The following is a 144,179-nucleotide window of genomic DNA, read 5'->3' on the forward strand; positions in this document are numbered from 1 at the left end:
AGTCTGGGTTCCTTCTCTTCCTAGATGGCAGCCTATAACTCTCTCAAGGCAGTAAAATGGGGGCACTTGTAAGGTCTCAGATCACTTGTGTCTTGAAAGCTCCTATATCATATATTGTGTGCTTTTGGGTGGGTATTTACACAGAGGAACAATCTAGTCCTTGTTTCTCTATCCTGGTTGGAATGAGAGGTTGCCGCATACTTTGTAATGGCTGAATGAGAAGTTCCCTGTATGTGGTCACATCACAAGTTCTCTAAGTATTGCTGGACATTTAGTTTTTGTTATTATGAAGTATGCTGTGAAGATGATATATCTTGCATTTCTATGAATATTACTGAAGAACATTAATAGAAATGGAATTGCTGGTTAAAATATTTTAGATTTTGATAGATATGGTAATATCTAAAATAGCGCTGGTCAGATAATTGTGATATACTTCCTTTCAAACTATGGAGCACAGAATTACGCCAGTAATAATTTTTTAAAAACAGCACCTCTGTATAGTCATTTTGTCATGCTTTCAACAAATAGTGATTCTGGTCATTTGAATCAGGATAGTTTATGCTGCAGGAAGGAACAGCTGCAAATCACAGTGATTTTGTACAACAAAGGTTTATTTCTCAGTCATACTACATTTCTCTCCAAATGCAGCTATAGCTCTGGTCCCTGTTGTCTTCATTCTGGGACCAAGGGTGATGGAGAAGCTACTAGCTAGTAAATTGTCAATTTGTCACAGAGGGAAAGCGAGTGGGATGAATACACTGCAACTTCTGCTTCTAACCACGTTAATTCCATTCTCCTTGGCCAAAAGCTAGTCAAAATGGCCACATCTACCTTTAAGAGGGTGAGAAAATGCAATCATACCACATACCTGAAAGGAGAAACCTGGACTGTTTGAGAACCCCCCATAATGACTGCCAAATAGTAAGTTTGCAACCAAAATTTCACCAAAAATATTCAAGCATAAAACAATATCTCATGGGGGCGGTGGTTATATAAAGTTGAAAGAGAGGAAGTTCCTCAGACTGCAGTCACTCCTGATACCAACAGCAGATACCAGGGATCTCCAAGACTCCCCTCAGATTGATAATTCACTGTAAGGACTCACAGGACTCATCAAAAGCTGGTATACTCCCGGTTATGATTTATTACAATGAAAGGATACAGATTAAGGTCAGTGAAGGAAAGGGATGCATGGGGCTGAGTTCAAGACAGTTTCAGATGTGAGCTACCAGTTGTCATCTCCCACTGGAGTCATGGACAATACTAAATTGTATTTAGAAGAGCATGCATGGAGTATTGCCACACAGGGAAGCTCACCTGAGCCTTTGTGTCCAGAGTTTTTACTGGGGCTTGTTCACAAGACATGGTTGACTGCCTGCCTACGTGGCTGACTTTCATTCTCTAGCCCCTCCAGAGGTTGAGATGATACCTCCTGGCCCAAACCCCTCACTATAAATCATACTGTTTGACTATTTGGTATGACCCAAAGCCCCAGATAAACAGATAATCTTATCAGGCAGAACATTCCAAGGACTTAGATTATAACACAGGAGATGAGGGTAAAGATCAGACCTCTCTTTGAGTAAGGATAATTTCTGACTACACAGAGTTAAATCATATTTGATTCAACATGATTTCAGAGCTCTATAATGAAATGGCCTGTGAGTCCTATTAGAAAGAAACATGCCTTCGAATTGTATCAGTAATATTTGCTACCTAATATAAAGTCTTTATTTTGACAGTGTGACAGGGGAAAAAAATGCCATATTTTCCTTAATATATAAACTGTCTACTTGGCAGAGAAAAATTCGGGTATGTTTCCCACTTTTTTTCCTCTTGCACATTGCCAAACTCAACACCTACATAAAAAGATACTCTAAGATTTGCTTTGTTACAGTTTGTCCCAGTTGACCTCTACAATACATTTAAATATGCTCTGAAGATCTATCCTGCCTTTCTTTTAAGAATTTATTTTCTTATCTACTTTCTTATCTATTTTCTAAATACTCTCAGTATTTTTCTGAAGATTCAGCTTTCACTTCATATTCTTTTAGAATAAGTTTCCCCAAAGGAAAGAAGGGGGCATTTAATTTTAGAGAAACCTTAAGGCAATTCATTTTAAATCACGAACACCAGCTATTGTGTCTATAAACGTGGATGAACTTGCTGCTGTTTGCACTGTATTCAAACACAGTAGGAAGCCCCTGTAAATAGGGGGAATTATGAAATAAGCATTTCTAAATGGGTCAAGGTTAGTCATCACTGACAACATTGATTCTAAGCCATCACCCTGTTTTGAAGAGTGAATAAAATCAAGAGGATTGCGTGGATCCCAACATTTCATTAACATCACATTCTACCTGGTGTGAAGTAGCTTTGTCTTATATGCTTTCATGGGTCTGACCTTTTCATTTATTAAAGCAAAGAAGAAAAATTATTTTTGACCTGTTACTTTTCACTAATGCTTTTCTAACCAGGCCCTTATAAGGCAGTCTTTAAAATGAAAGGTAACACTGAATTGTGTTTTCCAATTTAGTAGATTACTTAGTTTTAGAAGCTGTAACTAAGTAAAAAATTCTGCAAATACATTTTGCTTCAAAAAAAAAAAAAAAAGCAAATGGGGGCGCCTGGGTGGCACAGTCAGGTAAGCATCCTCAGCTCAGGTCATAAGTTCAAGCCCTGCACACTGGGCATGGACCCTACTTAAAAAAAAAAAAAATAGAAAAGAAAGAAAGAAAGAAAAGAAAGTGAATACATTTATTTTCTTGATTAACTAAACAACATATCATGTAAATACTTCATCAAAATCTAGAGATAATTTTTTTGCAATTGTTTTATTTATGAAAGGCAAAACCTGTTATTAATTTGATTGTCAGCACAAATCTGGGATCACTGAGAGAAACAGGATGGTCATTCTAGATCATTTAATAAAACAGGTTAGTAGGTCATGTTTTATAGCTGTTGTGGTGATCAGCCATTTCTGAGGGCATTTCAAAAAAGGAGTTGTTAACAAAAATGAAAATTTCTTAGTTTTTTGAAAAGAACATTTTAACACCGAGCTATTTTTCTTATATAAAACAGTAAACTCGAGATACAAATTTAAATTTCCTCGTTCATGGCAAGTTTTCCTGTGTTACTTCAAAATCTTTGAAAAATTAATGTCTCTTAAAATTGAAAATTAAGTACACAGATATTTAATTTGACTTATGGGTTTTAGAAAGAAACTGCTTCAGTGTTGTTTTTTTTTTTTTTTAAATTTTATTTTTTATAAACATATATTTTTATCCCCAGGGGTACAGGTCTGTGAATCGCCAGGTTTACACACTTCACAGCACTCCCCATAGCACATACCCTCCCCAATGTCCATAACCCTCCCCGCTTCTCCCAACCCCCCCCCCCCCAGCAACCCTCAGTTTGTTTTGTGAGATTAAGAGTCACTTATGGTTTGTCTCCCTCCCAATCCCATCTTGTTTCATTTACTCTTCTCCTACCCCCTTAAGCCCCCATGTTGCTTCAGTGTTTTTTAATGATTACTATTCATTAACATAAGGAATATACTCTCTTGCCAGTCAATTACAATGAGATCATAAATCAGAACTGTCAGAGGACACAGAAAACAATACTATGATATTTAATAGAGGTAATATTTAAAATGCCACAGGAGAGCAGTAAACTGCCTGCAACACACTAATCAATCCCCCAAACAGAAACAGGGCAGCTCTTTGTTACTGAATTATTAAGGAGACTGTGAACAACAAACAGGTTCACGAACAGAAACAAGGTTTGCCAATCAACAAATATGGTAACCAATCCAGGACAGAGAACAGTGCAAAAGAACTAACAGTGAGTCACACAGACATCTGTCCAACCTATCCAGGTGCGTACAACCATACAGGAAACTCACATGGCTGTAGAACACACACACACACACACACACACACACACACACACACGCATAACTGAGGCTGCTTGACAGTGGTGGTAATTGCATTTATTACAATAGTAGAAGTTAAAACAGAGCACGGCACGTCTGATTTTTCCATTTCCCTGTATAGGCTCCCTATACTGAGTGAAAGTATAAAGCTCAACCTTCACAGGGAGAATTACATCTTCAAATCTTTCACATGAATATTCTTATTTGAGCCTTCCAAAAACAGGATGAGGTATGCAAAACATGTACAAATAAAAATAAAGTAAAACCATTTTCTTGACCACATATCTTTCTAGTACTTAGGGTCGCATGGGATCTAAGAAGGGCTTTTGGGAAAAGCCCAGTCTTTTGAGAATGCACTAAGTTCTAGGTTTGGGGAAATGACTTTCGTCCCGAAGGAAGGAGCAGATCTCATGTGTGAGAGCTGGAGCTGTTTTCTTCCCACAACGATATGTCCTAGCATATAACATCCCTTTGGGTTGAATCATAGTAAGAGTAAATCTAGATCCCTAAATCCTTATTAAGCATCTTTGCCATTATGTTTCATAAAAGAGGTTTTCTCTTCAGAGAAAATTTTGTTACCCATCTTCCTTTATCTACATCAATCACACCATTTTACCTCTAGGTAACTTTTCAAATATTTGAGAGGATATCCCGACACCGTCCACTATTGAATGGAGGGTGTTTCATTAAGAGCAAATTGCTATTGAGTCATATCCTGAAAGTGAATCGTTACTTTTAGCAGGATAATTATACAGATGCTTCAGAAGAGAGCCCAGTCAAACTCTTACTAGATTGATGTATTTCCCTTGGAACAGAGTTTTCATTTTCAATCCAGGAAAATTCACAAATATTAAACTTGTAGAATGCCATGTATAGGTCGCTTTTTATAAGGGGGTGGTGATGATATGTATCTCCTTCATTGACTCCTACATTTAATTCAGTTATGTTTCCTTAAATTAACTACAGAAATACCTTGGAGATAGTACAGGTTCAGTTCTGGACCACAGTGATAAAACAGATCCCACAATAAATGGGAGTCAAATGAGTTTTTTGGTTTCCCAGTGCAGATTATTGAGGAAGACACTGAAAAAAATGGGGATCCCAAACCTGAACATAAAGGTTGGCCATCAGTGATGATTGTCCCCAATCCAGGACAGAGAAGAGTACAAAAGAACAAGCCGTGAGCCACATAAGCATCCATACAACACATTGAGGTGCTCACGACAATAATGTCCACTACTGCTCACATTGTTTAGAAGTCCTGTTTATACTACACTGTAGTCTATTAAGTGTGTAACAGCCTTATGTCCAAAAAATGTACATGCCTTAATTTAAAGATGCTTTATTGCTAGAAAATGCTACCCACCATCTGAGCTTTCTGCGAGTTGTCATCTTTTTGCTGGTGGAGGGTCTTGCCTCAGTGCTGGGTGGCTGCTGACTCATCAGGGCAGTGGTTGCTGAAGGTTGCGTGGGGCTGTGGCAATTTCTTAAAAGAAGACAACAGTGATGTTTGCCACAGTAATTGACTCTTCTTCTCACGAACAACTTCCTTTGTATCATCTCATGGATGTATTTCGATAGCATTTAACCTACTAGCAGAACTTCTCTCAAAACCAGAGTCAGTCCTCTCAAAGCTTCCACTGCCGCATCAGTGGGACTTCTGTAGTATTCTAAATCCTCTGAGTCATCTCAACAATCTTCACAGCGTCTTCACCAGGAATAGATTCTATCGGAAGAAGCCACTTTCTTTGAACATCCATGAGAAGCAACATTTCGCTCATTTAAGTTTTATCATCCTATTGCAACAGTTCAGTCACATCCTCAGGCCCCACTCCTAATTCTGTTCTCTTGCTATTTCTACCACATCTGCAGTGGCTTCCTCCATTGAAGTCTGGAAACTCTCCAAGTCATCCATAACGGCTGGAATCAACTTCTGCCAAACTCCTGTACATGTCAGTAGTTTAACCTATCCCATGAATCACCGATGTTCTTAATGGAATCTAGAATACTGCATACTTTCTGGAAGGTTTTCAATTTGCTTTGTCCAGATCCATCAGAGGAATCACTATCTGTGGCAGCTATAGTCTTACAAAATAATTTTTTTTCTAAGATTTTATTTATTCAACTGAGGGAGAGAGAGAGTGAGGGCAAGTGAGTGCACAATTGGGGGGGGGGGCAAAGAGAGAGAGAAAAGCAGATTCCCTGCTGAGCAGGGAGCCAAATGTGGCGCTTGATCCCAGGACCCCTGAGCTAATGGCAAGCGCTTAATTGACTAAGCCACCCAGGCACCCCATGAAATGTATTTCTTAAAGAATAAGACTTGGAAGTCAAAATGACTCCTTGACCCATGGGCTGCGGAATGGAGGTGTTAGCAGGCATGAAAACCATATTAATCTCGCACATCTCCTTCAGAGCTCTTGCATGGCCAGGTGCACTCTCAATGAATGGAGGTATTTTTAAAGGAATCTCTTTTCTAAGCAGTACATCTCAGCAGTGGAGCATGTGGGAAACAGTCATGCTGTCATCCAGGCTTTGTTGTTCCACTTAGAGATCACAGGCAGAGCACATTTAGCATCTTTCTTGAGGGTGCTAGGATTTTGAGCATTAGCTTCCACCTAAAGTCACCCGCTGCATTAGCCCCTAACAAGATAATCAGCCTGTCCTTTGAAGCCGGGCATTGACTTCTCCTCTCTAGCTATGAAAGTCCTAGATGGCATCTTTTTCCAGCTGAAGGCTATTTTGTCTACATTGAAAACCCGCTGTTTGGTGAATCATCTTAGCTGGATCTTCTGGATAACTTGCCGCAGCTTCTCCATCAGCCCTTGCTGCTTCACCTTGCACTTTTACGTTCTGGAGATGGCTTCTTTCCTTAAACGTCGTGAACCAACCTTTGCCAGCTTCAAACTTTTCTTCTGCAGCTTCCTCATCTCTTTCAGCCTTCATAGAATTGAAGAGAGTGAGGGCCTTGCTCTGGAGGAGGCTTTGACTTAAGGGAATGCTCTGGCTGGTTTGATTTTCTATCCAGGCCAATAAAGCTTTCTCCATATCAGCAGTAAGACTACTTTGCTTTCCTATCATTTGTTTACGCAGCGGAGTAGCACTTTTAATTTCCTTCAGGAATTTTTCCTTTGCATTCATAATTTGGCCAACTGATGCCAGAGGCATAATTTTGGGCCTCTCTGAGCTTTCAATAGGACTTCCTCACTAAGCTTAATCGTTTCCAGCATTTGATTTAAAGTGAGATGCATGACTCTTTTCACTTGAACACTTTCAGACCCTTATAAGGTTATCAATGGGCCCGATTTCATTATTGCTGTGCCTTAGGGAATAGGGAGGCTCGAGGAGAGGGAGACATACAGGGGAGCAGTTAGTTGACAGAGCAGTCAGAACACATACATTTATCAGTTAAGTTTTCCTTTTTTTTTTTTTAAAGATTTTATTTATTTATTTGGCAGAGAGCGATCACAAGTAGGCAGAGAGGCAGGCAGAGAGAGAGGAGGAAGCAGGCTCCCTGCCGAGCAGAGAGCCCGATGCGGGGCTCGATCCCAGGACCCTGAGATCATGACCTGAGCGGAAGGCAGAGGCTTAACCCACTGAGCCACCCAGGCGCCCCAAGTTTTCCATTTTATATGAGCACTGTTCATGGCCCCCCAAGACAATTACAATAGTAACATCAAAGATCAATGATCAGAGATCATGTAACAAATATAATAATAATGAGAAAGTTTGAAATATTTCAAGAATTACCAAAAAGGGAGAGACACAAAGTGAGTAAATGCTGTTGGGAAAATGGCACCCGTAGATTCGCTCAACACAGTGTTGCCACAAACCTTCAATTTGTAAAAACAAAAACAAAACAAAAAACCCCACAATATCTATAGAGCCCAATAACTTGAAGCACAATAAAATGAGGTAGAAAATTGTGGTAAAAACATCAATCAATAAATCTCAGAATTTCTTACCCAACATGAATAGCATCTCTAGCACTTTTCCTGATTGTTCTTAGTATAGAGCTAGAACATGATCCAACCATAAAATGGTATGAATTTGACCATGAGGTCAATGGATTTGACCAAACTTTCTTTTCACAAAACCCCAATTCCCCTATATTCTGGAAGTCATATAAAACCTATTTTCAAATAACCTAAATTTACTTTTTTTGTTGTTATTACACAGAGATATGTTGAGAATGGTAATGACTTCTTCTGAATTATGCAGAAAAATATACCCAAATAGTTTTTAAATAAAATGCTTCAACTTTTAAACTTCAGTGTGCTATAAAATAGGAAGAATAATGGGAAGGCATCCCTAGTTAGATTTCTCTGAACTGATGACATCATATTATTCTATTCCTATAGCTTTAGTGTATCGGAGTCCCAGCCCAAATCCAACATTTTTCTAGAAAGAGGACAATAATGTAAAATGAACTTTTGAGTGCACCGTTTAATTATGTCCTGTCCCATGGTGAAAGACTGTGGATGCAATATCTAGTCTTTCCCCAGTTGCTCTGGCCACTTCTTTCTTTCTTGTGTCTTTAAGCTCAATCTATATTTTACTGACTCCTAAATGTGTATCTCCAGTCCTGACCTCTCTCTTAAACTCCAGACTTTTATATCCAATGTTCTATTTGACTTCCCTTGGATTTCCAAAGGCCATCAGAAACTTACATCCAAAGCAACTTCCAGCTCTTCTCCTTCAAAACCTGCTTCTTTTGTGGTTTTCCTATCTCAGTAAATAGCAATGCCATGTTTTCTGTTGCTAAGGCACACTTCGCAATCATTCTTTACTCCCATATTTCCATTCATACTCTCTGTACAATCTGTCAGCAAATCTTCTCAGTTAGACCTTCAAAACATGCCCAGAATCTGAATACTTCTCACCACCCCTACTACCACCATCTTGGTCCAAGCCCTATCATCTCTCACCTGGAGGGCACAATGGCCTCCTAACTGCCCCCCTTGCCTCCTTTCTCACTCGTACAATAAAATCTTAATGCACTAGCCAGAGTCATCCTGTTCAGCTGTTAGCTCATGACATTTCTTTGTTCAAAAACATCCAGAGGGATCCTTGCCCTCAAAGTAAAAGGCAATCCTTACAGTACCTATAAAATCTCCCTTTAATCTGTTCTGCCCACCACATCTCTTTGACTTCATCTTCTCCCACCTCCTCCCTCCCTCCTTCCTTCAGCTGTAGTCACAAGGGCCTCCTCCTCCCTGTCCTCCAAGCCCTCAAGGCACTCTCTTGTCTTGGGGACTTCGTACTCACTTTTCCCTCTATGTGGAATGCTCTTTCTAAAAGTACTGACAAGACTCACTCCCTCATTCTCTTTCAGGGCTGTTTTATTTTCTCACTAACCACTATATGATATACTACGTGCTTTTTTATGTGTCACTCACATTGAAATGTAAGCTGCAGGCGGGCAGAGATCTTTGCCTGATTTGGTTTCTGGTATATGTGCACTACTACCTAGAGTGGTGCCTGGCATGCAGCAGGTACATACTGTGTAATCAAATGAGTAAATGTGTTGTTATTTTACATCATATCTTGTTCCAGTAGAGAGATGATGGATGGGTGTGGATGGATAGACAAGTAAAATGAACCTGCAGATAAGCTGGTAGGACCTGTCACTACCATGCCCCACCCTTTTCCAAGAAAGACAGCCCAAGCACCAGTACAAAATTACAGATAGAAATCTCCCATTTTAGCCTAAGGACAACATATAATCATTATGCATTTTATATTTCTCAGAAATTTAAGTATTAAATAACACCTTTCACTGGAGCACCTTAAAACGTGTTCCCCCCAAAAAGCAGCATAATTACTCGTACTTATACATCTCTATTATACATCAGGTAGCAGTAGAAGGCTTTGCGGATTCAAGATCCCTCAGCTTCTGACACCTTTGTATTGGAACAGAAAATGTAGATGAGCCCAAGAAGTAGTCTGACATTTACAATAAATCCTTTGTGCTTTAGAAAGTCTATTATTGCCTGCCTTATTAGCATATGAAAAAAGTGAAATGACTTGTAGACTGTCAACAGAGCGCCATGGTGACCCTGGGCCAGTCGTTTACCTCAGCTAACCTCACGTGGTTCTTCTAGTCTACGTGGGCATGGCACAGTGAAACACATTAGTCAAGAAAGGCTCTGAGAAGGAAGCAGGGCTCACTCTTGGCGGTTAACCAAGAGTGTTTTCCTGAGGTCAAAGTGTGAGTGCCACAAGTACTCGGTGTTGACCACAGGTACAATGAAAAGACAAGTGTTCCTGAGGAGACCGAGCCCCTGCAAACTTGCCCGCTGTTCAGAGGGTGGCCCTGGCCTCCTAATGGCCGTCCCTCACACCTTCAGTCCCCTCTTCAGAAGCCCAGGACCTACACTCTTCTTCCTTTCAAAACTGGCATACAAGTAAGCCACTGATCACAACTGAAACAAGCTGCCTCCTGCTAGGTTGTGGTATGTCCTTCTGGAGAGAGGGAAGCCAGAAGCAAAGTGCATGAAGGGCCAACAGTGAAGTATCAGGAATCACCAAGCCTCTGCTTGAGGGGACACGACTTTGTCAGTGCTCTGGAGATAAAGCCATGTAGGACAGACACGCACAGCCCCTCTACCCTGAGCCTGTACCTGCTTTACTTACTATAATGACTAACATTAAAATCAAAATTAATTAAAATTATTATCTCTGCCCATGGGTCTAAAGTCTGAAAGAAATTCAACAGACCTTCAAGCATGTACTCACAAACTTTGGGAGGACCTTTGAAGTCACTTTATCTAACTTTCTCATTTTACAGAAAAGGAAATAAAGTTTCCAAAGAGTTGACTGCTGTCTTGCAATCTCAGTACACATTCCATACCTTGATTTTGTGTGTGCTTGAAAATGACTGGACTGCATTTGTTGCAAAAGACCCTGTAATTCAGCATAGTCATTCTGCATACCCCCTGAGTCTGAAACACTAATATTTGACTGAGCCTGTTGACCAGGATGCTCTAAAAATGCCCATGTTCTAGGAATATAGATTGTATAATGAAAAGTTGTCAAGTGGGACCAAGAAGGAACAAACCTGTCATCTGACCCTAAACTACATTAGCCCCATGGCCACAGACATTATCTGATTGACCAAAGAAAAGCCTGGTGGTATGAAGAGGACACTGGATGGGAGAAGGCAGATGGGAGTTTCAGCCCAGTCATTTAGTTAGCCATTTCACTTTGGGCAAGCACTTCGTCTCTTTGGGACTTAGAAATCCTCCTAGTAAGTATTCAAACTTCCTGTCATCTTCTAGGACAGGGCAGATGGATGAGCAAAGCAAGTGGACAATAGTTTTGCTTTAAAGGTAAAATGCCTCTCTGGTTCAGTATCTCCTAATCTAGCAAAGGTTTGGAGAAACAGATTTTCTAGAAAGGCTAAGAACACACTTGTGCTATCCCAAGACTCTCTAGTTCCTTCCTTTGGCCAGAAGATGAAACAAGGGCAGGAACCAAGAAGATCCTTCCCCTAACCTGATTCCAGTGAGAGACACATGATCCATACTTGGCCAGTGATGGTACCCACTTCCCTAGCAATGCAAATAGGTCCAAAGGATAGATAGAGGACCAAAGCAGACCCAGGTTAAGTTCTTCCCTCAGACTGGTATACGAATCTTGGGAAATAAAATTTATTTTCTCTAGAGCTACTAAGCTAGGGTGATGCAAGCCTGAAGTTACAGTGGATCCTTCCCTTGAGCCTTTGGCAGAAGACCATCTATCAGAGGGGAAGTGAGGCCAACAAAGAGATAAACAGAGCTGAGAGAAAGACAGTATTCCTTTTATACTGTTCAATACCTGCATCCAGCCATGCCTGAAGATGCTTGAGTCCAAAAAATGCTCTTTTTTTTTTTTTTGCCTGAGCTGGTTTTGGCTGGGTTTCTGTCACTTTTGATGAAAAGAATCCTCTAATTTTTCAAGTGAGGAAGGTCAGGTTCATATGAAGGGAGTGACTGACTCAAGGTCACATAGCACACTGGGGACAAAATTTGGTCTTGAAATCAGGTCTGAGAGTTTCTATTCCAATGCATTTCCTATTACACTGTGCTTTATATATACTGTCTTGTGAATTATTCAGCATTTTCTGAGTGATAGTACAGGTCTTTTTTCATGCCATACTGCATCATGGCAAAATCTATTCATTCATTTAAACAAAAGCTGGAGAATCATTTATTAAGGACTGCATGACACAAGAAAAGAGCTTAGATTAATTGACTTGTGTCTAGGCTAAGTCCAAATAAAGGATTCAATGATGTCAGGATCAAAGGTAGAATTCATGTACTCAATTCTATCCCTACTGCCTCCCACCCTACCCCAGAACAATCTGCTTTGCTCTAGGCATGGCAATAGGGTCTTCCATCAATGTGTTCATGTGTAGTGACCTCACAGTGGGCTTCATGCATAGGTGAAATTCAGTAGGTACTGGAAGAAGAGAAGGAAGGAAGGGAGACAAGAAAGAAGAGAAAGAGGACAGGTGAAGAAAAGGAGAGTGCATTTCAAGTAAAAATTAACTGTTATTTTCTCTTGTTGAGCAGAGCTTGTATCATACCTTGTCTCACAATATGTCTGTGAAACCCAGTCTACCATGCAACCACTGCTTTTTCTAAATTGAACAGAAAAAAACTTAAGCTGGAGCCACAGATCATGAACCCGTCTTGGTAGCCTGGGATATGAGGAGATAACTAACAGTGGTGACCCTTGATACACACCCTGATTGTAGCAGTTCTGTGAACTGGTTACAATGGGGTTTAGTCATGCTCAGTAATCCTCATTTACAAGGGCTACACAGGAGAGTAAACTGTGTGAAAAGTGGCCAGTTCCTGGATTTAGTAACATGATGAATAAGGTTTTAGGAAATTTGAACACTTGATGATGAATAGATGTTAAGATTATTTTATTTGAATTATTGTTTAGTTGGTGTTATATCATTCTTTGTGATCAGAATTTTTCAACCACAAACAGGATATAGACAAATGGTAAAAAAAAAAAAAAAAAAAAAAAAAAAAGTTTCAGAGTCAGAGAATAAGATGATCATCAAAAGAATGTATATGTTTTCCATGGCCTTGTTAAGGGACTCCACCACCTTAAAACTTGATCTTTCCTCGTTTCGAATTGGGTAATGGAATCACAAAGCTAAGAGGCATCTTTTATATCGTGCTGTCCTCAGCTGAAATTTAAACACCATAAAAATGAAAGGGGAAGTTATTTCATTATCACCCTGACTGAATTAGCAAAACAGAACATGTTGTATGAATTATTTATTAAAATTAGGTTTTCTTTAGGTAAGAAATCTTTAACCTGACTTACATGGTAACCTAGAAGGTCTCATCTCACTTATAAGTGGGTTTTATTGATCTTTCCATCAATAGTTTTGTTTTCTAAGCAGTCTATATTATAGCAATTGTTTTTGAACTTTTGAAAGATCTATAAAAATTAAGTATGGGTTTTGTTACGATTCATTGATGACGGTGACATCAACTTCTGATGTCATTTATTATTGAGAAACTTACAATGTGAGGGGACGATTTGCTGTCCAGCAAACTGTTCACAGGCTTCTGGTGTCTACTGTTTACTGTTCCGTAGAGCCATTATTCTGTCTCTTGGAGAAATACTAAAATCTTACCTTTGCCGGTGAGCAGTTTGCAGTCCTTTTATGAGATGCCTACAATAGCACCACATGCAATCTTCACCATTGATTCTTTAATTCAAGGGTTTATTCAACAAATATGTGCCATTCACTGTTCAAGACTCTGAAAGCAGAGTCGTACCATACAGAAATGGTCCCTGCTTTGGGAACTTTGATTCTGGTGTGAGCATGGAGATACAAGCAACAAGTGAATGAACACCTGAAAAAGGAGATTTAGAGGTTCATAACTGCTATCAAGAAAGCAACACAGGTAATATGATCGAGGGTATGGGGAGGATGGCAATATGAATGGGGTCATGGGGGAAAATTCTTACTGGGGAGATGCCAGCTGAGCCCAAACCTGGAAGAAGGAAAGAAGGCAGCCTGCATTTCCCAGTCTGAGAACAGCAAGAGCCCAAAGGATGGACTGGCATTGCCCTGAGGGGAAAAAATTGTCTGTGTGAAAGTGTGACAAGGCTGGAGTTGGAAGCAGGGCTCCCACCATGCAGGACATCACAGGCATGGTGGGAAGCTGACACTTTGTCTAAGGGTTTGGGGAAGCTGTTGAGGGTCTTCAAGCTGGGAAGAGATACCCGATTTATGTTTTAAAAAGATCACTCTGGGTGCAGGTGGATAAATGATCATCAGGAGGAGCACAGGAATGAAAAAGGTTACTGGCTCATTTGTAGCCTGGATCTCATACCATGATGCCAGGCAGAGACGGTGAGTGGGGGGTTGGAATCTAGCTTTTGTGCCATGCACCAAGCCTTATGTCCAGCCTGGGGCTACGTTCACCTGTACAGAAGGGTATCTTTTTCTGTCATATACAAGGCACCAGATGGGCACGAAGGAGAACAGCAGGGAAGATATTGGAGTAATCATTGCAAGGATAAAAGGATAGTGGAGAAAGAGAGAAGTGGGCCTAGGACATATGTGGGGGTAGAGCGGGCAGGGCTTACTGATGGATTAGATGGGAGGATGAGGGGAACAGAGAAATCAACAGCAAACCTTAAACCCATGGGGCACAGTGCTATCACTGACTGGGGTAGGGAAAACTGGGAGTGGACCATGGTTCTTTTTAGGAGAGAGGGCAGGAATTCATTTTGAGCTAGATTCAGTCTAAGATACATGCTAGATGTTGAACAATCAGATGTAGGAGCTGAGGGATCTCTGATTCCAGAAATACAAAGAAATTATTGCCTCTTCTCAGGTCTTCCTCATGATGCCTAACCCACTGGGGACTGGAGCCAGGCAGAGGGAGGGAACTAGAGTTAGTACAGACGGGTATTCTTCATCCAACAGAAGATTTTAAATAGGTTCAAACTCTCCATCTCTGAACACTTCTCCCCCTCAAGGTGGTGGGAGACCCTGGTGGCCCCCCAGCTGTGCTTGGAAGGAGTCTTTGTATTTTCTGGCATCCCCTGCCTGCTGTGGGCTCTACAGCAATACATCTTATGCACATGGGCCCGGTCCCTGCTTGCCCTGCTGGCATTCACTGCTGATGCTGGCAGCCAGCATGGCTTGGTGAGAGCTTGGTGGGGGCTCAGAGACCCCCTGGCTGACTCAGCCTCATGCCACCTGGCCCTGTACACCTATCTGGGTGTCTGCCATATTCTCCACCCAATTCCTGGCCCAAACACCCACCTTGGCCCTGTTGGTGTTTACTAGCTCCCTATCCAGCTAGGATCCATGGACACATTGCCAACATGTGGGAAGTTCTGAGTTCTATCCTCACCATGTGGGGACTGGGGATAGCTTAGGGAGCTACCACCCAGCTCACCTCTACCTGACTGTGCCGTACCACTGACGTTACTCAGATATGTTCATCCACCATCTGCTCCCCAACACCAAGGTTGTCAGAAAGGCCAGCTAGGTGATGCTCTCCATTCAGAGCTTCCAAAGTAAGATGGGCAAGGACATTCAGCATTGTCCTCCCTCTGCCTAAGTGGGAGTTCAGGGAGGAAAGACCAGCACCCTTGTGTCTCCTTTTGTCTCTTCTGCCCTACCTTCTTTTCCCTATAATCCCTTAATACCAGAAGAAATAGGCTTCCAGTTTTCATTCCTCTTGGTCCCTTCCTCCCCTGCCCTGGGGCAGCAAGCTTCACAGCCCAGCCAGCAAAGTCAGGTGGCAATCTTCTATTTATATACCTAATCCTAATATATTGAAAGATACAAAAATTCCTTCTGGTCTCATTGCTAAACCCTGATGGCTAAGGGAGTGTGAGAAGTGGTGATATGATTCTTCATGGGAAACAAAATCTGGACATGTTTAAATATATTACACTTGTAATGCAAGTTTGTAGTTTGTAGCCCAGTGAAGCTGTCAGTGAAGGAGACATAATTGGAGACTCATCAGCATGTGGATGGGGGAAAGCCAGGAATGAAGGAGACATCTATGTCATGATAAAGGAGAGCTCAGAGCCCAGCACTGAGTCCTAGGGAAACCCAGTAAGGAGAGGCTGAAATGGAGAGAAAGAGCCATCAAAGGTTACAGAGAGAAAGTGTATGAGATAGGAAGAAAGTCAAGAACATGTGGTGTCACTGAGGCCATGAGAGGAGCAAGTTTCCAGAGAAAGGGAGCACTCAGTGGAATCAAATGTTCCCAGGAGATCCAGACTATGACGGATCCTAACTCGCACTCTGATCCTGACCCTGACCCTGCCACACCTTCAACTCTTCCTTAGAAGGATACTGAAGAGAAATTGTAATTAATAATAATAATAATAATTTTAAAAATACCTTATCTAAAAGGGCCAGTGGTAACAAAATTTTGTAAAACCGTGTCACTATTTTTAATTACAATGATGCTCTACTCAGAGAATGCTGTGCTCTTTGAGCCAAACTGAAACCCCATCGGGATGACTAAATTGATGAACACTGGTGATTGGAGATCCCCACTATTACTGAGAATTTTTCGAGGTACTCCACAGGATCTTTTAGTCTGCTTCTCATGAAGTATCATGAGAAGCAGAACAATGTTTCTTTCTTTGTTTTGCTTATCTTGTTCTGAAATCAACTTGGAAAACACACTTGTCTCTCCTCCTTTCAAACAGACACCAAAGCACATGGTTTTGTGGGCAGGGCCTCTGCTGGGTGCTGTGCTTGGTGTCCCAGGTGCTCTGGAGACAGCAGAAGTATAACAAGAGGTAAAGCCTCCATTTCCACCAAAAGGAGCTTTGAAATAAAGTGTTGGGGTGGGTATGACACTCATGTCCTTCTGCATCTACCCACCATTGTTCTGAATTTCTGGTGCCCACCATTCCTACCCTGACCTTCCCTTTCAGTTGTGACTGTGACCATAGTAGGAATTTTATTCATTTTCTCTGTTCCACTTTATCTATTTAATCAAACTGGATAATCTAGAGTATGGAAATAATAAACTGTGAATACAGTGTTCAAGTGCAGAGTTTGAATGAACTAGTTACTTAAATGGTCAGCCTCTGAGCAGAATGATAATGCAAAGAGAATGGGTTGAGTCCTTACTCTGTCTCTCACCAGCTGAATGACTGTGGAGGTCTACAAAACAGAGTAGGTTTGTGGATAGGCGGTGAGAAGCCTGGCCTCTAACTTGGGCTGGGTTTCTAGAACCTGTCACTAGTCATGGAGGGGGAACAGAGCTTGCCATGACTTTGGGGAGAAAGACTGAGTCAAGAACTGAAAAGAGAGTCATTTTGAATAATTCCATCGACGGGAGCAGGATACAGAAGTAGAAGTGGAGACAGAAGCCAATAGCTTGCATTTAGGGCCAACTCGATAGTTAACCAGTCTGAGGGGGTGCAAAGGAAGTGGATCCCAATATGATCCTACAGTGCTGCTGCACAGAGCCCTGTCTCCTCTGAGATGGAGAGCAGAGAGCGGCTCCATGCTGGCTGATGTCCAACCTCCAAGACAAGAAGGAGACCTGGCTCTTGAGATAAGGTGAAATTCCCCCCCAGTAGCTGTCCGCACTGCTGACTGTACTATCCCTGTTCTGAACCACCACTCAACCTCTCAGCTGCTAAAGAAAAAGCATACATCTAAATTTGTCTTCTATTTTTGTTAAGGACAGAAAGAAAATGCACTGGTTTACATGGGTTCTGTTGGGACCCATCTCAGTTCAGATTATCTTTCTGAACAACTGTTCCTATGTATCAGCAGAGCAAAAATTACTGGATATATAAAAACACCCAGCCTTTTAAACAGAACATTCAGAGTGAATAACCCTGAGGGAGGGGGAGGAGAGCTTCTTCTCTCTCCCATGTTTCCTCTGTATTTATTTTTTTTTTAATAATTCTTATTCTTCCATTGCATTGATAAAATGAGAGCAGACTATTACGGCAAAGAAGCATAACAGTTCTTGAAGATAAAAATTATAACTGCAAAACTGAAAAGAAAAATGGAATCCCAGCAGCAGTAAGCACAGCTAGCTTCCGTCTTGCTTTCTAATGTCATTCTCCAGTAAAAGGAATCGGCATTCTTTGGAGGAAACAGCTGCCTCCAGGACTGCCCCAGAAAATAGACAACATGAACCTGGAACACCTTGTAGTGCCAGAAAGTAATGTGCTCACAAAACAAAAACAGAAACGGGACAATCACGGGGTCAAAAGGGACACAGGAGACAAAAGAAACAGCTCCCAATGGTCAAAGCTGCAACAATATGAGCCACAAAATAAATAAAGCAGTAATGGATCACAACCTGAAATATAAAATATATACCCATGAGTCCACACTGATATAAATAATTGAATAAATAAATAAACAGGAAGACAGAGGTGCCATGCAGAATAATCCCAAATAATTTATGTTGATACTCAGCCCACAAGGAAGTGAAACCTAACTCCCCACTCTTTATGTGTGGGCTATCTATGGTGATTTTCTAAGTCTACTTTCAAAGACTACAGCATGGAAAGAAGGGGAAAGAGAAATCTACTGTGGAGAAATCTGACAAACACCATCTCTGCCAGACCATCAAGGCCAATATCAACAGGGATAAGTCATGTTAGTGTTTGTATTCTTAAATGATGTGATGAAAATAAATCTTCATTTCTGTGGTCTTCCTCCCTAACCTCAGTTTAATCACGAGAGAAACAGCAAGCAAATCCCAACCAAGGGACATTCTATAATACCTAACCTAACCAGCACTCTCAAAACTGTCAAGGTCATCAAAAATAAAGTCTTGAGAAACTGTCGACCCTTGGAGGAGCCTAAGGAGACAAAATGACCAAATGTAATGTGTTCTGGATGGGATGCTGGAACAGAAAAGGACATTAAGTAAAAACGAAAGAAATCTGAATAAGGTATGGGCTTTAGTTAGAAATAACATGTCAATATTGGTGTACTAATTGTAACAAATATGTGGTAATTATGTAACAAATGTAAGCTGTTAACAATAGAAGAAACTAGATGTGAGATATATGAGAACTTTCTGTACTACATTCATGATTGTCTTGGAAATGTGCTCTAATAGAAAAACTTTATTAAAGATCAAAAAAGAAGACAGGAAGACGCTGGTAAAGTGTGGGAGAGAGTAGGCTGCTTTTGGGTTCTGGAAGTGGGTGTCAGATTTTGGAGGAAGAGGAGCTGGATGGCTGAATCCAGGGTAGAAACACTTCAGTTGAAGTGAAAGTTTCAGTGGGATTTTTAATTAATCTTAGTGGAAAATGTAAGGCCATTTTTTAAAAAGATTTTATTTATTTATTTGACAGACAGAGATCACAAGTAGGCAGAGAGGCAGGCAGAGAGAGAGGAGGAAGCAGGCCCCCCGCCGCGCAGAGAGCTCAACGCGGGGCTCAATCCCAGGACCCTGGAATCATGACCTGAGCTGAAGGCAGAGGCTTTAACCCACTGAGCCACCCACGCACCCCTGTAAGGCCATTTTATGTGTCTTTGTGATTTGTATGTATCACCTTCCTCATTTTTATAAAAAATGGTACAAAGTGGGCTACATGAGCTTGTTACTTATTTTTTGGGATGCATATTAAAATTTAAAAATATTAAAATATTCATTAATGGGGGGGGGACCCACCCTCAATAGAGGCTTTTAAGCAACAGACTGGGTTCGCAGATAAATGAATTGGCAATTAAAAGACCCAATCCAGAAGTGCCCTTAAAAATCAGAAGTAAAGACAATGGTAAGAAACTTAAGGGAAAAAACAAAGGCATGAGAAATAAGCCTATGAGATTTCAATCTGTGTAATAGGAATTACAGAAGGAGAAAAAAGAGAACTGGAGATCAGTGAACTAAAAGAAAGACTTTTACTAGAGAAAGACTATGATCTTAAGATCAAATGAGCTAAATGCTGGTCAAGAATAAAAAGCATAGTAGCCACAACTGTTCAAATTCTGGTAAAATTTCTGAGTCTGCATGAGGATATAGATCATGCAGGCAGAAAGGGAAAGGTTTCCAAAAAGGTTTCCTACAGAGGAAAAAGAAATAGGAATTTCATCAAAGATGTAATTAAAAATTGAAATTACAGATTCTTAAGAAATTAATGCAAATGAGCCAATCCAACACCAAAAACCACAGGAAGCTGCCCAGGCTGTGCTTCCAAGAAGGTGGGTCATAATCTGCTAAGAGCTGTGTAATTCTGGGAAAGTTACTTAATTTTTCAAATCTTCAATGCCTCGTCTTTAAATAATATCAGTTACTTCCATGATGCTACTTATGTGCCAGACACTGTTCTGGGGCGTTTTAAGTACTAATTTATCCTCCACAAGAGCCCTATAATGTAGATGATATGATTGATCCATTGTATAGCTGTAGAAACAAGCACAGGGAAGTCACTTGCACAAGGTCACAGAGTTACAAGTGGCAGTAATCATCTAGCCCAAAACTGCACTCATCATCACTAAGTTATAAAGACTTCTTATGAAGCCTTATGCAGTGTTATGAGGATTCAGTGGGATAATGCAAATAAAATGTGTAGCACTCTGCTTGCCATACAGTGTACTCAGTAAGTGAAGTTACTGTTTGTTTAAAAAATGAAGCAAACATACGACTCAAGGAGCTAGAAGAGGAACAACAAAATAAATCCAAATCCAGTAAGGAGGAATGCAAGTATGTAAAATGCTAATTTGGAAAGCTAAGAAAAATCATGCACAGAATTGATAAAAGCATAACCTGAATATCTGAAAAGAATCAAATATATAAATTTCTTACAAGGTTTTTTTCCCAAGAGAAAACATGGGTAAAATGCACAATCTCACCACTTTGTTAGCATAAATCTGGGATCATTGTCTAGGAAAATGCACATAAAAAATTAAGAAGTAGAAAACCTAAAAGAGCACTAAAAAGAGAAAAACCAGAAAACTCCAAAAAATTAATGCCCAAAGGCCATCAGATCCAGGTTTTCCAGACAGGTTTATCAAAACTTAACTCATTTAGCAAAAAAAAAAAAAAAAAAATTTTAAGAAACATTATTTTCCATCAAGCTTATTTCCGTATTCTGCTTAAGAGTCTGGAAAAACAGGGATGCCTGGGTGGCTAAACTGGTTGTTTGTATGACTCTTGGTTTCTGTTCAAGGCATGTTCTCAGGGTGGTGAAACTGAGCCCTGCACAGGGTGCTGCCCTGAGCTTGGAGCCTGCTTAGGATTCTCTTTCCCTTTCCCTTTCCCCCTCCCCCCACACTCACGTGCACACCAGCATGTGCATGTGTGTGTGCTCTCTCTCGCGCGCTCGCTCACTTTCGTTATCTCTCAAATAAATACATAAATAAAATTAAAAAAAAAAAAGAGTCTGGAAAAACAGCTTAAGACCATTAGGTGATTGTTCCTACCCATTAGCTGCGGTCCAGTCCTCAGTAGCGGTGGAGGGCTGCAGTCTTCTGCTGGGATGCGCTGAATAAGCATGAGGGCGCCCACTCCCTCAGACAAGTCTGCCACATCGGGTGAGTACCAGTAAATTTGGTAGCTGGAACAGTCCAGGCACCCTGGGGTTCCTCCCAGATCGACCCCTTTCAGCAGCCGCAAGCTCTTCCCTCTCAACAAACTCCTAGAACTAGAGTTTAGGAATGGCCTCTCGCCACTGCTCATGGGAAATGGTGCTGCACATGCGCAGAACTTCCCGGGGCCGTCATCCTTCCCCTCAGACTCAGAGAGCTCCCCTGTTGCTGCAGGGAATGGCAGTATCCACAAAACACAGAGGACATTATGACATAGATGCCATCACTTCCTTTTGCAAATGTACTATTCCATTTGGAAGTCAAGGTTGGTGCCACCTAAGTGGGTTCCTCCTGCAAGGAATTTAAAGACATCTTCCTCCTTCATCTGTAGTACATCAAGAACTTTGAAGATTGTGAAAGTTTCCCTTTAAGTTACGATGGGTACCCAGAACAATGCCTTATAGACCCCTTTCTGGGTACCACAGAAAGGCCAGGAAATATTCCAGGTGCTGTTCTAATTGCTGTGCCCCAAGCTCTACTTTGTCACTGGGTTTGTGGAGATGAGCAAGAAAAATCCCTTGCTCTTCACAGAGGAGTAATGGCAAAAAAAATTTTCTCATACTATTTATGCTCTTCCAAAATGCAGAAAAAGATGGAAAACTCCTAATTCACATTAGGATAGAGTAACCCTGGCCAAGACCCTCAAAAAAGGGATAACTAAGGATGAACTCACTTACAAATGTAGATGATGTAGGTAATGTGTTAACCAGACACTTCTAAAAGAGAATTTGGCCTTACCATTAAATTTTTTTGGCTTTGTTCCCCTGAAAACCAAATGAAGGTAAAACGTCAACTAGGCCTGATTGGCAAAATGTATCTAGAATGGGAGGAGTCTAAATGAACTATAAATTCCTCAAGGGGACACCACAGCCTCGGGCTCCCAAGTTCAGGGACCTTAGAAGCTACAACTATGGAGCTCTCCCAAGAGATATTGACAACCATCAGGGCACAAGGCTTTTAAGCCAGGATCATGCCCATCCCCTCCAAATGGGAGTTTGCGTCACACCTGAGCCATCTCATCTGGAGACGTAAAGGAATAGCTCCTGGATGACTGTATGGACCACTCCCGCTGAGAGGAACACCTCATGCTGTCATCCTGGCAAACTGTGCTTCATCTACTCTTCCGAGGAGACACATATGGAGTGTAACCTAGGATGGTCTTATGAGTCTGAATGCTTAGTTGGCCCTATGTTTGGTTGAGTGACCGAGTCTAAAAAGACCTCCCAGTGAGCACTGAAGATAAAAATCCAAAAGAAAGGAATAGCAAATTCAACGCAGCCTTTTTTTTTTTTTAAATGGTGATAGAATATGGCCAAATAGAATTTTTTCCAGGAATGTAAGGATGGCTCAACATTTGATAATCTATTAAAATAATTCATCACATGAATTACAGAAAAGATAAAATTCATGATCCTGACAGGAACTGAAAAGATATTTGATAAAATTCAGCTATCATTTCTAATATGCAAAACTAGAAATGCAAAACTATTCCCTAATATGAAATCAATAGCAACTAGAAATGCAAAACTATTCCCTAATATGAAATCAATAGCAAACATGATACTTAAATGAAAAATATTGAAAGTATTCCCAGTAAAATGAAGAAAATGTCAGCAATGCTTGTTATTACAAAGAAAAAAAAGGGAAGGAAGGAAGGATAGATGGAAGAAAGGGAGGAGGGGAAAAAAAGGAAATAAGACAGCATTCTAAAGGAATTGATTACAGCATCAGGGATCAGCCAACTTGGGCTGGCTGCCTGTTTTGTTTTGGTTTGTTTTTTGCCTATTTTTCTTTTAAGTAAAGTTTTATTGGGACAAAACCGTACACACTGATTTACATTATGTCTATAGCTACTTTCCTGTTACAACCAGAGTTCAATAGCTGCAAACAGAGACCACATAGTCTACAAAGTTCAAAATATTTACTATCTGGATGTTTACAAAAAAAGTTTAAAGAGGATCATTATTTTCAATGAAAACATCCACCTAAGGAAAAAAAAAAACAAAGAGAATCAACTGAAAATCATTCCAACTAATAAGAGGGTTCAGTAGTTGGTGGGTATATAAGATAAAGATATAAACATTAAGAGATCCATTGTGTTAGATTACATCGTTTGGCCGTAATTCCTCAGTCCTCCCCATAGCCAAATTCTTTGCCATGTAATTGTTCAGTGTGTGCTCACCATGGGCAAGGTGACCTGCTTTGCTCACCGATCAGCTTCATGGCTTGCTTTGGCATTGAGATGTTGGCAGAAATGATGCAAACAGAGGCTGGAGATGAAACTGAGCATTGGTCTTACTCCTTTTATACTTCCTCCACTACTGTGAGCATAATGTTTCTGGATTATCTTACTGGTCTTGTGCATATGGGAGCTGAAATGCTCCAACCAATACAGCTGTATCTACAGTCTACCTTCAGGCCCAAAGCCATACTTTGATATATTGATTGCATTCAATGGACTTGAAATATAGTCTATATAGTTGGGTCAGCAGAAACAGAGGTTGATAAATGGCATAGCAGACGAGATCACAGGCTTTGGGATCAGAAAAACCCAGTTCAAGTCACTAGCCGTGTGTTTAAGGCATCCCTCTTAGCCTCTCTGAGCTTCAGCATCTATGAAGTGGGGCTAATAAAGACTGTGCAGAAGGCCAAGGGACATAATATATATATAAAGTGTTTCATATATTACCTTGCACATAGTAAGGGTTCAGCAAATTCTAGTGCCTTCCACAATGTGACCCAAAACAGGAGTTCTCATCCCTTTTTAATTAGATGTACACCAAGAAATTGTCTACTACAAGGGGAAGGTGGGTCCCACATTCTCTAAGAAACACGGGGGCAGGTTTCTGCTAATAATGGGCTGTGTCAATGGGAAAATATAAAGAGTGCATTTACAAGGATGGCCTATATTATTATTCACTGATGGTGAGAAGGAGCAGAAGCCAAAAAGAGAGGAATGGAGCCAAGATCTTGGAGCTCTGGAAATTGCTTGGAAGCTAAACTCAGAGCAGTGTGCCCCGAGTCCATGGGACCCAGAATGTGCTTTGGAGCAATGTGAGGGGAGAGGTCCAGAGCACCACCTAGAAATCACCCTCCCTGGGGGAGAATCCCCTTCAGGGATAACAGCATCCAGTGGGGTTTGCCCCTCACAGTTGGTTGGGAAATAATGACATAGAAGTAACTATTTGATTAAGAAATTAGTGCTTGAGGATTCTCATAACTAGCTATCTCTTGGCTATTTAAAAGACAAGGTAGAATGGGTTTTACTTAGAAATTCTGTGTCTTTTTGTGTGTGTCATTTCATGCTGGGGCTTCCTAGAAAAAATAACCATGTTGTTTTATTCCTAGAGCAATAATCCATGACACATGGGTGTTTAATCACAAAAATGTCAAACTTTATCTTTGAGACAAAATAAATGGTTGAGTATCATCTTTTCTCATTTATTGTAAAATACATTATCTACACTACATCTTGGTAAGCATCCGACTCTCCAATCTTCTTGATATTTAAAACAGGTGAGTAATTAATTTCTGAGCTTGGTGTATTTCCTCTGTAGGAGATCATTTGCTTACTAACATTCTGGTATCACAATAAATCCTAAAAGCTAAACCTCAAAAGCTGTAGACTTCACTAGATAAACATCTGCTGTTGTAATGGTGTTTTAAACTGCAGAGTTGCTATTTAAATATTCTTAATTCTTTTCATTTTTATAACTGAGTGGCTGGGAAGATAGAAAAGAGCTATAAGGAATAGTCACCTAACTTTCTTTCTCTCCCCCCCCCCACCCTGTTTCTTCCTCTATGCAGTCAGAGTTCCCACACCTGACATGCCTTCTTCATGTAGTGACTATGAGAACTGGAAGAGAGAAGAAATTGAAAAGCTCTCCAAAGTTCTGACGGGACTGCCCTGCAGGAGGCTGTATTTTGTTGATTGCTTACTCACTCTTCAAATGCTTCCCTTGCTCAAATTTCATGAATGTTACATCTGTTCTTTGTTAATGATCCACTGGGAACATGTCTTGGTCATTTTGTAAATAATATACATTAAATACAGTTTTACAAAATTAAAGTTATTCATTAGTCATTCACTTAACCAGCAATTCCTGAGCACTTAGTATAGACCACACCCTGGGAATACAGTAATGAACCAGAGTCCAGCATCATATCCTTCTTGTGGAACTTAATCCCACTTGGAGGAATAGATACAAGACAGGATTGTGCAGATTGCAATGACTGCTGTGGTCATGGAGGGCCACATGGAGGAAGTGGCATTTGAGCTGAAGCCTGAGGGATGAGAACAAGCCATACATGGAAGAGCTGAGGAAGAACATTCCAGGCAGAGCTTAGCAAGAACAAAGGCTTGGAGGCTGGAAATAGAAAGCAACCAATATGACTATCAGGTGGGAGCTAAGGGGAAGAGCAGAATATGAGCATAGTCTGGACCAGACCAGATCACATTTCCAAGTGGAAATGTGGTTCCCTCTTGAGGAAGCATCCCAAATTGATACCCCTATCCTTCTATGAGGTGGGGCTGAGTAATCTGCCCCAGATTCCGGTGTGGGTGAGTGTTGGTGGTACATGGATATGTGGAAAGGCTAGGTAACCAGCCCAAGGAGCACCGGTGTCCAATGATGACATTTCCCTTCAACAGTACTTGGGGGCAGATACAAGGGTATGTGACCCAAGGCCAGTTTGTCAGGCCAGTATTTGACCCAGAGAAAAAGGAATGTTAGTTCACCCACTTTTCTCCTGACTTCAATATGTAGGGCTCTTCATGTAAACCAGGACCTACTTGAGATAACTCTGACGGTAGATACCAGGCTACACCAAGAGAAGACCTTTGGCTCATGGGGCCAGGAAGCTCACTCTACAGCCCACTGCAGAAGATGACGGATATCCAGCACTTCAGAGAAGATGGCAGCCCATGATTCCAGAGCTTCCCCTGCCCTGCCTTCTGTACAGAGCCCTGAACTGAATAACAGGAAGGGGAATGGTAAGAGAGACCCTCAGGCCACCAACTCCTAGCTCAACATTTCCCAGGAGGGGAAGATCATAGATGATGTCTACTGATGAAACATTTCTTTCAATCTTTACAAGACTCTTCTGAGGTAGGCCTTACGTGAAAACTGCACTCCCATCCTGCACATCCACGTCCTTGTTTTACAGTCAGGAAATAGAAGGATGAGAGGCCAAGCAACTCACCCATATCCATATGGCCAGCAAGTGATAGAAATAACATTGGAAGCCAGGCAATCTGATTGCAAGGTCACGGGTGTTAACCACCACACTCTCCTATTACCCCACTGGTAACTGGACAAGCCCACTTTTCTTTCTGGATCTAGCCTCCATCTATCCAGTAATAGGGGCAGTATGGTGTTTTCCTCAGTGTGGGAGGCACATCTGAGGCAATGAGAAAGGATTTCCACGCCTTACATACATGGCATTAAATAGTACTGATCTACACAATGGGAAGGTGATTGCCTTTTCAAGTCTCTTTTACGTCTTCCAATGATGTTAGAAAAAGAAACGTTTGATCTGATGCTGGCATATCTTTGACATTTCTCTGGCACGTGCCGATTTCCATTTTTAGAAGAGATTTCCATTTTTACTAAGCTGCAAGAGGCAGGGTCTTCTGTAGGCAGTGATTTCTAGCTGAATTTACTAGCACTATTGTATTCTCATTGTTACCGTCTATTGTTGCTCTCATGATTTTATTTTTCTTGGTTTTTTAAATGATTACTTCTACTTCTATAAAGTGTTCATGTTGCTATTGTTACAATTCTCTTGTCCATTCCTGCATGGTTATAAGATGGCCTCGGAAGCACTTGTTATCATATCCACACTTGAATTGCAATAAGGGGGTAAGGGCAGGTCTCAGCTACTTTTGCCTCCTGTTAACCAGAAAAGCTAGTGAATTCTAGAGGCATTGCATTGATCAGAACATGTCATGTGGCCCCTTGCAGCAGCGCAGTAGAGGGACTAAAAAAGTGGGTGTTTGGCCGGGCCCATTGCCATCCCGAACTAGTGAGGATTCTATCAGCAAGAAAAGGAGATCACTACTCTGTAGAGACCATTACTCTGTAATCAAAGAGTTTGCCATAGGCTGGTAGGCCTCTGTAACTTCTCCTTAGTGCCTGCAGAGGACAAGTGTGGACCTGCAGGAGGATTTAGGGAAGTTAGCAAAAAGCCGATTTTTCCCTTGTTTGCTCCCAAGAGACTTCCCTTCCCCATAGTCCGTCACAACTCCTAAGGGATGGCATGAACAGGAACAACAATATTACCACACACTCTTACAGGGCTGGTGACAAAATCATATGGATTTGTCCCACTTGCTAGTATGGCTCAGAGCAAAAGAATCCCTGCTTTTGCAGTCTCTAGTCTGAGGAAGATACATTTTGTTAAGCTCACACACCCCCAAATGCCTGTCCCGAAACTAGCTTTGAAACTATAAAATCATAGTTTTTGTGTATGTTTCTTACTATTTCAAAAACTGCTTTTCTCATTAATGTTTTGATTCAACAAGCATTTAGTGATAGACCACACTTCCACAGGTGCCTGCCCGGGGGCTGAGGATATAAGGCTGAACTAGACACATATGGGGCATATATCCCAGTGGGAGAGGCAGACAAAAACACACAGAGAAGCAGGAGAGCAAGATTATGAGCTGAACCTGGGAGACAGCCTTCCGGACCTCAGTACAAAATTTGTTGCTTCCCAGCTGTGTGGCTTTGGGCAAATTACTTACATCTCTGCTCCTCAGCTTTTCCCATTGTATAAAACAATGGGAGTAATCATAGTACTTACCTCATAGGGCAACAGTGAGACAACTTTCTGGCTCATAGTGAAAAAAACAGCCTCTTCAAAGGGGCAGGAAGCTAAGATACAGGGTCTTAAAAAATAAAAAATGGGCTCAGGTCATGATCTCGGGGCAGTGAGATTGAGCCCCGTCTCAGGCTCTGCACTCAGCAGGGAGCCTGCTGGAGATTCTCTCTCCCTCTGCCCCTCCCCTTACTCTCGCTCTCTCTAAAATAAATAAATAAATATTTTTAAAAATAAAAGATAAAAAATGGGGATGACAAACTAGTATCTACCTAATTTGGTGGCTATATGTCGTACATGGCTTAATTCCCATCAAGTGCTTAAAATGGTGTCCGGTATGTATTAAGTGCTCAATAAATGCTAGCTATTATCCTATTTCAGGCACTGAGTGTTGACTGGATGCTGTGCAGAGTTACATAATTTCCCTAAAGACACTAATGAATCCTCAAGGCCAATTTTAACAGACACTGTTGCTACATTCTTGCTGGTACAGTTAAAGAGTTCCTCCTTCAGACACCCATTTAAAGGAATATTTGCCCAAAGATGCATTTGTATGAGGTAGAGAATCTGGCCCTAGGCATGAAAAACACTTATGATTTGAGGATAAAGTACAGTAAGGTTAAGGTTGCAGTGGGTTCACCAGCGTGAGCTTGCAAAACCCTGACAGAGCAGCTCACAGGCATGATTTCTCATTCTCCCGCCCCCTCCTGGACCTTCATTAGAACACCCAAGACTGGCTAGTGGATCAGCATTTCCAATAAAGTAAAAAGGGGAAAATACAGACCTGGGTGTTCATGGAAAATATTCTAACTCTCACAACTAGAGCATCTGTCTTAAAAAAAAAAAAATTATGGTTTTAAGATCTTTAACTTTTCCTTCAGCATCTTGGTACCCAACTTTTGAAAAGTATCTTTTCTGGGGAATGACATTTCCCAGCACAATGTCACATAGTCTTTGCCAAGTGACTCAGTTCGACGTATACATGTATATTTTCAATGTCAAGTGACCCAATCTTACATAGAAAAAGTGGGCACCTGGTATCAGTTTGATGTCAGGGTTTTCCCAGGTTTGCAGGGGAGCTTTAAATACGACTCCATCTCAAGGCATCTGCAAGCCAGCTTCCACCTCCTTGTCAAGATGCTCCTGCCCGTGGTGGTCCTTGCCTCTGCCCTGCTCCTCTGCTCCGTGACCAGCCAGAGTTGTCCGACCTTCATGGGGATCAGGGATGTCACACACCTCATTGACAAACTGCAGGTAAACAACAGAGCGGGGTGCTGACAGGAAAGGCAGCTGTTGAAAATTTAGGTGAAACGTAAGAATGAAAAACTCACCACCCATTATGGGTTCTTGCTTTCTACTTACTTTAGGAACATCCAGCTTCAAAATGCAACTGCAGCCATGCCAATGTGAGTCAATGCTCTTTTAAGAACTTTCCAGGGGCACCTGGGTGGCTCATGGGTTAAAGCCTCTGCTTTTGGCTCAGGTCATGATCCCGGGGTCTTGGGATCGAGCCCCACATCGAGCCCCACATCGGGCTCTCTGCTCAGCGGGGAGCCTGCTTCCCCCTCTCTCTCTGCCTGCCTCTCTGCCTACTTGTGATTTCTGACTGTCAAATAAATAAATAAAATCTTAAAAAAAAAAAAAAAGAACTTTCCAAACTTACTTCCGTGTTTGCATCGGGCATCCTCACTCTGGAATTTTTCTTTTGCAGGTGACTGATTGTTTGTGTCTGACCATTCCTTCTGTAAGTATATAGTAAAACAACATAACCTCGACCTTGTATTCTTCAGAAGTTTCAAGTAAAAATGAATTGCTCTATTTGATCTTTTAAGTAAGATGTTACTCGATTGTAATTGTTACGGCTCAGTGTTTCCTTTTAAAAGCAGCCTCCTGAAATTCTTTACCGTCTACATCACTTTGTATCTAGTCAGCTTTATGCCCTTTCAGAAGTTTGAACACTCTTCAATCCTTTAAAAAGAATCTTGTATGTCTTTTTAGATTAGTGGCCATGTGCACAGATAAATCACACCAGAGCTGAGAATATCAGAATATAGCTTATATCATATTGCTTACTGATTTATTCCCTAAAACTCTAGAGTTGCAAAATGAGTAAGTAAAAGTAACTCTTTTTCTTTCCTCTTGCATGAACTATCCAGGTGCTATATCTTCTCTCCCCTTCCCTCCCTTCCTATCTGTCTTTTCGGCTGATGTAGGGTGGCTGTTGCAGTTTGAATGCTGGGAGGTTAGGGTTTCTAAGGCAGAGGGAAAGTGAAAAAAGGGTTCTGGAGGGTCATTTATTCCCCACGTAGGCAAAGAGGAAGAGTGGCAGAAACTTTCTGGTTTAGGTGAGGAAGGAAGCAAACCCTGGGAGAATCTGAGCTTCTCACCTTAGCTGGGGTCAGATATCACAGCCCATCAGGGGGCATCCCTTCGATGAGATGAGTGTGAGGTGCCTTCTGAGGATGGACCATGCATCTATAGTCCAGGCCAGACCCTCAGTTTATGGTCCATGATTTTAGTTCACATGAAACACCGGCTCTATTCATTTGGCACATCCCATCAGACTGGTATGAGAAAGCTTTTCCTCTCTCTCTACTTTGGACCTTACTATTACAAGACATACAGCAGAGGAACATCAGGGGCCAAGAAGACTAGAACTAGTTTCCCAGCATCCATAGGCTTTGTGTTCCTTGGATGGAACCAACTGGAAATCTCCAAGGAGGGTCACTGAGGAAAAATGGTCTCACCTTGAAATGCTGATCATTTCCTAGACTGGGAAGGGACCTGTCTAAATACAATACCAGTTTAGGTTACATTGGTTAAGTTAAAATAGCGTCTGAAGGCATTCTTTTTGTGATTCTTCTCAAAGTGGTCCTCAGAAGGTTTCTTTGAATCAATTCTTTTTATTTACCAGGACAACTGCACCACAACGTGCTTCCAGGAAGGTCTGTCCCAGATGACCAACTCCACTGTGGGAACAAGATACACCCTGATTTTCAATCGAGTAAAAAGAACAGTCCAAGACCTAAAGAAAAACAAGTGCCAGGTGACTTTGTTTTTATCTGTGATATGCTCTGCTTAGTTGTGTTTATGTGAGGGTCAATGACAACTCTATCAAAATGAAAAAGGAAAAGGGATGATGAACTTGGAATTGGTAGCTCAAGGTCAATAAGAGAACTCTAAGAAATTTACCCAGACTGACAAAAGTAAAGTGAGATCTGCCCCGGATAGTCCATTATTCCCTTTAGTTTTAAAAAATACTCACGACCATGTTGCCATTCACTTCTCTTGAATGATGAATGCATCTGTCCTGATTATAGTAAGAAGCTGAAATCTGGAGGATCAGAGCTGTGTCTCAAAGGATGCTAGCTAAGTTATACTAGGGCACCTTCTCTTCTTCAGCATATGCCCTGGTCCCTGGAGGGAAAGGTGGGTGGGAACTCCTTGGGATTTACCATCTCCACCACTGTCCCCAGAAGGCTGAGAGCCCTTCCTTCAACTGCTTACTGAGCTACTTACCATCAACAGCACTGGAGTTCTAAATGCTTAATATTTACTGTTTCATTGCAATACCATTTCAATGACAATTGTTTCAATGATCATTTATCACCCTCACTTTATGAGAGGAGGAAACAGAGAAACAGATGTTCAGTGGGATTAACCAATTTGCCTAAGGCTAGGTACTTAATGTGAGGCAGAGTTGAAATTGGAAGTCTGGTCTATCTGACCCCAAAGTCCCACTCTTAGCCATGACCTTGGAAGGACAACCAAAAAGGATAATAAAAGGTTAAGACTCAAATAATCCTGAGTTTTCCTCTAATGAGGAGATTTAGGACCATTTGATGGGAGTGTGTGTGTGTGTGTGTGTGTGTGTGACACCCCAGGAACAGTAGCAGAATGTTAGCCACCTGCACTGTCTATGCAACATGCTAGCCCCCGACCTTCCCAAGCATTTGCCCTCTGTCTCAAGCCCCTGCTGCCTGCATACCCCACCCCACCACACCCCTACCCCACTTCAGTCCTCTAAGCAGGGTGATTCCTGGTCCACACTGTTCTAGTCACTCTGTCTTCGCTAACTTTTCTCCCCACAGTTTTTTTCCTGTGAACAACCATGTAACCAAACCACAACAGGCAACATGCTGACGTTTCTGCGGAGTCTCCAGGAAACTCTTCAGAAACAAAGGGCGATAGGCAGAGTCTGAAGATGAAATATTATTTATGCTATTTATTGAATGAAAAAGCCTCCTCTTTAATCTGGGACCATTAAAAAATCAAGTAAAGCCATGCTAAATTAGAATCAGTTGTAATTAACTTGTTTAAAATTGTATTTTATTTTGGAATAAATATATATGAAGAAAAAGAACACCATCTGGTCTCCAGGTGCTTATTTGCTCCTTGCTGCTCAGAAAAAAAGAAAGCTACAAACACCGTGAAGGGACTGAATGGATCAAGGACTCCTGTAATAACAAGATTCCTTATCCTGAGCAGACTGGGAGACCCACTGCCCATGCCTGGGGACACAGAGGTCACAGTTAGGAGTGGTGTGTGGGGTTGGTCTGAGGGCTGCTCTCAGGGAGGCTCAGGGCACCCTCCTTGTGGGTGCTGGGGGAGGGAGGCTCAGGGCACTGCCAAAGAGTTCAGGGTACTGAGAAACCATCTGTGTACCTGAAATGGGAGAACACAGTGTGGTAATCCCAGGAGGTAGGAGCCTACCCAGGAATGTGGGCACCTACACACAGAAGATAGCAGGGTTTGAAACTAAGCCGGGGGAGACCCACAGGACAGACTCTCTGAATTAGAGCTACCCAGGGATCAACAGTCACCTATTCACCCCCAAAGACCTTCCACTAGTGCCCACCACACGCCGGGCAGCGTGCCCAGCCAGGGTGCAGAGCCTAACGGGGACTCTCCCAGAGGGATCCTTGGACCAGGTTGTTGACTTGGCATATGGGGCTCTCTGACATTACATTTTTTTTTTAAAGAATTTTTTTATGTATTTGACAGAGAGATCACAAGTAGGCAGAGAGGCAGGCAGAGAAAGAGAGAGAGAGGGAAGCAGACTCCCTACCGAGCAGAGAGCCCGATTCGGGGCTCCATCCCAGGACCCTGGGATCATGACCTGAGCCGAAGGCAGAGGCTTAACCCATGAGCCACTCAGGTACCCCTCTGGCGGTATATTTTATATGTCAGCTTGACCAGGCCACAATGTGCCCAGATATTTAACTAAACATTGCTTCAGGGTGTGTCTGTGAAGGTGTTTCTGGGTGGGGTTAGCGTTTGAATGGGTATACGGGCAGCGCAGCTCAGTGTGGATGGGCCTCATGCAAATCCACAGGGGCCTGAAAAGGCCAAGGAAGCATTGGCCCTCTCTGTGCTGACTCCATGAGCTGGGACACTTGCTCCACGTGGACTGGGACTTACACCATCAGCTCCCTGGCTCTCAGGTCTCTGGACTCATATTATTCCCCCACCAGCTGCTTTCCTGGGCCTGGAGCTTGCAGAGAGCAGAGCATGGGACTTCTCAGCCTCCTTAATGGCATGAGCCAATTCCTTATTATCTATCTGTGTGTCTATTGTTCGATTTCTCTGGAGAACCCTAGCTAATACACTATCCACCTGACTTCAATATTCAACCTGCCCCTTCCCCCAGAAGCCCAGATCCTATCTTCTGTTCCATGGTACTGACTACCTTCTAAGATGCTCTGGCATTCCTGAGTTGACCATGTTTGTTGTTTGTTGTCTGTCTCTCCCTGCCCAGATGTCAGCTCTCTGAGGGGAGAGAACTTCCTCAGCTCACTGTTGCAGCCCAGATGCCTTTCCTGAGCCTGTACTCCTTGTATGCCAAAGCAGAAACTCCATAAATACAGACTGACTGAATCAAAGACTTTCGAGATGCAGAAGTAGAGTATGAACTGGTCTGGTGGTCAGGCATGTACTCACCTAGAGAAGACATGGTGACACACTTGATGTGCTCACAGAGGTGAGGTCCCTTCACAGAGCTCCACGCTGGCCCCAGGCTGGGGTTCACATAACCTGGCCACTTGGGAGGGGCCCTCTGCCAGCAACTTCCTGCCTGGCTCTGTGGGATTGACAGGGTGGAGGCAAGGTTAAGGCAAGTGTCTTGGGGTTAGGATGGTCTGACTATCACAGTCACCCTCTCCCCCACCACCTGAAGGGTTAGAGGCTTGGGAAGAGCTTACAGGAATCTACCATGGGAAGTATTTTTCCGGGTACTGTCAAAATCAGAATTGCTTCTCCTCTCTATTGAGCTAGAACACCCTTGGGTACTTTTGATGACAATAATACGGAAAGTTCAGAGCATCAAGATTTCCTCAAGGAGCTTCACTTGGCTTTTTGTTTTTTCTTTTAATCAGTTATGATGTTAAACAATATCAGAACTGACCTTATTTCATTTTTTAAAAAAGATTTGTTTATTTTAGAGACAGGCAGAGAGAGAGAGGTGGGGGAAGGATAGAGGGAGAAGGAGAGAGATTCTTTTTTTTTTTTAAAGATTTTGTTTATTTATTTGACAGACAGAGATCACACATAGGCAGAGAGGCAGGCAGAGAGAGGAAGAAGCAGGCCCCCTGCTGATCAGAGAGCCTGATGCAGGGCTTGATCCCAGGACCCTGAGATCATGACCTGAGCTGAAGGCAGAGGCTTTAACCCACTGAGCCACCCAGGCACCCCAGAAGGAGAGAAATTCTTAAGCAGACCCACAGCCCAACACAGAGCCCAGCACGGAGCTCGATCTCACAACTCTGAGATCACAACCAGAGCCACCAACACCGAGAGTCGAGTGCTTAACCACCTGCACCACCCAGATGCCCCAGAAGTGACCTGTCCTTTAAAAAGCCCTCATGGCGCCTGGGTGGCTCAGTTGGTTAAACCACTGCCTTCGGCTCAGGTCATGACCTGCATTGGGCTCCCAGCTCCATGGGGAGTCTGCTTCTCCCTCTGACCTTCTTCCCTCTCATGCTCAGTGTCTCTCTCTCTGTCTCAAATAAATAAATAAAATCTTTAAAAATAAATAAATAAATTAATTAATTAATTAATTTAAAAAAAGCCCTTGGCCAAAGTTACGATTCTCTGACACTCTAAGTAGCCCTGATCCCCAGAGTTGTGCAAACACTTTAGGGATGGGAGGCAGGGGGGATGGAGAAGGAATTTTTAGCAAGGACTGCCTCACTCAGGGGGGCTGGGCTATCTTCTGGAGTGCAGAAATTATGGGTCCCTGGGGACATCCAATCAATAATTGTCTTAATCTTAGTTTGCACAGAAAGAAACAAGTCTCTCAATGATTTATTTATAGTGACATGAAGATGAAAGGGCCAAAGCCGGATTTTCTCAGTCAAGAGGCTTTCAGAAGGGAACCCACGGTTTAGCCTTTGTTCTCTCTCAGTGCTGAAGGCCATAAGCAGTTTGTAGTGGACACAGACCTTAAGACAAGTAGACAGTCGTCACAACTTATTGATCCACCTGCTTCCCAAGAGAAGTGAGAAATATCATGTAGCAGTGGTGGGTGGGTGGACCGGGGACATTGGGCCTGCCAAGGAGAATTCCTGAGCACCTCCCATAAGAGTGGGTACCAGACTTCATGTTCCACTACGACTGTTTATAATAGTATATCCCAGCATCTCCCACATGATTTTTTCCCCGACACTGGAAGTTCTGAGTACTAAACATCCTCAGCACCCTCCCTCTTTCTACACAGGGCTCCTCAAGCTGGGTGCTGTTCCTGCCAGGCACCCAGAGCATGGAATCCAGGTGTGGCTACCAGACTCCCTGTCTGGTCTGGGATCCCAGTGCACAAGGCACTGAGGAAAAAGGTCTATCTGGCTAATACATACATTGTTACCTATTCATATTAAGCATGAAATTACTAAGCACTCACTCTGTATGCACTAAGCATGCATTATCTCATTTAAACCCCTAGTAAGCACAGGAGGTAGGGATTATTATTTCTGTTTCATAAGTAAGGAAATCGAGACTCTGAATGGTTGAAGACCTTCCCAAAACCCTATAACTAGTGAGACCTCGAGCACCCCTCTGCCCCAGTGTCTCATCCCAAACCTATTGCTCTCTCCATTCTGTTCCTTTCTTATTTTGTTTATATCAGCTGTGTTTCCTCTGATGACGGTCTAAGGGTAAATCAGATTCATAATAATGTGGGCCCACACTCCCTGATTCCAAAAGCTGAGGACCAGATAGTTTTCAGAATTGAAACTGTTTGGCCTTCTAGAAAGGGAACACATAGCTCACGTGCTATGAATTACATAATCCCCAGAGCAGGGCCCCCGGGCAGGATTCTATAATGAAATACATTAATATTCTGAAAAAAAAATCCACTTGAGCTGTCACACAAAGTAGTCAGGTTTTGCAGCCAAATGAGTCTCAGCAAATCCTGGGCTTTCAGAACTGTTTGGATTTCAGAATTGTGATAATTCCCTAGTCCTGGCCCCACTTACAGAAGCGGGGGGGAACTCCCTCCCAAGGGCTTATCTGGGGCCAGGCTGGGCATCTCCAGGAGGGACAGAGGCTTTATGGCCTCCCGGCTCTTGGCCACAGGGCCTTCTCTCGTGTCCTCCACTTGGCTTTTCTGAATGGCCCCAGACAGGCGTTTCCCAGTGTGGTTTATAGCCTGAGGCAACTGGGGCCTCCCCCTCAGCAGAACTCACCCTGTACGGGGATCAGAGTGAGGACAGATGCTAGTGGCTGGTGATGACTTCGGAATAGCCTGCCGGAGACGATGGGCCTGGAGATGAGCTGCAATCCACTGTCACAGATGAGTCACCAGTGTCGTCTGGTGGTTTCCCTCAGCTGTTCTGCAAAAGTCACATTAACCCACAGGATACACCCCTGCAGGCCAGCTCAGCCCACAGTTCTCAGGGCCTGTGATGAGGCGCATAGTAATTACTCTCCTGCCTCTGTCAGGAGAGTTGAGATTTATCTAAAAAGCCCCTTGGAGAAAGGAGAAGAAGGAACATGTATTGAGTGTTTACTGTGTACCAAGCATTCTGCTAAGCATATTTTATGGAATATCTAGTTGGATCTTTACAAGAACCTCATGAGGTAGATATACAATTTTTGTATATAGTTATTCCCAGAGCACAGATGAGGAAACTGAGGCCCAGAGAGGTTAGTATACCTTGCCCAGGGCACACGACTCACAAGAAGTGAAGCCAAGGTTCTGACTCATGTAACTGGCTCTAGAGCCCCATCTTCCATCTAACCAACAGGAGAATGGAAGCTCTCAACACAGCCATCCACCTTGTCCAGGTTGCCCAGCCCCAGGCAGAGTTGTTTCCAGAAGATTCTGGTCCAGGGCACAATAACACTGACCAAAGCCAAGCCCACAGTTTACTGACTGTGACCAGTCCCCATATGTCTGTCTGTCTATCAGTTTGCCCATCCATCCAATTTGAAGCATGAGGATATGGTGAAGGCTCAAGACTACCATTCCTTTCCTAGCCTGCTCCCCTCACCTAGTCTAGATGAAGAACTCTCTTCTGCAGCAAAGGGAGCTCTCAGAAGAAATGTAAAGACCACCCACCCACTTCAAGCGTAGAATTCAGTGGTTTTTAGTGTCATTATAGGGCCGTGTGGCCATCACCACGGTCTAAATTCCAGAAAACTTTCTTTACCCCCAAAAGAAACCCTGTACTCATGAGCAGCCATTCCTCCCTTCCCCTGGGCTTATCAACCAATGATCTACTTTCTTCTCTGTAAATTTGCCTCTTCTGGATTTTTCCTATAAACAGAATCATACAGTATGTGTTTTTCTGTAACTGGCTTCTTTCACTTAGAATGATGCTTTCATTCATATTATAGCATATATCAACACTTCATTTCTTTATTGCTAAATAATATTCTGTTGTGTGGATATATTGCATTTTATTTATCCATCTACCAGTTGATAGACATTTGGGTTGATTCCACTTTTTGGCCATTATGAATAATGCTGCTATCAACATTCATGTAAAGGGTTTTGTGAGAACATGTTTTCATTTCTTTTGGGTATGTACCTAGGAGAATTGCTGGGTCATATATATATATATACACATACATATACATATATATGTACACATATCATACACACACACACACACACACACAATTTTTTTTGAGAGGACAAGAGAGGGAAGGGAGAGGGACAGAGGGAGAGTGAGGGAGAGAATCTTAAGCAGGCTCCATGCCCAGTGCTGAGTCCAATGCAGGGTTCAATATCACAACCCTGAGATCATGATCTGAGCCGAAATCAAGAGATATTTAACTAACTGAACCATCCAGGTGCCCCTATGTCATATGGTAACTCTATTTAACTTTTTGAGGAACTGCCAAACTGTTTTCCAAAGTGGCTGCACCATCTCACATTTCCACCGGCAATACACGAGGGTTCCAATTTCTCTACCTTCTTGTAATTGATATTCTTTGTCTTTTTAATTATAACCCTCCCAGCAGGTATGTGGTGGTATCTCGTAGCTTTGAGTTTTATTTCCCTAATAACTAGTGATGAATCTTTTCACGTGCTCGTTGGGTACTTGTGTATCTTCTTTGGGGAAATGTCTATTCAAATACTTTGTCTATTTTTTTTTTATTGGGTCACTTGTCTTTTTATTGTTAAACTGTCAGTGTTCTTTATATATTCTAGATAGTAGTCCCTTATCTAAATTTGCCAGTATTTTCCTACATGTTGTAGGTTGTCACTTTATTTTGTCGATGGGTTCGTTTGTAACACAAAAGTTGTGAACTGTGGTCCAAATTGTATACATTTTGTCACTTGCACTATTGTTATTCTAAGAAACTGCTACCAAATGCAAGTTCATAAAGATTTATTCCCATATTTCCTTCTGTGAGCTTTATAGCTTTAACCTTTTCCCTCTAGGTATATGACCCATCTTGAGTTAATTTATCATATATTGTGTGCAATAAGGTCTCAACTTCATTCTTTTGGTATGTGGATGTACACTTGTCCCAATACCACTTGTTAGACGCTTCTTTCTCCATTTTATTGTCTTGGAACCCTTGGCAGAAACCATTGACCATAAATGTCAGGGTTTATTTCTGGACTCTCCCTTGTATCCCATTGATCTACGTCTCTCTCTCTCTTAATGCCAAGCACCACACTCTGATTACCGTAGACTTGTAGTGAGGAAGTGTGAGTCTTCCAATTTTATTCTTCTTTATCAAGATCATGTCAGCTATTCTAGATCTTTTGCATTTCCATATGAATTTTAGGATTAGTTTGTCAATTTCTGAACCTCTCTCTCCAAAGAAAAAGCCAAATGGTATTTTGAGAGGGGTTGGATTAAATCTATAGATCAATTTCGGGAGTACTGCCACCTTAACATTCGTCTTCTGACCTGTGGTATGGAATACTTTTTCATTTAGTTAGATCTTTAAAAGTTTCTCTCAACAAGGCTTTGTAGTTGTCAGTGTATAAGTCTTGTGCTTATTCTGTTAAAATTTGCCTAAATATTTGATTTTTCAATTGGTATTGTAAATGGAATTGTTTTCTTGATTTCATTTTTAGAATGTTCATTGCTAGGATATAGAAATATAATTGATTACTGTTATTGATCTTGTATCATGAAATCTTGCTAAATTTGTTTATTGGTTCTGATATTTTTTCAACGGGTTCCTTAGGATTTTCTATGTACAAGATCATATCATCTGCACAGGAGGTATTTTAGTTCTTCTTTCCAATCTGGATGACTTTTATTTCATTTCATTGCCTCATGGCCCTGGCTAGAACCTCCATATCATGTGGAGTGGAAGTAAGAGCAGCCCTCCTTGTCTTGTTCCTGATCTTCGTGGGAAAGCATCTAGCCTTTCACCATTGAGTGTGATGTTGGCTGTGGACTTTTCATAGATGCCTTGTATCAGGTTGAGGAAATTCCCTTCTATTCTGTTTGTTGAGTGCTTTTATCACCAACCAGTATTATATAGATGTTGGAGAGGAGAGGATGACAGCAGACACCTGTGAGGGCTCTGCCAGTAAGTGAAGCCAGGGGATAGTGGTGGCAGGACTCCAAAGAGGGGTGAGTACCTGAGAATGGAGGGCTTCTGGATTGCTTATCCTGGGAGACAGCAATCTGAAAAGAGAATGCCTCCTGCCATCTAGCACATGGTGCAGCATAGGCAGCCCCCAAGATGGGCTTGATACATCAAGTATCTTGATACATCAAGCCCCTGAGTAGTTCTGATGGAGAAGCCAAGGCTTTCCCAGAGGACAGAGAGGGGTCTAGGGCTTGAGAGAGAAGGCTGTGCATGGACCACAGATCAGATGGCCAAGATCAGAGAGGAATAAAGATGCTTCCCCAGAAGCCACCGTGGAGGGAAGGCCAGACCCCAGGACTAGACAGGAAGAACTCCAGCATAGGATGGAACACCTCCCAAGAACCAGGAGCCAGCCTCTCCCTACACCCCAACCCCCCAAAATCTAAAGTCATTCCCAGGAGATGGAGGAGAAGGAGAAAACCCTGAACTGCCTGCCTTTAACTTGTTTCTGAGTTTTACCATGAAATGGCAAAATTACTTCTTACCGCCATCAGATGGAATGGGGGGCTGAAAAAAACTAAAAGAAAAATTTTAAAAGTCTTCACATAGGGACTCCTGGGTGGCTCGGTCAGTTAAGTGTCTGCCTTCAGCTCAGGTCATGATCCCGGTGTCCCGGGATCGAGTCCCACATCGGGCTCCTCAGTGGGGAGCCTGCTCCACCTGCTTGTGCTCTCTTACAGATAAATAAAGTCTTAAAAAAAAAAAAAAAGTCTTCATTTATTTGTTGTACACCGGAGGGTATCGTGGAATCATTCAGCAGACACCGGTGAAGCATGCAGGGAATGCCAGGGTCTGGACTCAACACAGAGAGAGGATGCAGGGGTGTCTCCAGAATGTATGCGTGTGGACCCAAGGACCGGTCCAGGCAGCTGGGAGGCAGGAGGTACAGGAACTGAGGACTGGTGTTATGACTGGCGGCAGGGACTGATCTCAGAGCAAGCTGGCCCCACCCCACTCTTAGCCATGGGAAAGAGCTAGCGATTCTCTGGATGGTTTTTCTAACTCTCAGGTACTAACGGGCTGGATTCCTCTGCTGGATCAAATGTTTTCTGGAAAGCCCTTTGCTATCAGCCTGACAACAAGGGGCACTAGAAGTCAGCATCCTGAAGGGCTGGCATCCATAATTCATCAGACATCCTCAGCATCAGCAAAAACACATCAGTATCTTTATCCACCCTATCCCAAGCATGTGCATTGACTGCCCCTTTGGACATCCAAAGGCCTAGGGGCCAGGCACCAGTAGTTCTCAGGTTTACCTATAGAGACAAGGTCCAAGGAACACCACTGCAGCCACCCTGTGTGGCAAACCACCCGAACTCACAGAGAGGAAGGGCAGTCTAAACAAGAAACCAGAAAAATCAGATAAGCAATTGCCTTCCCTGCCTTCTCGAGTTCCTGTTTTTTACTTTGTAGTTTACAAAACCATGTTTGCAGTTGATTCTTACGAAAGCCCTAGTAGGTAAATAACGGAGCCCCACTGTTAAATCCCCCCATCTTACAGGTGAGAAAACTGAGGCCCAGACGGGGCAAAAGTGGGCCAAGCTCACCAAGGTAGTTGAGGATAGCCTGGACCTGGAATGCCAGGTGGAATTTCCTCTCACCTGAGGTTCATTCCACTACAGAGAAGTAAAAAGACAATAACAACATAGATGGTGAGATCCCAAAAACATGAAGAGAAGTGTCATGGGACTCAGATACTCTCACCGTGGAGGACCCTGGTCACAAGTTACCAGAAGCTGACATCTGTGGATGGTTCTGTTGACCTTTGCTGCCACCAAGTGGCGATTCTGCAGTTCCTCAGCTGAGAGACCCTTTGAGTGGCTGATTTTTTCTTTTCTGTAGTGCTGCAGGAGGGAACAGAGAAATCAAGGAAGACAATCCCAAAGGGGAAAGGAAAATAATCTAAGGATATTTTCCCCACTGGGATTTAAGCTAAGAATGGCAATTAATCTGTATGCCAGCTCTGCAGGCTGGTGGTGGCCACCCAGGGCCCTACACTGGGGATTCTCAAGTGGCATTTAGCGCATCAGGAAAAGGCTCTCTGACTGATTAGGGATGCCTGTTGTCGGCACAGAAGTGACAGTGATGTCATGGATCCATGCCACAGGACAGCCAAAGAGCAGTGGCCTTCCCATGTGATTCTAGCAAGAGGGAAATTCAGAATAATGAAACCATCCTGGAAACTAGACTGTGGACAAAACATTTTATTATGTTTTGTTCTCCATGTGACAAAAAGGCCCGGAGAATGTCCATCCCAGCACGCTCAGCACCACGGCCTCCAAAGTGCCTTACCAGCGCTTGTGACCCAGGTGGCAAGCCCAGGTGGGAAGGCTCTTACAGGGCTGCCTTTCCTTCCTCGGTGCCCTTCCTGCCCACCTGGGCCACGAGAAGCCCGACTACCATCCTCGCTTTCCCTTCTCACCTGCGTGGAGAGGGTCTGTGGGCCGGTGCCACCCACAGACATCTAAACAGAGAGAAGAATGAGGGTAGCCAGTGCCCTTGGAAGCCAGGCAGAAACACTGGATTCAGAAATGACCTGAAGAGGTTTTTAGTGTTTTTATCTGACAATGTGGAGACCAGGGAGCTCCTCCTAGAACTCCCAGAGAACACAGAGCAGGCACACGGGCAGGGTCGATGTTACCCTGCTTTGTACCCAGGGCCAGTGCGTATTGGAATTAGCTGGTGTCAGTCAGCAGTCCACTGCTCCCTTCCCAGGCAGCCGCTGAGGGGCCCCAGCCAGGAGGTAAGGAACAGAGTACTCAAATCAGGGAAAGAAGGGATTCTGAGGTCTTCTCAGCACCGATGGCTGAGCACCCACCCGGCCCACAGCATAAGTGCAGAGGAGGCCTTCTTTCTCTTCAGTAAATTCACTCCCATGGGTTTCTAGATGGCTGCCTTCCGTGGTAGCACAATGAGGCTGTGGTCAGGTGACACTGGCTCTGGGGGGAAAGGATGAAAAAAATAGCCTTAACCTAACCAGGTTATCAGTCAGCAAGATCTAAGGGTCAACAACCCACTGAGAAAATCATTTCTGTGAAGCAACCATCGGCAGAGGATCACCAGGAGAATAGATGTGAAGGGCGAGGAGGTGGTCTGGGTTATTCCTAAATGTTAAAAAAAAAAAAAAAAAAAGATATTACAAGAAGAATATATCTTCTTTCCTTGAAATTGAATTTCCTAGGAATTCAAAGTAGATCAGTGAGGTTTGGAGCAAGAAGGTCATAGCAGGAGGTAGACCAGCATTATTCCAGGAAGCTTCTGGGACAGCGAATCCTGGTCTGTGGGTAGTGGATGGCCCAGCTGGCATTGTGGGCTTCCAACAAGCCAAAGAGCTGACTGCTGACCCAGGCCGGGACCCTACTCCTACCAACAAGGGTCGTCTTTCTCATACTAGTCTGGTATCTCCCTGTGAACAGATAAAACGAACCACATCCCAGAGCACAACCTCAAGCGGCATTCACTGGGTTTCACACAGCCCTTGGGTCACTCATGTGTGATCCTGGGGGACAAATAACAGAGAGGATGAATGAAAAGGAAACATTCTTCCTCCGTGGGAGTTGGAAGGGGGTGAGGGACAACTCTGCCTCTGGTCGTTGGAAGGAGGCTGTAGGAGTTGCGGGTTGGACTCTGCTCCCTGCAGACACTGGAAACAGTCGCAGCCCATCCACCACCTACATCCAGGGACATGAGAAAGTCACCCTCCCACCCCCTTGCAGGGACCGTGTGGGCTCTGTGGCTCTCTAACATGGATCATCTCTCACCCCGACCCCAGTCTGGACTCCCGAGGGAACCACTGGTTCCCACGCCTTCAGAGACTGGACGCTGCTGTCACCTAGAGCTTGACTTGGGCATGAACTCAGAGCTACTTGGTAAATTCAAATCCAGGGCTTGATAAAGGGACTCGGAAGCTGTAACTCCTTGGATGAGATGATGAGGTCAGGATGAGGCTCCTGAAAGGTCAATGGGGATCCTTCTCTTCCACCAGAGAGCCACAGCCTCCTGTCCTACACCTGTAGGCCAAGACCAGCCCCTGTCTGTACCTCGTGTCCCATGAGAGGACTTTCAGAAAGAGGAGCTTCCAACTGGGGTGGTCGCTGCTCTGAAAGGCCAAATCCAGGACCATCAGAATTTGGCCTGCTAGAAACTTCTTCCTTCCTCCTGAAGTAGTTAATCAACAGGGTGGTGACAAGTGGCTGGGTGTGACAGCTCAGGCAAGCTTCCACCTCTCCAGGAGCTGCCAGATCTTGGCTCTCAAGCCACCTTGCTGCTGAATATTTAACCACATAGAAAGACGGTCCTGAGCTCTTAAATAGGAAGAGCGAGTAATAAAATATTGCATAAAATAGGCATTTTATTTTGTTCTGTTTATATTTTCTGTTGTTGTTTTTTTTTCTTTTCTACAGTAAAGAGGCACTGATTTTATTACAGGATTTTTTGGAAAGGCACTCTCTTCTGGTCACAGGGAGAGTGGCCAGTATCTGAGCACAGCTTTGAGAATCAGACTATTCCTCTGCCTTGTCCCAGACAAAACCCAAGGACAGTAGTGCTTCACTCAAGATGTTTAAGTATGCAAAATGTGTGACTCCTCTTTTCCTTTTGTAAGAGAGGGTGAAGAGCCAAGAGAGCCGTGAATGGGGGTGCTTTAGTGAAAAGCTAAAGCATTTGATATAAAGCCACCGTTCCAGGGCTTGTCCTGGGTTCAGTCTTGTCGGCCTCATCCATCATGCCCTTCCCCTGGGTCTAGGGTCTGGCCACATTCACACATGCCAGCAGGCCTTTGCTGCCCCAGGGGCAACAGCAGGGAGGTTTGCTGGACCTTTCTGACGAAGGCCATCCTTCTTGACAGAATTTGCGGTCACCAAGGCCAAAGCAAAATGGTTTCTTGTTGACTAGAAAATTCACTGACTCATTCCCCTTTGTCTTCTCTGGTCTGCAGTTACCACTGTGGAGCAAGAGAAGGAGAAACAGGGAGGAAGAGAAGAGAAGGAGCTGAGGGGATACTGGAAGTTGATTGTCCATCTTCTCAATGATGTTTCTGAGTGGCTGTCTCAGTGTCAGGTTCTATGCGAGGTACCAGCAATAGAGAAGTGAAGAAACAGTCACAGCTCTCCCAGGACTTTCACGCTGGCTGGGGAGTGAGGAAAGTCATCAGGCAGTTATGATGCAAGGGGATGTGGTAGGGGCTGAGCAGGGGCTGCAGGGGAGAGCCTACAGCAGGCACAACTCATCTTGGCTGAGGCATAAGGGCAGGCTTCCTGGAGGAAAAGACTTGTAGACTAAAGCCTGGATGACAAAGAAGAGTTGGTGAAGGACAAGGGGGATGGGGTGGGGCGTGACAAGATGGTGTGAGGTTGGGAGAATTTGTGCAAAGACCCAGAGGCAAGAGTAAGAATGTGACTTTCGGGATGCTGGTGGTGACGGGGTTGATGACTAAAACTTTACCTAAAGAGCAATGGGGAGCCACTGAGGGCATTTGATGAAGGGAGTCACTTGCTCAGATTTTGTTTCTTAGATCCCTTGGGCTGCAGTGATCTTTTGCAATGAGAGATGAAGAAAGAAAGGGAGTAGGAGGCAGGGACCAGGGCAAAGGCTGTCCTCCAGGGCTTTGGGAGCCACTGGTGGCTCTCAGTCTCATGCTCTGAGTCCAGAAGGGAGGTGGGCAGATGATGTCTGTAACAGAGGGTGGACAGTGTGGTTTAAGTCCTCACTTCTGGGCCTCACCCATTGAATTTGTATAGTAAAGTGAAGTACACTTCTCTCCAAGGGCTGCTGACACTGCTGGATGGGAAAACAGATCGGTGAGCCCACTATCAACAGGTAAATTCTGTGCCGATCTCAGTTACTGGGCACCCGCTCACTACCAGCCACAGGTGAGCATTTCAGAAGGGTCTTCTGATGACAAGAAGGGTGGCCATTGTAGCCCCAGAAATGACAGAGATTAGAAAAGAAATGAATGACAGGGAGGTTTCAGAAAGTCAAGTGTTCATGGCAAAGCAGAGAGTGTCAAGCCCCGGGGAGGTGCAGCTGGCTGGGAAGGAAGCACACTGACCTGGCGCTCAGGGGCTGGGCACGGTGTGGTCCCCACGGATCGCCTTCAGTGAAAGCTCATACCCAAGGAACATGGTGGCGCTCATGGGGAAGCCACGCACGGTGTTCACCGTGATGCCTCTGAAAAACACCTGTGGCAGGAGGCAGCGTTATCACAGAGAACTGATCCAGACCCCCTGTAGGGCCACCACTGAGGCGTGGAGGAAGGACTGGGGATGTTGGCCACTTGTCCCAGGCTGGGCTCCACAGAGCCCAAAGGACCCTGGTAAGCCAAAACCACCCCAGATGCCCCAGTCATGCCTCTGCCTTGACCCACATCACCTGTGACTGGGCTTTTCCAGCCCAGCCTTGTACACATACACTAAATACTGTGGGCAAACTGTTCATCACGGGCACCCACATACACTTGCTTAATTGCTGCTCTTTCTCATGTATATACCCACCTGCTCATGTACACACACACAGACACACACACACACACACACACACACACACACGCATGCATGCAAGCACCAAATTCTCTGGAACCTGGATATCGGAGCTCTGCACTGCCCTCACTTTGCAGTGGTAGACAGAGCACCCAGTCAGGACTGACCATTTTGACAGGGTGTCCTCCAAGGGGCAGAGTGGGGAAGAACTCAGGCCACACTTTTAAGACTGTAGATACAAACCGGAGACACAGCTTTGGCATTCAACAGCTGTGTTACTTGGGCAAATGGCGAAGTCTCTGGAACTCAACTTCCCAATAGCAAAATGGGGGTAACGATACTACTGAGCAAATATGGCTGCTGAAGGAATAAACGAGATGCTGCTTTCAAAGCTCTTGTACATGCCTGCCACCCAGCCAGCGCTCCTGGAAAGCTGACGGTCCCCTCACCCTCGTTCTCAGTAGCCGTCTTTACACAGAGGGGCCGTCAATCTTCAATTATCAGTATGAGTGCTGAGGGTATTGGCCTGTATCGATGAGCTGCTTAACTAGCCATTCATACAAGAACCCTGTATCTGTCTTCCATCCCTTCTGTTGCGAGGGCAGATGATAAGATGTCTCACTCCCTCTCTGAATCTTCCTGCCCAGTGCTGGGTAGAAGTTGATCAGTGTAATATGGTTCCAGCCCTTGGCTGGTTTAAAACCTACCAGGGAGAGATAAGCCCTATGTGGGAATTATTACAATACAGTCTAGAATGTGATGAGAATAGATCAGGGCTTTGGGGTGGGGGGAGGTGGGGAGAGCCTGTCCTTGAATGTCTTCCCTGGGAAGAGACAACACATCTAAGGGAAACACTACCCAAGCATAAATGACCCAGCAAATGTCAGGAATATGCTGTACACCTGTTAGCTGACTCCTGTATATTTACTAGGTGTAATAAATAGAGTTGGTATGGAAATTTTGAAGAAGTAGAAATCCAGCCCTTGTACATTTCCCTAGTTTTCTTGGTTGTGAGGCACTGTGGTGTGAGGGTAGGTACAGGCCACTGTCACCGGCCAGGACAGCAGGATGTCTTCCTTCAGGCGAGGCTTCTGCCCCCTAGTACTCTGTATCAGCCTGCAAGACATAGCCTGGTTGTGATGGGGAGAGAAGGGCCTTTGTGGGTTTGGGGGGAGTCTTGACCCTCACAGGGAAGGGAATTGATGGACAAGGATCCCCAAAAGGGAGCAAGTGGCTCAGCTAAACCCAGGACTGATTCAGTCAAGGGGCAAGAGGACACTTGTAGCATCTAATGTCTAACCTTTCTGGAATCCCCAGGCTCACCCAGAGTGACTATATAACAACAAGGAACTGGCCCAAGCTCCAAAAGGAAAATTCCATGCTGGGTGCTCATAAACACTCCCTTGTGGGCCTGCGCTTGGCTCTGCTCTGTGAGGCTGAGCCAGGCAGGGCCCAGATTGGAGTGTGGCCCTCCTCTCCCACAGCGCTGGGCCCTACGGGAACCACAGAACACTCCAGACATATAGACACGACCTCCTTCTAGCAGCCCTGGCCTTCTCTGCTCTGAGGCCCAGAGATGGCAAGGTGCAGACGTGCTGGCTTTTACCCTGAGCTTTTTTTTTTTTTTTTTAAAGATTTTACTTATTTATTTGACAGAGAGAGAGAGAGAAAGAGAGATCACAAGCAGGCAGAGAGGCAGGCAGAGAGAGGGGGAAGCAGGCTCACCGCTGAGCAGAGAGCCCGATGCGGGGCTTGATCCCAGGACCCCGAGATCATGACCCGAGCCGAAGGCAGAGGCTTAACCCACTAAGCCACCCAGGCACCCCTACCCTGAGCTTTTGGAACACAAAACCACCAGAGCTGGTCTCTCCTCATGGAGCCTCGATGGCTCCCCACTTCCCAGGGAAGTCTACATCCTTCCCTGGCCTGCCAAGACCCTTATGCTTGGGCCCTGCACTTTCTCTGGGAAAGCCTCTTACACCTGAAATTCTGGGCAAGTTAACAACCTGTCATTCCTCCAAGAAGCCAGCTCTCTTCCACCACTGGGTGTCTTCTGTTCTGTCTGCTGGAATGTTCCCCAGGCCTGGCTGTATCCTCTACCAGTCTTCCCAGGGCCACCCCAAGCTGGACTGTGGCCCGCTGTCTTCTGTGCACTCAGAATCTCTGCCATCACAGCACTTCTCACACTGTCCCTAACTACCCTTCATCTGTCTGAATCCCTGTTAATCTCAGTCAGGGCAGTGACAGCAGAGCTCTGTGTGGTTTACCTTGGAACCCCCAGCATCTACACATCTGAATCCCCAACATTTACACTTCAGAACCCCCAGCATCTAGTGCTTTTCTTGGCCCAGAGGGCCCTTTATAAATCTTATAAATGAATCAGTGGACGGATGAATGGATGGATGGAATGAACAAATTCCTTGTTGTGAAAAGGGAACAGTCTCTGAGCTCAAATAGTCTTGCTGAGATTAGTGGTAGTGGGGGATTCTGAGAATGGAGGGACAGCCCCGGTCCCCAGATGGCAGAACCAAATGGCAGCCAGCTCTGCTACCTCAGGAAATGGCTCTTTCTACAAATGTTCCTCTCCACCTCTCCTTATTCTCAAGTTCAGTCTCAAGCCACTGTCACAAACCCCCTCCCAACAGCCACCTCCGTGCAGCTGAAGGATACCAACTCCCTCTTCTGGCCTCCTGATCTCGATGGTAACTCTCCCAGGGTGTGCAATGGCCCAAGTAACCCATGACGAATGTCACGGCAGGCAGAGAACAGACTTCTTTTTTGATTTGGGAATGCCCCCAAAGTCCTAGACTTCTAATTCCCTTTATCAAAAAGGCTGCTTTCCTGGTAATCATGAAGTGAGTTACAAAGAACTGCCAAACTTGGCAGTGACTGGGTACAATCACCATTATTCTACTCCTTCCTCAACCTTTATCCCCACTGAGTTTTCCTTCCATAGGGAGGTGGGGACAGGTTGGCTTACCCTGCTTCAGTGTGCCATGGTACAAACAGTTTGGGAATGGATGCACCACAGAGCCAGCTGTGACAGGAACCATCTACTGGGCCCCCAGAAAAGCCATTCCTCCTGCTGCTGGGAAGGACTTGGAGACTAGCCAGCTGTACAGGGCTATGTGGGACGTTGTCGTCACGTTACTCTTTGTGTTTACATGCAAACACATATACAAACATATATAAATATAACTATCCACATATAAGCTTGCACAGTATGTGAATGTTTTTGGAATACATTAGAAGAAACTCACAACAGCGATTGCCTTTGAGAGAAGATTGAAGACCAAGGAGGGCCAATTGGCCTTATATCCTCTTTTACCTTTTGAAACTTCCTATGTTCATACATTATCTATTTTAAAACCAACTAATAAAAAAATTAAAAATGACTTGCAGTCAGTGAGTGGTTAATCCAAGCTGAATACTGCTACTTCTATCTAAAACCTGTCTCTGAATATAAACTATGGACCAATGCTACAGAGATTAAGAAATCAATCATCTGACCTCAGTTGCCTTCCAGGACCTTGTTCTTAACAGAGCACAGTAATTTTTGGATGAAATAATATAAGCAATATATTAAGACTCTGTAGACTTTATAGGATTAGGACACATTAATATTTTGACACATTAATTTGAGTAACTTGACACATTAATATTTTAATTAAGAGCAGACAAGAATATATAAAATAAAAGAGCATCCTGTTTGACTATCTCTCACATGTCCCTCTGTACCCTTCACGAACTGTGCCTCTACTAAAATAATACAAAAAACAAGTGAGGTGAGGATTCTAGGAAGGTGGCAGAATCGAAAATGCCAGCAGTCTCCTTCCTTACCTAGATAAGAGATGCACTGAAAGAATCCACCTGATGTAACTATTTTGGAATTCTGGGGTTTGTTAAAGGCTTACAACTTCCAGGAGAAGGTTTGGACAGTAAATCTGGTTAATTTCAGTCCATTTAAGCTCATAGCAAGGTAGGAGCTACCCATCCTCCACCCCCAGACCTGTGGCAGCAGGTGCACACATGCTCTAGGAGCAATCTGCACACACAGACTGTGGAAGCCAGAGTGGACAATAAGGACCCTGTCTTGCAAATATTGGAGATCTGTGTTTTGATCACTGATTGCTGTTTCTGATCACAGAAGTGCAAAGAGGAAAGTAGCCATGGTTGTTTCTTCTACCCCAACTGATGCAAGTCCTTCCTCCTCTGGCCAATGCCCCTTTCCCTTGTCATTTTTCTCTTTCCTTTTTCTCTTTTCTTTTTGGAAGCTAGATGTTAAAGACTAGGACATTCAAAAGCAACTTCATGTATGGGAAAATTGGAAAGTAACCATGCATTCCCAGAGAAAGGCTCAGAAAAGAACTGAGAGGACCTTAAGTTTACACTTTGGGCTAATCTTTGGCAAAAAGACAGCCTATGACAATCTGAAAAGTGAAACAATAAAGAAAAACAATAATAAAACACACCAGACACTGGGGAAAGAGGGGAGGAATCTGATTTCCAGAGTTAACACATAATTAAATTAAATTCATAATTAAATAAAAGTCTAATCTTCAATAAAAAAATAACAAGGCATAAAATGAAACAAGAAAGTATGGTCCATTCAAAGAAAAAATAAATCAAGAGAAACTGTCCCTGAAAAAGACCTGACAGCAGATCAAGCTGACAAAGACTTTGGAACTATCTTAAAGATGCTTGAAAACCTAAAGGAAGAGATGAAAAAACTCCAGAAAATGATACACAAACAAAATGAAAACATCAATATAAAATAAAAAAATCTAGAAAGAAAACAGACAAAAATTCTTTAGCTGAAAAGCACAGTAACTGGAATGAAAAATTCACTAAAAGGATTCAAAGGTATATTTGAGCAGGCAGAAAAAAGAATGAGCAAACTTAAAAATAAGACAATGGAAATTACTGCAGTTGAGAAAAAGAAACAAAATTGAAGAACAGTGAAAAGAGCCTAGGGGATCTGTGGAAAACTGTTAAGAAAATAAATATATGCATTATGGGAGTCCCAAAAGGAGAAGAGAGGACAGAGAATGTCTGGAGTAGTAATAGCCAAAAACTTCCCCAGTTTGGTGAAAGACAGGACTATAAACATCAAAGAAACTTAATGACTCCAAGTAAAATAAACTCAAAGAAACCCACATCAAGACACATTATAATCAAACTTTTGAAAGCAGCAAGATAGAAGGAGCACATTATAAATAATCCTCAATAGGTTTAATAGCAGATTACTTATCAGACACTTTAGAGACCAGAAGTCAACAGGCCAACATAGCCAAAGAGCTAAAAGAAAAAATGTCAGTCAAGAATCCTGTATCCAGGAAAACTATGCTTTGAGACTGAAGGTCTTATTCCCAGGTTTATTCCCAGATAAACAAAAGCCGAGGAAGTTCATCACCACTCGGTCTACCCTGCAAGAAATGCTCGAAGGGGCTGTGGAGGGTGAAACGAAACAGCACTAGAGAGTAACCTGAATCTGTATAAAGAAACAAAGAGCTCAGTAAAGGTGAATTAATGATGAGAGTGACATCAGCAACATGACAGTATAAAATGTCCTTATCTTGTCCCCAACCCAACAACATAAATTGGGCATCCATCCACTTACACAGGTCCCTCTGTGGGAGTTCTGGGATCCAGGAGCACATCCCGATGGATGCAAGAGTCCTGCCCGCCTGTGTATCAGGGACTAGGCAGAGAGACCTCAGTACTGGCAGTGGGAGCTTCAGCAGCCCATGGACTGGCTCTAGCCCATCTCAGCTGCAGTCTGGGAGCATCTGGAGAAAAAGGACTTGGCCAGCGTGTGTGTGTGTGTGTGTGTGTGTGTGTGTGTGTGTGTGTGTTAGAGAGAGAGAAAGAGAGAGAGAGAGAGAGAGGAGAGAGAGTCTGGATGTACTGGAGTGGATAGTGAGCCAAGACTGGAGGGCTGGGGATGAGGCAGCCATGTGAAGAAAGGTCCAGCGTCCAGTAGTAACATTAACACTAGTGAAACTACTAACACTAATAGTAAAGCCAAGAACAATGCCTAACTCTTTGTAAATATACTCTGTATGTAATGCACGAAGCTAAGTACTTTTTAGATGCCTAATTTAATCCTACTAGCAAATATCCCTGTTGTTCATGGTAGGGATGATTATCCTTGGAGAAATGGAGGCCCGGAGGTGAAACAACTTGCCTGGACCTCCCCCAGCTCATGAGTAGCCAGGCTGGCTTTAACTTGAGTCTGCTGACTTGAAGGGGGAAGCCAAGAAACCTGGGGAGGGCCCCCGGAGGTAGAACATGCATGACGGTTTCTCTGGAGGATACTAGGAGTTATCACAGGTGGCAATATAGACAGAGATGATTTTGTTTAGAGCCTTAGATGCCAAACTCGGAATTCCGGTTGTCTTCCTAGGACAGTTCAGACACCAGAAGGGGCTTGGATTTAGACAAGCCTTTGGGTGCAGGGAGGAGGAAGGAGAAAGGGAGCAAGGCCAAGTTGTAGGCTGCCCCATAGCTGAGACCAAAGGTGACAGGATGTGGACTCGAGTGGGGTAAGAGAGAAGAAGACAGACCAGGGGACTAGACATTGTGAGATGTGATGACCAACGTGGCTCTGGGACCCCTGACTTGGAGGATGAGGCACCAAGTATTGAGTGAGGAAGCACCTCCAAGCCTTTCCTGATGAGAAAGCAAGCTTTGGTGATAGGGAGATGTGGCTCCAGGTCCTGGTTCTTCCATGCACCAGCTGTGTGACCTCAGATAGGTTACCAGCCCTCTCTGAGCCTGTCTCTTCCACCAACCTGGGGCATGGACTAGATGAGACAAGGATCTAAGTAGGGCTTGATGTGGTAACTGCCAGAACTTCAGTTTCCTGATTCCCCTCTCTATAATCTCATATCCCCCAAAATGTCTGGCCCACCTTCCCGGGACTGACATGACCCCGTGTCACCACTGTGGGGCTTACTTTAAGACCTTCCTTCTGGTAACTCTGGGAGATACAATCCAGGACACCTTTGTATTTGTTTAAATAAACCCCGTCAGCTTGGAGTCGACTTTTCACGACATCCATAGGAGTTGCCGTCCCCCAAGAAATTGCTCCTGTAAAGAGAGAGACAAACAGGTGTGAGGGACTGACTGGTTGGGATCTGCTGGGGACGTGGCTCCCTGCCCCTTCCCATCATTTACAGGCTTAACAGGCTGCTGAGGGACGTGGAAAGAGCTCAGTCAGGACCTGTGAAGACCATCCCTGACCTTCCCTCACCAGTCACTGTGGAACTTTAGAGAAGTCTCCTCCTCTGGGCCTACAGTACCGACCTTCATGGGGTTCCTGTTAGGACGAATAAACAGATGCACACAAAGCATTGAGCACAGTGCCAGGCCCACAGCCAGCACTTTGTCCGGATGCCTTTATTGGCAGCTTTTACTGGAGAGACAAGAATAGGCCCCACCAATCCTTGGCAGTGCCTTTCCAGGGCACCAAGGGCCACAGCACAGAGCAAAGGCTGTGGCGGAAGGCTTGCAGCTCCCCAGAAACAGAAGGGACTCTGAAAACAGAGAAGCTAAACAAACACTTGCAGATAGGCTGCTTGCCAATGAAGGGCCAAGTAAGGACCGGGAAGAGCAGGAAGGTCTTTACAAATCCGGTCACTTTTCTGGATATCTGAAACTGAAGCCTCGGGACGATGTAACACTGAGTCATCCTCACTGGAGAAGCTTGGGTGCCCTAGTTTGAGCACTTCTGTGACTTTAAAGGACTCTAGGAAAACAATGCCAGGTTACTGTATAAACATGAAAATTGGCACATCCTTAGACAGGAAGAGAAAAAAAACTGATGCCAAAGTCCAGGGCAGCTGGTTTGCAAAGTTTAGTAATTGCTGTCCAGAGACTCGCAAATGCTGCCTTAGCCTGTCCTGGACCCACTGCCCATCCCAGCCTCCAGCCACCATGGCCTCCTGCCCATGATCCTCTGGGAATCCTCTGCACCTCCCTTCCCTCTTGCCTCCTGCCGGATAATGGGGCTGCTTCCCCTGGAGTCTGTCCATGTACTCCCTGGCATACTCTCCTGTTCCTCAGCCCATGGGCAAGGGCAATACAAAATGTAGTCTACCTACCAGGCCACTCAAACCTGCTCTCACCAGAATCAAGAATGGTTGGGGCCTTGTCCTCTCAGCCAGAGAGTGCTTAGTAAGCACTTACTAGGATCTGGCAGAGGCCGGACCTCACACACATGAGGGCAGAGGGTAGACACTGGTGTTTGGCAGGCAAGAAATGGGCTTTGTTATGTGTTTGCTGAGTTTTGAGCATAGCTAATGATGATGATATGGGGGCGGGGGAAGTGGAGGAGGAATATCAATTTTCTTCTTTCCAGAAGATCTTTCCCATCAATATCACACATGCTGTGTTATCAGTCTTTTTAAAAAGCATCCCTCTCTTGATTTCCCTACCTTTCTCTGGAGATAGCTGCATACCACTCTCCCATCACAGCACAGCTAAACCCCTCAGACATGTTGTATGTCCTCAGACTGTCCAATTTCTTTCATCCCATTGTCTCCTAGTCCCACTTCAGTTGGGTGTTTCCACCCCTCTCTTCACCAAAATGGGTCTTGTCACAGTCCCTGACAACCTACCTATTGCTAAATCCAGGCAGCAAGTATAGCAAGTGCAAAGGCCCTGAGGTGGGGAGAAGCCAGGCATGGTCAGGGTGAAGCAAGGAGACCAGTCTGGCTAGAGCAGAGCAAGCAAGGGGAGAGGAGCAGAAAAAGACTGCAGAAGGGTAACAGGCAGCTGGATCATAAAGGGACTGAAAACCACTGTAAGAACACTGATTTTTATGCAAAACGAAGTGGAGATACTGTGTGGTTTCTGAATAGGGAGGGTGAGTAACCAGCCCATGGTCACCAAATGAGTAAGAGAGGATTTGAACTGGGATCTTGCTGACTGCAGAGTCCCTGCTATGCTGTCTTAATTAGCTGTGTGCCCTTGGGTTGGTCACTTAATCTCTCTGAATCTCAATTTTCTCATCTGAAAAATGGGAAGACTGATTCTTCCCTTAAAGAGTTAATGAAATTCTCACTTTAGAAAGGGTTTGCTGTGTCAACATTCAAAAACGGTGAACCCCAACAACAGATTTCCTCTTCAAAGCTCAGTAATACCTAACATAGAAGAAAGGGTCAGAGTACATCTTCTGACTGGAAGTTCCACAATCCTGAATAGGAACTTGCCATTCCCACAGATTCAGAGGAAAGGAGAGGCAAAAAAGAGGGAAAGGCATTCCCAGGCTTTCCTCTGTCTGGCTTGGTCTGGCACATAGTAGGTGCTGAATAAAGAATTGTTGGATGAGTGGCTAGATGATTTCTGCCCTTTCCTGGGCTGAGAAGGGCATGATAGGCCTCCCAGTCATCCCAGGACAAGGGTCAGCCCAGGGACAGGGGTCAGTATGGCTGTCCTTACCTGCCATGCCACCGGCCAGCCACATGGCACAGGGGCTGGGGCCCGTGCAGGCCTCAGGTGTGATCCACTCATTCAGGAACACATAGGGGATGAAGTAGAGGCAGTAGCCTGGGACATCCCTCAGCAGCATGGCACCAACGCCCCGGTACATCCCTGCCAGGCCCTCAGTCCTCACGATGGTTGCGATGCAATGCACAGGTCCCTGGTAAATGGGCTGCACCCCAAGAGCCACTGCCCTGGGTTTCAAACCAAGGTTGGCTGCAAAGACAGGGAGGAGAAGATTAAAAGTGACCCAGGGGGCAAAAGACTGGCCCATCTCCAGCGCTGGAGCTAGCCTGGCCCAACGACAATTTTCACTCCCATGCCCTGTTGGATTTTACCAAAGCTTCTGACCCTAGCAGTTCATACCGAGATTCTCAAGCCCCAGCAGGAAGGCCAACATGTGCAGCCAGCTGTACAGCCAGACTGGAGACTATGCCTGCTGGGTGAGAAAGCACCAGGTGCCTGAAGGGCTTTTGGTCAACCACCGCTATGTCTTTGTAAGCAGCAGTGACTGCGGAATGTCCAAGATCAAAGATGAACAAGCTGTACCAAACTCTTCCCTGAAGCAGAGGTTGCAAAATCAATGTACTCTGTATGTGTATGTGCATGTGTGTACTTGTGCACGGTGTGGCTAAAAAAACATATGAATATCTTCTCCCGTTCTGTCAGTTGTGTAAGGGCTAGTATCCAAAATCCATAAAGAATGTATCAAACTCAACACCCAAAGGACAAATAATCCAATCAAAAAATGGACAGAAGACATGAATAGATACTTTTGCAAAGAAAACATCCAAATGACCAACAAACACATGAAAAAGTGTTCAACATCACTAGGCATCAGGGAAATACAAATCAAAACCACAATGAGATACCCCCTCACACCAGTCAGAATGGCTGAAATTAACCAGTCAGGAAACGACAGATGCTGGCGAGGATGCGGAGAAAAGGGAACCCTCCTACACTGTTGGTGGGAATGCAAGCTGGTGCATCCACTCTGGAAAACAACATGGAGGTTCCTCAAAAAGTTGAAAATAGAACTACCCTATGACCCAGCAATTGCACTACTGGGTATTTACACTAAAGATACAAATGTAGTGATCCGAAGGGACACGTGCACCGAATGTTTATAGCAGCAATGTTCACAATAGCCAAACTACAGAAAGAACCTAGATGTCCATCAACAGATGAAAGGATAAAGACGATGTGGTATATGTATATTCCATATACAATGGAATACTACACAGCCATCAAAAGAAATGAAACATTTGCGACAACATGGATGGAACTAGAGGGTATTATGCTGAATGAAATAAGTCAATCAGAGAAAGACAATTATCATATGATCTCTCTGATACGAGGAAATGAGAGGCAGGGCAGGGGGGTTTTGGGGGGTAGGGAGGGAAAAAATGAAACAAGGTAGGATCGTGAGGGAGACAAACCATAAGAGACTCTTAATCTCACGGAACAGACTGAGGGTTGCGGGGGTGGTGGTGGGGTAGGGATGGGGTGGTGGAGTGATGGACATTGGGGAGGGTATGTGCTATGGTGAGTGTTGTGGAATGTATAAGACTGATGATTCACAGACCTGTGCCCCTGGGGCAAATAATACATTACATGTTAACAAAAAAAAAAAAAAAAAAAAAAAGCATATGAGATTTGGACCCAGACTGTTCTGGTTCCAAATCCAAAACCCACTACTTAATAACTTCTCAACCTTGGTAGGCCACATTTTTCAGCCTTTGGTTCCTTAACTTTAAAAAGACAATAGGCCAGGAGCATCTGGGTGGCTCTGTGGGTTAAGCCTCTGCCTCCGTCTCAGGTCATGATCTCAGGGTCCTGAGATCAAGCCCCACATCGGGCTCTCTGCTCCACGGGGAGCCTGCTCTCCCCTCTCTCTCTGCCTGCCTCTCTGCCTACTTGTGATCTCTCTCTCTGTCAAATAGGTAAATAAAATCTTAAAAAGAAAAAAAAAGATAATGGGCCAACTACTTATTGCATACAAAGTTGCTAAGAAAGTAGATCTTAAAAGTTCTCTACACACACACACACACACACACAGGGTAACTATAGGATATGACTAATGTGTTAACTAACCTTACCTTGGTAACCACTTCACAATACACATGCATATTAAATAATCAAGTTGTATACCTTAAACTTACACAATGTTATATGTCAATCATTTCTTAATAAAGCAGCAAACATTTCTAAAGGAAAAAGAAGAGAACAGGTCAGTATGCATAAGGCAATATTATAAAGTGCTGAGCATGGTACTAGGAACACTGTAAGGGGAGAATAATTTACCCACAGATCATTACTGAGACTGAGATGATTGGCATGAATTGGGAGGATACATGGGCTGGAGGGCTGGACATGCTGTCCCTCCAGCATTGGCTAGCAAGCAGTGACTCTGTCTCTTCCTTTTAATCATTCCACCAGGCTCCCGTCTCCTTCTCTGATGCTCATCTCCCCAGCTGTGGACGCTTTATCTCAGCTTTGACTCCTGACCAGAGAGGCCCCCCAGTCCCAGGGCTGATGCAGTGCACTCTTATTTTCAACACTCCGTTCTTGAGGAACCAACATGGTACGGCCAGGAAAGAAACAGAACGAAGCTTCCCTGTGACACACACCTACGTTACGACCTGGGTTTAGTTCCCTGTATGTGGCATCTCACTTTGGTTTTGCACATGCTGACAAAGAGGCAATAACTTTCATTACTGAACAGCTGAATTTCCAAGTTTCCCAAACAGTCCCATCCTTATCCGATGAAAGGTTAGGAGCAAAGATTCAGGTTCATGATTCTATAGTCCAAACTGAAGATCTGAGAGTCAAGTACAACCTGTCTTTCTGCTCATCCCAGAAGGAGGTAAGGTAGAGGGGGAGATTCCTATTTGCCTGGGAAGTGTGCTTGGACAAATGAATCCTGTATTTCCTTTTTGTGCAAGGGGAAGAGACTAATTACAGACTTGTGCATTCAGCCAACTACAGCATGGGCAGGAGGCTGAGTCCTGTTCACTGCCACAGCAGATCCCCCAGGAAGGGAGCAAGTGTGGTGGCCACCCCTGGGGGCAAAGGGCCTCTGAGCTCAGAGCAAGATCAGACACTGTGGTCTTTGAAAGCCCACTGAGATATTTTTGCCCACCCCTTCCTTTCCCAAATCCACTATGATGCTGCCAGTGTCACCCTGGGAAATTCTGGGATGAAACAGAATAGATGTAATTGTCCCAACATCTCAACTTTACCTGGGTCATGCTCATGTCCAAGTAGCACTGACCTGACCCAAGAGTCAAGGTTTTCATGAATCAACTACCGGTAGGATGTGGCTCTCAGAAGTTACTGATTGAAGGAGAGTGTCCTGATAATATTCTGCTTATGTAGAGGTACAAATGTGGAAAAAATACTTGCCCAACCTCCAACATGCCTTATTAACAAAACACCTGTACTTTTTTCCCTTTTCTTCCTAGGATAAGCAATAAGGAACTTCTCTGATATTCTCCCATGTTTGTTATATAAGCAATCTAGTTTTTACTGCTTAATAATTCTCCATTTATGGCTATTAAAGCAATATAATTGTCATGGGGATTGCCATCCTCTGGAATACTAACATGAGTCTAACTGGCAGCCAGCGCCTTCTGAACACAAAGCCACTGGAACTCCTTCTAGCTCCCTCATCCCCAGCGTTAAAGTGCGCGCGCGCGCGCGCACACACACACACACACACACACACACACACACACACTTATTTGGAAATAATTTCCAGCTTGCAAAAAAGGGCAAAAAAGAAAACTTAATACAGAGAACACCCTTATACATCCTTTCCCTGGATTCGCCTAATGTTAACATTTTACCTCATTTGTTTTATGGTTTGAGTGCTCTCTCTCTCTCTCTCTCTCTCTCCCCTCTCCCTTCTCACTGAACAGATGTCCCTGTCCCAGTGCATAAACTTTGCCTGGGCTGTGTTCATCTCCAAGATCAGTGACCTGACCCGGAATCAAGGGTTTCATGAATGAGGTATGGGTATGACCTGGCTTTCAGGAGTTACTGATAAGAAAGATCCTCATAAAAATCTTCCTTGTGTGGAGGTGCCAATGTTGGAAAAACATCTGGTAAACTCTGAACTGGCTTTGTCAACAAGACCCAAACTTGCACTTTTTTTTTTTAAATCCTTTTCCCCAAAGTAAGCAATAAGGAAATTCTCTGTATACACATGCATATCTTTTTCACACATATGTACATAACATTATTTTCTGAACCATTTCAGGGTTAGATACTGAATGGTTCTTTACCCCTAAATCCTTCAGTAATTGTTGCCTAACAATAGGGATACTGCCTTAAATGCCAGAGTAGTTATCAGTCTCATAATATATGTTGATAATACCTTTACCTAATGTACTAGCTATACTCAAGTTACCACTTGATCTTGTACTGACCTGTTCGGCATTCCTCCCTTCACTAGTGCAGGATCTAGTCCAGCCATTTACTGCACTTAGTCGTCATGATTCTTCGGGTTCCTTTATTTATTTTTGTTTTTAGTAAGCACCACACTCAACCTGGGGCTGGAACTCATGACCCCAAGATCAAGGGTCACACTCTGCCGAGTGAGCCAGCCAGGTGCCCCTAGTTCCTTTAATCTGGATCATTTCTACAGCTTTTCTTTCTTTTTAACGACACCAGCATTTTTTATTAGTGTGCTGCCTCCCTTCTTATGAATAAAACCTTCCTCATTTGCGGTTTGATGTTTCCTTGTTATCACATTGAGATGATGCATTCTTGGCTGAACTTCCTCCCCATTCTCACCTCTCCTCCCATGAAGACTGATGACTCTCAGGAGCCCCTGGTCTTCTCTGGCCTCCTGTCCTAGTTTTTATTAGTTTCCTTTTTCAATTTGGATATAATTTACATTCAATAAAAGGTGTAGCTTGTAGGTACACATTTGATGAGTTCTGACAACTGCATGCACCTGGGTTACCACACCCTCCTGAGAAAACGACATCTTATACTTGAAGCAACCTGTTTGATCACAGCCCACTAAGACACAGTGAAGATTCCAAGCCTACCTACCCTCTCCTGATTGTTTTTGAAGGTACAGGAACTCTGTGACATCAATGATGTGTCACTCAGTGAGAAACAAATCTTCCAGCTAGTGGATGGTTGTTACTGGCCCATCTGCATTAGCAATAGTGGCATGGACTGTTCATATGGGACCACAAAGCAGAAAACAGAAGCAACTCTTAATCAGTTGCACCAACCAAGAGATGCTCAGAGGCTGGGCCCATCAGGGGGAGGCCCCCCTTGGGAGGGGGCGTGGTCCGAGAGGCGTGGCCCGGGAAGGAGAGCCTGAGACAGGACCTGGGGAGGTGTGGCTTGAGAGGCGTGGCCCCCTGGGGGAGGTACGGCTTAGAAAACGTGACTGGGGGAGGCGGGGTTTGGGAGACCCGCAGGGCTTGACAGTTCACTTAGAAAAGAGCTGAATCAGAGTTCTTGGTAACTCTAGCTGTTTAAAACAAACTTTGGTGACCTTTAAAAATGGACGTGGGAGGTTGCCTGCAAGCAGCTTTTGGAAATAGGCGCAATGGAAATCCATAAATCTGCATTTGTTTGTGCAAGGAACCCAAGGAAGGGGGTGAGGTGCTTGGTGAGTGAGTACTTTGCTCACACTGAACCACCTGTTCTCAGCCAGTTGTTTTTGATCCTTCAGGGCTTAGCTTGGGGGTGTACGCGTGAGTGTAAAGGGATTCACATAGGGCATATTTTTTTCTGGGACAAAATGTATTTAGTTTCTCTAATTAGAATTTTTTGTTCCAAAATGGGGATTAAATTACAAATCAAACTTTGATCATTTTTTATCAGGAGGCTTTGCTATTGACACTATTTTTTTCTGTACTCTAAATGAAGACCCTGTTACCTTTTATGATGATACATATGGATTAAAACTCTGAAACACTCAGGATGCTTGTGGTTTTGTTTTCCCAAATTCACTTAGGACCAATTCAAGCTCCCTATTATCAAGACAGGCAGGAAGTGGGGCACCTGGGTGGCTCAGATGGTTAAGCATCTGCCTTTGACTCAGGTCATGATCCTGAGGTCCTGGGATCAAGCCCCACATCGGGCTCCCTGTTCAGCCAGGAGCCTGCTTCTCCCTCCGTTTCTGCCTCTCTCTCTCTCTCTCTCTCTCATGAATAAATAAATCTTAAAAAAAAAAAAAGACAGGATGCTCAAAGTCAATGAAATGGGCCCCTACCTAGCTCCTAATCCTCATCAAGGAGCAGAGGACAGCCTATTCAGTTCTTAAAACAAAACAAAACCAAAAAAAACCCTCTGGGGTGCCTGGGTGGCTCAGTAGGTTAAGCCTCTGCCTCCTGCTCAGGTCATGATCCCAGGGTCCTGGGATAGAGCCCCACAGCCGGCTCTCTGCTCAGCAGGGAGCCTGCTTCCCCCTCTTTCTCTCTGCCTGCCTCTCTGCCTACTTGTGATCTCTGTCAAATAAATAAATAAATAAAATCTTTAAAACAAAAACCTCTCCTCCAAGCTCCCTCACCTCGACCAGCTGGCCTACTTGGTCTATGCGCCTTGGAGGCAGGAGACACAGAAGCTGGGGACCATCATTCCTTAGACTATACGGTGTGGCCGTTTAACTTCACTGCTCTGCCCACCAGTGTAAGGCGTCTTGCTTACTGGCCTCTGACTGGGCCCTCCTGGCAGGTGCCTTTGCAGGAGGTAGGAGTTTTCAGGTTTGGCCTGTCCTAACAGGTACCCATGCAGCCCCTCTTGGGAGTTCTCCCACTTCGGAGGGCCTGAACCAGCCTAGATGCAGGCTGGGTCCCCGCAGATTTGCCTCTCAGAAGCCAGGGGTTTACCCGTGCATACTGCTGGGCTCTTCCCAGGCACAAACATGAAAAACTTGCATCCCGTTCCTTTCTCAGATATTGTTCAATGTCTTCAATGGACCCTAACAGTGGAAACAGGAAAGGCACCTGAAACACAATGGCTGGTCACTGATCCACTGCAGTAAGGGGTCGCCAGCCCTCAGAAACACAAAGGTCCGTCCACTTTCTGGAAGGGAAAGGCCCACGAGACTTCTCCTATGTACGCATAGTCAGGCATGGGATGAAAACACAACATTATTTCTCAACAGGTCACTTTCTACAGAAAATCCTTAATAACTAAGCCATCCACAGATGAGGTCCCGCTGTTCCCCAGTCAGTGACATACAGGGTTACCAGGTACAGGTTACAGTGCTCAAATATTTCTAGGCCAGGGAACTCCCAAATCAAAGAGCACGCACTTATCTCAGGAACCCACAAACTGCTAACCATTATAGATTCACAGGACTCCTAAAGTATCTCACATACATGTGTAACCATTTTTCTCCTACGTGGACATGCTATTGCGGGGAACGCAACAAAAATTTACTTAACTATACTAATTATCCAATAGTAACTGATCGTATGCGGCTTCTTCATCCACAGACACTGAAGGTACAGCTGCTGTTCTGCGGGTTGGACGCCATGTAACGGATTTAAAAAGGCATTCCTGGGAAAATCTGGGATTAGAAGCAGCTGGGATTCACTTTGCTGCTGGGTGGCTGTTTACCATACAATCCAGTGCAAGGGAACCCGCCACAGTGGCCCGCAGTTTCCGCCGCTGCTTAGAAAAGGGGAAGAATAAATACCCTGCCACCTCTTTCGCTTTTGTGAAAATTGAGTGACAATTGGCAAAGGTACTTTACTTGAGGCAAATAGTCATTCCTATTTGATTACCCCTCTCCTGATATGACTCCAGATTCTGGGAGTGCTGGACCTGCCAACCTCAGGCAGCGGTGGCCTGCAGCCAAACCTACTGGGGGAGGTTGTAGATGCCCACACAGGACCAACGACTACCAATACTAGCACTGAGTCCCCAAATCAGGACCATACTTGCCCTCATCAGTTGATATAAAGACCAAATGGATGTGTCATCCGCGTATGTAACCTCACAATGGTGTGTTACATTGTATGCACTGTCATTTCATCTCTGCTAGCTGTGTGGGACCCCAGTTTGGAAAAGATTCAGCCAAACCACCCAGGATTCAAGGACTCCTCTTGAACTACACGGCTAAATGCCTGGCCTTTTCACAAATTTCTTCCCTTTACTTTTGGGCTGTTATGGCTCCAGCCCTCACTTCCTATTGGCAGCCCACAGCCTACCTGACAAGAAGGCTCAGGCTGTAGGGTCCTGGCTTGTCTCCAGTCCCTCATCATACTCCAGGGATTCCTCCTGCCCTCCCACATAGATTTTCTTCTTCGGGAGTTAAATGGAGCAACATTCAGGGAGGTTAGCATTAGTTATTCTTGATCTGCAATGGGAAAGTCTTGAAAAATCTGCTGTATCAGAAGGCTGCTCCTCCCCAAGGCCAACCTGCCTGGAGAAGAATGTTCTTGGCAGCCGTCCATCTTTACGGTAGCGATAAAACTATGTTGCCAAAGAGACAAACTGATGTACGTGGTCAGGGCCTCTGAGGCCCAGTTGGTGACCTTCCCAGCCAGACATTGCCGAAGACTCAGAAAAATCAGAGAAATGGTTTCATCCCACTTTTGTCATCCTTGGGCTCAGGCAGGCTTTGTGTTCTGGCGTGTGGTTGGTGATCTCTTCCACCCAGATCCACCCCTCATTCGGCCCTCTCTGATGTTACCATTCCAGTCCTATTAATCTCAGCTCCTATGCTCTGAAATTAGGATCCTCTTCTCTCCAAATCCTGGCCACATTCTGTCCCCTTCATTCTGTCCGGGCTCTTGAACATGGTAGAGGCTGGCCTTGCAATGAGGTCTCCCTCAACCTCCTTTCTCTTGCCCTCAAAATCCTTTCTGGGGGTGCCTGGGTGGCTCAGTGGGTTGAGCCTCTGCCTTCGGCTCAGGTCATGATCTCAGGGTCCTGGGATCGAGCCCCGTGTCGGGCTCTCTGATCAGCGGAGAGCCTGCATTCCTCTCTCTCTCTCTGTCTCTCTGCCTACTTGTAATCTCTGTCAAATGAATAAATAAAATCTTAAAAAAAAAATCCTTTCTGAATTGTCTGTTTTATTCTCCTCTCCCAACCCAGAAACAAAAGGCTTGTTCCTTCCCCAGCCCTTGGTCTCTGTCCCTAGTGTCACCTCCCGCCTCAACCATTCTCCCCTCTTGATTCCCTTTTGCCTACTTTGGTGACAGGAGTTTCCCAGGACTCTGCCTCCTGGGGCACTGGAGGTGGACGGGCCAGGGCCATGCCCTGTTGCAGCGTGTCACACCTGAGGGAGCATGTCACCCAACACATCACCCAACCTGAGCCTCAGTTTCCCCATTTGTAAGATAAAGAGAATGACGGCACCTCTTTTACATAGTTGCTATGACGATTTAATGGCAGGGGTGTGTTAGCACAGCACGCATGGTATGGGCTTGGCCACTGCTGACCACGGCCATTGATGCCACTGGAACTTCTCCCTGAGCTCTTTCCTGAGTCTTTCCCTTCATCTCCACCTCTTCCTATCTGTAGCTCACCTTGACATTTGCACCCAATTCATGGCCTCAGTGGTCACTTCTCTGTCACACCCGACTCCTCCTCCAGCCCCGACATTCCAGCTATGGCACCTCCCACATGAACCGAGCCAGACTCAGCATGTTCTCACTCCAGCCAGCCCTCCTGCCAGGCTCCAGAACGGCAGCAGTGACAGTAATGTGTATGGGTGACATGCCCCACACCAACTGGTGCCTCACACACTTCGCCATTTCATTCCCGGTGGCGGGGGAGGGGGGCGTCCTCCCTCATAGTCACCCAACTGTGCAGTCCTGGGTCAGTGCAGACACTTCCCTCTCCTGCCTGGCCCACTGATTCTCACCACAAATACCTCCAACTGGCCACTCCCCTCCATTCCCAGAGACCAAGGCCCTGGGCCCCCTGGTCTGTGGCAGCACACCCAAATCAACCCACCACCACTACTTTCCCCACCTTTTCCACCTCTCCTGAAGGCCACATCCAGCTTCCTCCCACACAGCTCTGCTCAGGTCATTCTGCTGCCCAAGAGGCTGCACTGCCTGCTGAATGGCGCCTAAGCCCATGCTCAGCTAAGTTAATCCAAACTCTTTACAACTCCCCCCTGCGCCTTCCCCTCCCTGCATTGTAGTTAGAACTCCGACCCTGTGCTACAGTGCTCTCCATTCCCACGTGTCCGTCTCCAAAGCCTTGCCAGTATTCCAACACCCCATCAAAGGCCACTTCCTCTCTGGAGTCTTCCTGATCTGCAGAGCCAGACTCTGAGGTTCCAGAGCCTTCCATGGACCATTCTCATTCTATTACACATCTGATTCCCCACCAGACTGTGCACTCCCTGAACGCAGGGGCTGTGTGTCTGATACCTCTGATCTATCTACTCTGCTTGGATCCCAGCAAGAGTTCGGGACATGTTTGTGAATGACGGAGCCAGAGAGTGAGTCCCAACAGGGGCCACACTCAGCCCTCTGCCTCTAGCGGGGCCGGGTGCAGTCTTGGGCTGGTCGGCACAGAGTTAAAGCTGAGTCCTCCTCCAGTGCCCAAACTGCCTTCTTGGGGCATTGAGGCCTTTGTGATTTGCACATTAATTAGGCTCTCAATGAAAACACAGACCAGAAAGCTCCAAGACTAGGGAAAAGTTGAGTGTCACTGGCCATCGGCCTCCAGGACGTGACTTGGCCAGGGCAGAGGAGGTACTGCTGGCCTCTGGGACCACAGCCCTGAATTCCAGTTCAGGCCCAGCAGGGCACCCAGAGAGGCTCATACCCACACCAAGAGTGATGATGACTTCCAGAGGGAGGGTTTCTTTATCGGAGCCTTACAGTGCAGCTCACGGCCAACTGAACTCAGGCCAGCCTCTGCTTGGTGCCAAGCGGCAGGGGCACCAGGAGCAAACCTCTGTCAAGTTGCAACAGTTTTCATGAGGGGTTACTGCTGTTTAGTATGCAACCCTAATCGGGGCCAGATGGAACTTCCCTCCCAACTTCAGCCACTGCTGATGGAATGTGGTTAAAAAAAAAAAAAAACACAAAACCCTTCTGCATAACAATTTCACAGTATGTGCCAAGAATGTTAAAATGACCAGACCCTTTGACTCATTCATGAAGCAAAGAGCCCACACATTTAGGGAAATAACCCTACATGAAAGCAACTCCATATGGACAGAATTCCTGATCATATCATTATGTTTGAAAGAGGATGAACCAGCAACAATGTCAAGGTCCATCCCTAGGAAGGTGTGACCTAAGTTCAGTATTATAGCGAACATCTGTTTCAGGTGCTCAGTGTGCCAGGCCTGATGCTCAGATCGTCATGTGAAATCCATCCTCCCATTCCATCCCAGTTGTGAGGTAGCTACCGTCGCTACGTCTGCTTTGCAGATGAGTCAATGGAGCCTTGGTGACTTGAGGGGAATTGTCTAGAGTTCCCGGGTTGTGGGGGAGAATTAGAAGCAGGTAATCAAACTCTAGAAACTGAATTTTTGCCACGTTACACCATCCCTCTCAAAACATGTGTGTGATCATGGACACAGTGATGGAATAATGCATGTCTATTTTAAATATTAGTCGTCTATTGTTAATCATTTTAAATGCCATTTTCATAACATGGAAAATGTTGTAAACTAAGTTAAAAAGAGGATATGAAGCTGGAGGAGTACCACTTCTTAACATGTTTTATCTATGCATTTAGAAAAGGAACACATTACTGTATTCACAGCGACTGGATTTGGGTGGATGGACATCTTCTCCCTCCACATTGAATGTTCTAGCTTGTGTACATTTTCAACGGCAAGTCAGCACGAATAGTTCATCAGAATGAGCTCAGTGGCTTTCTATTTGCAAGCCTTCAGGTAGCTTACCTCTTACCTCGATGCGGCCTCTATTCTACCTGTCACATGTCCATGATGCCAGAGGCCTCCAGCACTCAGCTTCAGTATATGGGGGCACTCCCTCATGGCCCATCGTCTCCACCCAGGAAGTGGTTGGGGCATTCTAGGGTAAATCCACAGACTATGGACAATCCCACAAGCCCGGCCTGAGGCTGTCTGGAAACACCCATCTCAGCATGGTCACCCCACAGAGTGGGCCTGACCCAGGGCCGAGACCACAAGCTCTCAGGTAGCACTAGCCCCACACTACCAGGTCCATGCTCTGCTAGGCTTCAGGGTGTGGTGTTCGCATCTGCTTTTGTTCTTAATTAAATTATATGACAATTTCCAATTCAGGCCACATGGCATCCATCACCTAGAACAGAGCTGAAGCCACCCCCTCGGACAGGATGTGGGCTTGGCTTGCCACAGTCCCCACTACTCCCTATTATCTCCCCAGCACCAGAGTGGACACGTGTGGGACCTGCTGCTTTTGTAACAGCAGAGTCATAGGGAAGTGAAACGTATTTTATGCTCACATTTTGAAGAGGAAAAGTGAGATGCGGGTTAGCAGGGCTGTGAGTGTCAAAATAAATGGAAGAAGTTACTTACTTATGTTACCTCCCTGGTCCCAGTGAGTCTTTGAACTTTCCATCTCTGGCCTAGAGGGTCTCTGAGGGACAAGTAAAAGAAAACCACATCCTTTCTCCCTTCCTGGGAAGATTCCTGGCAGAAAGCACTGCTTACCTGCCCTCCTCCAGCCCCAGTAGTGATCCTGCCCAGCCACCAAAGACCTTCCCCCAAGCAGCTGGGGTGGAAGGTGAGGAACAACAGGTCAGGCAGAGAGGGGATGCCCAAAGCCATGGCATTCAGACCCACCCCTGGGAATCCAAGAGCTATGCCCACTACCTGAACAATGTTATTTTGGAGACATGTTCCCAGCCTACTTCTCCCTTCCCATTTGAAGCCGGATTTGGGATGAGTTTGTGCAAAGGCCCAGGTGTTACGAAAGCTGCCATCATCTCAAAATCCCAGGGCAGAAGCAGAAATAGCATCAGTGGGCCGTGAGTCAGAAAGCCTGGGGCTCCATCCCGGCTCCACTTCCCATTAGGGGAGTGACCCGAGGCCAGCTACAGAAGCTGCTGATGCCTCAGGCTCCCCTTTGTTAATGTCTAGGAATTGGGTTGCTAGAAAGATTAAACACTTACAGAGCTCCTAGCGTAGTACCTGGCGCAGGGTAAGGGATCAGTAAATACTGGCTATTCTGCCCCCACTGCTGTGACCTGGCTTCACCCAGATCAGAGGCCTGAGGAACACAGCTCAGGTGGACCCTCCACTCTTGATTTCTACTCTCCCTGCACTTGCTTGGGTAAACGGTCTTTGTCTCTAGCTGCCTGCTAAACAGCTGGGCCCAGGTGCTAATGACTTAGAACTCAGCAGGGCTGAGAAACCCTGGCCTGCAGGAACCTCCCTTGGCTTCTTGTTGAGAGCCTTCCCTGAGTTCACACAAGGCCAGTTCTTGGCACACTGAAAAGGACAGAATAAACACATGTTCATTTTTTGTTGCTGCCTCAAGGCACTGACGAAAGAGGACAAGTTTCCTTCTGGCACTATGATGAACTGACAACCTAAAGCCACGGACTGTGGCCTACCCACACAGGAGCAGAGCCAGGAACTCACCCTCCTCGGACGCTGTTCAATGCCTCCTATGGTGGCAAGGGCAGGGAGAGTACCCTGAACCTCGTGTTCTCACTGCTCAGAGAGCTTATCCAGGAAATGAGGCCCCAGAAGGATCTGGACTTCCCAGGTAGGCAGTTGTTCTCCACAACTGCTCAGGCCCTGGCAAGCAGGCAGGGGTAACCCTCAATGTAGCCATGAGCATGTGCACAGACCTGATCTGCAACAATCCCTCCACCCTCCTTCTACCTGCCCCAAAGCCCTTCCTGACCCCCAGCCTGTCCTGATTCCTCCCCTACCACCACATCTGGAGTTGCCCAATTGCTCTCTGCTGGAAAGAGCATTACAGGACAGATAGGATGTAGACACTTCTTCACCACTGCATCCCTAGCACCTAGCTCTGTGCCTGGCATATAGCAGGTGCATACATAGCACATTGGATAAACGAACAGGGCTAGCAGCCAAGAAGACCTGATGGTACTGTTATGGGTATTAAGTATCGGGCATATGGTGAATGGATTGGCAGTTTTAGCAGCTGCCGATGGGGACTGCTCATGTCCCTAACATTGGCTGCTGCTGCACACCCAGCTTTGGGACCCTTCTTGGGTCTACCCATTCTTTGACAGCCTCCCATCCTTCTTCCGAGCTCCAGAGGCTCCTAGTCTAGCCTCAGGATTCCTTGTAGTTCAGGCCTCCGCCTGCCAAGTTAGTTACCATTCTAGCACCCTCTGCAGGGAAGGCAGGGGTGAAGGAGGACAGGACAGAGGATACAATCAATTAATTTACCTCCAACTGTCCCGGGTGTTTATAAGGAAGGTGTTTTTTTGAGAAACATCTCCTTTGGTGTCCAGGCTCACTGTGCCTCACCTCGCCCAATATATGAATGCATGCCTCCCCTTCTTCCTCCCCTTCCAGGGTCAAAGTGTCAGGTTGTGAAGGAGGCAGGTCTGCTATGAGCAGAGGAGACCCATCACTGGTAATTCTTCCAACATCTGGACCCAAAGTGTCTGAAGACTTAGGGAGAGAGATTTCCTCCACACCTGAGACTGACACAAGCTTTTCTGAGAGAGGGACAGAGCCAAATGTGAACGTGGGGGCCAGGCCTCCTCGTTCTCAATCTGCTCATGACGCCCTTCATTCCTCAACATGTTTGCTTTTGTCTCTGGGACGGGACCAGATCAGTGAGCTTCAAACACTTCTATGAGGTGTCACCCTTTGGTGAAACTAAACTATACCAGGACATGGCTCAGTATGTCGAGTAGAGGGATGTGGAAACCCCTTGCCCTGTATCTCTCTGAGTGGCCCCAAAGACGGTATGCTGCGACCCTCAGGCTGAGCCAGCCTGCTGGGGTCCCGTGTCACCCCACATGCTGACAGTGACCACTTAGTGTCCCTCAGGCATGACCCGACATGTTAGGGCAGCTGGCCCCAGGCTCTCCACGGGCCCCAGTGAGGAGAGCAGCAACAGGGGGTATGCAGTCCTGTCCTGGAAACCTCCTGGGCCGGGCAAGATATGCAGGCTGAATCAAGGCGCTGGGGCTAGGGGCAGGAGAGCTGCTGGGCTGGAAAGCTCCCAAGTGCACTCTTTGGGCTTTGGCTGCAGAACCCAGATGAGCCCAGCCGAGCCTGGCCTCTGTGGGCAGAGGGCTCAAGGCAGCCCACTCAGAAGGCTGCCAGCAAGAGGGGTCTTGTCCACAAGAGCTGTCAGCCCAGATCAGATAACTGAGGTGTCAGGAAGGACCACAAATCCAGCCCTTCCTTTATGCAGACAGGAGACGGTGGCCCAGGCAGGAGCAGTGCCTTGCCTGAGGAGACAGAGTGACATCAGAGCCAAGAACCAAACCTGGAGAGAGTGAAATCTGTCTAAGACCCCAGCTCATCCTTTCTCAAGAGCTGGCACCTTCTACTCCCAACAGCAAGCACCTTCCCATTCTTTCCATCCTCCTTTAGGCAAAGCACAGCAGACACAGACACTCCTCTCTCAAGACGAAGGAAGTAACACACTCAGCCTGTAGTTCAGGAGGACTGTTTAACACACCAAGAAATGAAGTTCCAACCAGAATGTCAAGGAGGGGAAGAGGAACGACCCCTCACCCCGGCCACAGGTGGTGCAGGGGTGAGGCCTCCCAGCACACTCCCTGGTGTTGTGGTTTTGAGACCCATGAGTCCATCAGGGCTCCAGCCCTGATTTAATGCTCTGGGTTGCTCTTCTAAAATTCTTAATCATTTTTTAACAAGGAGTCCCCCGTTTTCCTTCTGCACTGGACACCACAAATGATGCCACTGGTCCACTGGTCCTCACCCACCAGTCATTCATTATCTGTGTGGCCCTGTCTAAGGGTCGTCACTTCCAGGAGCCTCCACTTTCTCCCCTGTAAAATGGACATGGTCATAGCACCCGCCTTACAGAACTGTTAGGAAGACCAATGACAAGAGCATACCCAGAACACTAAGCAGGTGGTTGGCATGGAATAAATAATTAATGACTGTTTACTACAATTGATCAAAATGCTAACTGCAGACTCTTAGACAACAACGCAGGTACTCTGCTCAACAAAAAGGAGACAAGCAGCCGCATCCCAGATCTGGCGGACCAGGGAAGGGCCACTGGTGCCCAGACGCCAGGCCCCTCCCCCCCCTTACCTTCCTGAGACGGCCGCGTTTGCATCTGCAGCCGGATCTTGATGAGGTCCACGGGCGTCCCCACCCCGACGGAGACCACGCCGGCCACCATGCTGGCCAGGAGAAGGTCAGACAGTGTGCGGGACCGGCTGGCCTCGGACTCCCGGCCGTGGTGCTGGCTGAGGAACCGCTGCGTGTTACTGAAGACCCCAAAGACCACCGAGTTGTAGACAGCGATGCTGGCAAGGGGAAAGGACATGCCCTTGAAGAAGCCGAACACCTGTGGGAAAACCAGGGGGCAGGAGCATGAGGGCCTCGGGCTGTCTGCAGGCCAGGTGCCAGGCTCCCCACATGGTGCTTGGCATAGACCCTGCCCTCTTGGAGCCCGCAGGCTGGGGAGGTGACAGCACGGGAAAACTAAATCATCATGTCGGAGACAAGAATTAAAAAAAAAAAAGGTTGCTGATGTGATGGGAGGGACCAGGTGGGTGAGTGAGGGGTGGCTCTCCATTCCCCCACAAGGTACAATCTGGCCCAAGGGAGGAACCCACTTCTGTAGGCAGTTCTGTTTCCTGAGTCCAGGTGCCCTGGGCCTGGAACCCATATTTGCCACCAGTGTGGCAGTGTTCTTGGGCTGGAAAGCTATCAGGCTGCATGGAGCCCTCATGGGTGGTGGACTTGCCGAGCACCCCACGTAACTTCCTCATTTACCACTCGACCAAAAGCATTCTCTAGGGCACTTGCCATGGGCCAGGCCCTGGGGGCCAACTGTAAGAACGAAATACTTGCTGCCATAACTGAGCCCACATCTGGGGGTAGGAGAGGGGAGGGGGCAACAGATAAACTGACAGGTGATTAAAATTCAACCTGTTAAGGGTGTGGTAAGGGTCTGAGGGGAAGGGAGCTGCAGAAAGACAGCACCAAGAGGCTTCCTTTGCACATAAGCAGAGACCACAGCAGAGGGTGCTGGAGTCTGAGAGGAGAGGGTCCTTTCCACACTGAACTCTCAGGGAACATCATAGACACTCCTCTGAAATCTGGAATATTCCACAGGCCCTTGAAGGAGTCAGGGCAGCACTTTCAGCCCCATGCCAAAAATGAAAAAGTACCAGGAAGCTATTATACCAACTCCAGGTTGCCCACAAACCTGCTAATCCTGACCTGGTTCAGAGGTAGGACACCGCACACATACACACACACCACTTCACACACATATGCATGCATACACACATGCACACACACCTCCTCCCCACCTCAGGTTCTTCTTCCAAAACAATCTTCCTCAGATAACGTGGGACATCACTCAGCCTTGAGGTGCTGTGTCTCCAAGGAACACCTGCAGTCCCCACAAAATGGCCCAGAGGCAGGGGGGAGGGGTGCGGCTGGGGCTGGCAGGCACTGTGGAGAATGTGTGCCCAACAGCAGAATCAGGGGCCACCTCTCAGGGAACTGGGGAATCACACACCACCCCGAACAGCTTGTAGTCCTTTGTAAAGCAGCCCAGCAAGAGAGTTTGAGCAATGCCCTGACACAAAACACACCTCTGAGGAAAAGGTCCGGGCACAGGCAGGAGGCTCCTGAGCCCCAGGGCACTTGCTAGGATGGAGGCTGTGGAGATGGTGGTCGATAAGAAGGCCACATTTCCAGGTACTCGAGGGAAAGCCCAGGGCTGCTATCAATGATTTCTTTAAATCATCAAGTCATTTCATCATTAATTAGAAAATGTATTTTAAATTCCCCAAAGCAGGGCCTTAGAAAGTCTTTGGAAAGCACACGCTCATTCTTAAGAAGGGCACATGATACATCTTCCACAAAATATTATTCGCATTTTCCTCTTTGGGAAGGAAAATCCTAGGTCCCCTGCCTTCTAGCAACCTGAGGGACAAGCCAGCTCTGGGCATCTGGAATCCCAAGGGCCTGGCTCCCACCACCCCAGGTGAAGGGACACCTGTGAGCAAACGGTTTACCGGTCTCACCTTTGGCTCTGAAAACTGACATGTCCCCCTGTTTCTGCAGGAATTTTCTACTCTGTGATTCTAAATTCCTCAGAATTTCTCCAGAGAGGTTTCACAAAATCAGCCCCCACCCCCCAGTAACAGCACACAAGATGGCTGGGTTAAGTTTAGGGGACATACAATATTTGAGGTGTGGTGTGAGACGAGGAGAGAAGAGGCAACATAGAGCCAGAAGTGATGAGCAGGAATGAATGGACCTCCAGCCTGACAGGCTGGTGTCGGGGTTCTGGCCGCAGGGCCCAGGCCCCGGGCAGGCTTCAAGCTGTGTGCAGGAGTCCCTGAGGGGGATAGCTCCAGCTCCTGTCCTGGAGGCACTTACACTCTCCCTCCTGTACACCGTGCGGATGCAGCTGAGGGTGTTCTCATAGTTGACGCCGGCCTGCAGGAGAGTCTGTGGAGAGATGCGAGGAGGTGAGGGCCCAAGCCAAGATGGTGCACATCCCCACTGCCCCAGAGAGCACGGGCTTGTGGCACTGAGGCCCAGAGAGGGGAAGGCCCTGTAGGCCCTTCCTGGCCCAGCCAGGAAGGAGGGCAGGATTTCTGTCCCCGCCAGGCTGGTGCAGCGTCCTCTGCCAACACTGCCTCCTTCAATGTCCCCTTCAGGCCTTGCTGAGTGTGGCAGAAGCACTCTTGGGCTGAGAGAAGAACAAAAGTCTCTTTGTTGTTTGAAAGCGATGTTTGTTGGGGGACATGATCCCCGCCTTTTGAGTGCAAACACTTTCCAGGGCTCTGCCCCATCCGCTGCCCATCACTCTGCCATCCTAAGTATTCCCTGAGTGACCCGCCCTTCGTAGCTCCAGAACCCCTTCATCTCTCACGGGGATGGTGCGCTGGTTGCCGGCGGTTTCCCCACTGGCTCCTGCTCCCTCTCAGCCCTTGGCCTGCGTCTACACAATAGTCACACTGATCACTTCTGACAAGAGCGGATCGCTATTTACAGCTCACTGGTGTCTTCCCACCAGACTCAGAGTAAACCCCCCACTCTCTACCAGTGTCAATGAGGCCTGGGTTGGCACCAGACCTGCCTCTCACCCCTGCATGTCCTTTCCTCCATGCCCCTGCCCTCTGAGCCCACCACGTGGTACATCCCCCAATCCCTGGCCTCACTTTCCCCTCCCGCACCCTGCCTGAACTCTCCACCGGCTCTTCCTTCCCCCAGAAGGCTCTTCCTTCAGCTCCTGCTTATCCTTTGTGTCTGAGCTTGTCATATCTCTGTTTACTTTGGTTTTATTTGGGCTCCCCCTCTCTGTCTGGGCTGTCTCACATTTCCCTCTTGTCCCCATGTGGAGCATGGCCCTGGCATGTATCCCCTTTGCACCGGCTAAATGAGGGACTAGAAGGGAAGACATGGTGTCCTCTATTGGAAGTTGGCTCTCGTGACCAGGGGCATCAGTAGACAGGCAAGGAGAGTCTGAGGAGGCTCACAAAAGTGTCAGGGCACCCCCTCTGAGCCTGGTAAGAAGGAACTCCAAGAACCACAGGAGCAGTGACTGCACCCTGCCCACCAGAACCCAGGGGTCCCTGAGGACTAAGACCCAGAGTGCAGCCTAACACATCACACTAACAGCCTGAGCTCAGCGTGTAGACAAGGAGCAAAGACTCTGGCAGAACACACATCATAAAGGTGGTGGTCTCTGAGGTGAAAATCACAGGAAATGTTTTTTCTGCCCTGAACGGTGTTTCATGTCTGACTTTCTTACGATAGACAAGGGTTACTTTCATTATTTTCAATTTATATTATTTAAAAATAATGTTAAGCATACAACTAATATGGGAATAAATTTTCTTAGTAAAAAAAAATTCAACATTCTCCCTCCTCAATCCACCCTGCCCCCCTGCCTGAGCTAACCAGCATGGCTAACAGCATGGCTACGAGCTTGATAGGCATTCATCTCCATGGGCTTAGAGACCCCAATGGCCATGGGAAATCCACAGCACTCTCACAGGCAGGACAGGTAAATGGTAGTGTATGTTTTATAACTGTTACTTTCATAATCAAAGAAATGTAGCAGGTGACTCATTCAACCAGTACGATTGAATGCCTGTTTTCCAACAGCCACTGTTCCACTCTCAGGAGACTTTCAGCAGTAGAGGAAACCAACCTCCTGGCCTCGTGGAACTTAGAACTAAGTGGGGATGGGGGGAAAAAAGAGTCAATAGTAGGTAATTCCCAAGCAAATATCTAGGTCTGCTGAGGACAAGTACCATGGCGCAAAACAGACCTGGGGGTCAGAAGTGTGGGCTGATTGAGGGAAAATGCAGTATTTAACCATCTGGAGGTGAAGACATGGGGGAAGGCGCAGAGAGATGAGAAGCGGGCTCACACGAATGGGCAGACCCACAGAGCTCTACCTTGGGGTGGGGTATTCCCAACCAGGACAAGAATGTAGGTGAGGAGACTTGAGCACAGGCCTCCCTCTTTCCCCTATTTAAGGCTGGTGTGGAGGGGATACTCTCCACTGGCCCCAGTGCGGGCAGGGCTGCCTCTGGGGACTGAATCCCCAAGAAGGTTCAAGTTCCACTGAAAAACTCGAGGACCCGAGTTACTAAAAAATCGTACATGAGGAAGCTCAACCTAGGAGTCAATCCCAGGTCACAGAGGAGTTTTAAAACCATGGAGCAAAGGTCTCCCAGCCATACTGAGCCCTTGGGAAGGCTGCCACGGAGGCCAGGTGCATGGCACATGCCTCTGGGGCCTCGGTTACAACAGGGGCTGGAATTTAGTTGCAACAATTGCGTTCTTGGGGAAGTACGGGGCCTCTTCCAGAGCTTATCTCACAGAATCCCACAAATGCCATGCAGCCCGAACACTCGCTCCGTTTTACAGATGGAGAAAGCTGACTTCTTGTATTAGTTCTCCTACTGCTGCCGTGACAAATTATGACAAGTTTGGCGGCTTACCACATGCATATTTCATTCCCTTACCAGTTTGCTGCTGGTCTAAAGGCAGCTGAGCCCTGATCAGGAAGTCCTGGGCATACTGCATCAGGCATACACCCCAAATGCACCAGCTGGGCCAAGAGGCAGGTGAGAATCTGGATCCCAGCTTCAGGGCCACTGTGCAGCCAGGGGCTGGCCCTCCCACCAGTGATGGGGCAGCCATGGGCAGGAAAAGAGCCTCTGACCTAGGTTAGCAGCGCAGGAGTTTTTAGCTCGGCTCTTCCTGTGGCAAGCTCTGGGACCTCAGACAAGTCCCAAGGCACTTGCAACACAAGACAAGCTTGTGGGTTCATCAGGATGGGAACGGTTCACTCATGACTCTGTGCCACAGGGACAATCTTCACAAGAGCCCTGCTGGGAGGTGCTCTTTGCCCATTTTTCAGATGAGGAAAGCAAGGCTCGGGGAGGTAAAGTGCTGCACCCTGGTCACAGGAGAGTAGGTGGACAGGCTGAGAATGCACTCCAGATTATTCCGACTCTAAAGCTCTTGCCCGGACCTTTCTAAGACAGGGACTCCAGAGAAAATGTAAGCCAGAAGAAAGGAAGGAGCATGTTCTGGGGAGTAACAAGGGCCCTGGGCCACATCCCTGGGCTGGGACCAGGCCAGCCATGTAAGCTGGCATCACCAGGCTGGTACCCTGTGCGGGGAGGTTCTCAGGCTGGGCAGAGACTGGATTTGACATATCAGGAAGGGTTCCCTCAGAGACTCCAGGGGCAGAGAGGACAGGAGGAGGAGCACTCCAGCCTTTTCAGGTGGCCAGACTTGCCTCTGTGGGGAGGGGGCACCTTCAACAAGCCCCTGGCCTGGCGAGGGTTAAGGGAAGGATGCTCTACCAGAGAGACACAAGAGGCAGCTTGTGCCAGAAATGTAGCTGGAAGGCCCACGGGGCAGGGATTGGATTTGCCTGGTCTACCACTGATGCCTTGCTATCCACATACCGTCTACACACAGAACGTGTCCAGTATGTGAAAGTATGAGAAGAAGCAAGGCCCATATGGGGCTGATCCCCATCAAGAAAAAAGCAGGCCTAGGCTCTGACCTAGAGGGCCCGCTGTCAGAGAGGGAGGAAGACAGGGCAGGGGATGGAGGGGAGGCCGGTGTGTGATCATAGCAGCCATTTGGCGAGAGCCAGAGCAGCTTGTCTTAGCGCACGATCCAGGCAAAGTTTTAGATATGACTGTGCAAGTCAAGGGTGAGAAGGCACTATTTGAGACCATGCCCCAAGGTATGGCTCTGTAGTCCTGTTCACCACTGAGGACAGGGGGCAGCAATGGGGGTGGCGTCAAAGAATGTCCCTTTGTAGAGCGCCTCACTCCCTCACTCCTCAATACTTTGACACCTGGCATGACCTCGGGCAAGCCCTTTGCCCTTCCTGGGCCAGCTTCTCCATCTGTAGAACAAGGGGCGTGGATGAGCTCCATGCCAGAAGGCCGTGTTGGGTCCTCAAACCTCCCCTACCTCCTGGAGTTATAATGGCTCCCCATTCCCAACCCAAGTCCACAGACCTGCTCTGACAGTGAAGGCCTCCCAGGATGGAGTGCTGACCCACCTTTCCTGGCTTCTGATCTAGAGCAGCTTTCGCAAACCCGCTGCATCGGCCAAACTGGCCATGCTGGCTTTTCCCAAGCGTGACCTGCACACGGTGTCCCTACCTCAGTGCCTTAGCTCTAGCCTGGAGTATCTGTTCTCATCACCTGAAACCCAACCTTAAATTCTGGACTCAGCTGCCACCTCACGCCTGAAGCCTTTCTTGTTCCTTAGTTGCACAGGGACTGGCAAGGGATACTTAGCATTGCCTTGGCTCCCTCCCTCACAGCCCATGAGAAGCTGGAGGCAGATATGCAACATTCACAAAAACAAAATCACTGCCAAGTAACCAGAGGAGAGCAAGGATTCCAAACCAGTCCTCCTAGCACCCCACCCCCCCCCCACCCCCACCCCCAGGGTTGGCATAGAGAATCTGCCTTGGGCTGGAGACTGTCTTGGGATCAGAAAAGGCAGACGCATTCCTGGAGGCAGACTCACTCCAGGCCGCTTTCCAAGAGGTAAAGGCAAACATGGCTGCAGTACCTTGACTGTGTCTAGAGGGTGGCCAACGATGACACTGGCTGCACCTGTTGATCAAAGAAGAAGACCTGGTCACTGACCGCTGGATTCCTCACATGTACCAGTTGGCTCTTGGGATAAGACAAACAGCTTGGGCACTCCCATTCACTCATTCAGTCAATGCCCAATTACCAGAGCCTCCCCCGACCCACTGCAATGTGCTAGGCACTGGCCCAGTCACTGAGGAAGGCAGAGAAAATGAAGTAAAACCTGGGCCCTGCCTCAAGAAACAAGCACCCCCAAAAAAGGGCAGTGAAGTTGCTGGGACAACTGGTGATCCACATGCTTAAGAATGAAGCTAGACCCCTACCTCATGCCATATACAAAAACAAACTCAAGAGAGACTGAAGACCTTAATGGAAGCATTGAAACGATAAAAATCATTTGCTGAAACACAGGGGAAAAAACTTCATGGTCTTAGATTGGCAACAGATCCTTAGAACACCAAAAGCACAAGTCACAAAAGAAAAAATAAATTGTATGTCACACAAATTAAAACTTTGTGTGCAGCAAAGGACACTATCAAGAAGGTGAAGACAAGTTATGGAATGGGGAGAAATATCTGCAAATCATACATGTGATAAGGGTCTTGTATCCAGAATTTATACGAAATACTTAAAACTAAAAAAAAAAAAAAAAAAAAAAAAAGTATTTTTTTAAACGTAGGCTTCATGCCCAACATGAGGCTTGAACTCACAACCCTGAGATCCCAAGAGTCTCACATTCCACCAACTGAGCCATCCAGGTGTGCCCCACCATTCTGTTTTTTTTTTTTTTTTTAAGCAAAGGATGGGAAGAGACATTTCTCCAAAGAAAATATACACATGGCCAAGGTGTACATGAAAAGATGTCTAAAACCATTAGATGTTAGGGAAATGCAAATCAACATCACAGGGAGATTCCCCTTCATACCCATTAGAATGGCTACAGTTATTTGTTTGTTATTGTTTTTTTTCTTTTTCTTAAAGGCAAACAGTAAGTGTTGGTGAGGATATGGAGACTGGAACTCTTGCTCATTCCTGGTGGGAGTGTAAAATGTTGCAGCCACTGTGACAACGGTTTGTCATTTCTTCAAGAAGTGGAACAAAGAATCACAATATGGCGCAGCAATTCCACTCCTAGATAGAGAGCTGAAAGATCGGACCACGGGCACTGAACAAGTACACGAACACATATATTCACAGCAGCACTATTCGCAACAGCCAAAAGGTGGAAACAGCCCAAATGTCCATCAGTACGTGAGTGGGTAAATGCAATGCAATGCGGTAAATCCTTGCAATGAATCCTGTTGAACATCAACGGGAATGAAGTGCCGATGCCCTTACAGTGTGGAGGAAGGGTGCAAGAGGCCAGACGCAGAAGGTCCCAGGGTGTCTGATTCCATCTACTCTAATTATCCAGAACAGGCAAACCCACAGAGACAGAAAGCTGGTTAGGGGTTGTCAGGGCTTGAGGGGAGGGGAAATGGGAGTGACTGTTTGATGGATCCAGGGACTTCTTTGGGCAGTAGGAAAATTTGGAACTAGACAGAGCTGACAGGTGCACGACACCGTGAATGCACTAAATGCCACTGAATCGGATGCTTGAAAATGATTATTTCTAGGTTATGTGATTGGTGCCTCAAAAGGGGGGGAGGGTGTGAAGAGAAAACCCGGAAACTTTTTGGTTACCTATGGTTCAGTTTACTTCACTTTTTTTAGACCTCACTTTTAGCAGGTGTAGGTGAGAGTCATATTAGCATTTACCTCATGATTCCATTGCAAGAATGAAATGAGCTAATGAAGGTCAAGTACCGGCAGAGTTCTGGCTCTAATAGGCTGTCACCATCCACTTTTAGTTGGGTTTTTTAAATTTGTTTTTTGTTTATGTTTTTGTTTTTAAGAAGGCTTCTCTGACATGGTGATGGAATCTCTGGATTTTTCTTCTCACAGAAAAATGCCCATCTGCACACACAGTCGCAAAGGCCTGAACAAATTCCCTGCCCCGCTGATGAGGAATGAAGCCTTTCTGTCCGCATGGGTGATTTAACCAGGTAAGGCAGTCCTGGAATATGAGACGGGTAGAGGGGCAGAGGAACAAGCTGACCCCAGAACAGACATGTGCTCCGTCTAGAACCTCCAGGCCCTTCTCAGTCCCTTCTTCCCACAGAAGTGGGAGGAGGCAGAAAGGTGAGAGGCAGAAGGAAATGAGTATTCATTCTATAGGAGCCCCTCCCAGCAGGGAAGAAAGGACTTCTGGTCTCCAGATTCTAGTTGCTTCACTATGGGCATCCCTTAGCCCAGGAAAGCAGCCTCCGAGCCCCTAGGACATGTATCTCCCTGGTCATTCATTAGTCCATGCATCTGAAAGCAGGGAATACAAAGATCAGAAATGGGACCATCAGGTCAGTGGTTTCCAGACCTGAGGGCCTCACAGACCAGTAAAACTTCCAACAAAATGTAAAGGATGTCATGGTGGAATTTTATCCTGCAAGTTCATTAAGAAGGAAAACAGCTAGAGATGAGTACAGGGGTTAGGATGGCTCTGGTACCAGGCTGTGTGGGTTGGAATTCCAGGGCTTCAGCTGGACGCACGGCCTTGGGCAAGTCACTGAATGTCTCTGTACACCCATTTCCTTGTCGGTAACATGAGGATGTAATAATGGTAGCTACCTCACTGGGGCTACAAAGAAATACACACCAACAGACATGAGACCATATACTGTCTGATTCAATTTGCATAAAATGCCAAGAAAAGGCTAATTTATCGAGCCAGAAAGTAGATTCAGAAAGTTGCCCAGAGGCAGAAGGAGGGCACGGAACTTAACTGTGAATGGGGATCTTACTGGGGAAGAAAATGTGCTAGAACGAATTTATGGTAATGGCTGCACCACTGGTAAGGTCGCTAATAATCACCGAATTGTATACAAAATTGATGCACAAAATAACCTCAGAGAAGTCATTTTAAAATTACCTGTGGCCCTTCAACAGCACCTGCTATTGACTCAGCATTCAGGTATGATCCTCATCCTCACTCCAGGGAAGCAAGAAAACCCCCAAATCAAAAGACAACAACAAAATGATAACATCAACTCGCAGAATAAAGGACAATCCACTAGTTACTGTGTGACTTGGGGAGGGTCCCAGGATCATCAGAGACCTGTAGCTACTCGGACAGCCTTACCCTCAAATCCAGCCAGGGACAGCCCTTCTGAAGTTGGTCTGGCTATGTAAGGGTACAGCCTTAAGTAGGGACGGCTCTCCCCCAGAATAGCTGACGGTTGTCCAAAGAGGGCCTGAATAGGGCCAGTGGGACCCTGGGTAGCACCCTGACCCCATGGTGAGGTTAGGAGAGGAAGGTCTAGACGGCCTGTACAAAAGAACTGCTTATGGTGAAAGGGACCACCTGTGCTCATGACAGCGAGAAGCAGGGGCCCTGCAGCCACGTGCTGGGGGTCAAAGGCAGGCGGAACCATCAGAAAGGGATCCTGGAATGCTATCTGGTCTGTTGTTCTTTTTATGTTTCATTTTCATTTTCCTATAAATCTCCTGGTCCCCATTTCCAGAACACTTGGTGGGGCACAAACATACTAATTATAGCCTCTGCCTCAGCACCTCAGGTTTTTGGTTTTGTTTTTGCTTTTGACTTTGGGCAGAGGTTGCAATTGCCAACATCCCTTTTCTGAGGATCCTCTTAGATGGGGCCAAAAGAAAGATAACATTCTACAGTAAGTGCTAGTGCTTCTCATCCCCTCCCCGGGCCCCAGTGGTAGCTGATAAGAGTAGAGAAATAAACCTACTGTAAAGAGACGATCAGAGAAGCGAGGAAATGCAGGCAACTCTTGCCCAAGCAAACCCATCCCGGGCCCAGCAGACACCGGTTCCAGGAGCGGCTCCAAAGGAAAAATGGCTCCAAGACGGCCAGGAGGAGAAACCGGACAGTGGATAAAAGCTGAAAACTGGAAGGGTTCCTCCTATCTGGCAATGGGCACCTGCAAGCCAGGCGCTGGGCTCCCAGCTCTGCGCCCCGCACCCTTCAGCCAGGGCGCCCTCTAGGGCCGGCCTGATCGCGAAGCCGGGCTCCCCATCGGGCGCCCGGGACAACCGCCACCCTCACCCAAAAGTTCTTGCAGCTGTGTCCTCAAACTCGGGCGCACACCCGGTCTCTGAAGGGTGTGTGCACGCCTGGGCGCTCCATTGGCTGTCGGCTTCGACGGCGGGTTTAATAGTTACCGGAGACAGTCCTCGGGATCCTCATTTTGAGGCAAGGCCGCAGCTCAGGGGGAACCTGCGACACTGGCGGGGCAGCGGGCGAGGGACAGCAGGCGAGGGACAGCGAGGCCAGCAGGCGCGGGGCGGTGGAGCACTCCGGCAGCAGGCGGCGAGCACGATGTGCGCGGGGTGGAGGCGCAGGGGTGCGGGACGCCCAGACGTATCATGGCACGGTCTGTAAACTCGGCCGGGTCCCTCTTTTTCTCCCTGGCCCGGACGTATCCTGCAAGCACACTCACCTCCCGAGGTTCCCTCCCATCCAGGCTGGGGCTCACCTCCGATCCAGCCCGCCGCGAAGTCCTCCAGCTGGAAGCTGCCCATGGCCGGAGCCGCGGCTCCTCGCGCTCCCGGAGCCCGGTCGGTGCCCAGTCAGAGTCCGCGGCGCATGCCCCGCCGGCCCGCGTGTCGGGGGAGGAGGTGGGAGCCTGGAGCGCAGCCCAGGACCTCCGGCTTGCCCTGACTCTGAGCCGCGCGACCGATCAGCCACCGCGCTCACCTCTCCAAGTGTCGGCCGCCGCTGCTAGCACGCCCCCAGCGGACCTTAAAGGCGCCGCACCTCGCCGCTCCGGGACATTGGGGCCCGGCGCGCGCGGCATTCCCTCAGCGCCCCCTTCTCCATCGCCCACGCCGGGCCACCTTACACCCTCCACGCCTCGAGGCGAAGATGCCGGCCCTGCCTTGTTCACACCTTCCCCGAGACACTGCAAGAGATGTCAGGGACAGTTTTGCAAAATTCATTAGAGGTGGAAATGGAGGCTTTATCCCAAGTCTAGAAGAACGTGATCGCAAACACCAGGAGGTGATAGGATCCTTTAAAACAGTGCTGGAGGACTTCTAACTGCGCAGGGAGCGGCTTAGCCCCAAGTCCTTTGTTTTCCTAGGAGCTGATTGAAAGCTAGGAGACAGTTCCGCTGTGAAAGACACAGGACAATATTTTGCAGGCCCTTTTTGGAGGTCAAGGACTCTTCCACGGCCACACCCTCCACACCCCTCTGGCTAGTCCCAGGCTGCAGAACCCTATCTATTCAAGAATAAAGAGTGTGTGGAAAGCACCTAGCCCAAAGTTAGACTCAAATCAGTTCAAAATAAATACTTGCTATCTGGATGTCTTCAGGCCAGAGTCTGTGCCCAGGGCCTTGTGCATGGTTCCACTTCCTCCTCACAGCAGCTGGGAGCAGGTATTAGGATCACCCCCGCTATGGGTCAGTTCTGTGTGTCTGCCTGGCCTCCCAGCAGTACCCAGTGATTCCATCAAACACTAACCTAGGTGTCACTGTGGAGGTATTTCTACAGATAAAGTTAACATCCCAAACCAGGTGACTTTAAGTATGGGAGCCTATCCTTGATAATCTGAATGGGTCCCACCCAATCCGTTGAAAGGCCTTAAAGAGCAAAATGGAGAGGCACCTGCCTGGCTCAGTGGGAAGAGCATGAGACTCTTGATCTGGGGTCTGGAGTTTAAGCCCCTGTTGGGTGTAGAGATTTTTTTTTATTATTTTAATAAATAAATTATTATTTATTTAATTATTTTAATAAATAAATAAATAAATAAATAAAATTAGCGGCACCTGGATGGCTCAGTCGGTTAAACCACTGCCTTTGGCTCAGGCCACGATCCCAGGGTCCTGAGATTGAGCCCCACATCACACTCCGTACTCAGTGGGGACCCTGCCTCTCCCTGTCACTCTGCTGGAACCCCTTGTTTGTGGTCCCTCACTTACGCACTCTTTCCCTCTCTCTCAAAAAAGTTAAAATTAATTTTTTTCATTAAAAAATTTTTTTAAAGAGCAAAATGGAGGCTTCCCTGAGGAAAAAGAAATTTTGCCTGTGGAATGCAGTGTCAGCTCCTGCCTGAATATCTCCAACTTTCCAGCCTGTGCTCCAGATTTCAGACTTGCCTAGCTAGACCCCACTTAACGTAACATATACATCCCCTGCTAATTACTTCCCTGGTGGAACCCTGTGTGCACCTGACACAGCTCTGACATCACTGATTCCAATCAGCTGTGAGCTTTCTCTTCTGTCTCCCAGCCCCAGGAGTTGATGCTTACTGCCTTCTCAATCATGTCCCATGCAGCACCCAAGCAAGCAAACACCTGGACATTCAGGGTCATGTCAGATTTTCAGATACAGCTTTCCAGGGGCCTAGCTCCCCTCAGATCCAGGCTCAGCCTACACTGTCTGCTCTGGGCCACCCAGGAAGGCTGAGAGGTTTTCCTCTGTCCCTCAAATATCCTCTCTGCAGGTAGGCTCTGCACCCAGCCAGAACCCAGCTGGAGGACCATGCTCACTGGGACCCGTGGCCTGGCTATGTGGAGGTGCTTTTGGTGCAGTGGGAGTTCCCTGACCTCCTTCCAAGAAAGAAGGTGATTTGATGCTGGTTTCCAGCAGGACACCAGCCCTGGCACCCCTCATGGTGAGGGTATGGTCTAGAAGGTGCCTCTGCTGGGTCTGCTCTTCTCCCGCTGGCATGTCTATGTCACCTCCTCCAGGCCATCATGCAATAGCCACCCAGGCCTCCTTCTTCCAAAGCAAGACAAAGTCTGGCCACCGAGGCTTGCTGATAAGGGCCAAGAAGCCTGCTGAGAGGAGTCAGGGCCCACCATGAGCATTGACCCCCAAGCTGTGCCCTACCTACCAGGCCTGAGTTATGTGCCAGAACAGTTCCAAGACATGAATGGTTTCCCAAGACGGGCCCTTTTGTGAGTTCAGCACTGAACAAGACAACAGGTGGAAAGGCCCACTGTCTTGGAGGACCACCAGGCCGATTGTCGTTCCTCAGTCCTGTGTCAGCAGTAACTGGAAGGTCCTGAGTTGGCAGGCAGTGGCTCTGAAAGCTACTGCTTAAACTCCTAATGAGTGCAGCAGAATGGAAGGAGTGGGCTCCTTTCCAGAATCAACCACTGTGCTCCATTCCCAGATGAGTGCCACAAATCTACCCATGAGGCACATCACCCAACAGGCAGGGGGAGGACCCAGGTCCAATGGCAGTCACGGGGCTGGCCTAGAGCAACCCAGACCTCTAGGCTGGGGACCTGGCAGAAGGCTCACTCTGAGTGACTCCTGGCTTCCCTGCTTGGGAGCATTTGGAATGCTGCCATGCACATTTATATTCTACCCTTGCAAGAGAGAGGGTTTGGAAACTGAAGCACAGAGAGATCAGCTCCCTGGGTTGCCAGGGCCAGAGAAGTCCCCATTTCCTTTCTCCCTCAACTCTTCCCAGGAGGTACCCTCCTGGAGCGTTTCCCGCTGTTGTTGGGTATGCACGTGGGATGTGCTGCTAACACCTGACAACCAGCGGCCCACTTCCCACCTCTCGTTTGCCTTTTCAGGTGATGACTTTCCTGAGCACCTACTATGGGCCAGTCTCCACTCTTGGGAGCTGTCAGAGAGGAGCCAGTCTGAGTTGCTCACAGGGAGGCAGCGGTGAGAGCCCTGGGGAGGGAGCTGTGTGCCAGGCAGCTGTTGGGGAAGCCTCCAGGCCTTGAGTCTCTGGGCTACACCCAGTCTATCCAGCCTCATGGTTCTGCCTCCTTAAGGCTCTCTTGGCCAAGCCCTCCCCTCCCACCCCCTGACACCTGCACCTGCCATGCCTGAGCCACACATGCCTGAGTCACACAGTCCTGAGCCAGCTGCTCCTGCCTCATGGCCTGTGGCAGCGACCCTGCCTCCTGTTCTCTTCCCTTCTGGAAGCCCAGCCCTGCTCAGCTACTCTCCCCTTCTCTGCTGTTCCGCTCTTCCTCCTTGATGCTTCCACCCCCGTGTGGACCTCCAGGAGGTCCTCAGGACCCTCAGCACCCTGGCCCAACCATGTCCGTATCTCTCCACTCACAAGCCCCACATCTCATCTTCCACTCAGACCTCACACCTTTCTTTACCCAACACCTCCACCTGGGTGGCCCCATGTCATCTCTGATGTGACATGTCCCTTGATGAGCTATGTAACTCCCCAAGTATTCCTCTTTTCCCACCCAGCCAGTCACCCAAGCCAGACCCTGGGTGTTGTCTCTGATTCCTCTCTCTGCCCCAGGCCTCTTCCCAACAGCCATCTCCTCCTTGGCCCTGATGTTCAGCCCTTTCTGGCCTCTCCCTATGTGGCTGAGCCCAGGCCTGTGCCACTGCCTGCCTAGATGAGGGTGACAGAGGCCCTCTGCCCCGTCCCCTGTCTAGCCTCCTGCTGCTGCCACAGTGAGTTTCTGAAGCCTTGCATCCGCTCTGGCCCTCCTCTGTTGAGGGACCTCCAATGACTCCCCATGACCTTGAGCATAACTCCAACACTCTGTTCGGCATGTGGGCCTGGGTCTGGCAGCCTTTCTACTTCTTACTTCCTACCATCTCCCCTCAGACTCCCCCACTTCCTAGCACCCCCACCTCAAGCTGGGCAACATGTCCTCCAAACCCCACCTGCTTTCCACATACGACTGTGCACACATGTTCCCTTCCTGTGAATGCCTTCCCCTCAGCTTCTCTGGCTAACCCCTCTACCTGACCCATTTGAGACTCAGCTCAGCGCCCACCTTCTCCTGTCATGCCTTCCATGAAGCACTCACCACCACGCTCCGCCCTAGATCCGCTCCCTCTCAAGTGTATTTCCAGAATATCTTGGGCCTATCCATATCACAGCTGCCACACTCTAAAGGTTAGTCTGTCTTCCTAAGAACAGGGCAGTGCCTTATTCTCCTGTAAACCTGCAGTGCCTGGCACAGGCCTGGTGGCCAGTCACCACTCAGTGGGCTGTGGAAAAGGAAAGGCTGTGGAGCAGAATTCTGAAAGGCCTGCTGACAGCGGACAGCCTGAGAGGGGGTCCAGATAGAAGACAGAGCAGAAGAGGCCCTGGTCCTTTCTTGGCATGTCACAGAGGCCTGACTTCTTTCAGGTCCTCAGAGCTACCAGATGTTTTTCCACCTCAAGACCTTTGCCTTAACCACTCCTGCTTGTGGCTCCCTCCTCTTGCTGTTCTGGAGGAGAGCTTCCACTTCCTTTAGGCCTGGATGCTTCAGGTGAAACATCCTCTTCAGAGAGGACTCTCCAGGCCCCTGGGCCAAGGTCAAGTCCTTGTCCCTCTCGAGGCATCCCTGTTTCTCATTCTACCCCTTACCATGTTGGTCAGCCTTCATGCAATGCCCAGGAAGCCTCGGAGCAAAGGACTCTTCTGAATCACCCACGGCCACTGCGTCCTAAGCCTTGGCCATGGAACAGATGAACGGGAATTCCTGATCGCTGAATGCAAATGAATTAAGTGGAAACACATGTGTATGTTGTATTTTTCTTTGGGCATTTGTACCTGCTGCATCCATCCTGTACCGGTCTCAGACAGTGGGAGGTCTCTGGTTCCTTCCAAATCTAATGGAAAGGGAAAGAGCACATGGTGGTTTTTAAGGTGCTGTTCAAGCTTCTCACTTGGGGCGACATTCCCTTCATTAATGACAGTTGTTTGGGAAAGTCTATTCAAAGCATGTTCAGACTGTATTTGGTCCAGCATTAATTCAATTTGACTCCAAGTCAAGAAACAGAGTTGCAGGGCTGGGAAGGGCTGGGAAGGGGCAAAGCAGCCACTGGGAGACTGGGAAGCCTGGGCTCTGCTTCTGGTGCTGCTGCTGCCTCCCTGGGCCCCGTGGGCAGCTCCAGCTCTCAGTTTCTCTTCCTGTCTTTTGGAGAGTACAGATAACTTCCATCGTAGGCGGTAACCAAAAAGTACGAAATTCTGGGCCACCGTGACACCGGCTATGCATGTCTTATCAAGATGTGCCAGCAGAGAGCGCTGCTGTCCAGCACTTGGGACTCCCAGGAGGGAAAAAACCAGCTTGGCCGCTCCAGAGGGAGTTTCCCGGCCCAGATTCCTCTGCCCTGGGGCTGGCAGTGCATACACTTGGAGTGAAAGAGGAGCTGAGCTGGGAGGCTCACAGGGATCTGAAGGTGCCAGAGGGGACATCTGAGGGGACTGAAGAGGATCCATCTGAGGCTGTGAGAAGCTGACTGTACTGGGAGGGAGAATGCCCCAGTAAAGAAAGATGACACCCCCAATCTCTTCACCTGCCTTGATTCAACAAGACAGCAAATGTACCAGGGTCTTTTTTTTTTTTTTTTTTTTTAAACCAGGGCTCCAAGCTGGCCCAGTACTCTATGCTCCACCTCCAACATCTCATTGTATTCTGTGAGTAAATTCCCCATTTTATAGCTCAGAGGAGTAAGGCTAAGGGAGGTTAAGCAATTTGCCCAGAGCCACACAGCCACTGAATGGAGGATTATACACCTGCTGCATGACTCCAGGACCCAGCTCTTAACTAGAGTGCTGCCTCTTGGCCAAGACTCAGAAAGTGGAGATGACTTTTTCCAAAGCCCTTGCTTGTCCCCATCCCTGCCCTGGCCCATCTGCATAAATGTCCTAACTTCTGTGATTAATTTCCCCACCATCAATAAGATGGTATTAATATTTGCCAATCACACTCATATTCTTAGGGCTTCTGCAGCAGATGCCCCAGTAATCATGGGGAATGCCCTGGGATATCCTCTGTCCTGTCCTCCCTGACAGACTCCCCTGGACTGAGCTGGTTCTGTGCACATCTGAGAGCAGGAAAGCCTGGTCCACCTTGGGCTTTTCTTCTCAACTCCTGGACATCAGTGGACTGGTGCTGAGGACACGTGGAGGCTGGGCAGGTCAGGGGACCAGGCAGATCTAGAATGGATGGGTTTCTATGGGAGGAAAGGAAGGAGGGGTGGAAGGATCCAGAACAGCAGTTGTGACCACATCCCAAAGCCTCTGCTGAACACCTACTGGGGACCAGCCTGCCAGCGATAGAGAGGGCTTGAGATGCTGACAGCAGGAGAGAAGTTTGTGTTGAAGATGTGTGGCCAAGCACTGCCATGTTGTAGGTCTCCCCAGCATGCGTTCTTCAAACATCAGATACAGGGTCCTGCAGGGGAGGCCAGGAAACCCCCTACTCTGGATGATCTGAAAAGAATACAGGCCAGGAGGGACAGAAGAATGTCTTGAGGACACACTCAGAACCCTCAGGAGGGAGGTGACCTCTGGGTGGATCCTAAAGAGACAACCTGGGCTTTGACCCATGAAGGTAGTAGAGAAAGGCAGGTGGGCAGAGGGAAGAGCCTGAGCAATGCCAGCCAGGGACGGCGGGACACCCTGAGGAGCGTCCTGAGGAGGCTGAAGGCTTGGGGTCTGATGGCAGAAGATTTTAGCCAGCAAACTGACTGTAGGTGGTCTCAGTCTTCGTGCTGCTCCCTGTGAGGGGACAGAGGACCCGTCTTGCAGCCATCTGCGTCTCACCGAGACAAACCTCCCTGGCCCAGGCTGAGGAGGGCTTGGGCTCCCTGCAAATTAGCTTTTGTTCTCAGCAAGGACCTGGTCATCTTGTCCCAAAAAAGCGGAGGCCTGTGCTGGTCAAGCCTCTCAGAAGGGCTATGGTCTCCCACCCCACACCTGCCTGGGCAGTTCACTGTCATGCCAGGACACACATACCTGAATGCCCTCTGCATGAGGGTGGTGGCCAGGGGACAGGCAGGCAGGAACTAGGACCATCAGTACCTTCCACGCCCAGGGAGAGCACAGGTCTTCCCACTAGCTGTTCGTGGCCTTAAGGAGAGCCACAGGGTGTGATAAAACCCACAGCTCTGAACCCACCCAAATCCTACTGTTCTCTGCTCCAGGGTCCTGTGAATGTGGCAAAGAGCAAACTTCCCACTGCTGAGAGAGGAGAGATTTTAAAGAACGCCAAAGACATCTCAATTTTGTATAAAGCACAAAGGAAAAATTTAAAAGAACAAAATCCCAAACCATATGGATTAGATTAGAAAAGAGAGATTTGCTAAGTGCCAAAAGCTGTACCCAGGGAGGCGGCTCAGGGGAGCCAGCCCTAAATGAGGTACAAGACCCCTTGGGGCCCAGGCAGAAGGGAAGCCACCCACTGCCCCACACCTGCAGCTCTCCTGTGACAAGAGCCGGCTGCCTGTCCTCCTCAGGGTGACTGCCGGCCACAGCCCCACCTCATCCCTCTGGCATGCCAGCCTCAGTGAACGAGCTCGCTCCTGCCGTGAGAACCCAGAATTGGGCTCTGTATCTTGTATGACAGCATTTCGGTAGCCATGTCCAGGAGGACACTCACGTTCACCATTCATGCCCTTGTGAGGTCTCTCCACACTGAATGACAACTCATCGGCATGATCAACAGAGTATGCCAAAGGTAACAAGCCGTGACTCTCGAGGCTAGGTGGGAATCAGCATTACGGCTCTGCCTTGGTCTCTGGGATCACTTGCTCTGGGGGAAGCCAGTCACCACGCTGGGAGGCCACGCCAGTGCCCTGCGGCGTGGCCCACAAGGGGAAGGACGGAGGTCTTCTCCCAAATCACCGGCACCAATTTGCCAGCCGTGGGAGTGAGCAAGCAGAGCCTCCAGCCCTCGTCCAGCCTTCAGATGACCGCAGTCCTGGCCAACACACTGACCGCAACTTCACGAGACACCCCAAGCCAGAGCCACCCAACCAAGCTACTGCCAGGTCCCTGACCCTCATAACTGGGAGAAAATACGCGTATGTCATTACTTTAAGCCACTAAGTTCTGAGATGACTTATTACAGAGAATTCAATATCTGATAGAAGTAATGTAAGCATCATGTTAATGTTATGACCTAAACGTAACAGTCAAGGGCATGGGGTCTAGATGAGACACGTTCACAGCCAGGCTCTACTGTTTGCTGTGTTCTTCCCTCGGCCACTTAATCAACCTGCGTCTTGACATTCTCATTCGTGAAATGGGAGCGCTAATCATACCTAAATGAAATCATTCTTCTTTAAAATTTTTTCAAAGATTTTTATTTGAGAGATTGAGAGAGAGAGAGAGAGAGAGAGCACGAGCAGGGGAGGGACTGAGGGAGAAGCAGACTCCCGCTGAGCAAGGAACCCGATGCAGAGCTGGATCCCAGGACCCTGGGATCACGACCTGAGCCAAAGGCAGCCTCTTGATGGACCGAGCCACCCAGATACCCCTAAATGAAATCATTCTTAACTCATCAATGCCCATGAGTGCTCAGACCCATGGCTGGCACACAGCAAACACTGGAAGTTAGTTGGCGCTTATCCTTTTTATGGCCTCTGTGTCCTGACATGTGTTCGTGCATGTGTCTATGTCAGCACAGAACTCCCAGCCGATGCCACCTGGACCGACGAGCAGCAAGCCACCTGCTCTTCCACATAAGCCCATTCCTTCACCCAGGACCTCTCCTGCCCCAGATCCTTCCTGCGAACCCCTCGCTCCAGAAAACTCTCAGTCCTGAAACATGGGAGGTTCTCTTCAGCATGAGAGCCAGTTAGGCTCCTCCAGCTCCCTTGGGAGTGCTGGCAGGTGGCCCTGCTGAGGCTTGGGAGGCCACTCGCATGGGAAGAGGAAGCCACATGGCCGACCCAGCTTGGACTGCACAAGGAGAGAGTTCTAACACGCAGCCAGACACTTCCTAACCCAGTTCGTTTCTCTGAGGGCAGCGAGAGCCCAAGGATGCCAGCTGACTGGCTCCAGCCCTGTGGAGCATGAAAGGGGAAAGACCAGTCACCCCCTCCAAGAACAAAGCAAGGAGCCTTCCAGCAAGGGCACCTAAATGTCTTCACCCGAATGTCAACCCAACCCAGAGGGAAGTCATACAAGTGCCTCAGAAAAAAAATTTTTTAAAGTGCATTTTAAAAAAGAAATTCTTGGATGTGACTGAATTTCAACCGAGTAATTTCTAGCATGCGTCCTATCAACTTTGCCATCCTCGGGAAGACTGGGGAGCCGGTAAGGGTGTCCTCCTGGGTGGAGGAGGAACAGGAATCCAGCCATCGGGGGTGTACGGGTCAGAGGGGAGGGGAAGGGACATGAGACCAGTGCCGCGGGACAGAGTGGCTGTGAACGTGGGTACCAAGAGACTGTTTCGAACAGGAGCCAAGGTTCACAGTCCCAGGGGAGGGGGGGGGCCCGTGCTGTCATCATAAGCACGTGCTTCAGCCTCAGGGCCATCTGCCATGCTGTGGGGTAAGCCTGGAGTTTGGGGTCAAGGCTAGGGCACCAGAAAATGTTATCCCCAGAGGTCAGAGAGGCCGGTCCTGACCTCCCCTGTTTGCTGCTCCAAAGCGCAGTGAGCCCGGCAAGGGAAGGGGGCCTGTGGGGGAAGGCAAGGTGGGATGGCCTCCAGGGAGCGTGACGGGTGGCAGCTGGCTCTTTCCTTGCTGTGTGAAGACTCACTGAGGAACGGTGTAAAAGGAAGGGTTTTAAGTACTCAGGCCCCGAGGACAGGCATGGGTATGAATCCCGTCTCCACTATTGGTGAGCTGTGTGAGCCCAGGCCTGCAGCCCACCTCTCTGAGCCTGTTTCTTTAACTGGAGGATAGAGTTGACCCAGTGTCTATCCCTAACCCACAGCAAATACTCTATACATGGAAGCTGCATGTCTTTCTCCAAACTATCACATTAGGGCATCAATTCCAACCCTCGTAATGCAGTGACTTAGCTTTGGTTGGTAGCGCTCCATTGTTCGGTGGACCCTGTAGTCTGCCCTGAGCCTGGAGCTCAGGCTAGAGGAGAGTCTAGTGGGGAGGTCTGAGTGCTGGGCTAGGCTGACATCCCCTTTGTGGAGCTGCTTTTGGGCTGCTGCACTCCATTTGTCATCAGGAAGTTTTTCTGGCTAGCAGACCCAAGGGAGCCCCCCGGGCTGAGGGGTCACTTCCTGAGGTTGTGGCTGCAAGGGGGCACAGATTGAGCCTCTCAATTCCTTGGAGAGAAGGCAGCTCCCAGGCCTGCTGAGTCGGACAGTGGTGTAGAGCTACACACTGGCAGGGCACGGGGTCCCCTTTTTTGCCCCCCCGCAAGTAGACTGAGGGGGATGGTAGGGCCTGCCTGCCTTTGGGCTCCTCCTGACCTCTCTGCAGGTCCTAGGCACTGAGGCAGGAGGTCCCAGGCCAGTTCGGGGAGCCTCACCCCCAGCCACTTTCACCTCTTGCTGAGCAGGTACAGGGGCCCATTCTTCGGGGGCTCCTGCTCCCTCACACTGTGGCGGCACCAGGCCTGGGCAGCTCCCCTGCGGGCTCCCGGCTCCCTGACAGAGAGGAAGGAGGCCCAGGGCTGGTATGCAGCTTCTCCTCAGGGGTTCTGTAGTATGGCACGAATCCCGAGGCACAAAGGCCGGGGCCCCTGAAGGCAGCATCACTGGAGAGAGGGACAGTCAGGCTGCTGTCATGAGAGTGACCTGCCGAGACCAGCAGGATGGGACAGCAGGGTGGTGTAGAGGAGGACCCGGGGAGGACGCCTGGGCTTGCCGAGACAACCTGTATGGGAAGGAGACAAGAGGGTGAGCCGGAGGTTTTCCGCAGGTTCAGCTGGAAATCCAGGACTGGCCTTGGGCCTGCAACCGCACAGCAGCGGTAAGGTTAGAAGGCTGGCCTGTTCTGTAGACCGGGTGACACTAAGCAGGGTCATCCGCCCTTCTGGGCCTCCGTGCAAGAAGGAGTGCATCCAGGATTAGAACCCACTCATCCTGCCTGCTCTGTCTTTGCAGTCAAGGCATTGCACCCAGCTTTGTGGTGCTGCTAGTGGCTGGTAGTGACATGCCAGGGTGCAGGCTTGGGGTCAGATCCCAGGTTTGCTCTCGCTAGTAATGTCTTTGGCCAGTCATTTAACTTCTCCGAGGCTCATTTTTCTCATCCGTAAAATGGGAATAACAATCAGGCCTCTCTCATAGGACTATTACTAGGACAAGTGAGATGATGCACAGGAAGCACCTGTCTGGGTGCCGAGCAGGTCATGAGAACTAAGATGTTCCTGTCCAGGAACACAGGCTAAGCCTGGTGTAATCAGCATATTACTGTATGTAAGTCTCACTGGGGCTCTAAGAGCAGCTGTACTATTATCTCTCTTCTTCAAGGAAACTGAAGCTCAAGGGGCTTAAAGACACTCCCCCACACACACACACAAGTGGCTGAGCTGGGATGAAGCAAGGTGGTCTGTGTCCAGTCTCTGTACACTTTGTTCTGGGAGCCCCAGCAGACCCCAGTAGTGGTGCTGGCCTGGCTTACTGGGTTAGATCCCAGGACAGAAGTCTGAAGGATGCCAGGGTCCCCTTCCCATACTCCCCCACTCACAGAGCACCTGCAGCTGACGGTCATCCTGCAAAAGCAGCCAGTCAGGACCTCCTTCCTGGTGTGCGGGTGTTGGGAGCCCCCATACAACCTATCAGGAAGGACCAGGCTGGGAAAACTCTCCTCCTTGGAGCGGTAGTAAGGGAGGAAGCCGCTGGGCGGTTCTGGGTCCTCAGGGAATGGCGCCTCTCTGATGTTCTGGTCCCTGCAAACCTCGGGCAGCGGGGCTGGCTCCTCCACAGTCAGGAGCTTCCCGTAGGTGCGGAAGAAAGGCAGGTACTCCGAGGCTACCAGGGAGCCACGGGGAAGATCTAGGCTGCTGAGACGCTCACTGCCTCTGGAAGTGCTGGCCTGGAGGTGATGGGACAGGGGCTCTGGGCTGTCCTCCTCCAGGAGGCTCTGGGAGACCGAGACCCAGAGCTCAGACTCACAGCTCTTCTGGGATGACTGGGAAGAGAAAGGGGTTCTACCTGTTACGGCTGCCCAGTTTCCCTGCCCTTGAGCTTCCTCCCCATTCCTGCTGACACTGGAGGCCAGAGGGGTCTTTCTTTCCAAAGTATAAACCTGAGTGCAGCTCTCCTTTGTTAGAACCCAGCAGGGGTGGCCAGCCATGAGTAGGTTACCCAAGAGTCCTGAAGGATCTGGCCCCACCAGCATCTGCACTCTGCCTTGTATCCCTCTCCACTGATTGCTCCACTCTCTACACACCGGTCTCCTTACCCTTCCTCGGTCACGCCAAGCTTGGTCCAGCTTTAGGGCCCATGCCCAGATCTGCCTTTCACCTATCAGTTCAGAGGAACTTTCCCAACCCCTGCCTCCCCCGACCCCTGCTTTGAGTCCCGACCATTTCCCCCCTCACATCTCCCACACTGGAATGTTCTTGCTCTGTGGTCTGCCTGTTGCGGTGTGTGGTGCTTTTGTCTGTCTGATGCTCCTGGCTCATCGCAGGCTGGGCTAATCTCCTAACTCTCACGCCATCTCAAATCCCCTTCGTTGTCCAGTCCAGCCACACAGAACTCTTCGTCCTTCTCCCTTGCCTAGCAGCCTCCTGCCACAGGGCATTTGCTAATGCTCCCGCTTAGAATCCCTTCCTTCTCCCTCCCTGGTTGACAACTTCAGCCCTTGGCTCCAGGCCATTTCCATACTTCCCTGATTTAGATGCATCACTCTGTTGTTGACTCCCACCACCCTGAGGCCCCTCACTCAGAGCACCCACCCCTCTGCTACAAAACATACATCTGCATGGTTACTTATTAATATCTATCATCTCACTCGTTACAAATTCCACTGAGGCAATATCCTCAGGGCCTAGAACAGCCCCAGCATGTGGCAGATTCCAAATATTGGAATAAAGGAAAGGAAGGCAGGAGGGAGGGAGAGAGGGAAGGAGGAAGAAAGAGAATATTAAACTGGGTTTGGCCAGGAACAAAGTCCTTACCAGACTCCATGTCATAGGAAGGAGAAGATATGTCTTGTGGGGAGGTTGGGGAGAGGAATGAGGAGTTACTTTCCAGCCCCAGATGGGACAGAGAAGCCCAGAGCACCTGTCAGTAACCTTTGTCCACCTTTGCCTATCAGGATCAGGCCCAGAGCCCATGGGTACATGGGAAGGTCTGGGGTACCCTCTGGACTCTGGGTCCCACAGGAAGGGACTTATGGTCTGGCCCTCGTCTTCTTGATCCTTGCTGGGGCCTCTGGACTTGAGTTTCCCTCCCCAACCTCATGTCATGTGGTCATGCTGGTCCTAACTTCTTATGTGCCTGGCCAAAGTAATCCCCCCTGGAAGTCCTAACCCTGGATAAGAGCCCAGGGCCCCACAGACTGAGAGCTCCTGAAGAGCAGAGATCAGGCCCCCTCCCCCCGAGTGCTGGTGCCCAGTTCAGCACCACCTGTGCTAAGTTTCTGCCCCTCCCCAGACACCCCATGGACCCTGTGCAATCCTCTCTCAGGCCAGACACAGGAGCCCTGTCCCAGCTTTGCTGGGCCTAGGAAATAAGATGGGCTAGAGACGATGCCAGAGTTTGAGGCGAAGTACACCCTACTCCAAAGCCGTGACCTATGTAGTATTGTGGTCTGAACTGTGTCCCCCATAAGATATGTACCCGTGGTCCCTGGGAATGCAGTCTGTTTTGGAAATAGTCTGTGCAGATGCGATCAAATTAAGATGAGGTCATACTAGATTAGGGTCGCCCTAAATACGACGACTGCTGTCCTTAGGAGGGAAATGTGGACCCAGACACAGGGGGAGCATCCTATGACGCTGAGGGTAGAGACTGAGATGATGCTGCCACAAGCCAAGAGCTCCCAGGGAGCGCTGGCTGCCAGAAACTGTGAGGGGCAGGGAGCACATTCTCCTTGAGCCCCCGAGAAGGAGCCTGCCTTCAGAACTGCGCGAGAAGACATCTGTGCTGTGTTAAACCATCCAGTTTGTGGTGACCCCAGGACACTCACACACACAGGTGGGTCACAGGGCTGGTTGTATGGGCAAAGGGATTCGACACAAGAATGAAGGTTGGCAGGGCTCTCCCGGCACTACCTCGTGAGCAGCTTCTGGAGAGGCCCATCTAGGACTGCGGTGTCCCTGTAGGGGCTGGGTCCCCTGAGGCCTTACCCTTTCTGCCATCCTGTGGCGCTGGCCCAGCGGCTCTCCCACACCTGAGTCGTCCCTGCCTGGGCCCTGGATCTGCTTCACCCATGGGTTCGGGATTGAAGGAGACTAGGTACGCCCCACCTACTCTCCAGAGGGGCTAGGCAAAGCGGCCTGTGCCCAATGCCACATATGCTATCCCTTGGGCCCCACCTCTGGCAACCATTCTGGACCCAGCAGTAACCTCAATTTGGGACATGATCAAGGCTAATCTTCAAACTCTGGTGAGAAAGACAAAGCTGCCCTTGGCAGGTCCCTTCCTCCTGGCCTGCTCTTCAGCCTGGCGAATCCCCCTCTGCCTGTCAGAGAAGATTCTACCATGAAGTCACAAGGCCTGGTGCCAGTCAAGAAAGCCAGATGGCTCTGTTACCACGGAGACTCCAGCTCAAGCGCCCAACACCTGTGATCCTCACCTGCTTCTAATTCCACTTAATCCAGATCTCTCCAGAGACTTAGGGGAAACAAAGGACAGGCAGGCATCTTTGGGAATGAGATCAGCTCTCCACGATAGGGCCAGTGAGCTCTCTCAGGGATCTGTGCCGGGAGAATCAGAGAGGGCCCAGCACCGCCCCTGGAAGCTGAGGAGGGGTCCCAAGGATCCATGCTGTCACCGAGGGCTGTCCGGACTTCTCCTTCCCCAGGGGCCGTAGTCCCCTCAGGTCTTCTGCTCTTGCCTCCTCTCCTCTATGGGTCTTCCCCAGTCACTCGTGAGCACCAAGTGAGAGGGGCTCATGCTGAACGCCCACTTTCCCCCTCGGAGCCACCACCCCCAACTTCTGTCCCCCGCTGATGCTGCTCTTCCGAGGGAAGAGACCAGCATTTGTTGTCAGCAACCACGCTGGGCGTTCTCCACATGCTGTCCTCACTACAGCCCTTCGAGTCAGGAATGGTACCACTCTGGGGCCATGTTTCAGTCTGGGGAGCTGAAGTTCAGCACTGGGACGGCCTTCAGAGGTAATCCTTAGCCCTAGGGCTGGAGACAGGAGAGCCCCGACACACTGCCCAGGGCCACGAGACCCGGCTATCTCCAGGACCTCAAGCTTCTCCAGTGCAGGATTCCAAGCACAGGGTGACCCAGCCAGGTTCCTCACTCACCCCCATCCTGGGCCACGAAAGCCTTCTTTTCTTTTTTGATAGACATAACCCTTTAAAACACATGGAATTTATTTTTTGTAAGTGGTAATAGGTAAGGCTCTAATTCTATTTTATATTTTCAGTTACCTATGTTGATGCAACATCATTTATGAATGATGTATTTCTCCACTAATCTGATTTGAAATACCAAAGTAACTGCCTTCGAAATTCTTAACTATTATAAACTCAAGTCAGTTTCTCCAGTTTATTGTTCTGTCCCTCTCTTTGTCTCTCTTGCTGCCAATACCATATTGTCTTGAGCTTTTTAGTTTTATCATAATTATAATTCATGATACAGTCATATTTTTATTATTTTTAATTTATTTATTGGAAGGAGTGAGCGAGTGAGCAGGAGGAGGGGCAGAGGGTGAGGGAGAGAGAATCCTGAGCAGACTCCACACCAAGCATAGAGCCTGACATGGGGCCTAATCCCATGACCTTGAGACCACAGCCTGAGCAAAAGCCAAGAGTTGGATGCTTAGTGCCTCAGGCTACGCAGGTGCCCCCATTATAGGGACATATTTTTAAAAATCGGCTTTTCTGAGGTCTAGTTCACATACATCATAACATGTATCATTTACAACCTAAAAATCCACACAACAACCCCAAAATTAATATACAGAATTGCCTCTCTTCAGGTAGTCCCCCACCCCGGCCTCCCAGCCCCAAGGAACCAAATGACTTATCTGCATTTTGATGCCATAGATTAATTTTGTCTGCTCTAAAACAAACGGAATCTCACAATCTGTACTTTTGTGTGTGGCTTCTTTTACTCAATATTTCCTTTTTAAGACTCATCCATGCATTGGTGTTCTGTTTGTGCCTTTCTACTGAGGAGCAGGACATCACTGTATGGTATAACAAGATTGGTTTATCCACTCATCAGTGTACAGACAGTCCAGGTGCTTCCATCATCAATAAAGCTGCTATGAATAGTAATGTACAAGACTTTGTGTGGGCATAGTTTTTGTTTCTTTTAGGTTGATACCTAGGATTTGAATAGCTTGGTCATATGAGAAGTGTATAAAAAACTGCCAAACTGGGGCACCTGGGCGGCTCAGTTGGTTAAGTGACTGCCTTCAGCTCAGGTCATGACCCTGGAGTCCTGGGATTGAGTCCCACATTGGGCTCCCTGCTCAGCAGGGAGTCTGCTTCTCCCTCTGACCCTCTCCCCTCTCATGCTCTCTCTCTCTCTCTCTCTCTCAAGTAAATAAATAAAATTTTTTTTTAAAAAACTTAAAAGAAAAAACTTGCCCAACTGATTCCAAAGGTTGCACCATTTTACATTCCCAGCAGCAATGTGGAAAAGATCAAGTTGCTTTCCATTCTTGCCATCACTTGAAAATTTTGCCATTCTAGTGGGAATGTACTGGTATATCATTATGGTTGTAATTCGCCTTGATGACTAATGACATTGAGCATCTTTCCCTGTGCATATTTTCAATTTATATACCTTTTTAAGTCTTTTAATCTTTTGCCCATCTTTATTATTCTAATTAATGTACAACAAACTGCAGATATTCAAAGTATATAATTTGACCCGTTTCCACATATGGACACACTTGGGAAACCAAGTGTACACAATCAGAACAACAAATATTTCTATCAGTCCCCAAAACTTCCTCATGCCCTTTTATAATCTGTCCCTCCCTTTCCAGGCAACCACTGACCTGTTCTCTGTCACAGCAGTATTCTATATTTTCTACAGTTTTACATAACTGGAATCATACGCTATATATTTTGTCTTCTTTTACACAGCATAATACTTGTGAGATTCCTCTATGTTTTTGCATGTACCAATAGTTTGCCCCTTTTTTATTACTGAGTGCTGTTTCATTCTATGGATATACGATGATCATTAGTCCACTATATGTAGTGGGTCATTTTTTTCTAGATGTTTTGATATTTTTCTTTATCTTTCATTTTCTGTCATTTATAATGTGTCGAGCCATGGTTTCCAATGACCTTATCCTTTTGGGGGTTTGGAGAGCCTCCAGAATCTGTCAACTTACGTCTTTCACCAAACCTTGAAAGACTTTATTTCATCAAATATTTTTCTGCAGTTGATTTTTCCTCTCCTTCCGGTACTCCAGTGACACCTCTGAGGGGCAACCTAGCCCCTGTTTCTGCTTTTCCACCCTGAGGGGCATGGACTCACCTGGGGACTAGTCCACAGAATTATTTGGATGGGGCTGGGGGCTGGGTGTAGGAACCAAGTTGCAACAGCAGTGGGAGTTCTTGGTGACTCTTGTGAGCTGGGAGTTCTTTCTGCCCCTTCTTGTGCTCCTTTCTGTGGCTCTTGTGCCTTCCCCATGTTTGTGACCCTGAGCAACCATCTGTCCCTCTCCAAGCCACAGCTTCCCACCTAAAGTCACATGGCAGAGTGGACAGGGGATCCTTGGGCTCTCTCCTCCCTGCCGTGGCCTCAGGACCTCCCATGGTGGGGTCAGATCTCCATCTGCCTCCCCTTCCTGACTCGCCTGTGCCCAGTCCCCCAGGACTGCCTCCTTCCTGTTCATGTCACCTCCAAGACACCTTCTCCACAGAATTAAAAAAGAAAAAAATTTAACTTAACAAATTTTTTAAAAAATGTAAATATCTTTCCCATGGGTCCCTGGAGCTCTTCTCATTTTTTCTGATTTTCTTTTCTCTCTGTTCTTCAGGGTATGTAATTTCCATTGATCTATCTTAAAGTTTATAGGGTTTTTCCCCCTCTCATCATCACCAAGCTGCTATTGAAATCAGTAAATTTTTAAATTTCCGATTTTGTATTTTTCAGTCAACATTTCCATCTGGCTCTTTTTTATAGGTCCTATGTTTCTGTTGAAAACTTCTATTCTTTTATTCATTCCAAATGTGTTTTTCTTGACCTATGGAACATGGTTATAATAGCTTCTTTGAAGTCTTTGTTTGATAATTCCAACGCATGGGCCACCTTTGGGTTGGCATTCATTGTCTTTTCCCTGGAGAACTGGCCACGTTTTCCTGGTTCTTTATATCGTGGGTAATTTTGATTTATCCCAGACATTGTGAATGTTATGTTGTGTAGACTTTGGGTCTTGTATATAATCCTCCCAAGAAATCTATATTTTTGTTTTAGCAGGCAAACAACTGGGTTAATTAGGTTCAAGCTCCATGCTCTGTCTTGCCTTCCATATGTAGTGATCCAAACCTAAGTTCAGTTCAGTCCTTGAGCGTGCACTATTTAGTGATTAAGCGAAAAAGATGTGTGCACATGGTTTAAACCTCAGCTTGGTTTTCTTTTTTTTTCTTAAGATTTTATTTATTTATTTGTCAGAGCATAAGCGGGGCAATGGCAGGCAGAGGGGGAAGCAGACTCCCTCCTGAGCAGGGAGCCGATGCAGGACTCAGTCGCAGGACCCTGGGATCATGATCTGAGCCGAAGGCACACGCTTAACCAACTGAGCCACCCAGGCACCCCATCAGTTTGGTTTTCAAAGCCTTGCTGTGCTGGTTTGGGTCTGTCTCACTTAGCATACATAGCTCAGAGGTTAGACTGAGATTGGTGAGTACTACATTACAGAATTAAGGCACCACTTTCCTGGTTCTCTCTCCTCTTGGATACCTCCCACACTCTTTGTCCTCCCCGGCCCCCCATTCAGCTATGGCTGCCTTGCTGCTGTGCAAGTGGAACTTGCCCCTCTGGGCAAAGCTGAGAGACTGCAAGAGACCGAGATAGCCAGAGAGAAAGAAAATGGGCCTGGGAAAATTCCCCACTACGTGGATCACCTGTCTAAGTGTGGTGTCTCCACAATCTGCTCCTATTTAATTTTTAGAGTTCTCTTGTAATTGATTTTTGTGTTTGGCTGAAGGTTTTTAGTTCTAATCAGTGGGAGGAGTAAGACTAAGTGAGCTTATGCTACCATGTTAGCACTGACACCTCCTTTCCCCTATTTTTAGTAAGGTTTTTTGTCTTCTTACTGCTATACTGTATGAGCTCTTTATATCTACTTTATATCTTTATATCTACTGGATACAGCTCCTTTGTCAGACATATCTGTTGTGAATAGTTTCTACCAAGCTGTGCCTTGACTTTACATCATCTTAACAATGTTCTTCTAGGAAATTTTTTTCATTCTGAGGAAATCCAATTTGTTTTTCATTTGTGCTTTTGGTATCCTAAGAAACATGTGCCTACCATAGGACTGTGATTTCTTTCTGTGTTTTCTTCTAGATGTTCTATAGCTTTAGCTTTTATACTTAAGTTTCCTTTGATTCTTTTGGAGTTAACTGATGTGATTTCAGGTGATAATTAAGATCTATCTTTCCATTTGGATATCTACTATGTCAGTTATGATTGGTTGAAAAAATCTTTCCCTGTTTCTTATTGAAATATCTTGGTACTGTTGTCAAAATTCAGTACTATATGGTAGCACCTGGGTGGCTCAGTCGGTTAAGCCTCCAGCTCTTGGTTTTGGCTCAGGTGATGATCTCAGGATTATGAGATCAAGCCCCACATGGGGCTCTGCACTGGGCATGGACCCTGTTTGAGATTCTTTCTCTCTCTCTCTCTCTCTCTCTCTGTCTCCATCTGTCCCTCCCCCACTCGATCTTACACTCTATCTCAAATAAATAAAAAAATCTTTAAAAAAAAAAGTCAGTACTATATACATGGGTCCATATATACCAGACTGTCTGCTCTGTCCTGTCAACTGATAAAACGATGGGGGTGAGGAGGGTTTGATTACGATGATCGGAGTTTCTCAATCTTGGCACTATTGACATTTTAAGCCAGATTACTTTTTGTTGTGGGAGCTGTCCTATGCCCGTTATGATGTTAAATAACATCCCTTGCCTCTACCCATTAGATTCCAGTAGAAACCTCTCCTCCCAAGTTGTGGCCAAACAAAACTGTCTTCAGACATTGCCAAATGTCCCTTGGGGTTTAACCACTCTCAGCTGAGAACTGCTGCTGCAAATTTACCATATGCCTTGAAATCAGCTAGGGTCGTTGGTCAGTTTTGCCCTTTTCTTTCTTTCTTTCTTTCTTTCTTTCTTTCTTTCTTCCCTTTCTTTCTTTCTTTTAAGATTTTATTTGTTTTCTTGAGAGAGAGCAGGAGCAGGGGGAGGGGCAGGGGAAGAAGGAGAAGCAAATTCCCACTGTGCAGGAAGCCTAATGAGGGGCTCTATCCTAGGACCCTAGGATCATGACCTGAGCCAAAGGCGCACGCTTAACTGACTGAACCACCCAAGTGCCCCAGTTTTGTCCTTTTTCAAAATACACTTTAACATTTAAAAAATAAAAATATTTTTAAAACCCTATTGTCCACATTTTCATAGAAATGTATGTTCAATCTATCTCTATATTTCAAGTTTTTTGCACGTTTCTTTTTTAGTAAGTAAAATCTACCCCTTTGAATGTACAGATCTATGAATTTTAACCAATGCATCCCATCAAGTAACCACAACCTTGATCAAGGTAGAGAACACTTCAGTTATCTCCCCAAGTTCCTCCTGGCCCCAGTGGTGTGCTGGTAAACCAGCTCTCAAAACAAACCACACAACAAAGCCTTGACTGTTTGCTAATTTCCCTGGTGTAAACCCTCCTGCCCTGGCCAGTTTCAAACTGCTGACATGGTAGCACTTAAATGTGCTGCTGGGAAGAGATACCCAGACTGGGCTCGTGAGCTGCGCCAAGCTGCCTCTAGGGCAGCATGCACTGTGCCCTCTGATTGAAAAGCCTTCCCACCCCGACAACCACCAGTCTATACCTGAGGTTTTGCCTTTCTCCAAAACGCTCCTAAGTAGAATCATATGCAAGTTCTAGTTACTCATCCTCCTTGAACATGGACCTCTGCCTTCTTGACTCCCAAAGGCCATGGTGCTCTGCACAAGCGTCCCTTCCCTGCTGCGTTCTAAATCCTGCAGAAAGCTGGGGGCTTTTAGGGCTCACTTCCCTGTTCCCTTTCCCTCCAAGACCCCTGTCCTGCATGTATTACCCGTTTCCCACTGTCTTAAAATAGTTTCCTATTTTATGTAGTTTTCTATTCCTTAAAATAGTTTCCTATTTTATGTAGTTTTCTAGTTGTTCACAGCAGGAGAACAAATCTAGTACGAGCTGTATTCACACGTCTCTATAACCAGTTTTTAATAACAGTTTTTATTTCAGTAGTTACTCTACTCCAGGAACTGTGCTAATCAGTTGTCATTATGTCCTCTTAATAATCCTATCAGGGATGTACCATTATTACCCCCATGTGAAGATAAGGAAATGAGATTTAAAGAGGGTAATCAAAGGCCAGTAGTTGACGGCAGAGCTGGAATTCAAATTTAGGCAGCTTGGCTCTGAGGCTGAAGTATTTAATCACTTTGTCTTTGAAAATGATTTTAGGTGACACAGGTAAATAGTTTTTATTTTAACAGCAAATATATTTAATTTGCAATATATTAGAAAAAATAATATCATGACACCAAAGTCATGATTTTTCAGATATTTCTGCCTGGGACAAGAGTAGATTTTTTTTTCCCCCAACAAAACACCGAGTCTACTACTGACATATTGACTACAAGCTGTCATCAGACACGGCGATGTGAGAAGACCTACACTCCAGGCTGCGTCCTAGACACTTCACCCCTTCTGGTCTGGTCCCTGCGTCTGCGTGCATCTAGAGATGGGGATGATGCTAACTCATTTTATGTCAGAGGAATCACACGTTGCAATGTGCTTTCTTCATGCCACAGTGTGTGCTGGACTTAGCCCTTGCCCTTAAATATAGTTCAAAGCCAGCCCCTCAGGCCCTTCTGTGGGGTTGACACTCCTCTTTACCTGCAAGAAATTTCCAGTGACATTTAAAGAACCACCTCTTCACGGCTGCTGTGCAAGATCAGGGCCCCAGCATTTCAAAAACCTTTGGTGGCTCCATCTTGCCCAGGAAAGCAAATCTGGACTGCACGGTCCAGCACCCCAGATCTTTAACAATCCAGCTACCTCTCTACTATGCGAAGCAAGCTTCCCCTCGGGACCCCAGATTTGCTAAGCCCCTAACAGCCCTGGTGCATCCCCCTTCTGTGCTCCCTTTCCCAGGGGAGCCCTGCTCTCTTCCTCCAAGACACGGTCCAGGTGGCCACAGATGCTCTCTTCACTTCTAGGCTGCCCTAACTCCGCACCCCAGCCTGGGGTTCTTAGACACTGAAAGTGACCTTCTTCCAGTTCTGGAGGATGGAAGTCTGAGATGAAGGCGCTGACAGGGCTGGTTTCTTCCGAGGCCTCTCTTGTTGGCCTGTACATAGATGACGGTCTTTTCCCTGGTCTGCACATGGTCTTCCCTGTGTGTGTGTGTGTGTGTGTGGGTGGGTGGGTGGGTGTGTGTGTGTTCAACTCTTCTGAGAAGCACACCAGTCGTATTAGGATAAGGCTCATCCTAATGACTTCATTTTACCTTAATTACCTCTTTAAGAAAACTGATTAACATTTAGAGGTATTTGGGTGAGGGCTTCAACACATGGATTTTAGAGGACACAAAGTAGCCCATAAAGTCTTCTGAGGTTGACTTTAGATATTCCAGATCCTCTTCTCCATCCTCAGACCTATTCTTTTGCTTCCTCTCAGCCAAGGGTTGGAGGAGTTTTCACTTTGCTTTGCTTTATGTGTTTCTTTGGGATGTGAGGTGCTCAGACCTCTTCTGCCTACATCCCTCAGGCTGGGGTACAGACAGAAAGGACACCATCTCCCGGGGACAGGAATCTGGCCTCCCGCTTCGCCAGCACTGAGGCTGCCCTGGTGTTACGCTGCTTCCCAGCAGGGAGTTTGCCTCGTGCCCTCTGGGTGTGTCCAGACATAGGCTTTTATATCTCAGCTCTGACACTTAACAGTATTACTTTAAGGAAGAAAACCCAGGTCTCCCAATTCCCCAGTTGTACACTGGGGACAATAACAGCCTAAGCTCCTTATGAGGATTAATTTAGAGAGTAAGGTTAAGAAGAAGTACCTGACATAGAGTAACCCGCACCCAAATGACAGTGGTCGTTATTGTCACCTCTCCTGTGAGTCCCCAAAGCTCTTGCCCAAACCTTCCAGTTTACAAGATCCAGACAGGGACATTAAGACCGACTTATCTGATGTGGTTGCCAATAATCTGGGGATGTGGGAGAGGAAACTAAAATTTCAAACATATATACATAGCTGAAGACATTCTATTATATGTAAAAATACCTATGTCTCACACTATACCTTGTACTTATATTTTTCCTGTGGTTTGTGTTAAAAAGTTATAAAAATCAGATATTACAGAGACATTTTGTGACTTGAACAAAATTTTAGATAAAGTGTAATCACAATTACTTTTAAATGAGAAAAAAAAATATCACACACCCTAGAGTTCCCTCAAAACTCTCACATGTAACTTTAATCTGGGAAGATAGGCACTTTCCTAGTTATTCCACAAGGGGGAAGACTGATTCCATTTCTTCTGAAAGGTACCCACTGGGTCATCATTAAAGATCATTTAAAACTGGTATTTCTGGGTGTGTGTATGTGTGTGTGTGTGTGTGTGTGAGAGAGAGAGAGAGAGAGAGAGAGAGAGAGAGACTATTTCTCTCAAAGAAATGAAATTTCCCTATGCAAGGAAGATGCCATTCTTTTTTAAGCTGACAACTTACAGATGGCCGTTGGTTTGAAAACACATTTCAAAATCACTTACACAATCTCCCTACAGTCAATCACGGAGGATTCTAACAAATGCTACATCCAGAACATAAGAACACTGTGGTTATTCCACTAGAAAGTCAAGCAAATTATTTAAATTCACAGGGATGGGAAAAAAAAAATCATCTTTTTTCAACATCAAACAGAAAACATTCTCTCTTTGAAAATGTAAATCCCTTAAATGTATTCAAGAATTTTAATAATCATCCCGGAAGACTATCCTATTACTCTTTAAAGCCCTTAAAGAATTTTTCTTAAAATAGTCACACAATACTCAGGGTGGGGGGGAGAGGCTTTTAAGTGACAATGGAAGTGGAAGGCCCCATGAGTTCCCATGTACCTTTTTCCAGAAAGGAAGAACAGCCTTCAGAGAATCACTAGGCAAACGTGGTGGGGGGGGGGGGGGGCTAAGAGTAAGGCACAGGATCTATTTCCCATCTGTTTTACATCTGGGGTTAGAAATAGGACTTGGAGCTCTGAACTTCAGGGAGAGCCTCAAAGACAGTTAAAAACAGAGAGCTGAGGAGATCGTGGATCCCCATCTGCAGTTTTGGTACAGGTGGGGGTGAGGGCATTCCAAGCTAGGGTGGTTTGATGCCCAATCTTTTTGTGAGCTAATAACCAAACATGAGCTTCAGTTCAAGGAACTGGAACTCCATCTGTGAAGAGAAAAATGGAGGAATCAAGAAGATACCAGCTATTTTACTCACAGAAGTTTTCTCTAAGGAAATAACTGAAAATATTTACAGAGATGTGGCTTTAAGATATTTATCACAGTGTTGTTTCTAACAAGGAAAAGTAAATAAACAAAAAAAATATTTTAAGGGAAAACCTAAATATCCAACAATGGGGGATTGGTCAGATAAATGATACTGTATCCACACAAGTAAATATTATGAAACAAGAATTACAACATAGAAATATATTTGTTGCTATGGAAAAATCTTAATATACTAAGTAAAAGACAGCTGGTTATGAAACAGTCTCTACAGGATATATATGTATTGTGGTAGATTTGCAGATGTTCTCAGTTCTCTCTTATTTATTTTTGCCCTATTAAAAATACTATATAAAATACACTATAGATGCTATAAAAAGTTACATAAAAAAGACAGAACCCCAAATTCCTATAAAAATCCCAGCAAGATAATTTGCAGATACATGTTAAGAATATCCTAAAATGCATATGGAAAGACAAAAGAGCTAGAATAGCTAGAATAATTTTTGAAAAAGAATAAAATGGAAAGATTCATTCTACCTGATTTCAAGACTTAGTTATGTACCTACAGTCATCAAGATTGTGTGGTATCACAGGAGATGAATCCAGATACCCAGAAAAAGACTTACACAAATGTGCCGGACTTTTTACAAAAGTTTAAAAGCAGGGGTGCCTGGGTGGCTCAGTCTGACTCTTGATTTCAGCTCAGGTCATGATCTCGGGGCTGTGGTCAAGCCCTGCATCTGGCTCCTGCAGGATGTAGAGCCTGTTTAGGATTCTCTGTCTCTCCCTCTCCCTCTGCCCTTTGCCCCCAGTTCCCTGGGGGCAAACTTATAAAAAAAAAAAAAGATCCTCAACCTAAGTCTCACGTCTTTTATGAAAATTGACTTAGAATGGATCACAAATGTAAACATAAAATGTAAAACTATCAAGCTTTTAGAAAAAAAATAAAGGAGAAAATCTTCAGGTCCAGGAAAGATTTCTCAGATACAAGATTTAAAGCAAAATCCATAAAAGAAAAAACTGGCAAACTGGGCTTCATTAAAAGTAAAGACTTTTGCTCTGAAAAACACCCTGTGAGAGGATGAAACACATACAGGACCAAGGACTAGTATCCAGACCACGTAAATAACTTGCAAAACCAAAGAGTAAATAAACCCAGAGAGTCCAACCAGAACACGGACAAAAGACAAAAGCCATTTCACAAAATGGTATCTACTGATGACCAATAAGCCCATGAAAAGATGTAGGTTATGAGCCATTACAGAAATGTAACTTCAATCACAATGAGATATCGTTATGCATCTGTCAGAAGAGCTAAAATAAAAAACAGTGACAACACTAAATGCTGGGGAAGATACAAGGAAACTGGATCACCTATAACAGTGTGAGTGAGACTGTAACACAGGACATTCCTTCCTGAAAACAGTTTTCTGAAAAACTAAACATGCAACGACCACAGAAGCCAGCAATGGCACTCCTGGGCATGTATCCCAAAGAAACGAAGACTTACGTCCCCGCCAAAGTCTACACATGAACGGAAACAGCAGTTCCATTCACAGCAGCCCCAAACAACATGGATATCCCTCAGTTGGCGAAAGGTCAGGCTGTGGTACATCTACACCTCAGAAGAGTCCTCAACAGGAAAAAGGGAAGAACCATGGACACACCCAGCAATCTGGATGATGTTCCAGGGAATTACACTCAAAGGTTACATTTTATAATTGCATTCTGTAATTCTGTGTTTCCTTCTCTAGAAAATTTTCAAAATGACAAAATTACAGAAATGGAGAACAGTTTAGTGGTTGCAAATGGTTAAGGAGGGGTAGAGGCAAGAGGGACTGGGTATGACTATAAAGGGGAAACATGGGGGATCCTTTATGGTGACGGAAATGTCTGTATTTTGACTACCAACGTCAATATCTTGGTTGTGATCTCGCACCATAGTTTTGTAAGATGTCACCACTGGAAGAAGCTGAGTAAAGGATATGCAGGGTCTCTCTGTGTTATTTCTTACACCTCTGTGAATCTACAGTGATCTCCAAATTAAAAGTTTCATTAGAATAAAAAGGACAGAGATGAGACGCTCCCCAAAGAACCGGCAGGCATGGGCCTGGGTGCTGAGCTACTTGGGGCTGCACCGAAGGCCTTGTATTCAACATGGAGCCCAAATCACTCAGCACCCAAGTGACACCAGGATGGCAAGAATGAGGGTCATGGCAGGGGGTCCCCCAACAGAGGGGCTAGGATGGTAGGGCCTCTCTCCAGTCAGCCCTGGGCCACTGGGCAGGGCCAGACTCCAGCAGCAGACCTCAGTGCAATGCACATGTGGATCAACCCAGCCCAAAGGCAGGATGAAACAGTGACACTGTCTCTTCCCAGGTGAGATCTGGAGTCGGTATCCATCAGCAAGCAGAAAATGAGTAGGGATGGCTTGCTTGTTCAGGGCTGTCCCTCCCAGGGCTAATGGCCTGTTTAGCTCAGTGCCCATAACAATGTTAGAGCAGCTTTCTCCAATTAAATAACCACAAGCAAGGGCTTTGTTTTGCCTTTTTTTTTTTTTCTTTTTTCTCTTTGGCAAACCCTAGTACTTTGCCTAGTAACAAAAGGTAAACATAACATGATTTATTACTTTACGAAGTCCAAGAAATGCCATGTTAATTGCCTCTAATGAGGACATAGCTATCAGATGTAAACATGCCATCAGGCTGAGGGTACTGAGAGATTGGAGGGAGCGTTGGTCTAGAAGAGCTACTGTCTGCATGAGAGTCCCAGCCACGCACCACTCCCTGCAGCATGCGAACACAGGCATTGATGAGGGGAAACAGTAATGACTTACAGAGACAAAGGAAGAATCCAGTCCAAGTGGATGTTCTGTCTTGAGGCAGGCCAACAATCCCAGTGGGCTGGCTCTCTCTTTGCTCTAAACAGCACCAATGCTGAACCTCAATAGAACTGTTGCCATCAGTCTTCTTTCTCTTCCTACAACTCACTCAACTGCCTGCCTCTGGGCTCTAGCACTTGCTGTTTGCCCTGCCTGAGGGCTCTACCCCAAGATCTGGGAAGATCTGGGTCTCAACACACATGCCTCTTCCTGGGAAGAGCCCTCCCTCCCTGACAACTTCCTGCAAACTGGCTTCCTGCCCCCACTTCCACCCACAGTTCCTAGCATATCTCCCCACTTTCGTCCATCATAGCATTCACCTTCAGGAAGTGTCTTGTTTATTGGTTGGTTTATTATCCCCACTAAAGTGGGAGCCCCACAAAGATTAAGGAGCTCATCTGTCTTCTTCCCACTACCTGACACAGAAAGTTTGGAAAAATACCCATTGAAAGAATCTGTAAAACTACCTCCTTTCCTGTGGCAGCTTTAATTCTGGGTTAATTCTGCTCAGAAAAGGTTGTAGTCACAATAAAGCCCTTTATAAGGGGTGTTGCCGCCCAGAGGAGACTCAAAAGAGCAAAGAGTCTCTCCCTTTGTAGAAATCCCTTTGGTAGGAGTTTCTGTGGTAAGTCTGACAAGTTGAGTCGGCAGGCTGAGGCCGGGCTCTTACACTTCTAAGTCTGTTCCGTTTGCCGTCCATCTCTGCCCACCACTCTGGGCTTGGTCATTGTCTCCTCTCTGGTCATCTCCTCTGCCCTGTGCTATCTATGGGACAGCACCAGCGTTTTCTAACAACAGAAGACTGCTATCAGTCAGTCACATGCTCACAAGTCAGAAGACCCCAGATGCAAGCTCAGTTCTGCCAATAACTCTCCCCGTGACCTTTGGGAAGGCCTGGTCCCATTCCTGGAATCTCTGGAAAGGACCCATGACCTCTCAGCTTCCATTTTAGCCAGGAACGTGCCATTCTGCCCAGGATTCTTGTGGGGTTGGGGGAGGCCTCCTCTATCCCCTGGAGAGAAAGATCCATTGTGGTAAATGCTAGGGACCGAATATTTACATCCCCCAACTCCTGTGCTGAAACCTAATCCCCAAGGTGATGGTCCTAGGAAGTGGAGCCTTTGGGAGGTGAATGGAACCCTCAAGAATGGGATTAGTGTCCTCCTACGAGGAGCCGATGGTATAAAGGCCCCCCCACCTGGAGGCAGGCTTCCTCTGACCCTGGAGAGCTATTAGAGTTCTGACAGCTACTTCAGCATCCTAAGCCTCAGTTTCCCCATCTGTAACTGAGGACAGCAACAGCAAGAGCACTTGATAGGATGGAATAAAGCCATGATGCGAGACTACAGTGCCTGGCATGGAGTAAGCACTCAATAAACAGCAGCCCTGAGTAAGATGGCGAGGAGGATGATGATGGAGAAGTTGAAGAGAGAGACAAATTCACACTGAAGAAAAGCAGTGACAGGAATGATCTCTGGTTGTACTGTTGAGAGACAAAAGTATGTGTGCAAGGAGTCTGGGCCCGAGTCTCCTTCAGAAATGAAGGCATTTATTCACACATGAAGCAAAGATAAGAGTTCCCATCCTGGAACAGTCATGCGCCTGCCCCAAGGAAGCATTTTCCTGCCGGAAACTTCTGGAGTTAATAACACCGAGAGATTGCACAAATGACCCCCATGCTTGTTTCCCAGCTAATGTGACGTGATGGCCATTCAGGGGGATGGTCAGTAAATTCCAGAAGGCACAACTGAGTGAGCAATTAAAAACGATACCTATAAAGACTGTGGTAATGGGAGGCAAGACTTAGGAAATAAGGGGAAAAACAGAATACAGGATTGTGTTGCAATTACAGCTGCTTGGAAACATGTCTGCGTACAGGCAGGATAAAGAAACAAAGATGAACAACAGTTGATTCGTCTGAGTGACAGGACTGGGAGTGATTAAAGCAACATTTGTGCTCTGGTGGTTACACTGTGGTCTCTGTCGTTTTTTAAGTAAAAGGAGCAAGTGAGGAATTGCATGGGAGTGTATTACGTGGGGGTCCCTGGCTCTGATGCCCCCCTTCATTCATTCTCCCTCCCTGATACTCAGTCTCTCCCACTTGCTACCATTCAAAATGGCTCTAGCCAATAGGTCCTGTTGAAGAGGGATTTTCGCAGATTTACAGTAGCTCAAAGAATAACAAGTTGATTAGCCAATGAGAAAAAAAACATTGTTGGGCTTTGTTATCAAGGTTTGCAGCACAATGGGCAATTCAAAGAGTTTAAGGGTAGGGGGAGGAGGACATGAAAACATGTATTTGCCAGGAGCCTTGTGAAGGAGGGAAAGCCTCGAGCCCTCAGGTGGAGCCCCAGGGGCCCAGCTAGGACACCTAGCCAGGCAGGACCTCTCTGAAGAGGAGCACAAGTCCTCTAGTGATCAAAGCAGTCACTTGGGGACCTGTGCTCTGGTCCCTGGAGGCAGCCGGGTGGGGGGAGAGACGCCTGTAAATAATCACTCCTGTTGGAAACAATAGCAATGACCCCCATCATTATCCCTATGGTCAGTGGGTCTTAGAGGACAATGTCCTGGAATGCCAGCCCTGTTCTCCCTTCTTCCAATCTGGGGCCCAGCCAGGCTGTCCCTCAGCTCAGCTGGGATAGAGTAAGGATTTCCCCTCCTTCGGTCTCGCCCAGGCAAAGTCCATAAACAGTAAAGCTGTATCTCTCCAGGTGAGGCAGCTGAGTCTTCAAAGAAACAAGTAACTTGCTCCAGGTCAAAGCCACTCATCCCTGTAAATGACAGGGTATGATTCAAATCTGCATCCTATTCCTGCCTGTTTCCCATAATGAAAAAACATGGAGGGGCAGCCAAGTGCCTGGAAAGAGGAAGGAAAGAGAAACTGCAGGCAAAATTCCCTCTGCACTCACACACCCACACCAGGTTCCTCAGACAGCAGGTTGACACAGTCAAACTGCCTGGAACGTACCAGCTGTGGCCAGCAGCTTGAGAAGCTTGGGGACAGGAAGCACGGAACGTTGGGTGGCTGGACCAGCAGACAGAGCCAGATGGCCTGACCCAGTGCTCTTTCCATGGAGGGCAAACACAAAGGAGCAATGTTAGGGACGCAGAAGACAGAGGAGAACAATGAAATCCGGATCCCTGACTGTTCAACCCGCAGTTTGCACACAGACTCAGAAGATACTTGACTATAAACTTTGGCTCCGCCCCAGGACTTCTGCAATCATTGACAGCAAAGGCAAAACCACAAGGCACCATTTCCCAGAAGCGCGGGGTCCAGAGCCCTGTGGACTGAAACCTGCCCTGGGTGCTTTGGAGCCAGCTTGCAGAAGGCCCACATACCTGGGCTGAATGCCCTCTCCGCTGCTCACTGCTGGTTTCCAGCAACACACTCTCACCACAGCACGTCTAATAATAATCGAAGAACGATGCCAGGGTAGCACAACCACATCTTCCCTGGGCTGCGTCCAGAGGAATGTTTCCAGGGCTTTGGCATCATCCCGGTCAGTGAGCGAGGCTGTCAGAGGCCTGCAGTGGACGCGCCATTCTTCTTGGCGTCCTTCTCTCCCTTTCCCTGACCTACTTCCTGTTAGAAGCCTCTTCCTCCTGCAGGAACTGATTTTCTCCCTCTCGCCTCCTACACTTGGTTCTGGAGAGCAGAAATTTGCTCAGACCATCCAGCTGGGGGCTTGCAACCCGCTTCAGCTGTAGAATCCTTCCCACGAGCAACTTTGGGTGGCCCCCAACGTGCAATCCCGTGGAAGTGGAACAATGCTGGTGAAAATGGGGATGGCAGCGCAGAGCCGGCTAACCAGGCTCCCTCTGCGCCTGGCCCCTCAGAACACCCCTCTGTGAGCAGCATCTTCACGTGCATATGCCCAAGAATGCGAGGATAATGCTGCAGGTCAGGGTCAGAGGGAGGGCCTGAACCCAGGCTTTTTGACACCAGCCAGAGGCTTCCACCACATCCATCCCCCAAAATAATCTTCTTTCCCTATACCATCCTGCTTCACTTCCCATGTCGGTTGGTGAGAGCCCAGCAGTTTTTAGGCCTGGGATGTTTTTCTCCTTTTCCACCCGGCATCTCCATGCAGTGGATTGTGGGAGACAATCCGGAGAGCAGGATCTGCCAGGATTATGCGGGGGCTGTGCTGAACAGAGGCTTCTGGAACCGTCCTGGGGCGTCAAACCATTCTGAGGAACCTGCTGTCATTTCATACCAGCAACAGCAAATACTGGACTCACAAGGACCACTGATTCCCTTGAAAAGCCACCATACTCTTCCATCGACGTTCTCAGCCATGCAAGTCTCCCAGGTCATGCAATTGAGGGGTCGTACAGTTCAGGAGAAGCATACAGAAGTGAGTGTCCGGGGCCTGAGTCTGCTGCCAGCTTTGGTTGTCTCTAGACATGTCACCCTCTCTGGGATCTGAGCACCCATCTCTCGAGGTGATCATAATGCCCACCTCCCTTGCCTCACTGGGGTACACACCGGTGTGTGCAAGGCCCCGCAGAGTGTGACACGTGAATAGAAGGCAGTCATCTTGTGTGCAGCTCCGCTCGGGAGTCACATAGCACTGAGCTGGAGTATGATCACGGCCAGCTGTGGGGACTCGGGCAAGTGCCCTCATCTCAGTGGGACTGGTGTGTAGCAGGAGACCAGAGGGTCATGTTGAGGCCGGGGGGGAGCTGTGTAACCTCTGTGTGAGTCCTGTCAGTCATGAGTCGCTCAGCACACGGCCTGGCCTTCATCGCCCAAACAGCATCTCCATCTCACAAAGGCCAGGCCCAGCCAGCACTTCCAGACCAACAGAGAATTTCAGGCTTGCTTTAAAAGCCTGCCTGCCATGTACTGGCAACAGAGTGGTGAACAAGGGATGTCGAGCCTTTCCCTGGGCCCAGGCAGCTGCCCACCTCAGCCTGCTGGGACCAAAGAAACGGGGTCCATCTGTATGGCCCCAGGGATGAGTCTGGGTCATGTGACACAACTCTAGGTCAGGGAGGGTCCCAGGGGGAAGTGCCCCCAACACGTATAAAGGAGCTCAGCTGCTAAAATGAGAACCCGCAGAGCCTCTTCTCAGGTCTCCTCAGTGAGAGAGCTGATGCCCTCAGCCTTTGGCCAGGCCCAAGGTGGAAGCCACAGTACTCTCTCTCTTCTTCCTCCCCAGTACTACCTCCCCACCCCTCCCACATCCCCTGCCACATTCCTGAGCAGGTCTAAGCATTGCCCTCACAGAAGCTTCTTCATGTTCTCAGATCCCTCTTCATGTAACAGCCTGAGCACCTTCCCTTCCAACGCTGCTGCTCCTTTGAAGGGGCATCCCCAGGGGGAATGTGGGGCGCATTCTCTCCTGTCCCCCCCACTGACTCTCCCCACCCTTTCCCTAGGGGCTCCACAGGGAGGGATGGAAGCCAGGTTTCCATTCTTACTGCCTTTCCTGCATGCCTGCTCCACACCCCCTGCCCCCAGCCCACCCCCTAGGACACTGGGACACGCCTATACTCGCTGCCTCTGGTACACAGTGGGCTCATTTACCTGTCTTTTAAGTCAATTTGACTGAATTTGACAAAGAGACAACAGGACCTAAGAAAATCCCAAAGGGTGTAATAAATCCTAGATCTGCAAATGAAAACATAGGCTCTTTAATTTATTTTGTTTACTTTTCTATTTTCAAAGTTAGCTATCTTTAATTTTTTTCTTAGCTGTTTCTTAAAGGAAACGTCATATTTTGACGGAATTGTAGATTCGCATGTGGTTTGAAGGAATACAGAGAGATGCTGTGTGCCCTTCACCCAGCTTCTTCCCTCAACAGTAACACTCTGTGAGAAAATGGCCAGGATGCTAACCTTGACGTAATCCACAGAGCACAGTCAGACATTCCTCATTGTACTTGTACCCAGGCAGTTTGGTCACATGTGAGGATCTGTGTATCCACTACCACAGTCAATATACAGAAACGTCCCAAAGCCACAGGATCCCTCTTGACGCCCTTTTATAACCACACCCACGTTCCTCCAGCCCCCCTGTCTTTGGCATCTACTAACCTCTTCTCCACTTCTGATATGTTATTATTTCAAAATGTTACATAAATGGAATCATACAGTATGTAGCCTTTTGGGATCGGCTTTTGTCACGTGGCATAATTCTCTGGAAAGTCATTCAGGTTGTGTGTATATCAAGAGTTTGTTCCTTTTTTTTTTTTTTTTTTTGCAAAGTCGTATTCCAAGGCTACCCCGAGAAGGAGACAGATAGTGAGCTCCGTGATACAAGGGTGGCATCGAAGCCAGAGCAGGCTAGCCATTGCTCGGGGATATGGTCTAGAGCGAGTTTCCCAAGGAGAGTGATATACACCTAACAGGACAAAGCTTGGTTCTTGGGAGGCAACAAGTCTGAGCTGTTACAGTGGCTGTGCCCTTCAAGGGCCATAGTACATAAAGAGATACGTGGTATTTCCCTGGTACTGAAATTTCATAGGTGGAAAACATCTAAACAGACTGAGAGACAACACAGTTGAGGGTATCCTTTGCTGGCCGGAGCTTGGGCTGAATAGTCCCAAAGGCCATTCTTCCTAGTCCATAGCTTTTGACAACCCAAATCCCACATTCATAATTCAAGGTTTCAGACTCCCAAACTGCCCCCTACTAAACCTTTTACAGAGATAGAATTAGGGACTGTCTTTCTAGCACAGTATCAGGAAACACTCATTGGACAAGGACAGGATCCTGTCACAGATGCCTGGAAGCTCTTAAAGAAGAATCAAGGCCAATCAGCTACCACAAGTGAGGCTGACAACGCAGATACTCCTGAGGAAGTAGCTGACTCATGCACACAAAGGTGGAAACAAACAAAAGTCAATGGGATCAGAGAACGGTCCCTCTGAGAAATTTTATCTCCCCTCCGCAACAGCACAGGAGACTCTGGGGGACCTCAGGTCAGCAATAGGCACACCTTCTTCAAACACCCTACCTCTTGCTGGCCCACGAAAAGGTGCTCTTTGAAAACCCAACTGTCTAAGCCAGTACACCAGCCACGGGCACAGTGGAAGGGCTGTGGGTCCGAGTGGCTCTCATGCAGTTTTCTCAGGGATGGAGTCTGTCCTGCTTCTCTCCCTGCTGAAGATCCTTATGGCTGCCCCAGAGCTGGGGCCCGGGTAAGATCGAGGCTCACATATTTCCCTATAGGTGAGCATTCTTTGTTAAGAGGGGAACACACCACCAGGTCCAAGCCACATGCACCCAAAAGCCTTGGAACAGACTCTTGCAAACCATGTTTCGGGGTAACTGGCGTAGTTATTAGGGCTAGGAAGCAAAGAGGAAATCTCAATAAGAATCACTTGTTCCAAATAAAAGGCAGGAAATACAAAGCAGGAGTCTCAGCCCAGGGAAACAGGACGACACCATGGCAGGGGCACAAGAAAGGGTTTAGCCCCAGAAAGCCATGCATACCCTGGTCAAGCTGGATCTTCCAGCTTTGTAATTCTGGGCCGCAGCTTTAATGAGAACCAGCTTCCTAATTACAGGTACAAGTGGTTCCAAGAGAGAAGAGGCTGTTATCCAACTTGCAAGTTCTCTTTCAGGAGGCATTAGCACAGAATGGATGGATTAGTAATTTAAGAAATTTGTTTTTTCCTACAAGTGCATTTTTTATGCCAACACTCCTAGGTCCAAACCTCTCATCTACTCCCTGGGGCTTTGGAGAGAGTCCTGAGAGATGAAGTCACCTCTGGCCAGTTACAGCCTCCCACTACCCACCTGGGCAGCAGCCCACCCAGCAGCTAGGGTGTCTGTACCAGCTCATGAAGGGACGATGGCTCAGGCCATGCTGGGGTGACAGAGGAGCCTTTGAAAGAGCTATCGAAGTTGATGGAGCCATCCCAATGCACATCCACCAACTCCCTGCGCTCTCAGGAAGGGTTGTGCTACCCCAGCCAGTGTGGGGGCCCAAAGCCAAACTTGGGGAACTTGGACACAACCCTGACACTGCTCTTCTCTGCCATAGTGACTCACATGGTTCACACAGAAAAGTGTCCCAGCCAGGACTGGAAACCGCAGCCTGGAAGAGCAACCAGCATAAAGGCTGGCTGTGTGGCCTCATTCTAGTGGCCGCCCCTCTGCTACTTCTTTCAGATGTAGCCCAGTGGCTCTGCCCTGCTGAAAGAGCCTCTGTGCAGCCTCCAGGCCTCTTGTCTCGCCAGCCAGGCCCCCGGGAAGCTACCTCATACCTTCCTGGATCACACATCAGACTTTAACTCCCCTGGCCAACAGGGTGAAGCCCACACTCCTTAGCCCGCCCCTCTCGGCGTCATCGCTCCCCACCACACCAGGCCTGAGCTCAGAGCACCGTGTGGTTTGCAGGTCCCCTTTGCACCGATCCTTCCACTGCACTGTGCAGGGCCACAGGGATGCAGCCCCCCAACATCCTTTGAGCCACTTGCCTTCCCCTAGCTAATTAACCCAAGAGGTGGTTTAAAACAGTTCTTACAATCATCAGTGTGTGACCTGGAGCAATCACATGGCCATTTTACGTTCCCTCTGCTTCGTCTGTAGAATGGGGATCCTAACAGGACCTTCCTATTGCCTAGTTTGGGGTGGGGAATCAAAGGACTGAACGTAGGTCAAGTGTTTAGAAGCGTACCTGGCGCGGGGAGTGCTCACACAGCACCAGCCATCATGAGTGGTATGACCTCTGCCCAGACTTTTTGCAGCCAGGGCACCTAAGCCAAAGCATGCAGGAGAAGACAATACACCGTCCCCATTGGGCTTGGCCTCCACTGCAAGCCAGATGCGGTAGACAGACTTGCAGTCTGCTGACAAGCTGAGCAATTGCAAAAAAGCACGAGGTGATGGGCCTCCAACTGTGGAAAATGGCCGTGAGGGACAACTGCCCTCCTGGCTCCTCCTTGGCCCACATACCCCTCTTGTAAAGCCCAGGACAGGGCCTGGATGAATCTGTGGAACAGCCGAGGCCTCATCTGCTTCTGGCCTTTGTAGTGATCCCTAAGGGAAGCCGGGCACATTCGTGTGGTCTGGAGTTCAACACGCAGATCCCCTGTTCCCCTGACTCCTTATTCTGCCACTGGTCTCACCACAGGGTCCTGTGAGCATTTCTGTGAATAAGTGCCTCTCTGCACTCAAGTGGATGGCCAGAACCCAGCATCCTTGGGGAAGAGGCTCCTAGGGAGATGATTCCAAGTTAACAAGCATCACAACCGGAAACTGTTCTCAATAAGCTTCATCAGCACTCCTGTCCTACCCTTCCTCCCTGCACCGGCTCCTGTCCTGGGGGAGGGGGGCGTGGTAAGCAGCAGGTGTTTCCATCCCCTGGAACGGCTCCCTGCAGGGTTTCCCACCACCAGCCACAGGGGCTCCAAGGGGAGCCCCCCCACCCCCGGGGCCAGAGGGCTGTGACAGTGTGCCAGGATGGAAACTCGGGTGGGCTGTGCAGGGTGCCCCCACCTGGAGGAGGTCATTCCACCCAGAGCTTTGCTTTTGAACTTGCAAGCAGCCTCCATAACCACAACAGGGGGACCACACAAATCTTTTGCAATGGAGCATGAAAGACAGCCTGCAGTCACCCGGAGATGGGAGGTCGGGGGAATTTCAGTTCTGACACTTAGGAAATAAACTGGAACAAGCTTCAATCTATTTGAGCCTTAGCTTCCTCATGTGCAAGAATGGAAATAATGCCTGCTGCCCTGTCTCCCTCAGGGGCCTCTACGTTTATTCATTTGTTCAGCTAATTAGACTGCAGCCAAATGCCAGGCCTGAGCGCGGGCTGTCAGGGGCAGCCTGCCGGTCCCTGGGGCCTCCAGGAACCCAGTCTAACTGCTCTGATAACCATACAAGTCCCTATTTGTGAAAAAGCTTTGTGAAAGTGTGAAATGCCAAAGCACTGGCATCATCGACATGGGATGTCTTGTGTTAAAGGTTATCATCTGCTGAAAAGGGGAAAATGTGTATTACGTTAGTGCTCTTCTGACTTTAACATGCACTAGAATAACCCAGGGATTTTGTCAAAATGGAGAGTTTGATTCAAGGTTCTGGGGTGGGCCCGAGACTGCATTTCTCGTAAGCTCTCAAGTGACTGGAATGGGGGCCACATTGCGAACAGCAAGTTAGGTTAATGCTGAGTGATTACAGTTCCTTAAATATAAGCTATAGCTTGGCTTATCAGATGGGCTAATTGCAGGATTTGTTGGGAGGGAAACATAGGATAGGGAAGTTTTGATAGGACTGCCTGGCACTGGGCGAGTTCTAGAATGCAAGGCCTCTCGGAGTTGCGGTCACTGAGGATGGTCTATGCATCTATAGGGCAGAGCGAGATGCAGGGACATTTGAGAGAGGTGAGGTCTGGAGGAAGAGATAGGTGAGCACAACTTCATGGGTTCCTCAGGGTGTCCAGAACGCTCTGCAGAATGATAGGTTGCCCCAAGTGTGAGGGGTTGGCATGGTTTGGGCACAGATCTTGGGCAGCTTCTTCCAGGGGATTCTCTTCTCCCTACAAGTGTTCAAGGGGAGGAAGATGGTCTTTTAGTGGGTTTCAGTTGAGACTGGATTCTAGGGCAACTGACAAGCCAGAAAATATCCTCAGGGCAAAGTGTCAGCTCGTGGAGCCGCCCGTGCCAGGGAATGCTGTCAGACCTCAGGAGGAGTGGGATAGGGGCTGGCCTTTTGCTCAGGCTCTCTCTCTCTCGTTTTTGTTCCTCTCTGTATTCCCCAAAGTGCCTACTGCAGGGCCACAGAAGGGGCCTAGGGAAGTCAACAGAAAGAGAAGGGGTAAGTACGTACTGGGATCATAAATTTGACCTTACAAGTGGTCGCCCACTCAGACACATATGCTTTACAATAAGAATGGAGTTGGGGCACCTGGAAAATTCTGTTCCTCACTCGATGAACTCTTTCCTCCAAAAATAAAGCCCATAAACTTGTTCAACAGCTGGAATTTTCCCTCTGAAGAGAGTACCTCGTCTGGCAGTCGACTTAAGCAGTTATTTGCAGCCTATAATTTTCACAAAAACAGTAGGGTGTGCCTGGCGGGAGATGTTTTCTACAATCCCAGGGAAAGAAAACAATGAGAAAACTTTGGAACAAAGGACGCCTCTGATTCCATCCGAAAATCATGGACAACTCAGGGTCAAGGCCAACAAAGACGTGGAAAGTTTTGGAGCAGACTTGCAAGGAGTCTGGAGTGCTGTGCTTTGGGGTGCTGGAGCACAGCTGGCAGGATTCCTGGTAGGATGAGGCGGCAGGACATGCTAGAGGCAGGGACACCAGGAAGAGGTGGCCGCAACAGTCCAGGTGACAAAGCTCCAGGCCCAGGGAGGCAGCAGCAGTGGAGGCTGAGACGAGGGATCCGTGTAAAGCCTACACAGGGAGAACCAGCAGGGCTCAGCAGTGAATACACTGTACAGAAGGGGAGTCCAGGACACCAAGGCAGTCTTGAGGTACCAACTCCAAGCAACTGAAGAATATGGTCCGGGCAATGAGGACAGGGCACAAAGGATGGACAGACTTGAACGTGCTGGGAAGAGTTCTGTGCAGTCAGTAGTAATGTGGAAGTATGCCTGTGTCCCCAGTCCAGACCGCTCCCCTAGGTTCCTGGGCCCACAGGAAGGGAGGGAACTGAAGTGAACCAAGAGGACTGGTGAGAGAACGGAAATGGTGGGGTCTCTGCTTCTTGGGGATACTCCTTGAGGCCCTTGGCACTGATGCTTTCCTTCCTTCCTCCCAAACAGCATGAAAACAGCAGCTCACGGGGCCTTCCTAAGAACCGACCAGAGTCCATTCAAGCCTACACATGAGGCTGAAATAACTGGAGAGGCAGGGTCCTGGAAAGGCTGCAATTCTCCCACAGGCCGAGGACACTAATATCCACAGGGAGCTGAGTATCACCAACTCTAGACAACCCTCGTCTCTGCCACGTTGGCTCCCCCCGGACTGAAGAGTAGGAGGGCACACAGAACAACAAAAAGACCTTGACACGTAGAACTGCCCATAGGAAAAGCATCTTCAGGGCAGAACTTGTACCCTGTGCCTTCCAAGTTGAAGTTCATGTATGACACTTCTCTCTCTGGGTCTTCTCACTACTGCTCCATGTCTGCACAGCAGCAGTGACACCGAAGCTCTCCGGCGCCTCAGAGTAGCCGCTCTGGACTGGATCGGACCACCTCTCTGAGTGCTCCCCAGGCTTCTCAACGTGTCTGCTTACTATGGCTGTATTAGCCAGGGCTGGCTAATGCCGGGGTTGGAACAGCAATGTCTCAAAACTCGATGGCTTAATACCAAGGTTAAGGACTCCAGGTCAGCCAGCTCTCCTCCAGCAGGAACCCAAGCATTCTGGCTCCTTCCATTGTGTGGCTCCACCATCTCTGCACCTGTCACATTTTATGACCAGGCCTCTAAGTGGCATGGAACTGCTTATATTTTAAATCAAAGCATACCAAAGATTTGCCCAAACTTGGCAAAAAAAAAAAAAAAAAATCATCCAACTTCTTTCACATGCTGGAATAATTGGAAAGAACTTAATATTTCTTTGTGTAGGAAAGGTCCCTTCGAGGAGGAAATGAAACTTGCCATGATGGAAATGACCTCTCCTTCTCAACCCATACCAACGCGGCTGGATTGTCACCGAGCTTCTAAACTCCTGGATGAAGGATGGCATCAGAAAAGCCATATGGACAGCACCTCTGAGACAGGATTAGACATGACGCAGCACCCCTCCACCGAGCCGCTCCTCTGCCTGGCCCTATCCTGAGCACACAACATGTATTATGTCTGTGTGTTACCACCCCATTTGACATATCCATGAACACACCCACTTGACAGAGGAGCAAACTGAGCACCAGGGAAGCTAGCTAACTTGCATCAAGGTCGCACAATGGTCACATGCAGTCCTAGGATATGATTCTAGGACAGTCTGGCTCTACGACCCATACTCGCTCCTTGTCATATGCCTGCCTTTCTCAGTGATCAACACAAGACAAAAGCAGAACCAGCAAGGAGGCAACAGTAGCTTCAGAGGCCTCGCACCCTTTCATGCCATCCATGGCAAATGGTAAATATTAGCATGTTGGAGCCATCGCTACCCTTTGATAATCATTTCTTCTCTGGATTCCTAATGCCGGTAATTTGAGGCTATGATTCCCATTTCCTGCATTAGCTAGGAGGACTCAAGGATAGCAAAAGTGTGCAAAATCCAGCTGCCCCTTGCAGCAGGAGATAGCAATTACATTGGACTCTGCCCTCAGCCCTCTGCGTTTATCAGCTCCAGCTGAGGTAATCGCATACTCCTGCTCCACAGTGAACAAGGACTCCGTGCCGGGACACCGGAGCCCACATCCTGGCCACACATCCTGGCCCATTGAGCACATCTCCTCTCAGCTCCATGTTCAACATCATTGCATTAGAAGCTTGCAGTTGGCCCTGGGGGAGTATTTATACCACAGAAACTGGTAAATGCCCCAGATCAGGACTTTTCTTTTAAATGCAGAGATCCAGTTGATAGTGTTCTTGGGAACGGTGTGTGTTGGGGGAGGGGGCCCATGTGCGGGTGAGGAATGGTATTTACTATTTACTCAGTGTGAAGTGGGCACTTACAATGTGCCTGGCACTTGGCAGCATTCTTGAGCTATTCTCTTGAATAACCCATAGGAAACACGCCATGTACAAATTACCATCGCCTTCATTTAAACCACCCTTGAGCTGCCTCACTGTACCTCTCAACATAGTGATGCCTCTGAAATATGGCCAGGTCCCCCTCCTTTCCCCCTTCTAGCTGGTTTATTAAAATGCAGATTCTGGGGCACTGTCCCTTCTGTGCCAAGTCATGATGTTTGGGGGAGGGGAGCCAGGATTCTGGATTTGTACCAAGCAGTCTGGAGATTCTTCTGCTCACTACAAGTTGCAAATGAGGGCTGAGGGGTTAAAAACTGGCCCCTAACTACGGTCTTCCCATAGCTTCCCATAAAATTTACTGGGAAACCTGGCCAGAGAGTTGGTCTAGGACTTGAGTGGGGTTTGAGGCTGCAGCCCAAAAGCCCATGGCTGGGGAGTCTAGATGCTGATTCCAACTCCTTCCCAAAGAACCAGTGAGTTCCCCAGCTCGGCAGGCTCTGCAGGCCGTGGGTCCCCAGAGGCTGGGGCACTTGGAGCAGGTGGCAGGGTCCTTTCTTTTACTGTCAAGAAATGAGTAGTGGGTTGAGTTCTCACTTTTACAACAATTTTCAGTATATGGAGCAAAATCTGCTTTGTATTATTTTCTTCTCAAAATAGACTTTTCCACATTTTATAATAATAAAATCACCTTGGCAGGACAGTCATGTGACCTAAATAAAAATACTCTCTAATGAAATGGCACTTGACCAACTTGAAACAAAGCAAAGGTCTTATTTTAGGTGGGAAGGGACGGGGATGGGTGCACGGGCACCCTTGGCCATAGTTTTTACCAGGGCCAGCCCAGTTCTCCAAGGCCACGCTGGCCCACCCACCCCACTGGCCTTCGGAGCCTTCAGGCCCTCTCTCTCCCTCTCTTGTGTGTTTTTCCACCTGAAGTCATTAGGGATGATTCTGGAGACACTTGGGCTCTCCCTGGCCCCAGCTCGGGTCTGGATCGGGGCACAGCAAATATCCCTCCCATTGTCCATAGCCACTCCTTACAGGACACCAACCCGGGAGAACGGAAGCAGCAGTGCCACAAACCAGCAGTGGCCAAGTCGCCCTGTGATGGCATGGCCACCTCTGCCTGGCTAGGGCAGGGCCTGGGACACCCACCATTACATTAGACAATCTGGATGAAAGCACGCCCAAGACGAAGCAAATCTCATCACTGACACCTCTGTGGGACTACATGGAGCAGATCCCTGCTGAGGGCTAGTGCTGACCTGGGAGAGCCAGAGCAGGAGACTCAGGATTCTTGGGGGAGGGACAGAAGGAAAACACTTGCCAGAAAGTACTTCTAAGTTCTTTACACAAAAGGAGGCCCGTGGGTTTGCCTCAGAATAACCCTTGTGGGGGGTGGGGGCGGGGTGTGTATGGAGACACTCAAGAACAGGATGGGCCACGAGTTGATTGTTGTCGCAGCTGGGTGACTGTGATGGGTATGGATCATACTCTTCTCTCTACTTTTGCAGATGTTTGGGAGTTTCTGTAATAAAACGTTAAAAATCAAAAAAAGGGAACCTTGGATATTTATACTCCTTTGCACAGCTCCTGCTGCCTGGGAGGTTGGAGCGTCCATGTCCCAGTGGCACGGAGCCAACAGGGAAAGGATGTCACAGCTGCAGAGTCCCAACTCCCAGGCCCCACCTTCTCTCCTCATGTTGAGCCCGAGGCACAGAGGCCTCAACTGCCTGCACCCATCTATCGCCACTCAGTGCATATTGGTTGTCCTCCTACCAGGAAGCCTGCTCCATGCCAGGCACCAGAGCCCAGCAATCAACAAGACAGACACGGTGCCTGCCTTTAATAGCTCACATGCTACCTGGGGGAGATGGACAGTTAACGCAAACACTTGAGGTCATTTCGGACTGATACGAACTGTGGGACAAGAAACCAGGATGTTAGGAAAGAGAGGCTGGCTGCTTTAGCTGTGGGGGTCATGGAAGGGCTCTCTGAAAGGTTAACAGCAAGTGCAAAGGCCCTGAGGCGGGCATGCTAGGGAGTAGATGAGAAACCAAAGTGGGGGGGCCACAATGGCTGAATTACAGCAAGCAGGAGAGAAAGGCAGGCACCGCGATGAGGAGGTGGGGCAGGTAGAGGATAACACACAAGTGCTTGAAAGCCTGCTAGGAGAGAGTGGAATGCCACCAACACTCTGGTTTGCAGAAGAGACTGAGGGAGTCAGAGTGATGACCAAGGGTTCAGATCACAGGTTGTAGCTGCTTCAGAATCCATCATACTTTTTACTTCTCCCATGAAACCTTTTCCTAATCACTGAAACCAAAAGAGTCTGCTGCTCTCACCCACCACGGTTCTATAGGGTCCCCTTAGCTCTTTCATGATCATGCCTGCCTGTCCTGTATGGGGAGGGGAGACATGGCCACACATCAGCAGTTTGAGAAAAGGGACTGAGCCCCTTACGCCCCTCATCCTCCTGGGAGCTCCTCCTCCAAGTCTCATTCCAGTGGCACCTTCTGGATATTCAGTGCCCCTCCCCCAGTGCTTCTGTTGCCTCCAGCCTTGCTTCCCTTGGAGCACTAGTCTTGCCACCTCCAGCTCCTTGCAAATCAGAAGCCTCTCTGTAAGAAGAGCGACGCACTGATGGCGATTGGTCAATACTGCATATTTGCTATGTGCTAGGCCCTATGCTCAGTGCATCTTATACTCCCACTGATCCTTTGAAGTGGGTAATATTGTTAACCCAACTCACAGATGGGGGAACTGAGGCTAGGAGAATGTGAGTGCCTTGTCCAACGTCACACGCTAGTGAATAGCAGAGCTAAGATGTGGACCGAGGTTTGTCTGAGCAGAGGTCCTGCTCCTGGTCTATTGTACTCCTCCATCCCCAAGTCCAGGAGAGAGAAGGTCTAAACTGCCTTTGGACCCTCAGTGCCTGGCAGAAGTCACCAGGGGCCTAGGAGGCCCATGACACACATCCCCTTCCTGACTGCCCAGCCCAGGGCTAGGCCCTGCCCTGGGGAAGCAGCCAGCAGAAAGGCCCTATTTACTCAGGTGTCAGGTGTCTGGTGGGGGTCTGGCTGCAGAGGCAGAGCACCTTCTTGTAGTCACGAGGCCCACTTTGAAAATAAAGGGCTGGACTCGTGGCCAGATGGGCAGCCAGAAAGAAAAAGCTGAGTTCAAAGGAAGTGGTTACAGGGTGAGTGACTCCTGAGAACAAAGGTGGGATGCGGCGGCCACATACACCCATCTGTATCCAGCCAGGCCAGCTCCCTGTCGGTGCAGCTGGGACCCAAGAGTTGGCTGTGGGACCAGCCAACTTCAGGAACTCCTGCCATCCCAATGCCCTGCGAAGGCCTAGCTCCATTTCCTGGAAAGAAGACCTAGCCCTTCTGCTGTAGAGGAACTTTCTTCTGAGTGGATAGGCTCAGAGAGGCTAAGTAACTTACTCAAACTCACACAGCAAGTAGGCACCAGACCCTATATACAAACAAGAAGGATGACCCCAGCCCATTTTATGTCTGGGCAGTGTTGTCGTACCCTGTTTTGAGCAGTAAGTGACAGGAGTACACAGCCTAGCCTGGACTGGGATCTGCTGGGCACATGGCCCATGCTTTGTCACTGTTGCCGCCATCATCACTGTTTCATGTTCAAAGCTAACAGGCGTGGAATTTACTGTGTGCTGATTGCCTGGCATGGATTACCTGATTCCCCACATTGACTCATGAAATAACCATTAACATTCCCACTTTATGCATGAAGAAACCAACGCGCCCAGAAGCTACAGAACATGGCCAAGGCTTCCCACTGCTGGATGGTGGAGTGAGCCTGAGAAGTGAGCAACAGCAGCTATGTGGAACCTCATGAAGGCAGCTACTTGCCCTGCGGGGGCTGCTGCTCTCTGTGTCAGATCCAGAAAATGCAGGCCATCAACTGGAAATGGGAGCTCTGAGTTGGGGGGTCCAGGCCTGAGGGCCTCAGCACAGACCCGCAGGGAGCATTGGGGCCTTGTCAACGGGAAGGGAGTCCAGAGCCTGGTCAGGGTCCACAAGACACTGACTTGTCCCTCCCAGAGCCAGCTCAAGTTCGCTCAGACAAGAGTGTTCCTTGCAACTGCCCACACGCTCCCCACGCCCCCAGCTCCTTTTCAGCCATCCTGGCCATGCCTGCCCAAGTCGAAGCCTCCTCTTAGACATCCTCCCAGCCCCAACACCTGAGCAGCAGTCAGGAACAGCACTGGGCTTGCATCATCAACCCAGACTCACACTGCAGTCTGCCTGACACCAGGGAACTATTGAGATACGTGGAAGTTGCCAGAAAACTCAGTTAGGAGCATAGCTTTGCCATCACACAGTACTGGGTTTGAATCCTGAGTCTGCCATTTATTAGCCATGTTATATTGAGCAAGTTAACTAACTTCTCTCTGCCTCAGTTTCCTCATCTATAAAATAAGGCTAATAACAATAGCTACCTGAAAGAGTTAATAGAGGGACCACATAGCACAAGGTACATAAAGCTCTTCACATACCTCCCAGAACTTAGTATGTACAGAGAGAAAAAAAACAAACAAACAACTAATTTTGATCCAACTTGACCCTTACATGTGTCCTTTAAAGGAAACGGCCAAATAACACTGACCTGAAAGTTGGAAGTCCTGAGTTTCAATTTATGCAAATAACTACACATCTCTGGGTCTGTTTTTCTTTCTTTAAAATAGGAATATTCCCACATCCTACCCAATATTTGACAAAAGAATTTATGTGGCTCATGCATGAGGATCTTTGGGAAACCTGAAGCCTCGGGGAAGATGAGTTAGAAGTTGCCTGTCCTCTACATAGCTAAACCAAGGGCACCTGGGTAGCTCAGATGGTTAAGCATCTGCCTTCAGTTCAGGTCATGATCCAGAGTTCTGGGACTGAGCCCCATCTTGGGCTCCTGGTTGGCTCAGTAGAGAGTCTGCTTCTCCTTCTCCCTCCACTGCTCGCACCGCCCCCCCACCCGCTTATGCTCTCTCTCTCTGTATGTCCCAAATGAGTAAATAAAATTGTAAGTAAGTAAATAAATAGATAGATAGATAGCTAATCCAGAATCTACCAGCTTTAATTAAGGGCAGACTTGGGCTGCAGATCTGATGTGACTGTGAAGCTGAGCGGGTTAAGAAAACAACCTTTTTTCCCCTCCTGATTTGCCACCCATATACATATTGGGAGGATATTCTCCCCAGCAAACCCCCGAAGGAAGCGTTTCGCAACCCCGTCCTGAACTGCTGTGTCTGAAGCAGAGGTTGCTCTCTCCCCTGAGTCCTCCCAGCACAGAGCAGGACACAAGCCCACCACTGAAATCTGGGCCTTCTGCAGGACTTTGAGCCAGGTCCCAAGTGGATGGGACAACCGTAACAGTAACTGAATGCCGCAAATGGATACAGATATTTGCTGCATCTCGGGAAGGAAATCTTTGCAGGAGCATGAGCCTGCTGTAAACACCAGAACACTGAATCTGGCATTGTATGCTGACCACCAGAAGGTCACTCCTGGGTGCTGGTGATGGTGCAGCCATTTCCAGCCAGATTTGGGGGAGCTGGCACACAGAAAGGATGCTCGTGGCCATGACAGTGGGGTCTGAGGAGGTACCCAGGGAAAAGCACAGACGTTCATTCATCGGCTATGTTCTGGGTACCCTCTTAGGCCAGACACTGGGCTGGGTGCGGGGGACACAGAGGTGAGTGTGACCATTCTATCCTCATAGAGCCCCACAGTCTGGCCAAGACAGACACTGAATGTGTCACAGTGTGGTGTCAGTGCCTCAGAGCAGGGCGTCCAGGGTGCTTAGGGAGAGTAGAGGAGGGGGACACAGTTGGCCAGAGAGTCTGGGATGGCTTCCTGGCAGAAGGGACATTTCTTCTGTGAAGTTAGCCAGGCAGGGATGGGCAGTGGGAAAGACTGTGGGCAGCAGAATGTCAGGTGAGTCACATGACCTTGCTTTAAAAATACCCACCCTGTTAAAGCAGCTCCTCACAGAGTAAGCAAATGTACGGCTCATCTGTCCCCCAGCCTTGATGTCAGTAGCTGCAGAGGGTGAGAAACTGCTGCTCCTCACCGTTTGGGAACAACAGGGAGACCGGGCTGGGCTGCTGCGCGGTTATCTCTGAGACATTCTTGGCTCAGAGGTGGAGGCATGCCAAAGCATCCTTGAGTAGTGATTGAAGTTTCCAGGTTTGCCTTTAGGGAAATTCTTCTGCAAAAGCTCATGTGTGGTTCCCACAGAGTTGCTCCAGATTTCAGACTTGGTGTTTTTTCACACTTGAGACGAAAACAGCACAAGCCCGCACATCTGCCTCTGCTATTTTTGCCTGTGGGTCCCTGTCTGATATTAAATATTGCCGTCTTGCTCGCTGCCATGAATGGCATTTTCATAGCCCTTTCTATAATAATTAATTTATTGATGTCTTTTTTTTTCCTCTCCCCAGTGCCGGCGAGAGGAGTGATGGAAATGCTCAGGTGGTTCAGCCGAGAAGGCAGTTTCCTGAAAAGGGCCCTGCGTGTGTGGCTGTTTCCAGCTCTGGCTTAGCCAGCGAGGATGCCTGTTTGGCGTTTAATAGCAGTTCTCAAAGTATGCTCCTTGAAGCCTCAGCTTCACACCATGTCAAAAGGTATTTTATGAGAAAGGGGTCCTGAGGCCATTTGTTTGGGAAATACGTGATTAGAAAATATTGACTACATTTCCTGGCTTTGGGACTTCTCAGAGCCTTTCATATGCAGTCGGGCCCTGGAAATCTCCAGGAGGAGAATATAGCACCCAGAGAGGGCCAGACCCTCCCTGCTACAACAATAAGACAGTGTATTGCTTTCCCAGGGCTGTGCAACTGGGTGGCTTAAAACAACAGAAGTTTGTTTTCTCTGAGTTCAGGAAGCTAGAAGTTCAAAATCAAGGTATTGGCAGCACCACACTCCCTCTGAAGATTCTAGGGGAAGAATCCTTTCTCACGTCTTCCTAGCTTCTGGTGGTTGACAGCAACCCTTGGCATTCCTAGGGTAACAGACAAATCCCTCTAATCTCTGTCTCCATCTTCGCATGGTCTTCTCCCTGCGCATCTCTGTGTCTTCACGTGCCTTTTTATGAGGACCCAGTCATGGGATTCAGGGCCCACCCTAATCCAGTTGGACTCATCTTCACTTGGTTACCTCTGCAAAGACGCTATTTGCAATTAAGATCACATTCATAGCTACCAGGAGTTAGGACTGCGGCATTTATCTTTTGGGGGACAGTAACCCACTACCATTGGGCTAGAGAGAAAAAAAATGTTAAAGCCGGAAGCAGGGCACAGTGCGGCTCAGTGCACAGGCTTTGTAGCCAGATCTAGAATTAAATTCCAGCCAGCAATGGAAACAAGTTAGTAGTGGTACCTTCAGCCTCATTCTTCTCATGGAACCATCTCATAAGCCTGGTGCAAGGATCAAAGAGATAAACACATAAAACATGGCGCCCAGTGTCCAGTACACAATAGGATTTTAAGCAGCAATGTGACAGGATCAGATGAGTTTTTTTGTAAGTGATCCCCCTGGTTTCCAGGTAGAGGATAAGTTGGCAGTGCCAGACTCCTGTCTTGGTCTCACTGGGTCTTCTCCTGGGTGCACCTGAGGAAACATCTCACAAAGCCTATCTTGCCTTAGTAAAAAGTACATGGGATGGATGCCCAGATCTGGACCGTGTGAGGCTGTGCTCAGGGAACATGGACTCACGGTTGTCTGTCTGTCCCACTGTCTGTCAGCTCAGACATCATCACGAGACATGGGCCAAGTGATCAAAAGTTTAGGAAATCTGTTTCCTCCTCTAAATGTGAGAATGACGGTCCCTTGCTATGTCCCTTACAAGATGACATGGGGATCAAATGACAAAATGCACAGCAAAGAGCTTTGTAATATGCAAGTGAGTGTTCAAGATGTATGTATGGTGGTGGTGGGGTGGTAGGGATTCTGCCCCTCAAGATACTGCTCCTAGCAAGCCACCCAGTGCCTCTGTCAGACAGTCTGGCTTACGCTAATCCCAAGGAAGGTAAGAACAGGGCAGAGGCAATTATTAGGGAAAAGTCCCCTAAAATATGAAGGTATTGACCCTCAGCCAAAGCTATCCTCAGCCAAGCCACTGAGGTCTTTGATTGCCAGTGACCAGAGATGCACAGGGAGAGCAGAATGGTGCACAGCCTGGGCTGAGTGGACCAGAACAGGCAGCAGGGGACTGTCACTAGGCTACCTTGATGGGGTGCCCAGTGACCCAAACTCGGAGGCAGGTGGGCATGACTCTGCCCACTGCTGCTGGGGCTGGGGCTGGGGCTGGGAGTATGAAGCACTGTAGGTCTCTGGGAGACTGTGTGCAGATGATAGGGAAAGATGCCCATCACCAGATCTGCAGGTGGGATGGGGCCCAGCAGACCTGCCTGTTAGGATTCAAAGGCATGAAAGCAAGCTCCCTAAGGCCTTGTGATTTATGGGGGACATGATATCTCAACTTGCTCCAAACCTGTCTTTAAAAACTAGAAGCCAGGACAGGCCTGGTCCCCTGCCCTTGGGCCTCAGCACATGCAGAAGCAGCATCGACTGTGTTGCTGCTGGCAGGAGTGTCCTCCAGAGCTCCGGAGACAGGGAGTCCATGCAGAGGCCCAGGTGTGCACCTGAAGCCTGACGGGACTTCACAAGTCTCTCTCTGACAGGGGTCCTGTGCCTTAACCTGTTTCCAGAACCAGTGCCTATGAAGATAAAAGGGCACTTGCACCATCAAGGGACACATTTCCAAGCAAGGCAGGAGCCAGGGTAGAAGGCATCGGAAAATAAAACCAAAGACTGGGCTTAGAGACCATCAGGGAGGAATGCAGGGGCCAGCAAACACCCGAGAAACCAGATGTCTGCCTGCATGGACCTCTCTAGATTGTGAATTCCTGGGGTGGCACCCCTCTTGTTTGCTGCTTCTGCTCAGCCCCAGGAGAGTGCCCGATATGCAGCACGTGTTCACTCAACAGTGGACAATGCCTGGAATTCCCACTGTCAGTCCAATATCATTTTGCTAAGTACCCACAAGGTCAAGTGATAAATGTTGATGGGAACATGGAGGTAACAAAGTAAGAACCAGAAATATAATTAGAACCTGTAAGGCCTCAGGCCACAGAGTTTAGGTTCTGCTCTCCCCCCCTCCCCCATTTAAAGGGCCCTGAAACCCCTCAGATAAAAAATGGTCATGATGGGTCCTACCCCTCTAAGAGGGAGGTTGTGAGCATGACAGAGACCACTGATAGGTGGTCAGTCACAGAGCTGTATAGCATAGGTGTTCAATAAATGCTGGCTGTTGATATTTTTCTAATTAAAACATAAAATACATTGGGGCTCCTGCGTGGCTCAGTGGGTTAAGCCTCTGCCTTCAGCTCAGGTCATGATCTCAGAGTCCTGGGATCGAGCCCTGCATCAGGCTCTCTGTTCAGCGGGGAGCCTGCTTCCCCCACTCTCTCTGCCTGCCTCTCTGCCTACTTGTGATCTTGCTCACTCTGTCAAATAAATAAATAAAATCTTAAAAAAAATCAGTTACATTTCTCTTAAAAACAACATAGAATACATTAACTATTATATAACACCAAATGCAGAGACCTTAAATGTCCCACTTGTGGAGTTTTGGCAAGTGCATATACCTATGTAACCATCATTTCAGACAAGATATAGATATTAAACATTTCCGATCATCCCAGTTCCCTCACACTCCTTTCTGGTCAATCTCTGCCTCCCTGCTTCCAGAGGCAATCATTTCTGATTTCCATGATCATAGATGAGCCCTGCCCATTCTAGAACTTCACATAAATGAAATCACAGAGTGGACATTCTTCTGGCCCCATTCTTCTGTCTGGCTTTCTTTTTTGCTTACTATGTTTTTTAGGTTCATCTATGGTGTTGCAGGTATGAGTGCTTTGTTATTTTTTATTGGTGCAGAGTATTCCACTTTAGCACTTAAAAAAAGAGAGAGAGAGAGCCTATTCTCCTGTTAATGAATATTTGGTTTGTTCAGAGTTTGGAACTACTATAAATAAGTCTGTTATAAACATTCTTGTATAAAGCTCAGTATGAACACATGCTTTCATTTCCCTTGGGTGAATAATCAAGAAAGGAATCACTGAGTCCCAGAATAGACTTATGTTTGGAAGAAACGGCTAACCCATTTCCAAGGGCTTGTGCCGCTTTTCCTTCTGAGCAGGAATGTGTGAGAGGTCTGTATCCTCACCAGCGTCTGGTGTAAGGAGTCCTTCTCACTTCGGCCACACTACTGGGTGAGAAAGCATACCTCACTGAGTTTTTAATTTGCATTTCCTTGATGGCTAATGATGTTGAGCAAATTTTCATGTGCATTATTGGCCAATCGTGTATCTTATTTCATGCAATCTCTGTTCCCATTTTTTTTAAGTTGGCTTCTCTTTTTGTTTTGATCTGTTGAAGTTCTTTATATATTCTGAATATAGTTCCTTCATCAGATACATGCATTTCATATATTTCCCTTCTGGAGCTTGACCATTCGTTTTCTTAATGGTATCTTTTGATGATAAAAAGCATCTTTTTATCACTTCTGACGAGCAATATATTATTCTTTTTATTCATGGTTTGTGCTTTTTGTATCCCGTCTAAGAAAAGTTTGCTTACCCCAAAGCTTACCCCTATGTTTTTTCTAGAAGCTTTCTGATTCTAGGTTTTACATTTAGATTTACGACCCAACTCAAATTCTTACTTTTTAAAATTGTAGTAGTTGATGAGAGCCATGAGTACTAAGGAAACACTCAGATTTTTTAGATGATCAGACTTTACTTAAGCCTCGGGCTGAAGAGATAACATCAGTTCAAAGAAAGGGCCTTTGTTAGAGTCATGGCTGACTGACCACAGGCCACAAATGGCTGGTATAAGAACCACCAGTCAAAGAAAAAGCTATGTTGACTTTGCCAATTACTTCCAATTACTAACTTAGACAACCACGGCGTGACCTTACGGTGGCCCTGGGAACCATAGCAGGTCCCAGCGCAGGACCCTAGGATGACCATCAGAAGATGACTGTCAGGATGCTGGTAAGTCCCACCCCATTGAAACCCAGCTGGCCCTCAGAGCATGTGAACATGGCAAAGTGGAAGATGACATGACTTTAGGCAGCTCCTTGTGGCTGGACACAGCCAGTCCTTAAGGTTGTAGGACCTGCTTGCAGCAGATGTCAGAGCCCTCCAAATGGCCCAGGGATAGCCTGGACAGCTGGGGAGCCTGGGTGAGAGGCAGGAGGAGGTCACGAGGGGATGATGTGGCAAGGAGGAGGCATTCAGAGGTTGTGAACTTAGCCACAAAGGTCTGCAGCCCAGGCTTTGCAAGCCTGCTTCTATAAACTCATCTGGCAGCTAGGGCCTGTCAGACATGTTCTTATCACCTCAGGGACACACTAAGGACATCCGTCCATCTCTTGGGCCCTGGGAGAAGGCCACTGGGGTGTTCTGTCTCTCCTGGAGACCCTGCCACAAACTCAGTGCCTTGCTGGCTCTGCCGGCAACCCATTGTACATCTTGTCTACCCTCTCATTATGTTGGACCTGGCTCTTCTCATCATAGCCCTGGTTGATAAAAACTGGCTAAAGCTAATATAAATTATGTTACACAGCTGCTCTCTCTTTTCTTTGTACTTCCAAAGATGAGGGTGCTGCTAGGACTCACAAAAGAGCAGATTAAAGCTCTGGCAAAGGAGGCTTTCAAGCGGCCCACACTCTATTGGTCCAACCTCTCCAGAGACAGGAAGAGACATGCCAAGGGCACACAGCTCATGAGTGATAGCATTGGGATTTGAGTCTGGGCAACCTGACTCTAGAATCATATCCTATCCCAAGGAAATAAATGGACCAGTGGTTTCTGATTGCTCCTTGGTTGCCTTGGGGCAAGGTAAACAAACAGATATCAGGACCCTTGGTGACCAGTGTTTATGGGGAGCCCCTGAAAATCACCACCCACCGAGACCAACAAGCCTAAACCTTGGAGGCCAAGCTGAGCTGGCCATACAGAGGGGGCAATGTCTGTGTCATCTCCTTCACCAGGAGGGAAGAATCATGCGAGGTGGCCTGAGATACTCTGGGTTAATCCAAAAACTTAGAGTTTTAAAAAAAACAATGTTCTTTGCCTCTGAGTCTCTTGCAAGGGACTCATTCCAGCATCCTTTCAACTCAAGTAATTTTGGATGTCAATTGTGTGTCTTTAATGAGCCTAGAAATTTTCATAATTACCCATTTTTTTTCAAAGCCATAATTATAGGTTTGAGTATATGCTACAGACAAGAAATTTAAATAGCACTTTTTACACACTTAGGCATTCTGCTTCTTTCTCCTTTCAATAAATAAATAAATAAATAAATAAATAAATAAATAAGCAAGCCTTCCAATTATACTTCCATTACCTTTCTTTTTCCCTTGACGTAAATATTAAGAGAGGACTCTAATTGTCTGCTGCCTCATCACCGGGTCACTGGTCCCACCCAGCCCCCATCTCCCTGCCCTTTCAAGGCATCCTTGATTTTTCCCACACTGGTTCAGAAGAAAGTCCCTGTGAACAGGGACAGGCTTCCCATCTCCAAGCACAATGACTGACAGAAGGTAGGAAGGGTTACATGGAGGTACTCTCCAGCAAGGAAGGCCCAGGCTAGCCCTGAGCATACCCAGAGACCTCCCACGGGGGTACAAGGAGCCACAGCCCCAGGCGGTATTACAGTGGAGCAGAACCTCCTAGACCAGCCCCTTCCTGTGGAAAAACGTACCCCCACCGGTACTCCATGGCCTGCCCTAGCTCCTTGGCATGTATGTGAATTTGCATGTAGGTGGGGGGCCCAGTGGGGACAGGACAGAGGCCAGGGAGACCACAACCCTTGATTCACTCACTCATTCATTTATTCACTTATGTATTCTTCACTGAGTATCACTGTCCTCTTGGAACTCACAGCCAAACAAATCTCTCTCCTTTCTCATACTTACTGTATGCCTGGCACAGAATTTGGCACAAGGGACCCAAGAAAATCGAAACTCAGATCCTTCTCCCTCAGAGTTCATCTACCTCCCGGTAAGTACCAAAATGCTCGGCAGGACTCCTGGCCCCACCTCATCCTCAGCTGAGAGCAGGGAGGAGGGCTCTGCTCCCCCGGACTCTGGCTCATCCCCTCTGAGCCAGGTCAGTCTGGTCCCTACCTAGTGGTCTTGCTGCTCTACAGTCCCAGAACTCTCCCTGGCATTCCTAGATATTTCATCCTGAGCTCGTGCTGGGCACTTTCCATGCATGGCTTTCATTCTACTCTTCAAAACTGCCCCTGAGTAACAGATGTTACTGCTTTTTCCGGTGAAGAAACTAAAGCTCAGAGAGATGGCATTTGAAGCACGCCACTGGGCTCTGATCCACGCATCTCTCCCTTGGATTTGTTTTGTCATGGCAGGCTAGAACGTGAACACGTGTCTTCCTGGGTAAGGATAGGCTATTCCGGCGAGGAAGGGACAGAGATCTTGCTCTTGGTGAGACTTTAGTATTTTCTCTCTTTCCAAAATGACAAATGTCATCCTCCCTCATGTCCCATTGCTGCTGGGAATTTATTTACCTCTGAACCCAAATGCCCATTTCCTAAGAAGGTTGTGGCAGGAACAAAAACATGTGGCCAGCATCAAGGGAGACTCCCAAGAATAACTGTCCTGCAGCCGGGGTCCAAGAGGAAACAGCCCCCTCCAGCACTGGCAGCAGGAGGAAGGTGGCAGCACTGCTGCCCTGAGGTGGGAGGCCGGCCAGTGAGAGGCCCCTGTGGGTGGGAGGCAGCTCCCGGTCAGTGTCCCGCAGAGGCTGAAGGAAGAGGGCTCACCCAGGCTGATGCATGCATTATTTTGGCATACCGGCCCCAGGAGGGTCAGACTGCTTCCATCCTAGCTCACCATCCTGCAAAGCCAGCTGAAAAAACAAAGAAACAATCCTCTGGTCCTAGGAGACCTAGCAAGTTAAGTTCACTGTCAAACACTTACCTTTGTTGGGTGCTAAGTCTTGCTCTCATAGATCTTATATTCTCATAGGGGGAGACGGACAATATGCAAGAAAAAAAAGTAACTAGGACAACTTCTGAGAGTGATGTGCTCTGTGAAGAGAGTGATTCCAGGAGGGGAAGGTGGTGGCTTCAGACAGGATGCTCAGGAAGGCCCCACTGTGGAGAGGACCACTGAGTTGACCCACAGGTAATAAGCAGCAGCCGGCTCTGCAAGCGTTGGGAAAGAGTGGTCCAGGGAGAGGGACTGACTAGCACAGCTCACCCAAGCCCCTGGCAGGCCTGTGCTTTTGAGGAGCAGGAAGTTGAGAATGGAGAAACTGGAGAAGCTGAAGGGTGCGAGGAGTGCGGGAGGTGATGAGGCCTGACAGGTCGGGTCATTCCAGCTGCCAGGCGGACAATGAATTTCTGGAGAGCAAAAGTCAAAGCAGGGAGATGGGAGCTGACAGAGTTCTGATTTTAATATTTTTTGCAGCCATTTCCCAGAGCCATTTCTCATCCCTAAATACCTAAGCAGTGTCTTGCTAAGAGGGAAGCTGGCTTCATCTTCATAGACATCAAGGTGAAGACTGTTCAGAGCATTTGACCCTCTCCAGCCCTCTCTCCATGGAGGCCATGGCCAGGGCTAGGCCTCTGGAAGCCTGTGTGGGCGGGACACATCCGTGCAGCCGGTGGCTCAATAAAAATAGTAAACGCAGGACACCAGGCCACCCAGGGGACCAGCGCATTTCATCCAGAAGCCAAGAGCCTCCTTCGCAGTCTCTCCCGGTCTCCACGCCGGCCTGCCAAGGTCCTGTCCACTGTTGTGGCTGCCTGGCTTCCTGTGTCTGGGAACAGACACCCGGTAGGGCTGCAAAGGTGAGCGGTGACCTGAAGCTCACCACCCACACCCTACTCACCACCTTTCAAGTGTGTTCCCTAAAGCATCTGGTGAGGAAATGCTCTTTCTCCAGAATGTTCCAACCCACCGGACTCGGAAGGCTGCAGGACAGAAGGGCCCTGCGGACCCTCATTCAGACCTGCTCAAAAAGCAGGCCATGCTGCGGGGATGGCAGCTGTTTTTCATCTGCGTCTCCACTCTACTTGACTGGCAGTGGCTGCTTTGCAAAAGGTGTAACAGGGCTTCACATCATGCCTTGTTTCATGAGGAAAGAATGAAGTGATAGATTAGTGATGTCTGCCCTGAGCACAGGGGAAGACCCGAAGCACCCGTGCCTTTATTTGCCAATCCTATCAAAGGCTGGAGATGTCAGAAAGCAAGCTAGCATACGACTCCATCTTCCTCTGTGGAGCTGAATATCTAGAAGGCTGCTGGGTTGCTCTGTGGAGCCACTTCCCAAATCCCCACCCACTGAGAGCAGGAGAACTGCCCAGCACTCCCCAAGGTCTGATCCAGTCCTTGCCTTGGCTCCAAACTCCCTAACCATATGGGGACTCATATGGGTTCAAAACAGGACTTTCTTGGGCAGGCATCAGCCACAGCGGACTAAGCAGCTTCAGATCCCTGCTAATTCACAAGCTAAGTGGTAGGAGTTTTAATCAAAGAAAATTTAAAGAACATTAAGAAAGTCTCAACGTTTCAAGTTATTAAAAAGTCTACTCACAGATCCAACAAGGAAAACCATGTTGAAAACACATTGCGGAGACAAACACTTTAAAATTTTGAGATGACTTAGTTTGAGCTTTGGATTTGATCTTTGCTGGTAATAAGGTCCATTTTCAAAAAATAAAAATGCAAAGCTATTTAGAGGAACTTTCCTCTCTGGGCCTCGCATTCTGATCCACATCTTCACACCTCAGCTTCAGTTGGACACAGGCTGATCAAACCCAGCTCCACTTGAAAACAAGGACACATCTCTTAGTTGAGTGGCAGGCTTAACAAGCAGCCGCATTCCATTTTAATTGCTAGATTATTAGCAAAGATAGCATCTCCACGGACGACTGCAGTGCATGTCAATTTGGAATGAGATCCTTAGCTATGTAACTTTTTCCAAAGAAATGCACACACGCAGACAGGGCCGGCTCAGCTGGGCTCTCAGGGGTGCTGGGTGGTAGTTGTTCTTTGCCCATAGCTTCTCCACTGGGGCATTTTTAATAGCCACTAATCCTCTCAAAGGACCAAGTAGGATGGAATTCTTTAACACTAAAAAAGCCTTAACAAATCCATCCCAGGTGATCTATGTCTTTACCTGCACGAGTGATTCTTCAAATCAGGTTTAGTCAGCCGACCAGATAAAGCCATTCTCAGGCAGCACCGTTCACTCTCTAAAGAGCACCAGCCCTCCTGGCTGGCTGCTTTGAACCGGGGCCCACTCTGAGACAAAGAACTAATATGAGCTACTGTCCGTCTCTTTTCTGAAAATATATTAGCTTGAATGACACAATATGAGTAACACTTGGGTAGGACTCAGGATTTCTCTGAGCCCTCTGGGCTGCTGCAAATAAAGGGGAAGAGCCCCCCTTTAAACAGCCACATGGAGCAAGGGGCAGATGATAAACGGGTGTCACCTCAGGGCAGGGACCTTGTCTGGGCCCCTGCCCACGACTTAGCCCTCAGCTGCCTACTTTCAGCCAATCCTCATGCTACACCGGGTGGTGGAACAGCTCTGGACACAGAAGCACCAAGTCTACATCCAACACCTTTGGTTTTAAACATTCTGCAAAATTGTTGGACAGGAAATAAGGACTCCTGTGCAAAAACATCATGGTCCTTTACGGGGTGGCCAAAGCGGTCACCTAGTTTACCTGGGATTTTTCTAGTTTAAGCGCTGACTAAAGTCCTGCCTCCCAGGACACCCGTCAGTGTCCAGGATGACTGCTCAGCCTATTTCTCAATGTCTAAGGAGCACACACCAGGTGCCTCAAACAGGGCCTTCCACGTCTAGTGAAGTGACTGGAGAAACATGGTATTTCCCTGGGATCCCTAGCTTGCTCCCACCCCCGCTCTGCCTGCAGTGGGACAGAGCACCAGACTCTGGTTTCCCCGGACAGGCGAGCGCCATCGGTCATTCTTGCCTTCGATGGCCAAGCCGCTGGGTGTGGAGGCATCCCTTCACACAGAGCTCTGAGTAACAGGAATATCTGTGAGTAAAATTTATGATTCGTGTTTCCACTGGAGCTAACCTTTTAACCCTGGGAGTGCTTAATTGCCTTTTCCAGGTTTTGCTTTAATAACCAGGTTGACTCTTGCCAATTTTGGCTGGATTGAGAAATACTGAATGTGTGACTGGAAACGGAAAGCTCATTATTTGATACTTGATATAGCCTGTGCCAAATCTTTAATTCATTAAATTCACTCATTGTGGCATCTTTTCCTAATGACAGAGATTTCCTTCAGATGTTAAACTTCCCAACTCAGGGGCTATCTTCAAAGCTGAATTTTTATAAAAATGCCTTCCCCAACACATATTTAGGGGGAACTCCTGGCCATAAATTACAGGACGGCTTTGGAATTCTTGGTCTCCCGGTCTCTCCCAGAGGAGCCCCGTCTTTCTATTGGGGCCTCCCGGGCCCCACTCTCCACCTTCCAAAGTAAGCACAGAGTAAGGTGCAGACATCTGGTTCCTGTTTCTGGATTCAAAATTGATCTGCTGGGTGATTCTTGGCAAGTCACTTAACCTCTCTGAGCTTAAGTTTCCCTAATCCTGGCTCACTAGACACCTCTCATGGGGAGGGGGCGGGTGGCCAATTAATGAGCAGGTGTTTTAGAGAAAGGGGACTCGGCCTGTGGTACAGCAGAAGCAAATCCCAAGGAAAAGAATGGACAGGTGGGTGTGGGGGACAGAGGCAACTGAGAATCGCAGCAGAGCAGTAGCTAAATTCTGCAAAACGTTAAGTGGCCTGAAGCAGGAAGAAGTTATTTCTAGAGTCACTCATTTTATTCTGAGGCAATCAAATCTCCTTGCATAATTTCAGACCGGGTGTCACTGCTCTTTAAGGCTCTCTGGACCACATTCCCTCCATAGAGTCTTCATTCACTTAGGCTCATGCTGGCTGTGTCCCTTCCTGGATGTTCCATGGCTCTGCATGAGTCTTGTCCCTCTTTGATGTCTTAGGGCATTCATACGCTAGTGCCCCCACATTCCACATGCTTTACAAATCTAATCACTTTCCGCCCTTTCTTACACCAACTTTAAGGGTTTGGTGTTCTTGCCTCCCTTTTGCAGATAAGAAAACTGAGGCACCGAGGAGGTTTAACAACTTTTGGGTGAGCAAGTCATCCTGGTTTGTGCAGGTCTTTCCTGGTTTTAGCACAAAACATCCCTTGTCCTGAAAAACTCCTCAGTCCCAAGCAATCTAAGTCACCCTCATTTGAACACAAATGCCTGGCTGGCCCAAACCAGGGCTCTTTCTCCAGAGCTCCTTGCTCCTCTTCCTCCCCCATCCTCAGACCCAAGTCCCCAAGCAGATACAGACTCCCTAAAGACAGTGGCCAGGTCTTCAACCTTTGGTGTTTAAAAGGACCCAGATAGAGCAGGACCAGGTTAATGTTGGCCAATTTTACTCCTATTGACGTCGACCCCCACTG

General features: G+C 47.4%; 2 protein-coding genes across 2 annotated transcripts; one reads left to right on the forward strand and one right to left on the reverse strand.

Moving 5' to 3' along the window:
• The first annotated feature begins 29,456 nt into the window (after window positions 1-29,456).
• On the forward strand, window positions 29,457-32,521 carry LOC111141057 (interleukin 9). The gene is made up of 5 exons (XM_022493386.1): window positions 29,457-29,573; window positions 29,687-29,725; window positions 30,031-30,063; window positions 31,234-31,365; window positions 32,411-32,521. Exons 1-5 carry the CDS (start codon window positions 29,457-29,459, stop codon window positions 32,519-32,521), a joined length of 432 nt encoding a protein of 143 aa, XP_022349094.1.
• Window positions 32,522-46,435: 13,914 nt separating this feature from the next.
• LOC111141259 (solute carrier family 25 member 48) lies at window positions 46,436-84,139 on the reverse strand. Its single transcript, XM_022493707.1, has 7 exons — window positions 84,094-84,139; window positions 79,533-79,576; window positions 74,841-74,912; window positions 72,528-72,786; window positions 56,300-56,557; window positions 53,814-53,947; window positions 46,436-46,558 (listed from the first exon to the last, which is right to left on the reverse strand). The coding sequence occupies exons 1-7, from the start codon at window positions 84,137-84,139 to the stop codon at window positions 46,436-46,438; spliced, it is 936 nt and encodes a 311-aa protein (XP_022349415.1).
• Window positions 84,140-144,179: the final 60,040 nt, after the last annotated feature.

This window comes from Enhydra lutris, unplaced genomic scaffold (assembly GCF_002288905.1).
Source record: "Enhydra lutris kenyoni isolate GAN:26980312 unplaced genomic scaffold, ASM228890v2 scaffoldscaffold5, whole genome shotgun sequence".
Taxonomy (NCBI): Eukaryota; Metazoa; Chordata; class Mammalia; order Carnivora; family Mustelidae; genus Enhydra; species Enhydra lutris.

Excerpts from the sequence above, each read along its gene's own strand:
- LOC111141259 (XM_022493707.1), bottom strand. The coding sequence starts at position 84,139 with ATGGGCAGCTTCCAGCTGGAGGACTTCGCGGCGGGCTGGATCGGAG. Across the intron at positions 74,913-79,532 it reads ACCCTCTAGACACAGTCAAG|ACTCTCCTGCAGGCCGGCGT; the intron begins GTACTGCAGCCA and ends ATCTCTCCACAG. Across the intron at positions 72,787-74,840 it reads CGGTGTACAGGAGGGAGAGT|GTGTTCGGCTTCTTCAAGGG; the intron begins GTAAGTGCCTCC and ends GTTTTCCCACAG.
- LOC111141057 (XM_022493386.1), top strand. The coding sequence starts at position 29,457 with ATGCTCCTGCCCGTGGTGGTCCTTGCCTCTGCCCTGCTCCTCTGCTCC. Across the intron at positions 29,726-30,030 it reads GCAACTGCAGCCATGCCAAT|GTGACTGATTGTTTGTGTCT; the intron begins GTGAGTCAATGC and ends TTTCTTTTGCAG. Across the intron at positions 31,366-32,410 it reads TAAAGAAAAACAAGTGCCAG|TTTTTTTCCTGTGAACAACC; the intron begins GTGACTTTGTTT and ends TTCTCCCCACAG.